The 144179-nt window shown below is 40.7% G+C and overlaps 1 protein-coding gene across 2 annotated transcripts; it reads left to right on the top strand.

Annotated features, from left to right (window-relative positions):
• The first annotated feature begins 45966 nt into the window (after positions 1 to 45966).
• GLRA1 (glycine receptor alpha 1) lies at positions 45967 to 131318 on the top strand. Of its 2 annotated transcripts, none has more exons than XM_036751673.1 (9): positions 45967 to 46022; positions 75391 to 75521; positions 85270 to 85337; positions 108653 to 108876; positions 114328 to 114410; positions 115684 to 115821; positions 117132 to 117346; positions 118515 to 118661; positions 131004 to 131318. In XM_036751673.1, exons 1-9 carry the CDS (start codon positions 45967 to 45969, stop codon positions 131316 to 131318), a joined length of 1377 nt encoding a protein of 458 aa, XP_036607568.1. The 2 variants fall into 2 exon arrangements, with proteins under 2 accessions (XP_036607568.1, XP_036607569.1); XM_036751674.1 differs by lacking the exon at positions 45967 to 46022 and adding an exon at positions 121292 to 121297 and having other exon boundaries at positions 75443 to 75521; positions 131028 to 131318.
• Positions 131319 to 144179: the final 12861 nt, after the last annotated feature.

Below are 144179 nucleotides of genomic sequence, written 5' to 3'. Positions count from 1 at the left end.
AGTATCAAAATATTTTAAAACAAATTTAGTACCTGTGGAATTGAAGGTAGATTAAAATACCTGCTTACAAAATATGCAAAGGAAGTTAAACCGTTAATCAATGAATAAGCATTTTTATTTTTAAAAATGTTTTATTCATACTTAAAGATTTTGCCCCACAATTTTTTGGTGCTAATTTTAATTACTTTTTTCAATAATCAAGTATTTATTTTTCCTGCCAATCTCCTCTCTCCCACTAGAAAAAAAGAAAAAGAAAGTCTTGTAACAAATATGTATAGTTAAGGAAAATAAATTGTATTGGGCATGTCCAAAAATGGGTGCTTCATTCTGCATAGTGGGCCATAACCTTTCTGTCAGAAGGTAGATAGCATTCTTCATCACTGGTCCTCTGCAATCATGATTGATCATTGTCCTAAAAGTCCTTAAGTCTTTCAAAATTGTTTATTTTTACAATATTGATGTTACAAACTTTTTTCTCTCAGTAGTGCTCACTTTACCCTGCATCAGTTCATACAAATTGTCCAAGGTTTCTCTGAAACCATCCCCTTCAACATTTCTTATAGTACAACAGAATTCAATTACATTCATATACAACAATGTGTTCAGCTGCTCCCCAGTTGATGAGTGCCCCTTTAGTTTCCAGTTACTTACTAATACAAAAAAAGCCTTCTGTAAATTTTGTTTTTACATATAGGTTCTTTTCCTCTTTCTTTGGACTCTTGGGACTAACTCATAGTAGTATCAATAGATCACAGTTTGGTGCCTTTTGAGGAATAGTTCCAAATTGCTTTTCAGAATGGCTAGGCCAATTCCTAGCTCCACCAATGGTGCATCACCTGTTTTGCTGTAGCTCCTCCATTTGTCACTTTCCTTTTCTGTCAATTTTGCCAGTCTGGTGGATGTAAAATGGAACCTCAGAGTTGCTTTAATTCATATTTTCTTATTATTAGTGATTTGGAGTACCTTTTCATATGTATACATATATATTTCATATGTATATATCTTTTCATATATAAATAGCTTGAATTTCTTCCCTTGAACAAGCATTTTTGAGCACTATGTAACAGGTATTGGGGATACAGAAACAAACCAAATAGATCCTCAAGGAGCTTACATTCTCCCAGGGGAAATGCAACATGTAAACATACAAAATAGATACCAAATAAATACATGGCAATTCTGGTGGGGTGACAGAGGTCAGTAGTAGCTGAAGATATAAGGAAAAGCCTCCTTATGAAATTTGGAGCTGGAACTGGCTTTGAAGGAGGTAAAGAATTTTAGCAGTTTAACATGAGGAGGGGTACATTCTAGGCATGGGGTACCGTCTGTGCAAAAGCATGAAGAAGGGACATGGAATATCATACATGAGGGATAGGGAGTCAGTTTGTATAGACAATAGAGTGCATAAAAGGAAATAATGTGTGCTAAGTCTGGAGAGGTAGGCTGGAGCAACATCATGAAGGGCTTTGAATGACTAACAAGGAGAAGAGTTTGTATTTGATTCTAGAGGCAATAGAGCGAAGGGCAATTAAAAGGTAAAACCTGTGCTTTGAGAAAATCACTTTAGCAACTACTTGGAGTATGGAATGAAGAGAAGAGAGGCATTCTCTTCTCTTGGAATTTTCAAAATAATAATAATAATAAACAATCTTTTAGATTGGTGCAGCACTTTTAACTGTGAACACCCATATCTATTCTCTCACTTAATCCTAGCAACATGCCCTATGAAGCAGGTGGGACAGTTATTGCTTTTGCAAAGACAAAAAAGGAGGCCCAGAGAGAGAAGTCATTTGCCTAAGGTCATGTGGTGAATTAGAACACAGCACTCCTGATGAGCCGAACTCCTGCTCTTCCCCTATACTGCAGGGCCCAGCCCTGACAAATAATTGTCCAGAGCCCAGCTGAGATGATTCTTCACAAAACAAACACCCATGAGGAATCTCCTTTGCTCCCAGTGCATCCTCAGCCTCCAAAACCAAACAAGGCCCTTGGTGTGAGGTTGTAAGGGGCCATCTGCACAGAGGTTTAATGAGTGGTTTGTGATTTCTCAGTGTCTGCACTAAGCTGTTTGCTTGTCACTGGGATGTGGCCCTTTTGCCACAACCCAACCAAAGCCTTTAGCCCCCTCATAGCCTAAATAAATCACCTTGGCCTCCTCTCATCTGTTCCAGAATGAATAGTTTCCTTGGTCAGGGAAATTGCCAAACAAAAAAAGATGCTGAAGTCAGGAAGAGAAGGGATTGAACCTTTCTAGGGTTTGTGTGTGCAAAAGGAAACAAATCCTATCTCAGAGTCTCTGCACCAGAATGAATCACAGGCTAATAGGTCTGGAAAGGACTTTTGAACATAGAGTGTCAGAGTTAGAAGGAACCCTAGAACATAGAATCTCAATGCTGACAAAAGGGAAGGAAACAAGCATTTATTAAACACCTACTATGTGCCAGGCATTGTGCTAAGCACTTTACAAATATTATCTCCTCTGATCTTCCCATCAATCCTGGGGGGTCAATGTGATCATTATTCCCTCTGAGGAAATTAAGGCAGAGGGTAAGTGACTTGTCTAGGGTCACACAGCTAGTAAGTGTTTGAGGTCAGATTTGAGCTAAGATCTTTCTGATTCCAGGCCCAGAACTCCATCCACTATGCCTCTTAAGTCTTTGGAAATAGCACCTTGAAAAGGACCTTGGAATAGAAAATAGAGAACCTTAGTGCTAAAAGGGACTTCAGAGACCTCTGATACTACTCCTTCAGTTTACAAATACGGAAACTGGTGCCCAGAGATGAATGTGATTTGCCCCAACTATTTATTGGAAGAGCCAAAACAAATACCCAAGTCTATTTGGCATATCCCCCACATCTTCGGGATGCTCAGAGCCCTCCCCACTGTACCCTCAGTCAGTTCTATCCACCCCAAATAATGCTCATGTGCTTTTACATGCTTTATCTCATCTGCCATTCACAGCCCTCTACAGCTGAGAGGTCAGATATCATGATATTACGATGAAGAAACTGGGACTTTAGAAAAGTAAAGCCCCTTTTGCAACATCACCCAGATACCAAGCTACAGACCTCTCCTTTGCTGTTCACAAACTTACCAGCTTCCTAGATCACTTTCCCTTTAGCCTGTACTAAGAAATTGTAGCCAATGATGAGCTAAGGCATAACGGCCTAGGGGAAGTTATGATGGTGGAAAGAAAAATCAGCTTAGACTCTTGTATCTTAGAAGATCTAGGTTTGAGTTCTAGTTCCAATAATTGTTTGACTTCAAGCAAGCTTCCCTCTCTGGGCCTCAGTTTTCATATCTGTAAAAGGCAGGGGATGGACTGGGTCATCTCTAAGCTTCCTCCGAGCTTTGGAATTCTAAGTTCTAATACCTCTTCTGCTTCTAATGTACCTCTGTGACCTTGAGCAAGTCACAACCTCTCCAGGTTGGAATAGATGACCTCTACAGTCTTCCATAGTGGCCAGAGATGGGTGTGCCAGCTGGGTGTGCTTGCCACACTAATGCTGCATTCTATGTTTTAAAGACCTTTCTAATTCCAACATTCTATATTCGGTTTAAAGGGCTTCGAGCTCTTCCATTTTATTCTCTAATGTCCCTTCCAGTTGTAGCATTCTGTGATGCCATGACCTTATAATTCTAGGATTGGGTAATTTTTTGGCTTATACAAAGTTGTTTTTGGTTTTGTTTTGTCAGCTTCTATGCTTCAGACAGAAATGGAACAAAGGAGGATGTAAAATGCTCCACTCTGGAGGCTCAAGAACAGTAACGCAATCTCCCTGGGCCTCTGAATGATGCCTGAGTTGATTTTATTGTCCAAAGTTGCAGGCTGGCAACCAGCTCTAGTTTGTTTTTTTTCCTTCTAGTGACTTTGGCTGAGCTGTTGCTGGAGCCAAAAAGAAAGGAAAAAAACCCACCCAGGCTGAAGTCTGCACCCTTCTCTCTGAAAGATAAATTATGTTGGTTTTTGCAGTGAGTGAATTGGGGCAGGAGAAAGATTTCACTAGAATGAAATGTTCTGGCCTAGAGAGGTGACTTCAAGTATGTTTAGTTTTTTGAGCTCACAAAGGCTTTAGGGTCCCTTGAATTAGTTTCTAGACCTGATGTGAGCAGCCAGAGGGGAAGAAATTTCAACCCCAATGAGCTTTGCAAATAGAATAGGTCATTCTACTCTCCACATTCCAGTCTTAACGTTTAGGTGTCTAAGGAAGGGAGGTACAGAAGGCTCATTTATATTCCTGGGGAGTTTGTGCCTCTGTTGTCTTCTCCCCTCTCCCATTCAGTTTGTGCAGCTCCTGCATTGATAATGGATTAACAACAAGAAAAGAGGCAGCCAGAATGTATATGGCGTTTTACCATTTACCAAAAAAAAATGAGTTTCACCTTATCATTTCGTCTCCTTTGTATCCCTGTGATTTCATAGAGTTTACAGAACACATGGCATGTCAGAGTTGGAAGGGACCTTGGAACAAAGAAGCAGCAAGTTGACCACCGCCACTGGATTGCAGAGTACATGGAAAGGAGTAAGGCTCAAGACTAGAAAGATAGGAAGGGACCAGGTTGTGAAGGTCTTTAAAAGCCAAGCAGAACACTTTATATGCTAGAGGCAATGGGGAACTACAAAAGCAGGGACATGGTCAGACCCATGCTTTAGAAAAATTACTTTAGCAGTAGTTCAGGCAAGAGGCAATGGTCCTGCACCAGAACCTCTAAAACGATCTGATTCAACCCCTAACTGGCCTAACCTCCTCCTACACCCATTTTACAGGTGAGGTACCTGAGAACCAGGGAGATTAAGCCATTTATTTACCTGAGGTCACACAGATAGTAAGTTTCAGAGGAGGCAGGATTTTAACACAGTCCCTCTAAATCCAGAGACGGTATTCTTTCCATTTGGGGGGCCCTCTTGCCCTAAATCCAGAGCAATTTTCCTACTGCCATGCTACCTCCTATTTAACATCAGGTGAATTGAATAAACAAATCTTTGTATCCTTCCTCTAACTTCCCCTCCCTGAGCTGTCCCGGCCTGAGGTCTCTCCTTCTGACCATTTCCTTGAATAAAATTTTCATGGAAAGGTATTTCAACCCTTCCTTCTATTCTTCTCCCCCCGCCCCCAGCTCACAAGGGTTTCAGTGATTTCCATACTGGAGAGAATTAAAGGAAATTTTCCAAAAAGCATTTGAGGCCTCAGCCTTCCCAGCATGAGAATCACCTTCTAGCAGCCAAGATCAGGCTATCTACTTGCTCTCTATTGCACTTCTCACAGAGGGAGGCTGCACTTTCTCCAGGTTCTTATCCCTCAGGTGCTCAAAATCACTGTGGCTCATATATTCCAGATACAAAAGGCCCGTGAATATCTTAGCTGCATCTCAGGGTTCACCTCTGTTGAATCAGTGGACAACTACACCCAGACCAGGTGATGCCCAAGCCCAGGGCTCCTGAGATTTCTACTACTCCTCATCCGCCTTCTTGCAGAAATGTGCGCTTGCTTCTTCTGGACCTCCTGGACCCCTTATTCCTGGGACCCTCTGAGAGAAATCAAATATTACAGTCCCAATCAGTGATCCGCCTCCTTATATTAGTGATGAGGAAACTCAATTCTCTGGACATATGCTGTCAAAAGTGGAGCAGCTAAAACTTCCCCAACTTGCCTTAATGATCATTTCTTCTTTCAGAAGGTGGAAAACCAACAAGGAGCAATTCTACCCTGGACTCAGTTTTGACATAAAGATGCTCTTCACCAAAATTTGCAAAGAAGCTAGCCTCAAGTGGACTGATGTTTTTCCCATCCCTTTCATGTACATTAAAAAACACTATGAACAAAGGGCACACAACCTTATAGCGCATGATAATCTCAAGTTCTACTTGGAACCGTTTTCTGTCTTAAAGAGCAACATGGTTCTATGTTTCTGTGATACTGAGCAAAGGCTTCTTCATAACCTGGCTTTAAATTGTGGTTACTGACATAAAGATCCACCCCATGAGCAAGAACTAGTTGCCATGATGGAAATCACAGGAATGTTGACATTGTCGCCCATTTAGAGTTTGTAATAAAGATGGAGAAGAAAGCTGGGGGGTCTGACATGCACTCCAGATTTGAGGAGAGCACATTTCAAAGCACAATGATTCATATTCCATAGGAAAAGTTAACCCAGAAGGAAGATGAGACTCTCAAGACTGAAATTATATAGACACTGAGAAAAATCCCACTGAAGAGGACGAAAGCAAAAGTAATAATAAAAATAGCTAACATCTATATAACACCTACTATGTGCCAGGCACTGTGCTAAATGCTTTACAACTGTGATCTCATTTGATCTTCAGGAAGTAGGTTCTATTATTTGAATATTAATATAATGGAATAATCAATATATAACATAATTATTAGTGTAATTAATAACAGCTAACGTTTATATAGTACCTAACTATAGACCAGACACTAACCTAATTGTGTTAAAATTATCATCTCATTTAGTCCTCACAACAATCTTGTGAGGTAGATTCTATTATTATCTTCTTTTTACAGCTGAGGAAACTGAGGCAAACAGAGGTGAAGTGACTTTGCTAGAGTCACACAGCCAATAAGTGTCTGAGGCCAGATTTGAATTCACTTTTGCCAAACACTAAGCCCAGCACTGTATCCACTGAGCCACTTACGTCAGAGATAGGAAAATTATCTGAAATGGATGCACAGGGAATTCACCAACAAATCAGATCTTTTTAAAGACACATCAAGAAGAGGGAAGTCAGGGTAGGTGTCTGAAGATGGATACAAAAGCTTGGTATGGTGCCATAAGGAGAGTCATGGGAGTGCCATAGTTCAGCTGGTAAGACAAGCTAAGAACCCCAAAAGGAGAAAAGAGAAGTATCAATGAAAGGATAGTACCAAGGGTCAGGGTAGATGGAGCTGTGATCATGAATGACAGAGAGAAGGCCATGCTGTTCAAATCTTATTCTTGCTCCTTCTCTCTGCCAAGAGAATGATGTTGGTCCTAAAAGGGACAGAACAAATGTGCGCAGGGAGTCAACGGCTAAGATACGTGAGCGTTTAAGCAGAGAACACCTAAGCTGCCCTTAATGAATTCAAGTCACTGAGTGAATTCAAGAAGATAAGAGAGCATACAGCTGCCCTTAATGAATTCTATGATTCTGGGAAGTGGCTCAAGGCCCTAATTGGAAATACCTATATATTTCCACGGGTGGCTTTCTGGAGACAGTGTCCTGTCATCGGTCCAAGACCAAAGAGTAACTCTCATGTTAGGAGGGACAAGTGATGGTGGCTCCATACACCTCCACAATCTAGTGTCAACTTGCCTTATTTTCCACTCCTGCCCTTCAGCCGTTCCACATTTCAAGTCAAACGGGCCAAATCATTGCCAGTTCTTGTCCTAGCCTCTCCCATTCTTTGTACCTTTGTGCAGGCCGTTCCCCACCTCACCCCCATATAAAAAAACATCGTCTTTCTCTCTGCCTATGGAAATTTTTCTCTTCCTTTAATTTTCAGTTCAAGGGCCACCTTCTCCTTCACTAATGCAGAACCTTCCATCTTTCTGTGGCCTATTCGCTGAATGGGCATTACCTCACTCTAAATGAATACATGAAAAGGCCTTAGCCTAAAAGGGTCAAGGTCTCCCATTCTATCCTGGGCCATCTCCAGTCATCCTGATGAATATCTGGTCACTGGATCCGGATGGCTCTGGAGGAAAAAGTGAGGCTGGTGGCCCCTCCCTCACTCAAATCAAAATCAACTGCAAGTTATGTCATCATTTCCTCTGATATCATGGTCCTCTTCAAAAATTAAGGACAAACACAACAACAACTCCTCATGACTCCATTTTCAGTTTTTTCACCCCATTTGGGGTTTTCTTGGCAAAGATACTGGAGAAGTTTGCAATTTTCCTTCTCCAGCTCATTTTACAGATGAGGAAGCTGAGGCAACCCAGGTTAAATGACCTGCCCAGAGACACACAGCTATATGTATCTGAGGCCAGATTTGAACTCAAAAAGATGAGTCTTAGTGACTTCAGGCCTGCCCAGCACTCTATCCACCATACTATCTAGCTGCCTGCAGTACTCTCAAATGCTCAGTTAAATCATTTCACCTTTCCAGGCCTCTGAGAAAACTGGCCTAGAGGAAGCTGGGTGGTACAGTAGACAGAGAGACCAAGGAAGGGCAGAAGCAGTTGGTGGTGCAGTAGATAGAGTGTTAGGCCTACAATAAGGAAGACCTGAGCTCAAATCCAGGCTCGAACCATTATCAGCTATGTGACCCTGGGCAAATCTTTTAGCCTCAGTTTCCTCAACTGTAAAACTACAATAATAGTGGCACTTGCCTCCCAGAGTTGTTGTGAGAATAAAAGGAGATTGTATTTTTTAAGTGTTTCACAAACCATGAGGTTCTATGTAAATACTGGTTAATATTATTAATCAATTATCTCTATGATTCCTTCCAGCTACAAAATCCATGATGCTATGATCCTAAATCTCTTCACTTCTCCCAGCTCTAAATCCCGTGAACAATAAAAATGTTGACACCCTACTGTATGATGTACTAAACAAAAGACCCTGAGTGAATGTTAACCTATTTTCTTCACCTATAGCATGCTTTTAGAGTCTGGAGACTGACTCAGGAGAGTTGAGTTAAGATAGAAATTCAGACCATAAACAAACTTAATGGTACCTTTGTTCTCTGTTTTGCCATGAAACCCTCTTTGGGCTCTGGGAATGTTTCTCATACTGAACTCAAGGCCATCAGAGTGAGCCTCTGTCATTAAGAACAGTCCCCCTAACAGTCAGCCATGAAGTGAGTCGTACTTCCTCCCTACATCTTCTTTTCTCCCTCTTTCACTTTCTCACCAGTTATAACCCTCAAAGATCCCAAAGCATACATCAGGGAATGGAGCTGGCTTTTGATGCCACCGATACACATCAGCACTGAAACGTTTCCTCAATAGTCAATAATAGTCAATAAACATTTATTAGGTGCCTACTATGTGCCAGGCCCTGTGTTAAGCACAGGGGACACAAAAAGAAGCAAAAGACAATTCCTGCCCTCAAGGGATTTACAATATAATGTAATAAGCAAACAAATATTTACAAATAAGCTAAATACAGGACAAATAGGAAATAATTAAAAAAGGAAGGAACTCAAATTGTGGGATTAGGAAAGCAGGGTTGTTGGAAAACATGGGATTTTAGTTGGTTCTTAAAGGAAACCAGGGAAGCCAATAGGTGGAGAACATTCCAGGCATGGAAGACAACCGGAAAAAAATATGCCCAAAACTGAAAGATTAGAATGTCTTGTTCCTTGAACAGCAAGATGACCAATATTACTATACCAAAGAGTATGAGGAGGGGAGGGAGGTGTAGGAAGATTGGAAAGGTAAGAGGGGGTGGGTTATAAAGGTCTTTGAATGCCAGAGCATTTTGTATTTGATCCTGGAGGTGATAAGCAGGCACTGGGAACCTATTGAGTAGGGAAGTGATATGGTCAGGACTGTGCTTAGGAAAATCTCTTTGGTGGTTGAATGGAGGACAGATTGGAGTGGGGAGAGAGTTGAGGCAGCAGACCCTCCAACAGGCCGTTGCAATAACCAGGTATGAGGTGATAAAGGTGGTAGCAGTATCAGAAGACAGAAGGGGGCATATTTCCTGTATAAGAACAGAAAATTAGAAGGCCACCTATGATATGCTCCCATCCAAGGAGCCACCCGGACTGCAAATGGAGGCAAATGGGGAAAAAATTGCAGAACCACATATCCAGCTTGTCTGAGGTCTCTGTCAGCTGTAAAGCCTATCTTTCAATAAATATTATTTGATCATAAAAGTTTTGTGCATGGCCTCTCCTTTTCCTTGTTAGCATAGAAACTGATTTACCACAAAATCATTCATTTAGAGAGGTACTTGCCACTAAATGTAGGAAACAACATGGACAGGATAGATTAATTGCCATGCCTTTCCAAATTATCCCCTATGGACCTAAATGTCACTAATTCACTCTTGTACCTATTTTTTGCCCTTGATATAACTTTTTGGTTCCTAGATTCCTCACTGTTCTCTCAGTCTATCAAACCTGTCCTGACCTCATTTTCATTCCTATCAAGTCTTGACACTCTGTCTAACCACTTAAGTAATAGCTAACATCGACATGGCTCTTAAAGGTTTTCAAAGCACTTTACAGGTCCTCCCCTCCACCTTTGAATCCCTGGGCCTCTCTGATCCTCTAAAATCCTATCCTTCTAATCCTCAACCCTGAGGAGCTCCTATCACCTGCCTTTTCTACTCCTATTCCCAAATTCTTAAATACTATTAAGAAAATTACAAACTCATGTTGACCAGGTTCACTTAAAATTGATGCTTTCTAAGCTCCACTGGGACTTACTGCTGAATGAAAATCCTTTTGTTCATCTCTTATTACTATCACACTTTCTGCAATGGCTGCTCCAAGTCTTCTTTTCTCTCCCTCTCCCAAGTCCACCCCTACCATGTTACTTCCATCAGATGATCTTACTCCCTCCTTTACCGAAAAGACTGTATAAACACTGTTCCAAAGCTTATTAGTATGGGACTCTCACTGGTGGAAATAAAAACCCTGCACTATGTGAGGGGCAGGGTGGAGCTGGCAAGAGACCAGAGGCCTCTAGCCTTTGCCAGACCTGCTTCTGGGGACCCTCCAAGCAAGAGTCTCCCTTTAGGACTCTTAGAACAAGAGACTTCTTTGAGTGTAGAATCGAGTCAGTTTCCAGCTAAGAGACAAGATGAAAAAGGCCCTCCCCACTGCAGTAATGGTACTAAATTAAACACTAGTAGACCATCTAGCATTTAATAAAGTGAGGCTTACTTAGCCATAGAATGGTAAGGATGTTTAGCAAATACACAGCACTGTTTTAAGAAGATATAGTCCCCTTTATGTCAATATGAAAACACATCTGATCAGCAGAGGGTGGTAGGTACGGCGATTCAAATGGTCAACCTAAGTCTGAGGAAACACTGACTTCTCATGGGCTGATAGTTACGCTCTACATGACAAAGCAGCTGTGTTAATAGCTACTGAAGGAAAAGACTCCAGGAAGACATGAGAGGAGCTGGCAGTCTCCATTATGTCCCTATTCCCACATTGCTACTCTCGAGACTTCAAGGAGTCTCCTCTTGGATGAGATCCAGGACCCTCTCTCAGCTGAGCTAATTACTTCCCTCCCAATTAAGAGAGATTGTCTGGTAATATATATACATATGTGTGTATATGTATATATGTATATATTCACACATGTGTATATGCATATGTATAGATGTGTGTATGTACATATACAAGACACATTTACATGTTGATATATGTTGATATCCAAAGTATACCTTCTCTGGTTTCAGTTTTGTTATTTGGATTAACAGGTTTCTTTGCTATTCTCTATATATGTTCATTGTGGAAATAGTATTTGGTGGGACAGGGGTCAATCTTTGGATATAGAGCTTGGGGTCCCCCTTCCCCCCAAAATAACAAAATAAGCAAAACTTAGCTCAAACCCAATCATATCCCCTAGATTAATAATATTTAAGGGAGGAGACAGGTATATTTCTAGCCTGGTAACTGTTCTCTCTGAGGAGAGCAGAGTGGTGGCCTCCCTTGGAGAAAGGTAAGGGGAATAGAGGCTAGAGATATTTATTTGGCTTCCCTGCCTACTGCTACAATTAAAGTCGTTAGATGTGAACTCTCTCAACTCCCCTTCTATACTCTTCCTCACATCTCAAATAGTTATGGTATTCTTGAACCCTGCCCTCTAGAGGAAGAGATGGTTTTTCTCTGCCAAAGCTAACCCCTTTGCTCTACTTGTAATTCTATCCTTTTCTGATTCCTCCATAACTTCACTCTACCAGTATTCCCCTCTCTCATAAATCTTCAATCTTTCCCTCTTTGCAGGCCACTTCCTCTTAGCCTACAAACACATCCAGGAGGCAACTGGTAGTATAGTGGATAGAGTGCTGAGTGCGGAGTAAGGGAGACCTGAGTTCAAATCTAGCCTCGGACACTTTCTAGTTGTGTCACTCTGGGCAAGTCACTTAACATTGGTTTGCTTCATTTTTCTTGACTGTAGAAGGGGGATAATACCAGTACCTACCCTGCAGGTTGTTGGGGGGATCAAATGAGATAATATTATAAAAAGCTCAGCACAGTGCCCAGCACATAGTAGACATTATATAAATGCTTGTTCTCTTCAGGTCTTCAACATCATAAAAAATCAAACAAAAAAAACCCTTTCATTCAACTTTGCCAATCCATCAAACTGTCTTCCTCTCTCCTCCCTTTCACTACTGAATTTCCAGCAAAAGATAAGCAAACTCACTCACCCATTTCTTCACAACCTACTTACTTCTCAATCTCTTGCTTCCCTCTCCAGCACTCTATTGGCTCTCTCGAAGGTCAGTATTTACTGTAGGTGGGCCTGATTCAGGCTCATCTTGTGCTTCAGGTTCAGTAATGGAACTAAATTAAATACCAGTAGATCATCTAGCAATTAATAAAATGAGACTTACTTAACCATATCATGGTAAGGATGTTTAGCAAATATACAGCACTGGTTTATGAAGATATAGTTCCTTTTATGTCAATACGGAAACACATCTGATCAGCAGAGGACGATGGGTATAGCAATGCCAATGGCCATGCTAAGTCCGAGGAAGCACTGATTCTCGTGGGCTGATAGTTATGTTCTACATGACAAAGAAGCTACATTAATAGCTAAACCTTTTGCCCTTTGGACCATTGACATTTCAGGAAGAGCCTCTCTGCTTTAGGGGGACAGCCTAATCTATATGATGTGAAGATTGTTAAGGTCTTCTAGACCTCAGGGATGAGAAAAGCCTGGATTAGGCATCATTAGAGGAAGATCTCAGTGCAAAGAAAAGAAAAGCAAAAACATAAAGGCAGGGAAAAGCAACTAATGTGATGATCTCTTGAAGGAGTGCAGAACTAGGGTGACAACATGGAGAGCAAAGACCAGACATCACAGTTCCTCCCTTCAGAATCGTCATGGGGTGGGTGATGTTAGGGATAATTTTTAGTTGATCTCCCAACGTAAAGCAGTAATAATGTACAATAGCAACACCATGAGCATTAGGACCACAGCACAGACAATAACACTTCATAGACAGACCTCAATCCTCATCACTGGTTAGGGTCTTCTCCTTAAGATAACTGAGAAGTCACTACCTTCTTACATACAATCCATCCCAGTTCCAGGATTGATACCAATGCTTACTCTTCACCATTACCTCCTCAGTGTTCCCCTACTCACCAGCTTGGAGTAGTTAATACCAACTCTCTTCCCCTTTAATAGCTTCTCCTGAGAGAGCTACTCCCTTCTTCTGCAAGATCGGGGTAAAGGCTCTCTATTTACCCAGAAACTCAATATTTTAAGTCAGCTAGAAGATTCCATTTCTTCCAAGCAAATACACATTCATTATAGTCTTGTAGAGATAGTTTCACCTCCCTCATTTCAGTAAAAAAAACAAGCATCTCCTACTAATACCATTTGTTGGTCTCCCAAGCCTTTTCTGGGAAGGAGTTGTCTAAGTCATCCCAGAAAAAGGAGATCTGCCAATTAAGGAAGATCTGAACCACACCTCAGGGCTGTCTTAGGCCCTCTGATGGGTCAGGGAACTCAAAGTCTAGGTGACTCCTCACCTGGGATGAAATAAAAGTGTAGAGAGGGCCAACTGGAACTATATTCAAAAGCAATATGTCCGTATCACTAAGTCTTCCTGGAAATAGGATGCAAGAAAATGATGGACCAAAGAGCCCTCTTCCTTGGTACGGTGGCATTAATTCATGGAATATATGGCTTCTTAGGGATGGAATGCCCAACCCCAGTAATCAGAGGCATGATGTTTAGAGGTTTTTCATTTCATGAGACAAATATCTTATCCTGAGATGGGGGAAGAAGAACAGTATGCCACTTTGGGGCGGGTCAAGAACCACACAGGTTAAGTGAGTGCTTGCTGATTGGGACAAAGAGCCCTGTTGAGCCAAAATAACTGCCTCATTGTTAATTATGATCTTATACCCAAAAAACATAGTATTGTAGTTCCCAGATTGGCAATGCACCACTCCTCAACCTGCTATTCTTGTAACAGCACCAACCTGGTTGTTTAGTTCAACAGAGGACATTTGATATTTCTAATGGTTGCTGACATGCTCCATAAACTATATACAGTGAAAGGCACTGAGAAAAATTCATCTATTTTTGTGATGTCAAAAGGGAGTCTTTGGTTATTCAGTACTGTTTCCTTCAGGGCCCAGACCACTTAGCCAGGTCCATGCCAACCTTTCAAGAATCATTGTAGGTGAAAATTTTATCTAACCCATCCCTCACTGCTCTATCACATAACCAGCCACATGTCTTGAATTTGGCTCAACCACTGGAAAGACTTGATAGGACTTCCATCTCTCATAATGCTTCCCATTATCAGATTTATGACTACAGTGTCTCTTGAAGCATTCAAACCCATCAGTGAAATAAGCAAAAACCATGTTCCTCAAGATCCAGGTGCTCATAGGAAGGGGTCCATTGGACTTTGGGAGGAGGCAGGGTATTGGGGCTGGGACTTGAGGCCTCAGCCTCTGGCAGTCATAGCCTGATCGTGAAGGGTACTGATACCTAAGAAGCTCAGGCCAGTGTGGTCAAAAATATACTATTTCTGTCTAATAGTATAGCTTCCTGTGTCCCATTGATCTTGTTACTGGGACCATCTTGTCTCACAGAACTCATAAGCATCACTAGATGAAGATGGATGGTATGAGTTTGTATCATCCATTCAGAAGTAACTAGACCCCAGAAACAGATGAACAGCTGATTTTTTAAATGTTATGGTGAAAAGCCACTTTACAGAATTTTCAGCTCTAAAATCCTAGCTTGGTCTGGCCACTGCTAGATGCTTACCAAAGACTCTACTTAGCCTGGTATTTATAGACAGAGAACTCCAAAAACAAGAGTTCTGTTGAGTCATAAGGGCCCAGAGGAAGAGACTCCTGGCTGGCCCACTTTAGGGCTTCTATTCTTGACCCCATTTAAAAGAGGCAAACTTGCTGGTGACTTGGCAAATGGGGGCCACCAGAATACCCCAGTACAGAATGTGGGTTCTCCAAAACCCAGAGTATAATAAACTTCATTTTTGTGATGATTTTAGGTTATGCAGGTGAGTCGCATATGTGACTCACCTTTGACCCTGAGCAAGATATATAAAACCAGGGGTTGGCTTTCCTTTTTCAGGGCTCTGAGCTATAGCAGTAGTGATGTGTGACTCTGGGCCAGCCATTGTAGAGCTCCTGGCTGAACCCAGATGTTGGTAACTATGAATTGTATTTGGTTTGTTTATAAATGTATGTTTGTAATTTGTTTGTATGTTCTCTGAAGTTCAGGGTGCTGGCTTTTTCCCCTGAGCTAAGTGAATTATATTTGTATGCTGGATTAAAGTAAGATTGTTAACCCCTTAATGTTGCTTTCCTTAATAAAGCAGATTGAAAGAACCTGGGCTTGCAGCATTCTGTGAGCTGGTTGTTGTTGGTTTTACACAGCCACAGTAGCTGCTAGCCAGATTGTTGAAACAAGGTTACATGAACAGGACTATTCTTCTATCTTTCTGACCTCTCCTGTTCTGTCTGCTTTCCTATATCCTCAAACTCTTCTCACCTCCTAAAGGCAGAGGTCTCTCAAGAACCTGTCTTGTGTCTTCTCTATATATATACTCTCTCCCTTGATGATGTGATTCCCATGGCTTAAATTTTTACCTCTTCAAAGATAATTCCCAAATCTATATCTCTACCTTTGACATCTTCCCAGAACTCCAGTTCCACATTTTCAATTGCCTGCTAGATATTTTCACTTCAAACACTATGAGAAATGAACAAAGGGATGGATTCAGAGAAACCTGGGAAAACTTGCATGAATTCATAGCGAGTAAAAGTGAGTAAAACCAGGAAAACAATTCATACAACAACATTTTTAAACAAACTTTCGAAGTCTTAATAACTCTGATCAATGTAATAACCAGTCATGATTCCAGAGGACCAATAATAAAAAATGTTACTCGATTCCTGACAATGTGGTGATGAAATCTGTGTGAAGAATGACATGCCTTTTTAGATATTGCCAATGTGGCTATTTGTTTTGCTTGATTACATATTTGTTACAAGTACTTCATTTTTCTTTCTTTTTTCTTTCTCAGTTGGGGAGGGGTGATGTGGAAGAAAGAGAAAATAAATTCTTGTACATTGGAAAAATAAATTTTAAAAACTTAATATCTTCATTTAAAAACCCTACTGTTCTCCCTTTCTTCTACCTTTCTATTATGGGTACCGCCATCTTCCCAGGCATTCGAGCTCATAACCTCAGAGTCATCTCTCCCCTACCCCATACATCAAATCAGCTGCCAAGCCCATCACTCAAACCTCCATCTCAGCTTTCACCACAATCACCCTTGTTCGGACCCTCATCTCTTATTACCCAAGTTATTGTAATAGCCTCCTAACTGGTCTATCTCTAGGCATTTTCCAATCACGTTTTACCACTTCTCTGACTACCTACACTTCCTAAAGCACCACTCTGATCATATCCCTTCAATACTACAAAAACTTCTTATGACTCACTGTTACCTACTGAATAAAGGATCAATTCCTAAATCTAATGGTCAAGGTCCTCCACAGTCTGGCTGCCACCTCTCTTTTCTGCCACCTACTTTCACCTATTTTCATCCTACCCTTTCTTGTCTCCTTTTCTTCCTTCAACGCCCAATTTCTTCACTTTCCTTCAACTGCTATCTCTTCCATGAAGCCTTCCCTTAGAACTCCAAGTGAGCTTTTCCTCCTCAAACTTCTCAGAGAACTTTGCCTGAGCCTCTCCTTTATACTTATATCATTATCTTTTTATCATAGTTATTTCATGTTGCTGTGTTTCCCCAGTTTTACTATAAAATCCTAGAAAGCAGAGTTTGTCTCATTCATCTTTGAGCATATTAGTCAATTAATGAATATTCTAGATGAATGAATAAATTAATGAATACCATTTTTCCTTATCCCTCAGAGCTGAAAGTTACCTCTTTCATCTTGTAGTACTTTGACTAGATCTCTCCTTTGTCCTTATCATGTTCTACCTTCTTTCATACTTACTTACATCCATGTCTTATTCTCTCTTTCAGACAATGACTGTTATTTTTCATTTTTGTAATCTCAACGCCATATACACAGGACCTTGAAAATAAAAAGCACTTAATAGTTGTTACTAAATTGAATGGAATTGAAAATGGGCCCATTGATGGACTAATCATGGACCAATCTAGCTAAATTCAAAGAACCTCATCTCTAGAAGGTTGGCTGAGGGGTGATGGTTTTTTTCAACTATGTATGGTAAAATAGGGAAAGGGTTTGAATTAGAATTTTAAGACCTGGGATCCAACCCTACCTCAGATACTTACTAGAAAAATGACCATGGACAAGTCACTTAAGTGGAATACACTAGTGGAAAGAGTACCTAACTTGGAGTCATAGGTCTCTTAACTTCTCTGAGCCTCTGTTTCTGCATCTATAAAATGAGGGGGTTGGATTGGATGAGCTCTTAGGTCCTTTCCAACTCTAGATCTATAACACTATGAACTCATAGCCTCATCTGTAAATTGGAAGCAATACTCCTTGTACTACCTACCCCACAAGGTTGTCATAAGGAAAACATTTTCCAAAACTTCTGATTAGTGCAGATAATGGATCACCTGAATGGGTCACACTATTTGATTTCACACTGCGTATTTCCACTGGACCAGAACCACTTAACATATTTTGCTTAATTATAACTTCAAATAGTGAGAATTCAAATACAAGCAACCATTTCAGGGGATTCATTATTCACAATAGTCAGGATGGATCCAGCACGTGCTGCTAGTGTGGCAAATGAGAGTTTTCATCATTATTGTTATTATAAGATCACAGTTTGCATCAGTAGAGGAAATATCCACACTAATGAAATCACAGATCTTTAAAAGTAAAGACCCTTATTTAGGTTTCCCTGGACCCCAGATGAGACTGGTTCACACAGCTCTGACAGAAGAAAAACAGAATGGCCCCGACATGAGGCACAATGACAAATAGAATGCAGTATTTCTGACTTCCTGGTTCTGTCCTCCTTTAAAACGTACATAAACCCAGGGATGTTCCTTTTATAGGCCACAATGTAATCAATCGCTGGGAAGCAAATGCAGTTTTCTCCAGCTACCTCCCGCTTGCAGCTCTCCTAGAGAGCTCGATAACTCGATCACCTTTCTATTGGCTAGGGAAGTAACTGTGTAAGTCAATGTAACAGCTATGAGGTTCAGCCAGACATTATCTTTATAGAGAAAGAAAGAGAAAGGGCTAACACCAGACAAGACTGTAAGGAAGCGCAAGTTCAGCCCTGCACTCTCTCTCTCTTATCACTTACCCTGTCCTTCTCTCTGACTCCCCTCTCTCTCTGAATAGATCTGTGATATTCTGGGAGATCTTGAATCATAGTTAACCCAAGATCAAAGCATCTTATCCTTTTTTGTGTCTTGGGCCCTTTTTACAGCCTGGTGAACACTTATCAGAATAATACTTTAATGCATAAAATAAAATATGTAGTATTACAAAGGAAACTAATTATATTGAAATATTGTTATAAAAATAGTTTTTAAAAAGTTTACAGATGACTCCTGGTCTAGATGTTTGTTTGTTTGTTTAAGTCCCTCCTCAATCTGTTATTATGTTCCAAAGTCTCCATAGGCTACCAGGCCTCTGGGAAACCAGCTTAGTTCTGGGATTTTTCTGGGGACTAGGGTTCCCCTTGAATGTGCTATACCTACATACCCATACTTGGATTCCCAAGAGGGCCCAAGGAAGCCTTTCACCGGCAATCTTGTCTCCTCTCAATCATTCTGACCCTACTTCAAATACTTCTCTGCTCCTCACAAACAGTCTCCTCTGAAAGACACCCAATCTGTGTCTGCCAAGACTTTCCCAAGAACCTTGAAGTTAACAATAAACTTATATTCACTATCTTTTAGAATAATCAAAATAAAGTGAGCAGCGATTAAAACTGGAAGTACAATCTTAGTAGATTGATAGAAAGGCAAGGAGACAAGGAAAGAGGGATTATAGGCTGTTAGAGCTAAAATGGCCCTTACAATAAAGGAAAGAATCTTAAAGTGGAGAATAGAGAACATCAGAGCTGGAGGGGACCTTAGCTCATGAAACATATAGTTAGTTTGGCTGGCAGGGACCTTGTCATTGTTGAGACACTTCAGTTGTGTCTGACTCTCTGTGATCCCATTTAGGGTTTTCTTAGCAAAGATGCCAGAAAGGTTTGCTATTTCCTTCTCTAGTTCATTTTGCAGATGAAAAAACTAAGGCAAACAAGGCTAAGTGACTTGCCCAGGGTCACACAGCTAGTAAGTGTCAAAGACCATCTTTGAACTCAGGTCCTCCTACCTCCAGGGCCTTGCATTTTATTCACTGCACCACCTAGCTACCCTTAGAAACCATCTAGTCCAAATGGAAAGAAAATAACAAAACACCTGAATATGAATGCTGAAAAAAAAAGTGTAATGACCAAGCTTGGCCCCAAAGAAAAGATGGGAGAAAGTACCTCTCCTAACTTCTTTGTAGAGGTGGGAAGCTAAGGAGCAGAATATTGTCAAATATAATGTCAAATTTTACTGATATGTTAATTGGTTCTGCTGAACTATTTTATTTTCCTCCTTTTTATTCTTCGTTATAAGGGATTGTTCAGAGAAGAGGAAATTGGGAAATGAAGGTGATATTAAAAATCAATGAAATTTATCCTTTTAAAATGTAAAAGATCTAGGCTTACTCCATCATTTTTCAAATGAGAAAACGGAGACCCAAAGAGGTGGCATTACCTGTTCTTGATCACATAGCTAATAAATAGTGTCCTAACTTCAGAGCCATATTTTGTCTGCTATACCACATGGTCACTTCTGAGTATCTGACTTAAAAGAGGGCCTGAAAACTGACTTGACTATACTCAAAGTATAATGTCATGGGAGGTTTCTCTCCATTTTCCCCAAAGAAAAGAAATATAGTATTTTTGAGCTGGGAAAGAGCTTGTTGACGGTGAAGTAAATTACTGTAAATTTCGTAGATGATACAATTAGGCTGAGTGAGATGAATTATCTTCCCTCAGGTAATTCATTTGGCCCATTTGGAGCTAGGGTTAGAATTCAATTTCTTGATTCCAAATCCAGTGCTATTTTCTTATCTTCATGTTGTGTTCTTTGGCAATCTCCATCAAGTTCTCCTCTGATGCCTCCTTGGCCCATGGAGAGGACCCTGAGCTCTTAAAGGCTTTGCTGGCAGAGTGAAACCTCAATGGAAACATTATAAGTAGAGTGCTAGAAATAAACAATATCTCCTTTCTCCCTCAAACACCCTAACCTCACAGTTCCTCAGCTTACCCATTTCTCGTGACCTATGCCTTCACCCCACCCAGGCCACACACGAAGATGCCCATACCCTTGATTTTGCCTTCACCCACAAAGGGACCAATTTTATGTTTGTGAACTCTAAAATTCCCTTATCTGATCACAATCTATTATCATTGCACCTCTTCCTCTGCCTTACAACCCCGAACCCTGTTCTCTGTCCACATCAAGAGATCTCCAATTCCTTGACCTCTCAGTTCTTTCCCAGACTATCACACCTCCCCCAACTACAATCTTCTCCCATTCACATCTTGAGCCCTTGGTGAACCAACTCCACACTGTCCTCTTCTCTTAAGTGACTCATCTTCTTCTATCATATCGCCAATCTTGTCTTTGCAAGCCTCAACCCTGGATCATCCCCACCATTCACTGCCTTCATTCCTATATACATTCTGCTGATCAAAGCTGGAGAAAATCATGAAACTGCTGACGGGCCCACAACAAATTTATGTGGCATAACTTCAACTGGGCCCTTACTGCTGCAAGGCAATACCTTTTGTGCCTCCCTAATTAATTCACTATCCCACTCATCATAATAGCATTTCCAGACTTTTCATTCCTCTTCAACACTCCCATGAGCCCTATTTTCCACCCTCTCAGTTAAGGACCTTGCATCATGATTTACTGAAAAAAATGAAGCCATTCACCAAGATCTCCCTCTTCTCCACTCTTCCTCATCTTGTATCACCTGGATACCTTCTGCCACTGTCTTTTCTTTCACCCCTGTTTCACATAATGAAGTGACTCTTCTCCTTGCCAGACTCCTTGCAAACTCCTCTTCATGTATATGACTCCATTCCATCCCATCTTCACCAGCCAATTGACCCCTCTATTATCTCTACTGTCTGAATTATCTTCAATCTCTCTCTGTCTGCTGGCTGCTTTCCTACTGCCCACAAACAAGCCCATGTCTTCCGCATCCTCAAAAAACCCTCACTTGATACCCCTATGCCCTCTAGTTATTGTACTGTATTTCTCCTACCTTTTTTGGATAAACTTCTTGAAGTGGCATCCACAATGGTGCCTCTACTTTCTTTCTTTTCACTCTCTTCTTAATTCTATATAGTATGTCCTCAGACCTCATCATTCAGTCGAAACTACTCTTTCCAAAGTTACCTCTTAATTGCCAAACCTAATGGCCTTTTCTCAGTCCTCAACCTCTTTGACCTCTCTCCAGCCTTTGAAACTGTCAGTCACTCTCTTCTCCTTGATATTCTCTTCTCTCTAGGTTTTTATGATACTACACTCTCCTGGTTCTCCTACTTTTATGACAGCTCTTTCTAAGTCTCCTTTGCTGAATCTTCATCAGTCACACACACTAACTGTGGGTGTTCTGAAGGGCTCTGTCCTGGGCCCTCGTCTTCTCTCTCTATAATATTTCACTGGGTGATTTCATCAGCTCCCATAGATACAATTATCATGTCTATTCTGAGATTCTTAAATTTCCCGATCCAGCCTTAACCTCTCTGCTGACCTGAACTGGATATCCTGTCCAAAACTTTAAAACCTGTCCAAACCTCCCCAAAAAACCCTTCCCTCCTCTTAACTACCCTAATGCCTCCCAATCAACCAGGCTCAATCTAGGGGTATTAGCCTCAACTTTTCATTCTCTGTCACCATCATGAAATATCTAATCTGTTGCAAAGGCCTGTCAATTTTGTCTTCATAACATCTCACATGTGTCCTCTTCTCTTCTCTGATACTGCCACCACGTTGGTGCAAGCCCTTGTCATCTCACACATGGACCATTGCAATATGCTACTGGTTTGACTCCCTGCCTCAAATCTCTACCTACTCCAGTACATCTTCTACTCAACTATCAAAGTGATCTTCCTAAAACACAGGTCTGACTCATGTTAACCCCTCAACCTTAAACTCCAGAGGCTCCCTATCACCTCCAGGATCAAACATAAAACCCTCTGGTTTTCAAAACTTTTCCTAACCGGTTCCCACGCCCATTTCTAATCTTATATCTTACATTCTCACCTCTCTCACGTAGTCTGCAATCCAGTGACACTGCTCTCTTTGTTGTCCCTTAAACAAGAAACTCCATCTCCTGACCAGGAATTTTCACTGGCTGTCCCCTATGCCTGGAATTCTCTCTCTCCTCATCCCTACCTCCCAGCTTCCTTCAAGTCCCAGCTAAAATCCTACCTCCTACAGAAAGCCTTTCTTGATCCAATTTAATTCTAGTGCCTTCTCTCTGTTGATTATTTCCAATTTATCCTGTATTTAGTCTCTTTGTACATAGTTGTTTGCATGTTATCTCCTTCATTAGACTGTGAGCTCCTTGAGGGTAGGAACCATCTGTTGCCTTTCTTTGCATCCCCAGGTCTTAGCATAGTTCCTGACAAGCAGTGGGAATTTAATTAATGTTTATTGACTAAGTCCCAGACATTTAATACCTACAGGCAGGCCCCTTAGGAGGGAAAGGTGATTTCTTTGGCCAAGGTAACCCATCAATCAATCATTAAGTATTTATAAAGTACTTTCTATGTATCTGGCACAGTGCTAGGTGCTGAAGATTAGAATACAACTGAAACAATCTCTGCTCTAAATGGGCATATCTTCTTAATGGGGGAGTCAATAAATACATATAAAAATTTATACCACAAAATATAATGTGAATAATTACAAATAAATGCAATGTCATTAAATATAAGACATCCTGGAAGGGAAGATGATACCTTTTGGATTAGGAAAAGCTTACTGCAGAAGATGAAGCCTAAACTGTATCTTAAAGGAAGAATTGGACTCTTCGAGGTGGAGGCAAGGACAAAAAGCACTCCAGCTATGGGGATAGCCAAAGCAAAGGCATTGAGATGGGAGATAGCATGTCACCAATGAAGAATGGAATGAAAGCCAGTTTATCTGAAATTGCAGAGTGCAGGAAGGAGAGTAATGCCCAGTGAGGCTAGAAAGGCAAGTTGGGCCACATCGTGGATGGCTTTAAGGCTAAACATAGGAGTTTATGTTTAATTCTAGAGGCAATAGGAAGCCAGTGAGTTTGTTTGAGTACAGGGGTCACACGTTCAGATCTGAGCTTAAGGAGAAATACTTGAGCAATGTATAGAATGGACTGGAGTGGGGAGAGACTCGAGCCAGGAAGACCAATTAGGAAACATTTCAATAATCTAGGTGAGAGGTGATGAGTGTCTGAAATAAGTGATAACTGCCTGAGGGGGGAAAAGGGGCTGGGTAGAACAGATGTTGAGAAGGCATAAATGACAAGATCTGGCAACTAATTAGGTTATCTGGAGTGAGTGCGAGGAATTTAGGATAATGCCAAGATCATGATCTTGATAAGCCTGAGAAATTGGAAGGATAGTGGGGTCTTCAGCAGAAATAAGAAAGTTCAGAAAAGGGAAGAATTTAGGGGAAAAGGTGATAAATTCACTTTGGGGCAGATTGAGTTTAAGATGTATATAAAGCATTCAGTTTAAAATGTTCAGTAGGCAGCTGGTGATACAAGGCTAATACTTGGCAGAGAAACTGAGGCTGCATATGTAGATCTGGGAGTTATCTGCATAGAGTTGATAGGTAAACCCATGAGAGCTAGAGAGACAGACAGAGACAGAGAGAAACAGAGACAGAGAGAAATGTATATACATATATATATATGTATATATAGAGAGAGAGAGACAGACAGACAGACAGAGACAGAGAAAGACAGACACAGAGAGACAGAAAGAGAATAAAAGGAGAAAAGAAGAGAGCCAGAAAAGAAACAAAGAAAACTTTGAAACAAAGAAAAATTTAAAATAACCCTCAGTACTTTGGGGCCCCCTTCTAATCAATTTAATTATCATTGAGCAAGATACCCTATGCTGATGCACATGGAAGGGCCTTATTATTACAAACACAAATGACTCATATGTTTACTTTACCATTTCCAAAAAACCTTGATGAAAATAATCCACACTATCAAAAATATTGTTGGTAAATATACAAAAAGGTATAAACTCTTTCAGATCATATTCAATTACAAATCAGTTATATAATTGACTGAAAGTCATTAAGACTATGTTTCCACTATTCTTGTCTGTCACCAATTTCAAAAATCATTTTAATTAGAAGAGTAAAATGCCAACTTGTGAAGCAGTTTGGTGTAATGGAAAGAGAGTTTAATAACTCCATTAGAGGGAGGAAAACTTGTATTCAAATCTCTCCTCTGGCATTTGCTAGATGTGTGACCACAGATTAGCATGTAACCTCTCTGGCCCTGTTTCCTCATCTGTAAAATGGGAATGATACCCTAGGAGCTCCTCCAAAAGGCCATTGTGAAGTTCAAATGAGATCTCATCTATAAAGTGCTATAATAAACATCAGCTATTATCAAAGGCCAACAAAGTGTTCTAAATACATGTTGAAATCATACACTTCCTCAGAAAATGTAACAACCAGGATAGGTACTTGCTACTGCCGAGAAGGATGTCAAGCAAGCACAGAGTCCAAACTGAAGAGAGATGCCTTATAGGTGGTGGGTCACTCCAGATGTTCCTGCATGTAATTGGTATTGTGCTGACTGTATCAAGTCCTGAAATATTGAGGGACCAACTAAATGAGGTCAATAATAATTCAAAAGACTTTGATCTACACAGACAAGCAGGATACCTTTGAAAGTCACTCGATGAATTTGTTATATACTCAAATAAAAGTGAATTAACTAATGGAGATTCTCAGTTTTACATTATCCTCTTTTTCTGTTCTACTTGGTACATCGTTTTCATTGGTATTCGTTAAATTGAGAATAATTTTTAATGTTAAATAGTTTAACCCAACAATTCCCAAAACTAAGCAGATGAAAATTGCCTATTGTCTTTGTTGTTGTTGAGTCATTTCAGTCTTGTCTAACTCTCCATGACCCCATTTGGGGTTTTCTTGGCAAAGATACTGGAGTGGTTTGCCACTTCCTTCTCTAAACCATTTTACATATGAGGAAACTGAGGCAAATGGAGTTAAGTGACTTGCCCAGGGTCATACAGCTAGTGTAAATATCTGAGGCTGGATTTGAATTCAGATCTTCCTGATTCTAGGGCCAGCACTCTATCCACTGCTCCATCTAGCCTATAGTCTAGCCTAGCGTAGATATACAGTTGTACAGAGAAGCCATATAGCTCATCCATCAGTAAATATATCCAGAACAGATATTGTAAATGAACAACAAATTGGGGGCCCAGAATTGACTAGGAGATCAGGTCTGATCATCTTTGGGAAATTGCCATTGCTTTTAATTACCTTGAACTTCTCCCTGTAACAAAGGCCCACATTTCAGCATCAATGTCCTCCTGGCATTCAAATCCTGCCTCTGACACATAATATGACTGGTCACATCAGTTACATTCTCAGTGAGTGTCCCAGGCAACTCTCTCAGACTGAAAGTTCTAGTGAGGACGCCAATCAGCAATCAGGTCTAATCCAAAAAGAAATTCTTTTGTTGATGCTATATACTGTGGTTCATGGGACACTTGAAATAATTAAAGTTAGAGAGATGTGGTAAATATGAATAGTCTGCTCCACATTATCAATTAAGCAAACGAAGAATTTCATAGGGAAACCAGCACAAAGGATATCATCAGAGAGAAAATCCACCCATACTCATTGCCTCTACTTCCTTACCGAACACTGACTTCTCAACCTCTTCTAATCTGACTTCTACCACCACCACACAACTGAAACTGCTCTTTCCAAAATTACCAACAATCTTTTCATTGTAAATTCAATGGCCTTTTGTCAGTCTTTATCCTTGACCCCTCTGCATCTTTCAAAACTGTTGACTACTCCCTCATCCTGGACATTCTCTCATCCCTGATGGCTTGTGCCACTGCTCTCTGTGGATTCTCCTCCTACTCACTACTTCTTCATCTGCTTTGCTAGACGGGCATCAGTGTCTCATTCTGTGTACAGATGTGCCTCAGGGCTCTATCCTGCGCACTCTTTTCTCTCTACACTCTGTCATTTGGTGACCTCATCAGCTCCCATTTGTTCAATTATCATCCCTGCAAATTGACTCCATCTATTTAACTAGCCCTTATCTCTCTCCGAGGCTCCAGACCAGCTTTGCCAAGTGCGCATAAGACATATCTACCGAGATATCATAAGCATCTCAAACTCAACACATCAAAAGTAGAACTCATCATCTTTCCCCAAACTTACTCCTCTTCCTAACTAACTGTCATACTTCCATCAGGGATGCCATCATCCTTCTCTTCACCCACAAGCACAACAAAGAGGTGAACTTTACTCTCCACACTCCCTCATTCCCTACGTTGAAATTATTTTATATATGCCTATGTTTTGTATTTATTATCAGCACAAATGTTATCCTCCTCCAGTAGAATGTGAGCTCCTTTGAGGCAAGTAGTTGTTTGATTTTTATTTTGCACTCCTGGCACCTAGCACAGAGCCTCACACATAGAGGTGCCTAGTAAGTGTTTGTTGAACTTCATATATCACCAGGCTTGAATTGAATCATGTGTTGATTCACTTTGTTGAACTGTTTTTCTTTCCTTTTTATTCTTTGTTATAAGGGATGACTCAATGGATAGAGGAGTAGTCAGAGTTATATTGGAAAATGAAGGTGATGTCAAAACAAAATCTATCAACGATTGCAAAAGAGATGCGACCAAAACAGTATTTGTTGAATTCAATTGAATTCCTTACCAGAAACATTGGTGGGTTTGTTATATATCTAGAACAAATCATAACATAAATAGCCTGAGTACTCTATTAGTACCCACACATCAAACAACTTAGCATAAAATTCGAAAGAATGTGGGTTGGACTTTCACAGGAAGACTCTGGACAAAGGTTTCATAAGACAAGGTACAAACGGGTTCTGATGTTCACTATTGGAGGGAGTCCCCATTTGTTGATATCAGAGATTTGCCAAAGTATTGAAGTAAGTCATTTAGTCTCTCTGTGCCTCAGTTTCTTCATATATATGTATGTGTGTATGTGTGTGTGTGTGCATGTGCACGCACATATGTGTATATGTATATATATGTATATATACATACATTTACACATACATACATACATACATATATATGTCCTATCTACCATTGGGCTATTATGAGCATCAAATTAGGTAACTGATAAGAAAACTCTTTGATAAAAATTAAATTAATAATAGCGAGCACTACTATTAATTCAACAAGCATATATTAAATGTATATACACATATATGTAATATATAACATAAGCACTATACTAAGAAGTCTTGGTAGGAAGGCAAAAAAAAATCTGTGCACTCAAGAAGTGAGTGCATTCTACTAGCTGGAAACAAAATGTGCACAGATGAGGAAACACAAGGTAATTTGAGGAATGACAGAGCATTAACAACAGAGGTGACCAGGAAAGGCTTTGTGGAAGAAGTAGCATCTGACCTGAGTCATTAAGAAAAATCAGGATTTTATAAAGTAAAGTTCAGGAGGAAGTATATTCTAGTTATGGGATATGATTTCTCCAAATGCATAGATACAGGTCATGGCATACTAAGCGTAGGGAAAGGGAGTATCATGAAATCAGCCTGGAAAATTAAACTAGAGAGAGATGATGGAGGAGTAAGAAGAGTAAGTAAATGCAAGAGTAAGAAGTTTGAATTTTATCCCAGAGGTTTTTAACAATATGCTCACACATGTGCCTTATGAAAAAAAATTTTGCAGCTATGTAAAGGTTGGATTAGAGAGGTGAAAAATTAAAAGCAGAGAGCCAACTTAGGAGCCTAGGTTACTGGTTGGCTATGAGAGAGAAGGTAGAGGGAAAAGACATAAATGTTTCTGAAGTTACAGCCTGGGTAACTGGAAGAATAGTGGTGCCTTCAGGATAGTCTAAAGGAGGTAAAGCTTTGGGGTAGGGAAAGGTGACTAGTTCTATTTTGAACATGTTGAGTTTCAAATGTATATACATATGTGTGCTGTGTGTATACTAGAATCATCTGCAAAAAGATGGAAATGAAATCCATGAATAGGAAAGAAAAGAGGGCCAAGAGAGGCCTGCTCCCCCATGCAAAGAAAATAGATGTTCCTTGATATAGCAATGAAAACTGAGAAAGGACAAGTGAGACAGGTAGGAGGAGAGTCAGGAGAAAGAAAAGGCATGCCAACCAAGGGAAAAAAGAGTTCAGGAGAAGGGGCTGGCTAATAAGCACAAAAGCCGGAAAGGCCAATGCATATGAGAACTGGTAAAATGTCATTGGATTTAGCAGTTAAGAGATCATTGGTCACTTTGGAGAAATCAGTTTCAGTGATGGGTGAAAAGGTGGGAGCCACTCTAGGACTTGAGCTGTAAATGGATGAGGACATATTTTGAAAGGATGATATATATGATCTTGTGAATGCTTTTTAGGGATGAGGGAGACCTAAAAATATTTATAGACAATTAAGAAGGAATCAGTAAATAGGGAAAAATTGAAGATGAGGAAAAGAAAAAATCATCTAAGGGTCAAGCTCCCACAGGAGACAAGAGGTAATGTGATCAAAGACACAAGAAGAGTGGTTAGCCTTAACAACAAGAAAGGCTAACACTTCCTCAAAAATGTAAACAAAGGAAGAGAGGACTGCTGAAGATGTAAAGGGATTTTGTAATGTGGAGCAAGGAAGACAAAGGAGCTCACAGATGTCCTCAGTTTTCTCACTAAAAAAGCAAGGCAATCTGCTAAAAGACAGGTGAGTCAAAGGACTTTGACGGCTTAAAGAGAGAGAATTATAGAACAATCACTTCAGGGACTTTACTATAGAGTCAATTAAAGAAAAATGAAAGCCCCTCCATGATTTAGTACATGATTTCTCCTATTTCTGTGGGGAAAAAAATCACTGAAGGACCAGCCTGGTAATAATCTTTTCTGTACTACCTTAAGCTAATGGCCTGGTATCCAGTCTTTTTTCCATCCTGGTGCCTTTTTTCCAGGTACATTCCAGCTTGTCAATTTTGTATTGAGAAATGATGCCTTCAACACCTACCTCCAATTTCTCTCTTCTATAAAACTAGGTAGTTGAACTAGACTGGATCTCTGAGGTCCTGTCCAGCTCTGAAATTTTGTTAGGGAGCCTTTGAGATCATCTTGTCCAATCTTCTCATAGAATATGGAATTTAACTTGGCATCGATGAGTCCATGGATAGATTTTAAGAAATATATGATTTTGAATGGGGGAAAATCATTATCTTTACTTTCACTAACCTCTGCCTGAAATTTAGCATTTTCTTCAATTATTTAAAAATATTAGAAAGGGGTCTATAGGCTTCACTAGACTGCTAAAATGGTCCATGATACAACAACAACAAAAAAACTGGGACAAGAACCTCCGCCTTAGATAAAATGTAAATTCTTTGGGAGAAAGTACTGTTTCATTTTTGTTTTTGTTTTCCCAGTACCTAGAACAGTGCCTGACACTCTGTAAGGCCTTAATAAATGCCTGGTGATTGATTTATATAGAGAACATAAATTGTCAATGCTGGAAGGGACCTTAGATATCTCCTAGTCCAACTCCCTCATTTACAAATAGAGAAACTGAGACTTAGAATGAGGAAGTGGTTTGTTCAGCATTACATCACAAAGCATCAGCATTAATGCTAGCCTTTGAGACAGCTTCCTCCGCCTTTAAAAAATTTAATCAGACAGGACATGGTAACAGGGGATGAGTGATTCATAACTAAACAAAGTGAATGATGTGGGAACTCATGCTACTGAGTGTCTGACCCCAGAAGAGATGGGCAAATCCTCCCTGCACCATCTTATTACAAAATAATCCTGTAAGAAATAATCAACTGAGGGATCAGCAGCTCAAATGTATTATCAGCTGACTAAGCCTCATTCAAAGAAGGCAGCCTCCTGAGAGATAAAGACACTTTAGGTGGAGTTAGCAAGGTTTTCCTGCATTTAGAGTTCTACTAATTGATATCCAAGTACCACTAACCCCTCAGACTGACTCATCATTCCTAGGGACTAGGATTTTTTCTAATTAGTTCAGAGTCCATACAGGAGACTGTTTAGGGAGAATAGTGATGGACAAGAGAGATAGAGGGATGCAAAATGAACCTTTGTTTAAGGCCATCTAAGCTGCCCTTGTTTTATATAGCAGGACCTAATCCACCTCATTCATGGATGTCTGTCCTCTCTGCTTGTCTAATCATTATCGAGTGTCAACAGCACTCAGCTCAAGTGGTGCCTCTTCCACGAACCCTGATCCTTCCACCTTGCCAACAGTGATCTCATCTGCTTCAGAACCCCAAATGTACTTCATTTGTACTTCCCTTGTTGACTTTACCAAATTCTAACTGATCTTATAAATGCTTTTATTCATTCATCCTTCTGTGAGTGTAACTGTATTAGCCCCACACTAACTAACCATGGTAACCTTGGGCAAGTCACTTCATATCTGAGTGTCCTACTTTATCTGTAAGATACTTGCACTGCCTGTCTCACAGAACTGTTATGAAGAAACACTGTTGATCTTAAATCTCTATGGGAATGCAAGTTACTATAATTATATTTCTAAAGTGATTTATTCTTCTAAAGCCATATACATAATGCATATACATTTTATATATATATATATATATGTAAGTGTGTGTACATATCTCCATGATCTCATTTGACCCTCTTATGGCACTATAGAAAGAGCAATGGATTGGCAGTCAAAAGACCTGGGTTTAAATCCTGGCTGTGCTGCGACAATGAGTAAGTCATTGGACCTCTCCGGGCCATTTTCTTCATCTGTAAGATGATGAGGTGGGACTCAATGATCTTCCAGTTCTAAATCCTCTGACTCTATGAGTGACATACTACAAGCATGATGAAGCATATTTATCATAGTATGATGTAGATATAACAGTTTAACTTAACAGACAGGGTATGGAATAAAGAGGCAGGAGACCTGGGTCTGTTACTAACAAGCTGTATGAAACTTCACATCTCTGGTGCTCTTTTCTCCTCTGTAAAATGAGAATATTGGACAAGAAAATCTCTAAGGTCTCTTCCATCTCTAAAAATTCTACCTGTTTCAGTCCCCATTTTACAGACAAGGAAATTGAGGCTGAGAGTTATGTTATTTGCCCAGGATCAGAATTAGTGATGAAACTAGGACTCAAACCCAAATAATCTAATTCCCAATCCAGTGTTCTTTAGAGGCTACATTTTTAAAGGGCAGAATACTAGACCTGGAGTCAGAAAAACATGAATTCAAATCCTAACATTTACTAATTGTGTGACCATGGAAAAATCAAGTGAATCTGAGATCCCTAGTTTCCTCATTTATATGTAAAAAGGGGATGATGATAATAATACGAACCAGCCCATTGCATAACGTTATTGTGAGACTTAAATAAGATAATGTATGTAAAGTGTTTTATAGATGTCAGATATCATTATTATTCTTTAAACCAGCTTTCCATTCATAACAGTTTGCTGGCTTATCTTGCCTATCTATGAGCCCAGTATATTTCTTCTCCTCCCCACCCCGAAAGGGAGAAGGTGACTTACCAAAGAAAAAGCTCATAAATGCTCTCTGCAATGAAAAGTCAGGCCAGTTTGGCAGGATGTCTCCACCCACTGTCCCACATACAGGCCCACATCCATCATAGTACTTCATAACAATTAGGCTAGTCTTCACAGCTCCTCCACATATCTATCTTTCTCTTCACAAAATATCATTGAAGCCTGTCAAATCGATGTGGAATTGTCTGGCTCTCCCCTCTGAACATCATCCTGAGACAAGGGCTTAATGCCGTGATAGCCAATCCCAATAGACTTATCTTGTATAGTCATTTCTGGATGGTTCTCAATTCAATTCCCTTCAATCCAAAAAGCATTTATTCAGCCTTTATTATTTCTTCGGTACAATGCAACGTGGTGGTGATACAAAACAAACGTGATACAATTCCTGTTCCCAAGGAGTGTACAGTCAGTTGAGAAAAACATGCCCACAAATAAATAAATGTAGAATTTATACAAAATAATTGGTGGGGGCATAGAGTGCAGAATCACTAAGCATTGTGGGATCAAGAAGGGCATTAAGTAGTACTTGAACTGAGTCATGAAAGGAATTAGGAAATCCAAGAATCAGACATGAGGAGGGAGAGCATTCCTGGCATGAAAAATTGTTGTTGCTGAATTATGTGTGACTCTTCATGATCCCATTTGGGGCTTTCTTGGCAGAGATACTGGAGTGGTTTGCCATTTCCTTCTCCAGCTCATTTTACAGATGAGAAAACTGAGGCAAACAAGATTAAGCAACTTCCCCAGGGTCACGCAGCTAATGAGTGTCTGAAGCCAGATTTGAACTCAGGTATATCCTTACTCTAGACCTAGTGCTCTGCTACTGAGCCACCTAGTTGCCTCTTGTGAAAAGGTACCGAGGTGGGAAAAGAGATATTGTGTATTAGAAATCACAGGTAGGTCAGTTTGACTGGAATGTAAAATGAGCGAGGAGTAATGTAAAGTCACTGAAAAGATAGGTTGGAGCCAGTTTGTAAAGGGATTTAAGTGCCAGATAAATTTTTATTTTACCTTAGAAGCAATAGAGAGACAGTGAAGCTTCTAAGAGGGGTAGATTCAATTTGCATCTATGTGAAAGATGAATTGGAGAGGGAAGAGAGTAAAAGGAGGAAGACCGATTTGAAAGCTATTGCAATAAGCTGCATGAGAGAAGATAAGGGTCTCGACTGGAGTGTTGGGAGGTGAATTGTGTGAGTGAAAAGAAGAGGTCAGATGTAAAAAGTGTTGTGGAAATGGAATTGGCAAGACTTCACATTAGTTTTCATATAGGGGGAGGTAAGTAAGACAGAGTGAGAAATCAAGTACAACTCCAAGGTTGGATAATGATGCACTTGATAGGAATAGGGAAGTTAGGTGGAGGGGCAGTATCAGAGGAAATATAATGAGTTCCATTTTGGACAAGGAGAGTTTAAGTTACTTACCATACATGGAGGTGAAGAAGTCCAGGGGGCAGTTGGTAGTATAGGTCTAGGTCTTCAGAAAGAAGTGAGAGCTATATATGTGGATTTGGAAGTCCATGGGCTCCACCAACTCCATAGAGATGATGGTGGAGACAGTGGAAGCTAATAAGATCATCAAGAGAAGAGAATCTTGGGAGTACATCCATGCATAGGGAGTGGGACATCGATGATGACTCAGCAAAGTGGACTTGAATGGCTTTAAAAAAAAAAAAGAGCAGCAGGAGAACAAGGAGAAAGAAGTGTCCTAGATACCCAGGAAATCTCTTTCAGGAGGAGTGGGTGATCAATTGTGTCACTTAATGACACTCCCTTTGTTTCCCTCCCCCATTTCCCAACTTTTCTCTGACACCTGATTCCCCTTACTCATTAAATTTCTCTATTGCTCCTACATACAGGCCCCATGGTATAGTGAATGGAAAGAGGCCTGACTTGAAAGCTAAATTCCAATCCTGGTTCAGAAGTTCATTAGCTGGGTAACTTTAGACAAGTCACCTTCCTTGGTTTTTTAATCTGTAAAATGGAAAGAAAAACCCCAGCCCTGCCTACCTCATAGGACTGTTGTAAGAGTGTAATAAGTTGATAGGCAAAAAAAGTTTTTTAAAAAAATGAGGGATTTTTAGTATTAAATCTCTAATGTTCTCTGAACTTCTGAGACTCTCTTTCTCGATCCTGAACCAGTAGAGTCAGATAACTTTCCCAAAACTGATAAGATCATGAGGCAAAGGATTCCATGTCAAATAGTCATAAAGTCACTAAATCTTGAGCTGAAAAGGACCTTGGAAGCCATCTCATCTAACCCAATTCATTTTCCAGACAAGAAAATAAAGAACCAAGCCTATCAACTAGGGAATGGCTGAATAATTTATGGCATCTGAATAGAATGGAATTAAGCCATAATAAATGATGAATATAGTAGATTTGAAGAAGTCTGGGGAGACTTGTGTTAACTGATACAGGGTGAAGTGAGAAGAACCAGGAGAACAATTAACCACAATAATGTAAAGGAAAACAACTCTGAAAGAAAGAACTCTAATCAATTCAGTGACCGATTATGATTTCAAGATTGATACATGCTTCCCATCTCTTGGTAGAGAGACAATAGACTAGAATAGGGGTGGGAAACCTTTGGCCTCAATGCCACACATGGCTTTCTAGGTCCTCTGATGAGGCCTTTTGACCAAGTCCAAGTTTTACAGAACAAATCCTTTTATTAAGGGGATTTGTTCTGTGAAATTTGGATTCAGTCAAAGGGCCACATTTGACTCATGTCAAGTCATGTCATGTCATGTGGCTTCAAGGCTGCAGGTTCCCCACCCCTGGACTAGAGGTACAGAATGAGACATATATTTTCAGACATAATCAATATGCTGATTTGTTTTGTTTACTTACATTTGTTTGTTGCCAGAGAAAACTTTTATCTGGGGCAGGGGGAAATTGGTAAGTAATGACAGAGATAGAAAAAGAAAAGTATTTCAATGAAACATTTTTAAAGAATACACAGAAGTGAGCAAAATGAGGTTCAAAATGAGACATACAAATAAAGTGGTTTTGTTATTATTGAGCTAAATTAAAAATGCATTTTTAAAAACTACATATATAACAGAGATTCACAGTTGCATACGCAGTTCTTTTCTGCTCTTATTTGTATATTGAAATGTTCGGGTTTATTTATTCTTGTTAAGGTCATAATAAAAAAGAAAAAAAATTAAAAGAAACGAAGGCCCAGTAAACTAGTACTTCCACCATCTTATAACTAGCAAATTTCTACCTCTTCCTCCCCTTTGTCATTCAGAGCTGCCATACCATGATACAGATAATAATAATAATAATTGTTATTATCATTATCATTATTATTATTATTATTATTACCTCCTTCCCCTATAGTCAGATTTGTAACCTCAGGATTACAAAGGGTCTTTGACCCTTTCCCCTCCCTTCTCCATCCCCACAATTAATAAGTTGTCAAATCTAGACAGTTCTACTATGACCCACTCTCTCAGACACATGCAGTTTTGTCCCGTCACTTCAAAGTTCCTATCCTCCTTCTTTCCTGTATCCTCTGAACCACCCCCCCAGTCTAGCCTTAAATCTCCCCTTTATCTTAGATCTTTTCCTCTCACATTCTTTCAATATTTGTTTTCTCAATGCATTCCTAGCCACCCTCTCTATACATAGTAGGTGCTCAATAAATGTCAGTTGACTGATTGCTTGATGTGCCTTCTCTCATCTTTGTCAGACCAAGAGGAAAAGCAGACTTTCTCTTTGATCTTCACAGCCACTTCTAAGTACAATTACTCAGCAAGCTCTCCTTTTGAAGTTCATTCTATCTGTCTGTATCACTCCATACAGATCCTTATCCTTTACTGGCCTCCAGGTTTATCTACCTCCTTTCTCAAGGAGTTCAGTACCTCAATGATAGACTCTTCCATTCCTACCATTGCCACCATTCCTTCAATATGCATGATAATGTCCCCTTCAAACTCCCTGCCCTCCCAATTCACCAACTTCCTCAGCATCCACTACCTCAATATTCACTTTGCCTCAGTCACCTATGGGAATACCCAAGGGGCCAACTTAGATCTCACCATTACCCAGAGTTATAATTAGAGTTGGACAAATGGGGCCTTATCTATAAGTGTCAAAATTGAGGTGATGACAACACTTGTTTAGCAATATAAAAACTTCAGCGACATAAAAATTAGTCACTGAACCTGTAATATCACTAGAATAGGGAAGTTCTGAAAGAGGAAACTCCCTCTACCAAAGCATGTCAGAAACTTCGAGTCTTAAACAGTTGCCTAGGGCACTAAGAGATTAAATAACTTGTCTAGGGTCATAGATTCAGTGTGTGTCGGAGGTGTCATTTGAACTCAGATCTTTCTAGCACAGACTCCAATTCTCATCCCCCCCCCTTTTTTATCCCTTTCCCCTTACTCTCCTGTGCAGTAAGATACTCAATTGAGTGTGTATGTTATTCCCTCCTCAAGTTGTATCTGATGGAGTATGATTTACTCACCTCACCTCACCTGCCCCCTCTTCCCTTCCAACAGAACTGCTTTTTCTTGCCACTTTTATGTGAGATAATTTATGCTATTCTATCTCTCCCTTTCTCCCTCTCTCAATATATTCCTCTCTCACCCCTTAAATTTATTTCATTTTTTTAGATATCATGCCTTCATATTCAACTCATCCTCTGCCTTCTGTCTATATTCCCTTTAATTCCCCTAATACTGAGAAAGGTCTCATGAATTACTCACGTCATCTTTCCATGTAGGAATGTAAACATAACAGTTCAACTTTAGTAAGTCCCTTATGAATTCTCTTTCTTGTTCACCTTTTCATGCTTCTCTTGATTCTTGTATTTGAAAGTAAAATTTTCTATTCAGTTCTGGTCTTTTCATTGAGAAAGCTTGAAGATCCTCTGTTTTATTGAAAATCCATATTTTGCCTTGGAGCATTATACTCAGTTTTGCTGGGTAGGTGATTCTTGATTTTAATCCTAACTCCTTTGACCTCCAGAATATCATATTCCAAGCCCTTCATTCCCTTAATGTAGAAGCCGCTAGATCTTGTGTTATCCTGATTGTGTTTCCATAATATTCAAATTGTTTCTTTCTGGCTGCTTGCAATATTTTCTCCTTGATCTAGGAGCTCTGAAATTTGGTAACAATATTCCTAGGAGTTTTCTTTTTGGGATTTTTTTCAAGAAGCGATCACTGGATTCTTTCAATTTCTATTTTCCCCTCTGGTTCTAGAATATCAGGGAAGTTTTCCTTGATAATTTCTTGAAAGATGATGTCTAGGCTCTTTTTTTGATCATGGCTTTCAGGTAGTCCAATAATTTTTAAATTATCTCTCTTGGATCTATTCTCCAGGTCAGTAGTTTTTCCAATGATATATTTCACATTTTCTTCCATTTTTTTCATTCCTTTGGTTCTGTTTTATAATATCTTGATTTCTCATAAAGTTGCTAGCTTCCACTTGCTCCAATCTAATTTTTAAGGTGGTATTTTCTTCAGTGGTCTTTTGGACCTCCTTTTCCATTTGGCTAATTCTGCCTTTCAAGGCATTCTTCTTCTCGTTGGCTTTTTGGAGTTCTTTTGACATTTGGGTTACTCTATTCTTTAAAGTGTTATTTTCTTCAGTATTTTTGGGGGTCTCCTTTAGCCAGTCATTGACTTGTTTTTCATGGTTTTCTCACATCATTCTCATTTCTCTTCCCAATTTTTCCTCTACTTCTCTTACTTGCTTTTCCAACTCCTTTTTGAGCTCTCCTATGGCCTGAGACCAATTCATATTTTTCTTGGAGGCTTTTGATGTAGGCTCTTTGACTTTGTTGACTTCTTCTGACTGTGTATTTAGATCTTCTTTGTCACTGAAAAAGGAATCTAGAGTTTGAGTTTTAGTCTGTGTTTGAGTCTGAGTTCATTTTTGCTGCCTGTTCATGTTCCCAGCCAACTACTTGACCCTTGAGTTTTTTGTCAGGATACAACTGCTTATAGAGTAGACAGTACTTTGTCCCTAGCTTTAGGGTCCAAGCACTGCTGTTTTCAGAGCTACTTCTACTCCACCATCACCTTGGGCTCTGTCCCAGCAGTGCTCCTCCTCCTCCAAGAACTGCCAACCAGGACCACAATACAGACCCAAGCAGGGCACAGCAAGAGAATCTGCCCTTGTGCCCACAAAGCGCTCCTTACACTCCCGCTCTGATCCACTGCTAGATTTCTCCTACCGTGTGAGCCAGGGACTCCAGAGGCAACTGACCTGGAGTTCTGGAAGCAGCCTCAGGAGCTTCCTGCTGCTGCTACCACCACTGCTGCACCACCTCCCCCACCCCCAGAGCTGGCAGCCAGGGACCGCTCTGAACTCGATCTCACAGTTTCTCCCTAACCTGCTCTTTGGTGTTTGTGAGTTGAGAAGTCTGGTAATTGCCACAGCTCACTGTTTCATGGCCCCAAGGCCTGTTCCGGCTGGCTGATTCTGGGTCTGGTCTGTCCTGGCACAGCCCACACTGGGCTGCCCTCCTCTCTTAGCACTGTGCTATTGACCCTTCCTGGTGACCATCCAGGGTCTCCTGGGCTGGAGATCTGTTTCCTTCTGCTATTTCATGGGTTCTGCAGCTCTAGAATTTATTCACAGCTATTTTTACAGGTGTTTGGAGGGATTTGGGGGAGAGCTTAAGCAAGTCCCCGCTTTCCAGCTGCCATCTTGGCTCCACCACCCAGACTCCAATTATCTATACACTATGCCACACTTCCACTCAAAACACTTAGCTGGAATAATTAGTTAAAATAGGAAACTACCAGGTCGCATGCTAGTGATCATACCCCAGGTGAGATTATACCTGGAACTACATTCACCCTTCTTTCAATGACTTCTCAAGAAATGTTCAAAGACCATGACCCTTTCCCTGAGTACCTTTAAATCTGTTTGACCCAAACATATTTGGAGCTACTTGCCCTAGGCAAAAAAAAAATCCCACTCATGGCTCTGCCGTTACCCATAACTACCACCATAATACCGAACTCTGAAATTCTATTCTCTAATCATAATCTCCTACAACCTTCCTTTACCTCTTCCTGTTTTTAGTCCATCATCACTCTTCCTCCAACTTCACTGTCCCATACTCTCTACTCTTCATCATTCAACCATATGTATGAACAATTAGTCTGTAAACCATTCTCTTATCTTGAATCTCTTTCCCTCTTATCCTATCACCACTCATACCCAGACAAATTCCAACCTAATGCTATCCCTATGACCTTGTTGATCTTACTCCACTCTACTAAGTATTGCTGGAGAAAGTCACATAATCATGGCAATTAGGTCCACTAAAAATTGATACTTTCTCACTTCAGTTGGAACTTCAATGCTACATGGAAGTCCTTTTAGTCTTCCCTGATTGACTATTACACTCCCCAAAGCAACTGTTCCAAACTTTGGGAAGCCAAATCCCCATACCACCACCTCTTCATCCTAACAAAGAACCTCCTTCCCTAAAAATATTGAAGCCACCCAGTATGGCCTCCACTTCTAGGATCTTCTACACTCATTCTCTGCTCTTTGCTCTCAATCTCTAAGGGAAGGGGTGGCCCTTACTTTTGTTCTTGATTCCATTTTCCTGTCTACTCCAAGAGTATGCCTCTTTATTCATTCCTTCTCTTCCATTTTGAATTTTCTCTTCTACACTGGCTCTATTTCTAATGCCTACAAACCTAAGTTACCCCATCCTTTTAAAAAAAATTTTTTCACTTGATCCAGCCATTTCCGGTTATCATCCTATAGATCTTCTTTCATAGACAAACTCCTAGAAGGAATTATCTACACTTACCATCCATACTTTCTCATGAACTGCTCACTTCTCAACCCCTATTTTATCTGTCCTTTCACTCCATCATTGCCATGTGGCAAATAATCTCTCAACCACTAAATCTAATGGCCTTTTCTCAATCTTCATCCTATCTAACCCCTCAGTTTTTGATACTATCAAACAATCTCTCATCCCTTTATGGATATTTTATTTTCCTCCACTCTCTCCTGATTCTCCTTCTACCTATCTGAGATAGTATCACAGTATCCTTTGCTAGATCATAATCAATCCCCCACCCCCTAAGTGTGGGTATCCTCCAAGGCTCTGCCATGGGCTCTATATATCTTCTCTCTATAGTCTCAGTGATTTCATTTGCTCTCATGGGTTCAGTTATTACTGCTCTGCAGATAATAACTCCAAAAATCTGTATATTTGGCCCTTATCTTTGCCTTGAACTCTGGTCCCACATTGCCATCTACCTGTTGGACATCTCCAGCTGGAGGTTGCCTCTATGTCTCAAACTCAGTATATCTAAAGCCAAGCTTCCTCTCCCCCTTTAAAAAAGGCCCTCTTCTGCCTCTGAACTTCTCTATTTATGTTGAAGGCACCATGATTCTCCAGTCACCCAGGTTCACAACATCAGCATCCTTGATTCTTTCCTGTCTTTCCCTCCTGCTGACCAATAATTTGCCAAGTTTGATCGTTTCTATCCATACAACATCTGACACCCATCCCTTTTCTCTCTGTTGAAACAGTCACTACCCTAATTCAGATCCTCAATACCTCTTGCATGGTCCATTACAGTAGCCTCCTAATTACTCTCTCTGCTCACTCTCTTTCCAATCTGTCTTCTACATAGAAGCCAAGGTAAGCTTCCTAAGACAGTAAGCCTATGTCTCTCCACTGCTCAAAAACCTTCACTAACTCCCTGTTGCCTCTAGAATAAGCTTAAAATGTCTCAGTCTGCTACTTAAAGCCCTCCACAATATGGAAGTAGACCTACCTTTACATATATCTCATATTACTTCATTGATATTCGTACTCCACATTCTAGGCAAACTGGACAGCCATTTCCTGAGCTCAATGATCCACTTCCCATGGCTGTGCTTTAATGAAGGCTAGAATACACTCCATCATTCCCAGATTGTAGAATCTTTAGCTTGCTTTCTTCAAGGTTCAGCTGAGATACCACCTTCTAAACAAAACCTTTCCTGATTCCTCCATTTGTTAGTGTTCCCTTCCCTCTCAAATTGTCTTGTATGTACTTACCTGAATACGTCATTTTTCCACTGTAAAATGGAAGCTCCCTGAGGGAAAGACCTGTTTCATTTTTGGTTTTGTATCCTTATCAGCTAATACAGTACATTGTACATTCTAGGTACTAAAGAAGTGTTTGGTGAATTGAATTAAATGTCTGTTTGTTTCTGTATCTCTCTGTCTCTCTCTGCCTCCATATCTATGTATCTATGTCTTGTTATCTGTACTTTTTGTGTCTCTGTGCCTGACATTTTGTCTCTCTGTTTCTATGCTGCTATCTTCTGTTACAATTTAATTTGAGTCAACAAATATCTACTGTGTGCAAAATACTGTACTTAATGCTAAGGATACAATGACAAAAAAATTAAACAGATGTCATCTTCAGGGAGTTTACTTTTGACAATCAAATCCAAGCTCATTTGAGAAAAGGAATAAGCATTTTCTAGATGCCTACTAGCACCAAGCATTGTGCTAAGCACTTTACAAATGTTCTCTCATCCTCACAACAGCCCTAAGAGGTAGGTACTATTATTATCCTTGTTTTACAGATGAGGAAACTAAGGCAGACAGGAGTTAAGTAATTTGCCCAGAGTCACATAGTTAGGAAGTGTCGGAGGCTAGATTTTAACTCAGGTCTTCATGACTTCAGGCCCAATACTCTTCTCATTATGCCAACTAACTGCCCTCACTTTCCTCTAAAAGGAGACAACACCAACAACTGGGAGAATCAGAAAAGGCTTTACTTTGTAAGTAAAGTTCCATCTTGTAGATGGAATCTCAATTGAGCCTTGAAGAGACATAAGGTTTCTATGAGGAAATGAGGAAGGAGAGCATTCTAGGCATGGAGTTCAGCCCATGCAAAGGTTCAGACATGATAAATGAAATGTCAAATTCAAGGAGGAGCTAGTAGTTCAGTTTTGTTAAAATAAATATATAAATGGGAGTAGTATGAAATAAACCTGGAAAAGTAAGTTGAATATAGATTATGGAAAATTTTAAATTCCAGGCTGAGGATATATTTTACCCTAGAGATAATAGGAAGCCACTCAAGATTTTTGAGAAAAGGAAAGGCATAATCAGACCTATGTTTTAGGAATATTAATTTGGTAACTATGTGGAGGATGAACTGGAGAGGGGGGAATATTGGAAGCAGGGACTGGCCTACTAGCTATTCTTTAAACTTGACATTTCATCTCTCATGTGTAAGCCTTTGAAGAGTCTCATGCGTGGAATCCATTCTTTTCTCACCCATATTTCTCAGAATCTGTATTGTCTTTCATTGGTCACCTTGGGTGCCACCTCCTACATTTAACCTTTCCTGATCCACCATACTTGTTAGTACTTTCTCTCTCCTCAACTTATCTTCTATTTACTTGTATGTGCACATATCATTTTTCCCAAGACAATATAAGCTTCTTGAGAGTCTTTGTTAGCCCAGTGACTATCTCAATGCCTTGAACTTAATAGGAATCTAGCTTACTGAGTTTAGTTGAGTTGCCCCAATGTCACAAAATGTCACAAACTAGGTGCCAAAATGGGTACTCTTGACTCCTAGTCCAGTGCTTTTCATACATGTATAAATCTTATTTCAGTATTTGAAAGATTTAATATTTCATCCCTTTTGGCACTCCCTCCAACTGACACTCTAAGCCTAATAAACTATCTTTATGAATTGCAGGAAATGAAAAAAACCATAACCTCTTGGCCACTTTTCACCCCTCCCCTTCTCCCCAATGGTGATAAGCCTCTCCAAAGTTAATAAGGTAAGCATTCCAGTGAGAGACTTCCAATCTACCACCAGCCTAAACTTGAAATCTTTCTGGTTTAACAGGACTTATCAGAGCATGCATACACTGACATAGACTATGAAAACCCAGAGTCTCTTTCAAGCTACATGATGGACCATCAGAAATCTTTAGAAATACACATATACATGTACTCTTAAATATACATAATGTACACACAAATATAAATAATATTTACACTCATAAATGCACAGAGATGCCAAGCACATCCACAGTACATCTGAACATACACTACAATACAAATACACACACAAGGATGGAGGGAGACACAGAGTGAGAAAGGGAAAGGGGGGAGAGAGAGAGAGAGAGAGAGAGAGAGAGAGAGAGAGAGAGAGAATAGATACATAGAAATACACATACACAAAAACAGGTTCATTCATACATTCACACACATGCATGAATACAGCAGCACAGACACATAGGTAAACATGACTATTTGCAGAATACACATACTACCTTTTGTCCTGGGTTCTCCACTGCTCCCCCCCGGAGCTGTGAGAGGTTGCTTTTTTAAAAAAATAATCTCCCAGTACCTCAATAGTAATCCTAGTGTACCAAGTCTGGGCCTGAGGAAGAGGTGAAACCCTCAGGTAGCTAGTATGGTGATGGTAGAAGAGAAAGAGGAGGAGTTTTGCAAGAGGAGGGGGGAGGAAGAGAGGAGAAGAGAGGAGGGGAAAAGGAGGAGAGAGGCGAGAAGAGAAAAGGGGGGAGGGGAGGAGAAGTAGATGCTCCCTGAGCCAAAAGTTCCAAATCCTTCTCCTCCACCCCACATCCCAAAAGAGAGTGTAGGACCCGCATTTCTCTCTGGTGCACTCCGATCTGTTGAAAGCGTTCAAAAGTCTTTGAGACATCTTAGAGAAGGAGAGAAGATTGCGGCCTTTTGAAGAGAAAAGGCGAGGAGGGAGGGGGCTTTCTGCATCTCAGTTGAGTAGAGACTAAGAAAACTGGCTCTCCTTAACCTGAGGAATGCATAGGAAAAAGGGCCTACCCTATTTCACGGGAATGTGGATAGGGACGAAAGCCTTCCCACCTCAGCATCCCAGGGTCTGAGTGTAGGGGCGAAGTCCGGCGAGTTCAACCGGCTTGAAAATATCCTGGCTATTTGTTAATCCGCTGTGGGTCCGGCTGCAGCCCTGTAGCTCCAGGGAAAATCTGATTAACTTTTCGTCCCCAGACACGCTCTAAGGACCAAGAAAAAGAGAAGCTTTAAAGAACCACTGCAAGAACGATATCAGGATTTCTGTACTTGGTGGATGCCAGGCCTGGAGGGTGGAGGAGGTAGGGAGGTGTGGGGAGCGATACATTCAAGGACCCCTAGTCCCGAAAAATAAAAAGTCACCTAATCTTACTGTTTCTCACACCTCCTTCTACTATGATTAGAAGAGAGAGATGAGGGGAAGGATAGGAGAGGTCCTGAGAGGAGAAAGATGGGTGAGAGGAGACGTGAGGAGAGAAGTAGAGGAGAGGGAAAAGGAATAAGAAGGAACGAGGAGGGAAGCGTTGTTTTATTTTGTTTTGTTTTTCAATAAGAGGAGAGGAAAATAGAGAACAGGTTTTAACCCCTATCCACTCCAAAACTAACTAAACTTGCTCAGGTGACGGGTGGTCGGAAAGGGAAGAATGAAAGAAGAGGAGAAGGAAGCCCTGTAGAGACAGGGTCAAGGGAGAGGAGAGGGAGACTTGAGAGCCCAGAACCCGAAGAATTTTGTTTGACAAGTGAGGAGAGGGTCGCCCCTACGGCCAGTCTCACTTTTTCTTCCTCCAACCGCAACAGTCACGGGAACTGAGTGTCAGAGCTGGCGAGATTCGAAGCTAAATCTCTTCTGTCCTCCTGGCCTCTCCCTCCCACTTTAACGAAACTTCAGTTTAAAACCTCTCCCCACCAAATCAAGCGATATTGGTTTCCATCTCTCCCAACTCCGCATCTCCGTGTCTTGGTCGAGCTAAATTCCTGAGGTCCTTGTAAGAAGATGTCCAAGACCTAGAGGAAAAGAAAAAAAGAGAGATGTCTTTATCCAACCCTCCCCTTACCCCCAAAAAAGGGAGACTATCTTCCAGCACTTCACGAGTTAATGCGTCCTGGGGCCTAACACGCGATTGGTCCGTAGGAGGGGGAGAGCAGGTTTTCGGAGCCGCAGGCCAATGAGCGCTGCTTGTGGGTGGGTTTGAAGAGACTAGGGAGTGTTTTCCCCCTTCTTACCCCCTATTCCCCCTCTTTCCCCTCCCTCCCCCAGTTTAGTAAATTAATGCAGCGAGAAAGTCCGAGGAACTGAAGGAGTGCTGTCTGGGGGGGAGATGGGGAGACTGGAGGCCAACGCCGACAAGTGAAAAAGAGAGAGACCGTTGGAAGAATTCTCCTTTCCTACCCAGCCGGACAGCCATGGACCACCTCCAGCCACTGAAACTTGCCCCGAGCCCTCTCGCGTCTCCAGCCCCAAGCGATGGGACACCTGCCCTGCAGCGATCATAACTTATCTGGCGGGTGGGGGGGTGGGGGGAACGGAGAAGCAGGAATCGCGAGGCGACAGACAGCAGCCAGCCTGGAGGTAGGGGAGTGAGCCTTCCCGGACTCTGCCTGACACATTCCCTGGGATTTAACTGAAGCAAGCACCCAGCGCCAACCACCTCCCAGCCCCTCACCTCGTTTCCCAACCCTCCTGCCAGCGCCAGAGCCGAAAGCCCTTCCCAATCCACGATGTTTGCCGGGTCCAGCTGTCCAAGGCCAGCCTTTTGATCTCCGCAGGAGAAATATTTTTTCTTCACCTTGCAGGGATCTGTCCGTTTAAGTAGAAAAAGGAGGAGGGGGAGAACAATAAAAGGAAACAAGCCCACCCTAAATACACCAACTCAGCCCCTCCACCCTACCGCGGCAGGGAGCGATCAGCCAAGCTAGAGTTTATTAAACGGCAATACTCTCTCCCTGGTCTGAAACACTGGGAGCCAGGCGCTATCCGTGGTCCTGAAATCATCCTCCTCCTCCTTTGGGGGTTCCACCCCCAACATCTGGATTGTACTTTTTTTTTTAAATCGCCAGTGGAAAAGTCCCAGCGCTTGATTCACCTGGTTTTGTAAGTGCCAATTCTAAACATCTTTTCTGCCCCTAAAACTCGTGGACTACAAAAGCATCGGACCTGGGAAAATGTGCAGCTTTAATACACTTAGGTTGTACCTTTGGGAGACGATTGTATTCTTCAGGTATGCGATTTTTTTTCTACTGACCACACCACGGTGGTGCTGGGATGCGGAGGGGGAGGTGGGGAGAGCGGACTGGAGGCGGGCTCTGACCAAGTCCCCCTCCCTTTTCAGCTAGGGGCTGAGAACCTCTGCATTCGGGGCATGCTGTTCGATTGGTATGGGGAGGAAGGTTTGGGGGCTGTTGGTCCCTCAGGCAGCTGTGGTTCCGTTCGCCGTGTATTATAGCCCCTTTACTATAGCTCACCCACCTCCTTCTGCATGTTGGCTCACACACGATTGAGGACTTTAAGGAAGAGCAGTATGAGTTACTGAGTTTAATGAGGACTGCATTCTCTCTAACCGCAGTGCCGAAAACCCAAGCTCTCCTCGGTCTGGGAGCGGAGGGACAACTAGTGGTGGGGGGGAAGGTTGCACTTGAGCTCGCTGGACACACAGAACATTCCATATGCTCCTTAGTTTGGTTTCTGTTTGGAGGACGGCGGTGGGAATAGGAGAATGAACGGGGGCTTATAGAGTAGTCTCATTGGTGATGCAGCTTAGAAAGCACCTAGTGTTTGGAAGCACACAGATGAGTTCTATTATTTTTAAGAACAAACGTTTCAAAATCGAGCCTCACTTACCTCCTATTTAAAATGAAAGAGCTGAGTTCCTCTCTACCTGTAACATTCTCTTCTATATTTTAGGGTCCCTTCCTGCTCTATGTTCTATGTTGTAAGACCTTTTACAACTCTGATATTCTATGTTCTGTTTTAAGGTACCTTCTGGTTCTGAATATCTAAGAAGCATGACTTATGAGCTAAAATAGCCAGGAAATAGATTCCTATTCTGAAACTTTATACTTACCTCCCCCCATATTCTATTCTATTATCCCAGTGGATTCCTAATTGATTAATTTTAGGTTCTTTTCTTCATTTTTAATTTATTCTGTCAAAAAGATGGGGAATCCTTTCCCTTCCTCCCCACCCCCAATGCTTAGATCCTCTTCTAGATTTGAAAATCAATGCCCTGCAGACTTGCATCTCTCAGTCTAGTAGTGTTATAAAAGTGACAAACCCTTTGCCTGGGAAACCTTGAAATGGATAGCCCTGTTGTAAGTGGGTGAATCATCCCATGCTCAGAGAGGGTGATGATAAATGTCATATACTCGAATTGGAAAAAATCATTCTTCCCTCTCAACCCGCAGGGATCATTCATCTTCCTCATTTGGGCTGCCCGCCTCTTGTGCCTCAACCTGGCAGTTGATTAAGAGTCATTTCAAAAACAGGCAATGTTGGGGTTTTTAATAAGTAACCAATGAATATTATTCTCCCCCAATACCGACAAACAAGTGTCAGGGTCTTGTTATTGTCAGCACTGATGTTTTATTTAATAGCCAGGGACTCTGCTTATGATCTGTCAGTTTGGTTAATGAATTGGTAGGCTTGTTGACTGAAGGTTTTTATTCCTCTCCCCCACCCCTTTTAGAATTGTACAGTCCTAAGCCAGCACCTGACCAGGGTATCCCTTCTTATTGTCTTTCTCCTTTCAGACTGTAAGAGAAAATGAAACAACACACACACACACACACACACACACACACACACACACACACTCACACACACACACCTCAAATTTTCCCATGATTTGTGGTTCCAACCTCTGTTTCCAATGATACTTTTATAAATTAATCAGGCGGGGGTAGTAAGGACAAATAGAAATTGTGGGGCTATATGGGCCTGTGAATATCATGCATGGCACAGTAGAAAGAGGACTGGGCTGAGGAGTCAAGCAATGTAGCTTTTAGTTCCATCTCTTTTACTAACTCATTGTGTATAACCTTGGACAAGTCATTTCCCCTCCCTGGACCTCAGTTTCCCACTCTGCTGAAAGAGGAGCTCAGCCTCAAAATGATCTCTGAGGTTCCTTATAGCTCTGACATGCTATGATTCTATGACTTTAAAAGAAGCATTCAGTTTGTCCTCTCAACTAATGATGTCAGATCTTCCCTCCCCTAAAGTATGTGGTAGAACTGCAAAATGCTGAGGAGGTAGGCCAGTGGGTAACATTTGTATGCAAAAATGTGCTTCTCCTTTTGGCTTACAGGAGGTAGGACTAAACTAGAGATTAAAGAGCAAATTAATAGGACTGAGCACATCTTCCCTTTTTTTTAATGAACACTTTGCAGTGTTTGATATTTCTGTCTCAGACATTGCATTTCACAAAGGGGAGACATGCCACAGAAAAGAAAGATTTGCATTTTAATTGTTTTGATAGGATTGTGGAAGGACCCAGCTCATTCTGTTGGTTGTAACAAAAAGACTTACTATGCTCGGCTTCCTTCTCCCCCATCATTCTTTAAGATATGTGATACACAATGTGTGTGAGTAATGATATGATTCCATGTGCTCTTGGAGAATGAAACGCCACGTCTTATGCATGCTTCTGTGTAGTGGGAGGTGGGGGTGGAGGGAAGTGGTAAGTAAAACTGCATTTAATACACTGGACAACCTACCTTATTTTAGGGGTGAGATGGTCATAGGATGACAGTATCTGTATCTAGAAGGGAGCTTAGAGATTCATTTGTCCAACCCACAGACACACATTTTACAGATGAAAAAACTGATGCTCAGTGAAGTTAAATGATTTTTCCCAAGGTCACACAGGTAGTGAATGTAAAAACTAGGATAAGCAATAATTTCTTTACCATGTATAACACAGCAGATATAGAAATTAAATGAGGGAAGCCATATCGATCATTTTTCAAGAGAGGGAAAAGAAGGGTCACAATGAGGTAACATCACTAGGTTCCCTTTGTCCAATTATTCCCTCTTTCTTCTGTGCGCTTGGCCATAGAGGTTCATGATTTAGGCCAAATAGTGGGGTATTACCATCTTCATTTAAAAGTGGAACTTTATGCTGGGAACATGGGGAAAGAAATAAACAACACCCCAATACTTGCTTATTTGCATCATATTGGGTACAGATAAACTACATAGTTCCTAAGGAAGACATTAAATGATGGCAGCTGCTTACCTTGTGAGGAAATCTCAGGGGTGAAAATGTTCTGAACCCCATACCTACTACTTTATAAGTTCTCATGTATTAGACATTCCAATAAATCACACACACAGTCCTAGGAAAGGACCGCAATGAAAAGGTATATTTGCTGATGTTTAGCAAATGATAGGACAATGTAAGGGATCTCTGACCCAAAAGAACTAGGTTCTAATCCTGTCTCTACCAATTCACTGCATGACCTTGGGGGACTCACTTAAACTCCTTGAATCTCAGTTTCCTTATCCACAAAATGACAGGATTGGACTAAGACAATGGGATCATCTCTAAGACCCCTTCTGGCTCTGACATTCTATGATCTATGTTCTAAGGTCTCTTCCAGGCCTGACATTCTATGTTCTAAGATCTCTTCTAACTTCAACAGTCTTTGGTTTAAGGTCACCTGCACACTGATATTTTATGTTCTACATTCTAATGTCCTTTTCAAATCAGATTCTCTGTGGTTCGATAGCTCTAAGTTATAGAAGGCAAATTCTCTTTCACTTTCTGTGGTCCTTTCCACTGGCTAGTGGCCACTTTGTTCCTTTTCCCTACTGAAGCTGCAGTCTTCCTTTAGCCCTGCCTAATATATTTCAGCCCTGCTGAGCCATGACCGCAGGGCTACTGAGGAGTATCTAGGCTTGGCCAGGCTGCTGAAGACCTTCCTTCAAAGTTCCTTCTTGACTATAATGTTCAGTTTGACCTACAAATAGCACCCCCAGCTTGATGAACTCATGCAAGGATAGTTATGACTTATGCCATGTGATGGGGTAAAGAAGACATCATATCTGGTATTTCCAGGGTAACCTCCTGGGCAAAGAGCTTAGTCTGTTTTTTTAAGTAGTTTTCAACTGTTAAATAATCCACTCTCATTTTGAAGGTTGGTGTCAGTTAGAAATGGGGCTATCACCCCATCTTAGTGTGACTTTTGTCATGATTCAGAGAAGGAAGGATTTTAGGAAATCAATTTTACTTTGTCCGTAAAAAGAAGTAGCAGCAGTGTCCTGAAGTAGTGGAAAACACCACTTGAGACTCAAGAAAATTGTTTAAAGCCTGACTCTTCCAGTAACTAGCTGTGTGTCCTTGGACAAGTCATATCCCCTCTCTGAGACTCAGTTAACTCCTCTGGAAAATAAGAGAGTTGGTCCTGGTTGTCCCTATGGTCTCTTCCCGCTCTGACATTCCACAGGACCTACTTCTGTGATTATAGGTTTCTGACTAAGAAACCTCAGGATAGATTTTTCTCAATGGTTCTGACTCCATTTCAGAAAAATTCCACATTCTTTCACCTTTTTAACATTCACCAAGCTTTTGAACCTTTGCTGTGTGCACCCACACCATCCTAGGCATAGCAAAGGTTAAGGGGAAGTATCAAAGGAAGCAAATGTCATACTCTTGGCCCTCATAGAGCCTTAGCAGTTTGAAAAGGGGATGCAGATGCATTAAAGGTGCACTAAAAATCATTTCCCTCAGAACAGAGATGCCCGCAGAGCTCCCCATCAGGTGGCTTGCGCAAGCGCCCTGCAACACCATCGCATTGATGCGGGCGTCATTAGCTTTATTTCCTTCATCAGCTGGCAGGAGCCAGGATGATTTTCAAGATGGATGGAGCTGCCTTCTGGGCTGGGGGTGTCTCAAAACAATTCTTCAGGGTTGCGTAGCGTTCAGGAATGGAAAAATCACTGGCCTGAGAGTCAGGAAACCTAGGTTTGTGGGGGAAAGGGTGGAGTCTAGGCCCAGCAGTTCCGATGAGCAGCTTTGTGGCCTTGAGTAAGCATTTCTCCTCTCTGGGTCTCAGTTTCTTCACCTGTAAAATGGGGATAATAATATTCTTCCCTAATTTGTTCCTGAAGTTGTTGTGAGGAAGGTGTGTTTTATAAACCACCATCTTGGTACAGTGGAAAAAGCACTGAGTTTGGAAATCAGAGGACATGGTTTTGAGTCCTGGATCCCTTGTTTATTACCTTCTGTGTCTTTCCATTTTGAATTTTCCTCATTTTTAAAATGTGAAAAATCATACTTTTTTCACTTTCCTCATAGGGTTGGTTGCGTGTATTAAATGAGATAATAGATGTAAATCCCTTTGTAAACCAGAAATCAATATATAAATGTCAGACGTTATTAAGTAATATTAATAAATGACCATAAAGTGCTATCGAAATGTGAGCTATTATTACTGTTGCTGTTCTCATCTGCTGTAAAAATCGCAGGCTCATAGGATTTAGAACAAAAAGGCATCTTAGATGGTCCAAATACTTCATTATTCGGAGGAAGAAACTAAGGACCAAAGTGTTAAGTGTCTTGCCTGAGGCCACACAGGGAGAGTTAGAGACAAGGATTCAAATCCAGGTCAAAGATACTGTTCTGCGGATGGAAGAGACTGGTGCTTGGGGATGAGAGATCACGAAATGCCAAATGGGAGACAAGGGGCACATCAGGCTTTTCGCAGAACTTTCGGACATAACAACACCCTGGACAATCCATGTCCCAGTTAGAAAAGGGCATAGAGAATGGCACTGCTTCAGTTTGCACTGGAGTCCCCACACCCACGAGCAAAGGCTTCCCTGCGGATCTGACAGCAGCCTTCTGCCCAAGTCCACACAATGGGGAAACTGCACCACTGGGGTGGCCCCTGGATCCATGAGAAAAGCTGCCCTCAGTGGAATGGTGATCAAACATGGGGGCTTGAGGACTGGGAAATGGCAAAGGATGGTCCTTTATTCAGCTGTGCTGCCAAGCTCTGGGATGAAAGCCCCTTTGAGGGGTCGAGGGCCCCAAAGCTTTTGAAACGCCCCATAAAGGCTCCCATTGTGGTCTTCTGAAGTTGATATTGTCCGGTTCTCTTGAGGCTAATTCAGTCCAATTAGATTACCACTCTCAGCCTTTGAATTCAGATATTATTCAGTGTCAGGAGCTAAATGAGTTTGCCGTTTTAACGGGGAGTCACTGGCAGTCATTAATCTGAGGTTTGACACTGGCCACGGGAGTCTTTCTTTAGCCAAGCCAGCTGGCTTACAAAACCAGTGTCACTAAGCATCTCAGGCCCTATTCTTCCCCATGACCCCCACCTCTCTCCACCCTGCCTGGGCCTCACTGCCCAAAGCAAGGAGGCCCCACTGCTAAGAGGCTCCTGACTGACTAAAAATTCCGATTTTGCACACAATTCCTCCAATAATAATGATTATGCCACCATATTAATAAGAGCAAATATTGATATAGCCCCATACAGTTACAAAGCATTGTCCCTATGTTATCTCATTTAATCCGTACAATAGAACTTCATCAGCTGGCAGATTGGCAGGTAGGCAGAGTAGGACTATTGCCCCCTTTGTTCAGGCGAGGAAGCTGAACTTCCAAGAGCAGCTTATCAGATATCCCGCAGCCTGACAGAATGGAAAGAGCATCAGATGTCAAGTCAGAATGCTGGGTTAAAGTCCCTACTCTTATAACTTACTATGTGACCTTGGACAAGGCAGCCCTCCTCTCCAAGCCTGTTTCCTAGGCCATGTTGAGAGTGATAATCTTCGTCCCTCTCTTTCTCCTTGCCTCATAGGGTTATTATGAAGAGAGCACTTTGTGAACTATAAAGTGCTAAAGAAAAATAAGCTCCCTGCTCAAGTCCATTGGTCCTTCCACCACACCATTCTGATTTTCAGTTATTTCTTTTTCTTATTCCTCATTTCAATTTTTTGAAGACACAAAGAAACAAGCTGTAAAGTGCTTGCCTTGGAGGAATGTGTAAGGGGTGTGTGTGTGTGTGTGTGTGTGTGTGTGTGTGTGTGTGTGTGTGTGCGTGTGATTGGTTGATTTGGGGAGAGGAAGAGGGTACAGGATTCACACCTATTAATATTATTATTGCATTTCTATACAAATCAAATGGTTACTAGTGCATGTGTTCCTTGGACTTTTAGAAATCTGTACCATCTAAATGATGCTCTCTGATCTCAGGACCCTCCTGTCTCCCCTTCCTTCCTCTCCTCAGATTTCATAGCCATGACTGTACATGAGCCTTGATCAGTGCAGTGGGTGCCAGCCACTCCAGAGTTGCGCCATGGCACTGCTCACTGGCTGATTTCAATGCCCTCCCCTTCCCTAAAAGCAGTACCCAATGAACACCTAATTTCTTTCTTTTAATTAAAGCCACTTCTATAACATTAATGAGTAGGTATAACATCAGTGTTTATGTGGTTGTGCCTTCCCTAGAAGGTTCACTCCATAATTTATCAAAGCTGCTCTGACCATTGGGCCATTATCCCTCTCCTGCTGGCATCTTCTGGAACAAGTGTGTAAAGGCAAGCAGCAAATTGTGTATCAACTCTGTCTAGCCAAGTCTGCATTTCTAATTTCCTCAATACTTCCTCTCCCTCCTCTTTCATTTCTCTCCCACCCCAGGCCCCAGCTGGTACTATAATAACTCCTGTGGGCTGTTGGATTTTTTTTTCAGAGAAGAAGCAGGGAAAGGGTGAAGAGGGCTGGGTAGGAATATAGTCTGTCTCTGAATATAGGCAAGCCTTTGGAAATCAGATCAGAGAAGAAAGAGGGTGGATGGATAGATGGATTTATGTATGAATGGATAGATAGGTAGATGGATAGATGGATGAATAAATGGATACACTAAAAAATAACACCAATCATGGTTCAGATACAAGTTTTATTAAAATGAGATTTGGGAGGGGGAACATTCAATATTTTTGGACCAATATAGCATTGTTTCCATATAGGATATGGCAGATATAAGAAAATAATATGGTGGTATAATCTGAGGTATATAAGAAATATACAAGATATAAGAAAAATCTCACTTGTCACTGGTGATTTTCATAAAAACAAAGTCATCAGTGTGTAAAGAAAATCACACAAGATTTATAATCAGAAGATTTGGACTCAAATCCCAGCTTTGTTTCCGATACAACCTTCAGAAATTCATCTAATCTCTCTTGACCCATTTTTCATCCATAAAATGAGGAATTTGGACTAAATTCTCTCTAAGTTTCCTTCTGGATCTAAATTTAATGATACTTTATGGATACATATTAAGGAACTATCCTTCAGAAGGAGAAATGATACTATTGATTCTCCTCCAGATGCCATAGCCAGGAGATCTGTTTGTTGTGTTTCTGGCAAAGAAGATGATAGAATCACAGGGTTAAAGGGGCCCTCCAAAATCATCCAAACCCATTCTTCCAAAGGAATCTCCTCTACAACATCCCTGACAAGTGGTTAGCCAATCTCTACTTGAAGAACCCCACCCACGTGATAAGAAGCTCACTACTCCATAAACCAACGTGCAGCACTGAATCATTAGCACTAAACATCCTCACTCTTTCATCTGAGTCCAATAACATACATATGTGGAAGAACTAACTGAAGTTGGAGGACAGACCATGCCCAAGATCAGAACTCACCTGTGGCCTTAACCAGGGTGCAGCCTGTGGTATGGATCAGGATTCAGGTTAGGGTTCAGTGTGTGATTGTGACTAGGACTTAGCCTGGAGCCATGGAACATAATAGGGAGCAAATTAAGGCTATGTATATCAAATATAAGGCTTCATATTCATTTTACCAGCCACTAAGTCAATCAATCTGGTGCCAAACCTTCCTGTACCATTGAGAAAAAAAAATTTTTTCAGATCAGGAAAGAGACATCATCCCTTGTGACATTAGTTTTATTAGTGATGTCCCTAGCTATTGCCTATCAGGACAGTCCTACTAGACTGCTCAAGAAATATTACTGCATGTGAAGAAGCATAGTGTCTGGGGCAAGGAGATTGATAATCCTGTTGTCCCACGACACAGGCAAACTCTAGTAGAGGACTGTCTTCAGTTCTGGACAATACACTTTAGGAAAGGAATTGACAAGCTAAATTACAACCAAAGAATGATGACCAGGATGGGTAGAGGGATCAGTAAAAGGGGCTTAGTCTAGAGAAGAGAAGATTTGGGGGAGGGGATGACCACTGAGTTGAAGTCTGAAAGGGTTATCATGTGGACAAGGAATTAAACTTATTCTGCTAAGTACTAAGTGGCAACTAGAGCAAAGTCAGGAAGTTAGGCAAATTTTGACTCAATTTATTACTTTAACTTCTGAAAAATTAGCATTGCCCAAAATTGGAATGAGTCATTTTGGGAAATAATGAGTTTCCTATCCCTAGAAGTATTTAAGTGGAAGCTCACACACTTAGAGGATATGTTACAGAGGTGATTTTCACTCAGGTAGAGGTTGAAGTAGATAGCCTCTGAGGTCTTTTCCAGCTCTGAGATTGTGATTCTATGAGTCCCCTTCAATGGCACTCCCAAGTACTTCTTCTGGTCATCACTGGTGAATCCAAACTCCCATCAGAGGAGAGGACTTGAAACCTTTTAGAGGGGGGAGAAACAATATCCCCTGTGCTATTATAACCACTGAGCATGATTCTAGGAATCGTCTGACCTCTCCATGTCATTGATAGAATTGGAAAGGGCAATTGCTGTATACTTCAGTTGAAGGGTGCTCACAATTTCCTTTGGATGAGAAATGACAGTGGCAGAAATGGCCGCTAGGACAAAAGAAGGGTGGGGGAGGTGGTAAAGAGAGTGATTGTGAACTGTCTATCCCCAGGGATTGTTTAGCTTGTTGGTGAAGACAGTTCGTCACTACCTCAATGAGGGACCTGGAACATGTTATTGCTCTAGACTAGCTTCCAAGGGGTAAAGTAAAGATACCATCTATGATTCCCCCTGTAGCAACAAGAGCTCAAGAACAGAATCATCAGAGGCAAGAGACTTTTAGGGTCCAGGATGAGGGGTAAAAAAGAATGATTCAGCAGCCAGTGGGCCCCAAGGGAGACATCAGAAAGATGGTACTCTAGAATATCAGGTGTATATCAGAATATACACCTAAGCTGAGACGAATCACTTAGGTAAGTTGGGGGGGGTGCTTATTGGCAGTTCTCAAACTCCTAGAGAAAAAACAGCCAAGGAACAATAGAAAAAAATTAATTTTTAAAAAATAATTGTAGAATAATATGGAGTCCTGGGCTGAAAATAGTTGCTGCAAATTGAACTGAACAAGAAAAAGTCTGGAGTGTCTGTATCTTGTGAGGAAAAAAAGGCCACAACCCAAGAGATCATGGAAGTGGTGGCTCAGAAGAAACAGGAGAAGAATTCTGAGAAGACCAAATAATCATTTATTTAAAATCAACACTTTTATAGCACTTTAAAATTTGCAGACAGACCCTGGGTTCCTTTCCAGCTGAAATTCTGTGATTTCCATACATTGTCTCATTTGAGCCACACATTACTACAGTGAGGTAGGTACTGCAGGTATTATCACGAGGATGAGGAAACAGGGCAGGAGTCAAAAGAAGTGAAGTGATTTGTCTATAATCACGCAGTTTGTATGAGAGGAAGCATTTTAAGCCAGGTTTTCCTAATACCAGGCATAGGATTCTACTCCATATCACTGTCTCTAAGAAGGGATTGAAAACAAGCAAAACATTAAAATAATACTGTGGGATTCAATATTCTGGGAGGTGGCACGGGAGGGTTTCATGGTATATTCAACCCCATGCTGTCAAAAGAGAACTGACGGAGAAGGAGAAAGCCAAAATAAGGCATTTGAATAGGGAATGACTGTGGCCCAAGATGAAGAGGATCGCTCCAAGTTCAGCATATGATTGTGACACTCTCTAAGGCTATAAGGAAGGGTGAGGACATTCTCCTGATACAAATAATCAGTGGAATAAGCACAGTTAGAAGCCATCCCTTAGGTGCCTGGAATGTAGGACATTGAGAGCTGTGGAAGATAAAATGTGTGTGGAGTATCAGTGTTGGACTTGAGGTGATTAGTGATGTGAGCTAAAGAAAAAAAATGATTAATGACATGACTATAGAGAGACTGAGAAAATGCAAAATGGTATATGTGTAGTGCAGATTCTTCCATTCATTTGTTGGCCTGTGGATTGGGCATGAATCCCCACCAATTTATGGGCAACTCCCAGGTCAGGGAGCCTGAAGGAAATTGGATACAGTAGATATTAGGACTAGTGGGAGCTGCTATCTTCTGCTGGTGCTATTACTGAGTAAATGCTGGAACCCAATACCCTCCCATGGTTCAATTCTAAGACAGTGGTGATGAGCTCTGAGTATTTGAGTATCATGGCTCTGACCCCCTAAAAGTCTGCATGTGGGGGGAAAAAGCACCCAGGAAAGGCAGAAGCACAGGTAGACCCAGAGGTTGAAGAGTGTTTGAGATTAGTGTAGGCATGAATGTGTCCAAGTCATTCATACCTTGATGAGGATTAGCCTTTAAGATCATTCACTTGGGCTTGTGTGGCAGGGCCTATTCTAAATCCCTTGGTCTGCTAAATCACCTCACACATTTAAGGAAGTCCTGAAAAAAAGAATCTAAGTGCATGTTAGCCTGTTTACCATGCTCATCGCATGCTTAAGCATTTAAAAACCAGCTTAGGAGAGCTAAATTCAAACCATGTATAAGTTAACAAATATTGGCAACTTTGTCCTATGAATAAACTGATAATCATCTTGCAAAGGAGTGAGCATTTGTGTTCTGAGATAATCTCCAAAGTCCAACCAAGGCCATGAAAAAGAGACTCCTATCTCTAAGAGAGCAAGTCCAAAGTCAGCCCTGGGGGTGAGTCACACTCTTCCCCTTCCCTTTCTCATGCCTTAACCCTATCATGTTAAGTCAACAAGAGTTGAATTATAATGCTCCAAGATTCTAAAGCATAGATATGAGATAACACCCTTCTTCTCCACCAATTTTCATGCTAGTACCCCTAGGAACAGAGGAAAACTGGCCAGCTTACATTAGAGAAGGGACCTTTCCTGTACAAAAGGGGAAAGCTGGGAAGCCATCTTTTCTGAGCTTCTAATTCTTCCATAGCCCCTAATCCTCAAAGAATTCTATTGGATGCAGACTTAGAAATTTGTAGCACCACAATCCCTGGCCCTTCTGAGTCCTCAGTTGGCTATTCAGAACACCGCTCAATAAATCCCATTTGGATACATAAAGATTTGTGTATCCCTTTTCCCTCCCAACTGTGTATGCTGATTTACCACAGAATAGCTTGTTCGAAGAGGCATTTGCCACCAAATGTTGGTGTTAAAATAGGCGTTAGAATTTTATCAATTATTCTGCTTATCTTAACAAAAAAATCCTATGAGACTAAAGGAATTGAACTAATGTAAATTGGTGTCAAGAGTAAGGCTAACTTAGCTTAATGTTGCCTTTGGCATAAAAATATCTGTCATGAGGCTGGGCCACCGCTAAAGGGAACACACTGGAAATGTGTGCTAAACTGATCTAAACTGATGCGAATTAAGGTGATCTCTTACAAATGTACTATGTGACCTTTGGCAAGTCCATTCTACTTTCTTGGTCTCCTTTTCCTTAGCTCTAAAATGAGACTTGGACCAGAAGACCTGGAAGCTCTGCAATGCTAAATATGAATTTACCTCTTTCCTTACCCCCACTTCTCCCTCTAATCCTCCTTTTTTGCAATTGGTTGTTTAAAAACAAGTTCAGGACTTAAATTGTCCTCTGATGTTCAGAGATAAGGCTGTGTCTCTCCATTGGTTTCCTTGGATTACAAGTCATGAGTCATGTGTGGAGGAGGGGGCAGCAAGCAACGTGACATAGTAGAACATTCATTGGATTAAGTGCTGAAAGATACTTCTTCCAATTTGAGCCTCAGTTTCCCCATCTATAAAATGAGAGAGTTGAGCTAGATCGTCTCCGAAGTCCCTTATAGATCTAAAGCTTTACGTTCCATATTCTATTGTATATTCTAATGCTAACATTCTCTGTTCTCTGTTCCAAGGTCCCTTATATCTGATATTTTATGACTAAGGTCCCTCCTACCTCTGACCCTCTATGTTCTAAGGTATTCTAATTCATATTCTGGTGTTTCAATAACTAACTCTTTGTCCCCATGGTTGAGTTTTAAATACTTAGTGCAATTCTGAATAAACCTCCTGGTCAGCCATAGTTATCCTAGGATATTGGGACAGGAGCAATCCCAGCAATCTCTAATGCCTAATCAGAATGCACTTCACGAAGCTATCAAGCCAGTCAATGGCTCTCATTACCTCCCAGGCACAGTCTTGAGTTTTCATTTGCTTGTTTACCAGATAAATTTTTCTTGAAAAGTGCCTGCCTGCAAACAGTGGCTTGGGCCTTTGGAGAAAGAAATATTCTATCTGGTCAACAACAGTAGTGGTGACTGGTCGTTTGGGGTTTTTCAAGCATGGAGACTATCAATAATGGGGAGAAATCATAAAGATAAGAGAGAAACAGACGAAAGTCAAGTGGCTGGGGATTGGATGTTTCACTAAGCAGAGACTGGTTATATCTGGCCTGGAACCTCTCACTGAACATTCTTCCCCCATGAATGAGGTAGAAATCAGGTGTCTGGTAGGAAGAGCAAGTGAAGGAATTTATAGAGTTTGGGGGTGGGAGGAAGATAGTGTGTTTGGGAGAGAGGTGGCAGGGGAGAGGTCTGATGATTTAAAGGTGAGGATCCCTTGGCTACCTCATGAGTATCTTCTGCCAAAGATTCCTTCACCCCACTGTGCCCTTAGCTTGTGACAGCATGACGTGTGCTTCCCAGTATTCCTACCACATCATTCCATTCCTCTTTAAAATGGTAACAATGCTAGCTTTCACTCCCAGGGATACTGTGAGGGTAGAACAAGAGTTATGGCATAATAGAATTTAGATCTGAAAGGAACCTTAGAGATCATCCAGTCCAACACCTTCATTTTATACGGGAATAAATAACCTAAGCCCCAGAAAAGGAAAGAAAAAGTAACTTACATAAAGTGACACGGGTAGTATGTGACAAAGCCAGGACACAAACAAAGGTCTTCTAAGTTACAATAATAAGAATTCACATATCTATAAGACTTTGACATTTGGAAAATACTTATCATCCAAAAATTCTATTGGAATAGAGAGTATATGTATTATTATCCCTCTTCTGTTTTTTTATATTTTTATTTATTATTTATTTTAATATCCTTTTATTTTTAAATTTTGAGTTCCAGATTCTTTCCCTCCCAACCTTGCCTGAGAAGGCAAACAATATGGTATCAATCATATATGTGAAAACATATTTTCATATTAGCCACACTGCAAAAAAAAATCTGAGAGATAAATAAAACAAGAAAACTATACTTCAATTTGCATTCCAAGTTCACTCTCTTTGGAGGTGGATAGCACTTTTTCATCATGAGTCCTTTGGAATTATCTTGGACCATTTTATTAATCATACTAGCCAAGTCTTTCACAGTTGATCATGATTACAACATTGCTGTTACTGTTCACAATGATCTCCTGGTTCTTCTCACTTTACTTTGCATCAGTTCATATAGGTCTTGCCATTTTTTCCCTGAAATCACTCCCCTCATCATTTCTTATAGCACAATACTTTATTACAACCATATGTTATAACTTGTTCAGCCATTCCCCAATTGATAAGCATCCCCTCAATGTCCAAGTTTTGTTACCACAAAAAGAGCTGCTATAAATATTTTTCTACATATAGGCCCTTTTCTTTTTTCTTTGATCTCTTTGGGGTACAGACCTAGTAGTGGTATTGCTAGTTCAAAGGGTATGCACAATTGTATAGTCCTTTGGGCATAGTTCCAAATTGTTCTCCAGAATGATTGGATCAGTTCACTACTCCACCAACAATTCATCAGTGTATCTATTTTCCCTCATTCCCTCCAGCATTTGTCATTTCTGATGGATATTTTAATTTATCTTTCTCTAACCAAAAGTGATTTAGAACATTTTTTTCTTATGACTATAAATATCTTCGATTTCTTTTTCTGAAAACTGCCTGTTCATATCCTTCGAGCATTTCTCAATTGGGGAATGGCTCTTATTTTTATAAATCGGACTTAGTTCCCTATATATTTGAGAAATAAGGCCTTTATCAGAGAAACTTGCTGTATTTTTATATTACTTCAGTGTCTATAATACCTTTTAGCAAAATATAGTTTCCTAGACTATCTCTTTCAATTAGGTGTAATTTTGCTTTTGCTTTTGCTGAGATCATGATTGCCACCCCTGCCCTATTCATTTCAGCTGAAACATATTAGACTCTGTTCCAGCCCTTCATTTCAACTCTGGGTGTGTCTTTCTGTCCCAAGCATATCTTTTGTACACAATATATTGTTGAATTCTGGCTTCCAATCCATTCAACTATCTGCTTTCATTCTATAGGCTACCTTACCACATTCTTGTTCACAGTTATGATCACTAACTGTACATTTCCCCCCATGCCATTTTCCTCTCTTTATCTGTTCCCCACTTTTCTCTCTCTCTCTCTCTCTCTCTCTCTCTCTCTCTCTCTCTCTCTCTCTCTCTCTCTCTCTCTCTCCTGTCCCTCCTCAAAATTCTGTCTTTCTTCCAATCACTGCCTTCCCCAATTTGCCCTACCCCTTATCCTTCCCTCCCATATCTGTTATCCCTTTCTCCTCCTACCTCCCTGTTGTGTAAGATATATTTCTATACCCAACTGAGTGTGTGTGTGTATTTGTATTCTTCCCTCTTTTAACCAATTCCAATGAGAGTGAGGTTCAAGCATTGCCCAACCATTTTCCTCTCCACTTCCTCACACACCTCCTTTATGTGAGAAAATTTTACCCATTCTACCTCTCCCTTCCTTGCATATCTCTCACTTCAACTTCTTTTTCTAAATCATCCCAACGTAATCAACTAATATCCATGTCCTCTGTCTTGGCAGACCCCTCCTAACTGCTCTAAGAGTGATAAAGTTCTTAGAAGTTACTACATCTATCATCCTCCTATATAGAAATATAAACAGTTTAACTCCATTGAGTCCCTTATGATTAGTCTTTTATGTTTATCTTTTTATGTATCCCTTCAGTCTTTGTTTGAATGTCAAATTTTCTATTCAGCTCTGGTGTTTTCATCAGGCATAATTGAAAGTCTTCTATTTCATTAAATATCCATTTTTCCCTAAAGGATTATACTCTGTTTTGCAGGGCAGGTGATTCTTGGTTGTAATCCTGCCTCTTTTGTCCTCTGAAATATCATATTCCAACCCCTCCATTTCTTTGATGTGGAAGCTGCTATATCTTGTGTGATCCTGACTGTGGCTCCATTACAGTTGAATTGTTGCATTCTGTTTGTTTGCAATATTTTCTCCTCAATCTGGGAGCTCTGGAATTTGGCTATAATATTCCTGGGAGTTTTCATTTTGGGATCTCTTTCAGGACATGGATTCTTTCAATTTCTGGTTTGTCCTTTGAGACTAAGATATTGTAGCTATTTTCCCTTATGATTTCTCAAAATATGATGTCTAGGTTCTTTTTTCAACTATAGTTTTCAGGTAGTCCAATCATTCTTAAACTATCTCTCCTTAATCTATTTTCCAGATTAGTTCCTAGGAGATATTTCACATTTTCTTCTATTTTTCCATTTCCATTTGATTTTGTTTGTTTCTTGAAGTCTCACAAAGGTATTAGCTTCCACTTGCCCAATTCTAATTTTTAAGAAATCATTTTCTTCAGTGAGCTTTTTTACCTTTTTTCCATTTGGCCAATTCTGCTTATAAAGAGTTGTTTTCTTTAGTGAATTTTTGTAACTCCTTTTCCATTTAAGGTGTTGTGTTTTTCAAAGTGATATTTTCTTTGGTATTTTTGTATGCCTCCTTTACTAAGATGTTAATTCTCTTTTCATAATTCTATTGCATCATTCTCAATTTTCCTCTACCACTCTTATCTCTTTCTTTAACTCTTCCAGGAATTCTTGTTGGGCTCAGGTCCAATTAGCATTTTTCTTTGTAGCTGTTTTCACATTGTTGTCTTTTTCTAAGTTTATGTCTTAGGTTTCCCTGCCACCAAAGTAGTTTTTTATGGTCAAATTCTTCTTTTGTTGATGTTTGCTCATATTCCCACCCTATTTCTTCACTTTAAACTCTATGTTAAAGTTGGGCTCTGCTCACTTGGGGGTGGGAGAGGCACCGTGCCAAGCTTCAGGTTTTTTGTGTTCATATCTTTATCATCTGGCGGTCTCAAAGTTTTCAGTGTCTCCAGGGTGGTGTGATTTGGGGAGAGGTGCTCTCCTGGTCAGTTCTTCTTTACCCAGAAAGAGCCCCTGTTCTCCTGCAGCCACAAATACTAGTGTTCCTCTTGGCCATGGAACTGTGACCAGGGCCCCTCCTACCTTGCGACCAATTACAAGGACTCCTCTCCATCCTGGAACTGCGACCCAGAACTACTTATGGGCAATAGAGTTGTCAATCAGCTCCCACTGCACCCAGCAAATGGTCCCTTATAATCTCTTTCTGACCAGTTATCTGACCCATTTGCCATCTCTGATAAGTTCCCAAAGCTGCTGCTGCTGCCACTGTCACAGCCACCTCCAAGGCCCAAAGCTGGTGCTCCTGTCATGCTCTGGGCCTCTGCCTACCCAGGTGTTACAGACTTCTCCTGCAGACCTCCTAAATTGTCTTAGGCTAGAAAAAATTCTCTCTCTGATCTTTTGTTGGCTCTGCCATTGCAAAATTTGATTTGAGGTGTTATTTTAAAGTTGTTTGTAGGGGAATGTTGGGGGAGTTCAGCAGGGGAGTTCAGCAGGGTTCTGGCCTGTACTTTACTCAAAAAATATTATCCCTCTTTTGAAGACGAGGAAACTGAGGCTCTGAGGTTTTGTGATTTACCCATAGCCACACAGCTAGAAAGTATCAAATCTAGGATTTTAATCCAGGTCAGCTCATTCTAAATCCACCTCTTTTTTCCATTATGTCATGATACTCAAAGTTCATGTAGCACTTAAAGGTTCTATAAAAAACTAACCTCTCTCTGCCTATCTCCACCCAGTACTTCTTCCCCAGCAAAAGGTTCCTCTTGCACCCTAATTGGGGGCAGCATTGGCCTACAAGCCTATTACTGTTATAAGTATTATGTTAATCTCATACTAAGTTCACCTAAGTACAATGCAAATGGTAGAGACCAAGGCAAAGTTGAAGCTGCCTGGGCCCTCCCTTCCTCCTCTTTCTCCTCCTCCTCCTCTTCCTCCTCCTCCTTCTTCTTCTTCTTCTTCTTCTTCTTCTTCATCTTCTTCTTCTTCTCCTCCTCCTCCTCCTCCTCTCTCTCTCTCCCTATCTCACTCTCGCTCTCTCTCTCTGCTTCCTCTCTCTGTCCATTTGTCTCTCTGTCTCTGTGTCTCTCTATGTCTCTCTCTCTTTTTCCTCTCTCTGTCCCTTTGTCTCTCTGTCTCTGTCCCTATGTCTCTGTCTCTGTCTCTGTCTGTCTGCCTCTCTTTGTCTCTTCTCTCTGGTCTCTCTCTGTCCCTTTGTCTCTCTGTCTCTGTCCCTATGTCTCTGTCTCTATCTCTCTTCCTCTGTATCTTCCTCACACCCTTTCCTTACCTATCTCCCATCCAGAGGGCCCTGTTTTGCTGACTAGGGTGGAGGAGGTGGAAGAGGAAGGGCTTTTGCCACTTGCCATCTAATTGAAATCGTTTTTTCCCAGACTTAGTGCCAAGCTCTGGCTTATTCCAAATGCAGATTTATAGCTTGCATCGATCCCCCATTTCCAATTGAGTCTGCTACAGGTTTTTTACAGCAAGCTGACCTCCTTCCCCCTGAAACCTTTCCTCAAGGCCCTGGGAAGCAAGTAGGCAAGGAGGGGAAAGGGAGGAGAAATCACAAGAACAGACAGGGAGAGGCAAGATGCATTCAGATTCATCCCAAATTAGGACTAGGTGATCTCTAAAAGTCCTTTCCATATCTAACAATCTATAGATCAGTAGGCCTAGAGAAATTCCAGTTCCTTCTGCCCAGATGGATCTACAGTTGTTCTTGTCTTTGTGCAGATGTGTGCAATCATGAATGTACACAAGCTGGAATGACCAGGCTGTGTGGGTGCATACAATAAGGTTGTATGCTCATGTGTACATGTGATGGTATACATGTACATGTGAAAGGACGAGCATGTATGTTTACTCATGAGTATGGAAGAGAGGGTGGGAGTATGAAAGACAGACAGAGAAAGAGAAAGATGAGGAGAGAGGAAGAGGGAGGAGGAAGGATGAGAGGAAGAGAGAAAGAGGAGGAAGGGAGAAGAAATGAGGAAGAGGAAGATAGAGGGGAAAGGAAGAGGGGAATGGAAAGAAGTGAGAAAGAAAGAAAAGGAGGAAAAGTGGGGAAAGAGAAGAGAGAAGGGAGGGGGACTGGACCAGCCTTGAATATTCCTGAGATGAAGTATAAAAGAACACGCTAGAATTTCTGGATAAGGCTGGGGGCAACCTGGGAGAGAAGAAGGCCAGACCATGAGTCAGAATATCCAAATCTCAAACCACTCATCCTCTGATCTGTTAAAAGAGCCAAAAATGCAGATTCCCTCCAGGTCAGCCAGGATGAATTAGAGGGGGATTAGGGAACAAGGCAGAAGGGCATGAAGCTTTGATGTCAGTTGTCTAAGGAACTGGGCGTAGGGATAAACTCTCCTCTAGCTGGGAGAAGACCCAGGTCATTCCCTGCCTTATTTCTCTCATAAAACATAGACTATCCCACCACCTTTTCTCTTTTGTTTCTAGCACTGCCAAGATACCAAATTATAAGTGAATTCTCAGGGCAGCTAGGTGTCACAGTGGATAGAGCATGAGGCCAAGAGTTAGGAAGATCTGAGTTCAAATTCAGCCTCAGACACTTGCTAGCTGTGTGACCCTGGGCAAGTCACTTAACCCCTGTTTGCTTCAGTTCCTTATCAGTAAAATGGGAACACACTAGGGAAGGAAAAATCAAGCCACTCCAGTATCTTTTTCAAGAAACCCCATAGACAAATATCCATGGGGTGACATAGAGTCAGACTGAATGACTGAACAGGTGAATTTGCAGCAATTCTAACATTGTGTCATGGGCAGAGTCCTATCCTGGGTGTCAGAAGGCCTAGATTCTAGCTCTAATTCTGCCACTACCTCCCTCTGTAACTTTGAGCTCTTCGGACCTCAGTTTCATCATCTGTGGAATGGGTGAGAGTGTATTAGATGGTTCCTTTCCAGCTCTGTCATTCTATGTGCTATGTTCTAAGGTCCCTTTAAACTCTGACATTCTATGTTCTTAAGTCCTGGACATTATAGGCAAGATAATGGTTTGACAGGGAGGTCACTAAGACTGTAAAGGGTGTCATTTTGAAAATCTCACTAAAAGAACAGCACACATTCAAGAGAACCAAAAGAGAAATGAGACAAGAATGTTCCAGCATCTCTGCAATGCATTTTAATTGCCAGGACCTTTGGCTTAAAAGGAGATGAGCCAGTAGACAGTGCAGTCATTACCAGCTCCAGATTGTTCCCAGATGGAAAGTCAATTCTTTACAGTACTTCCTAAGCCGAACTTTCACCCAGCCAGCCCAATCCAATGATAGGTCAGACATAACTTCCTTTCATTATCTCTGGGGTGTCAGGAAGCTTTGTAGCCATCACTGGAGAGGAACAGTCTTCCCTGGTTGGAATATACCACCCAAAAGCAATCAAGCCCTGCCAAGTGACTTTTCCCAGTGATACTTGCCATACTCCTAGGACTCAGGAAACCTAGGTTCTGAGCCCAGCTCTGCTCCTGACTCACTCCATGACCTCGGACAAGCCACTTTTCCCACTTATGCTTCAGTATTGCCATCTGTAAAATTATGGGGTTGTACTAGATAAATCTGTAAGTTTCCTTCTACCTCTTATGGTCAATAATTCATTCTGTGTTTCAAATCATTATGCTAGACGATAATGCATGTGTATTACAACATTGTATACTCAACGTTCTATGCTTTAAAGTCCTTTATGGATTGATGTTCTATGTCCTAAGAGCCCATCCCAGCTGTACAGTTAGGTCACAGGATCATATGCTTAGAACTGGAGGGACGATATGATCCAAGCTTTTATATGTTATAGATAAGGATAGCAAGGTCAGGGAAGCTGTAAATCCATGATAAACAAAAATTTATTAGGTATTTGCCATGGAACAGGCACTGTAGTAGGAACTGGGGGTACAAACACAAAATCAAAACAATCTCTGACTTCACAAGGCTTGCATTCTAATTGGGGAAACACACATATAAGCAAATAAAAATATATACAAAGAAATTTCAAAGCTTTTGCATGATTAAGTTAATGAAGACAGAATTAGAAGAGAAAGGGTAGAGTGAGAAATACTTGCACCCAATCTCATCAATAAAGTTGTGCTATCCAAAATGCATGGGATGTATACAGAAATATGTAACAATGAGTCATTTCTCAATGAGCACGTTAAAACATACTCCAAAGCAACAATAGTAAAAGAAATGCAAATTAGAATAACTCCAAGGTATCACCTCTCACTATACAAATTGGCAAAGATTTAAAACATGAGAATAGTCAATATTCCCAATGTTGGAGGGGCTGGTGGGAAGACAGACACACTGAAGTATTCTTGGCAGAGCTATGATATGGTCCAACTATTAAGGATTTGAATTGGTAATTATGAAAGAATTATGAAAGAAAAATTCAAGAATCCCATTATTAGATATGAAGAAGTCAAAGATAGTCCAACACATGCTAAAACAATCCACTAGTACTTTTTTAATGGTTATGAAAAACTTGAATCAAAGTTAATGCTTATAGATTAAAGAATGATTGAAAAACCATGCTATATGAGTGTAACAGTATAACATTATGCAGCAGTAATAGTGAACACAAAGAATTCAAAGATGTGAGAATATTTGCATGAACTAGTGAAATAGGCAGAACCAAGAGAGTAATATACATAATAACCAAATTAATGTAAATAAAAAATAACTGAAAGAAAATTGAACTGTGAGTAACGGAAAAATTAACGAAAGCCACGGAACCAGAAAAGAAATGAAACAAGACTATTCAGTTAGTCTTTCAACAAGCATTTCTTAAGCTTTTACTTTGTGTCAGGCACTGTGATGAGCCCTGGAGACACAAAGAAAGAAAAAAGAGAAGGAAAAAAAGTACGATCCCTGCCCTCAAAGAATCCACATTGTAATGGAAAACACAATGTGTAAACTATGTACTTATAAGACAGAGAAAAATAGATAAAGATATTTGTAGTATAAGTGGGAGGTAATCTTGGAGGGAAAGTACTAGCAGTGACAAAGCACATACCTCATCCTAAGTGGCAGAATGGTGGGGAACTACTAGGGTGGAATGTTGTATGTATTGTCTGTATTTGTTTTAAGTGGTTTTCTCTGTCACAAGGGAGGGTTCAATATGGAGATGGGGGTGGCATGCCAGTGATGTGATATATGACTGTGATGTAAAGACAAAAGGCATTGGAAAATGTAGAAGAAAATACAAAGTTAATGGAGATACTAGGAGCTGAAAGCATAAGGAAAGGCTGTGGTAGGTGTCATTTGAAGGGAGCTTTGAAGGGAATTAGGGATTCTGTAAGGTGGAAGTGATAATGGAATACATCAGAACAAACTGCACCACAAGGGCATAGAGAGGGCACATCGAGCGTAAGGACCAGTTCAGCTGAAACATAGAATGTTTAGAGGGGAGTAATGTGTAAGGTCTTATTGTTGTTCAGTTTTTCAGGTGTTTTTCCACCATTTCCGACTCTTTGTGACCCCATTTGGGATTTTCTTGGCAGAGATACTAGAGGGGTTTGCCATTTCCTTCTCCAGCTCATTTTATAGATAAAGAAACTGAGGTAAACAGGATTAAGTGACAGCTAGTAAGTGTCTGAGGCTGAATCAGAACTCAGGTCTTCCTGACTCCAGCTCTGGTGTTTTATCCTCTGCACTATCTAGCTACCCCAATGTGTATGAGGTGACACAGATGCAATGGCAAAATTGAGAATCAAATTCAGACCAGTACTCATTCCTTTATATCACACTGCCTCTCTTTTGTGTTTTCAAGTCCTTTCCACATCTGAAGTACTTTTCAATGCCAACATTCTATGGTCTAAAGCCCCACCATCCAGGCACTGAAAATCTTTGCCTTCTCTCTTTCTTTCATCCAGAACCCAAATCTCTTGTCTAGTCTACCTCCCCATCTCTCATGTTCATGACCCATTCTCCCCTCTCACTTCTACATGCCCAGTCCAGCCCTTTATTGTCCCTTACCTGAATTACTGTAACAGCTTCCTAATCAGTCATCCTGCCCACCCTCCTGCAGGGAAGAGCCTGCATCGTATATGGCATCTGTGTTTGTTCTTTATTAGCCTGAATATTAGATCAGCTGAAAGACTCCATTCTTATCCATGGTACATAACAGAGAATTTACAGCATGTAGGCATAAAGAGGCATATATGCAATAGTATGTGGATCTGCTAACTTTAGTTCAGATCTCCCCCCAAAAGAAACTCTAAATCATTCTCGGTTGCTTACACCTAAGTGTGAATAAAAAAGCTGTGACTATTGTAACAGAGGTTGATACTTTCAGCCAAAGGGATTATATTCCAATTGTAGAATTTCAGGCAACAGCCAGTGAATATAGAAGAAATTGACTTATTGTCTTGACCTTCACAGTCCCTAAATTATTCCTCCTGGAAAGAGGTATACTATGCTTGTATGTAAGGCTGGGACTGGGGAGAGAGAGAGAAACAAAGATACAGAGACAGACAGAGACAGAAAGAGAGACAGACAGACAGAGGTGGAGAGATCAACAAAGAGACATAAAGACAGAGACAGAGCAGAGAGACAAATGGACAGACACAGAAAGATAGAGAGGGAGACAGACACAGAGAGGAAGAAAGAGACAAAGAGAGAGGGAGAGAGAGTGGGGAGAGAGAGAGACAAGGAGGGAAAGAGAGACAGAGGAGAGACAGAGACAGAGAAAGACAGACAGACAGAGGCAGAGAGAGAAAGAGAGAGACAGAAAGAGACAGAGACAGAGACAGGGGAGAGACAGAGGCAGAGAAAGGCAGAGACAGAAGGGGGAGATAGGGGAGAGAGAGAGAGAGAGAGAGAAAGAGAGAGAGAGAGAGAGAGAGAGAGAGAGAGAGAGAGAGAGAGAGAGGAGAGAAAGAGAGGAAGAGAGAGCATTTAGAATTGGCACATACCACAGACGCCAATTAGTCCAACCCATGCCTGAATAAGAATCCCTTCTACAATACAGTGGTTCTTGGTTTAAAGATCTCCACTGAAAAGGAACCCATTACATTTTTGTTTCACTCTAATTGTAAGGAAGCTCTTCCTTTCTTCAAACTTAAATTTGCCTGTGCAACTTTCCTTAAAATGCTGAAAGATAATCATCATGCCTGCCTCCATGTCTTCTCTTTTCATCCTCAGTTCCTACAGTCATCATATGTCATGATTTCAAAGCCTTTCAACTCCCTCTAGTTGCTCTCCAGTTTATCATCCATTCTATAACGTGATGTTCAGAACTGAATATAACACTACAGATGTGGTCTGACCAGGGCAGACTTTAGCATAACCTCCTTAGTCCCAGGTGCTATATTCTTTTAATGCACCCTAAGATACATTAGCTTTTTGCTGCCATATCGCACTGTAGGTTCATATTGAGCTTGTCACTAAAACCCCCATATCTTTTCCTAATGACCCCACTGTCAAACCACTTCTCTTTCATCTTGAAGATGTAAAATTGATTTTTTTAAATCCAAGTCTAAGATTTATTTGTTGTATTTTATTAGACTTGGCTTGATCTTCCAAACTACTGAGATCTTTTTGAATCATAACATCATCTAACATGTAAGTGTTCTCTCTTAGCTTTGTATCATTTGAAAATTTTGCTATCTATGCCTTTATCCAAGTCATTGTAAAACAAAACCAAAAAAAGAATGCTGGATATGGAGCCAGAAGACATAGATTCAAATACCAGCTCTGTAACTTACTACCTATTTGATCTTGGATGAGTCATTTCAACTTTCCCAGCATCCATTTCCCATCTGTAAAATAAGAGGGTTAGGTTACATGGCCTCTGAAATCCTTCCATCTCTAAATCTACGGCCATGTTTAACAAAACAGCATAGGACCAAGCACAGATCCCTCATCATTGCCACCATATAGTGTCTTCCAAGTTGACATCAAATCATTAACCATCCAACCATTCAACCAGTTCCAAATTTGCCTAATGGTACTATTTTCTAGGCCACATCTCTTCACTTTGTCCACAAGAAGAGCATGAGACAACTTATCATCAACCATATTTGTAGCATTTCCCTGATTTATCAGTCCTTTTTGACAATAAAAGGAAATTAAATTAATCTGGCCTGACCTGTTTTTGATAAAGCTATTCTGGAGCACATGGTGATCACTGCTTCCCTTTCTAGATGTTCATTGACTAACCCTTTAAGAAGACATTCTAGAATGCTGCGTGGAATTAAAGTCAAGTTATCTGGCTTATAATCTGCATACTCCATTCTCTTTTCTTTTTTTTGAAAATCAGAATATTTGCCCTTTTTTAATAGTTCCTTATCTAGCCCACTTGCCACAGTCTTTCAAAGATCACTGATAGTGGCTCAGTAATCACAACTGCCTGTTCTTTCAGTTCCCTGGGATGTAGTCCATCTGGGCCTAGTGGCTTGAGTTTATTATTTAATAGCTCATTACTAACTTGGGGTATCGACTCCCCACGGTAGGGGAAAATAAAAAACAAAATAGGAGTTGAGTAGATTTGTCTTTTCTCCATTGTCTGTTATTATCATCCCCTTTTACCAGGACAGCAGTCCTGCCTCTTTTTGATTCTCTTCTTTTCCCCAATGTTAATTTTTAAGAAGAAAACCTTCCTTGTTGTCCTTACCTTTCCTCACTAATTTTAGTTCATGCTTAGCTTTTAGTGTTCCTGGGAATATTCACATAGTACTGTGTCATACTATTTGTATTCATTCTCTGTTTCCTCTGTTCACTGCTGGCCTCTATACATGTCTTTAAAATCTAAATTGACCAATGAGTTCTTTATCCATCCATATCAGGCTCTTTAAAAAACTTTTCCTCTTTCTCCTCATCAGAATTTTTACTTTGTTTCTTCAAAATTTTTATTCTTGAGAGCTTCAAAATCCTCCTGGAATGACTTCCCTCATAGAATTTTAATCCATTGGATTTTATCTCTCCTTAGTATAAACTCTTTGAAATCGGCTTTCACAAAATCTAGGCTTCATATCAGGCTGTACCTAGTTTCCCTCTCTTTCACTATCACAAATTCCAAGATGGAGTGTTCGCTTCCCCCAATATTTGCATAATTCCTACTATGAAAACTAATTCTTTCTTATTGGTGAATACTAGATTGAAAAAATAAATTCCCTTCATTGGTGTTTCTATTTTTTGAAGAATATCTTTAAAAATAGCTTTTTCTTTAAAAAAAAAAGTCAAGCAATGTTTTACTTAAATGTTTTATTGAAGGCTTAATATTGAACACCGATACAACAAACTAAACTTGTTTGGTGAGCATTTAGAGTTTAATTAATTTTAATAAATAAAATATCATAACTATTTCTTTTCTTTTTTCCCTGTTACTATTCACCAAGCCACTTTCCCCTCCCCACTCATCTTGTAGCAGTGCTCTCTTATAACAACTACATGTAGTCAGGCAAAACAGATCAGTGCATTGGCCATACCTTAGAATGCATCTATTGTTCCATCTCTCTAGTTCTTCACCTCTCTGCCAAGGGATAGAAGGTGTGTTTCATCTTCATTCATTTGAAGTCATGACTGGTTATTGCTTTGATCAAAGTTCTGAGGTCTTTCAGAATCAGTTCCCCTCACATTATTGTGGTGGTCATGGTATAAATTGTTCTCATCCTGTTAACTTTATGCCATGACTGAAACAAGCCAAGAAGTTATTAGTAGCTCTGTTTTTGGAAAACAGAAAGTAAGCTCCAGCAAGATATCCCAATAATTGAACTCCCTTATCAGTATGTCATGTCTCTGTGCCAAGTTTATAATCTGACTCATGAATTACCCACTATTTCTTCTTCTTTCTGTATAGATGGTATGTAATGTTATTTCAGTTTTACTTCTTCTTCCTTTAGCCTTCATCTGTATTCTCACCTCCATGCTACACCCCCACACTCCATACTCCTTAGTTCCCAGAGCTCCCCAAATGAAAACATGTTCTTAATTTGCAATACATGTTCACACACACACACACACACACACACACACACACACACACTTATCCTATCTTGTTCCTTGAGGGTTTGAGTTTTCTTTAAGTTTTATTAATGTCTTTTATTTTTATATTAGAGTAATTTTCATATATATGTATACATATATACATATATATATATAAATCCCTTCTCCCCTGAGCATTTCTTTTAGCAAACAAAAACAGCTTTTCAAAAATCAATAGCCAAGATAACTTCATCTAACAGCATATGCAACATTCCATACCCCTAGTTCCCCACTTCTCTGAAAAAAGAAGAGAAGTATATTTCTTCATCTCTTCTCTGGGGACAAAATTAATAACTCTAGTTGCCCAACATTCAGCTTTGTTGTATCATTCTTTTCATTTGTCCTACTGTATTGTATAGACCTATTTTCCTTTTTCCTATTATTTCACTCTACATTAGTTCATACAAGTCTTCACATATTTTTTCTGAATTACTCGCATGCATCATTTCTTAGAGAGCAGCAATATTCCATTAGCGTTCTTATACCATGATTTGTTCAGCCATTTTCCAGTCAACAGGCACTCAAGTTGCTCACAGTTTTTTGATGCCACAAAAATGAATATTTTGACATATGTGGGACATTTTTTTTCATCTTTGGCCTTCTTGATATGTGCCCATATCCTATTCCTTTTGAACAAAGCAGATCTTTCCAGAGTCATATTCCAGTTATAGGTCTCACTCTGTGAAGTTAAATTTGCCTATTTGTATTTGAAGCTCTCATATTCCTTGCTTGTTATCTATACTTTGTGTATTTGTGCATAGACATCCAAGGACACATGTTTTATTTCAGGTTTCTTTCTTGGATTTTGTTTCCTGTGAATTTCTGGGCATCTCTAAATGCTATTCTTTCTCCTATCTTGTAGCCACCTTCTTTTATATCTAGCTTGATGGATATACAGAATCATTCTTCTTCTTCCCCCTTCCTTTTGAATTTAAAGCCCTTTTTCTTGGATTTGCAGGGTTACAGGCAAATACATTCTTGCTAACCCTTATGAGGTGTGCTCCATTCCTAGCCAGAAACTTGACATTCTTATGGTCCAGCCATAGCCCAGGAATCCAAATTCCATCCTCAGGCATCATCTTCTTAACTTACTGTTTACTTCTCACATGCATACATTTATAGAATACACAAATGTATGTGTATAAGCCAGGTATTATAAGTATGTGTTAATTAGCATTACTTCTGTGGTATTTAGCTATATGTTTGTGGGTGTGAATATATTTGTCTTATGATGGTATATGGATGTCTGCCTAGATATGCATATGTGTGTATGTGTATATGTATATGAGTGTGGAGAGATATACATGGATATAAATGCATGTATAAGGCTTGTTTTGGGATTGTATAATTGTATATCTGTTGGCTTATGTAGATATGTATGTGTCTCTCTCGTATATGTATTTGTGTGTGTTTGTATACATGTGTGTATTCCTATGTATCTATGTGTGTACATGGGTGTAAGCATATGTGTGTATCTATGTGTTCATGTGTGTCTGTGTGCCCATATGTGTGCTTATTTTTATGGTATAAGTTGTTGTGTATGTATGTATTTATGGTATAAGTATGTATATATATATATATATATATATATACGTGTGTGTATTTATATATGTTATATATATATATATATATATAAACTGTATATCTCAGAATCTATATATATATGAGGGTTGGTGGGTATGTTTTCATGAAGATCTGTGTCTATGTGTGTATATATGGTTGTTGTGTGTACGTGTGTGTGTTGCTGAGTATGTGTTCTGATAGTAGGGAAGGAGCAGTACTCATGAGAATACACAGAAGCGAGACTTTAGCTAGCCCAAGGTGGTTAAACAGTAATCCTTGATGCCTGGAATAGGAAAGGGGGGAGGACACATGGAGAAAGGTAACTAGAAGTCTGGCAGGCAGAAGGTTAATTTTCAAACCACAGCCTCCATGGGGATTTAGGAGCCGAGATCACAGCTGTGATTCCTCCAGACCCCAGGGATCTGTCCCTAAATTAGTCGGCAGCTTCTGTCCGATCGTCATCTCTCAAGCGCTTGGCCAGCTGCCGGGACCTTCCGCAGGGTGATGTTTGGGCTGGGTAAACAATTTAGCTGGGGCCTTCCTTATTAAGAAGCCGGAGAAGTATGTGTCACATCTCTCAGCTGTGGAATAGGCCTCTAGGGAAACACCCCTAGCAAAGTGGGGGCACACTGGTAACTAATCTCTCTTTTCCTTTCTCCTCCCCCAGTCTGGCTGCTTCCAAGGAAGCTGAGGCCGCGGCCCGTTCCGCACCCAAGCCCATGTCTCCTTCGGATTTTCTGGATAAACTGATGGGGAGGACCTCAGGATATGATGCCAGGATCAGACCTAATTTTAAAGGTACATAATCCCCTCCCTTTTTCTTCTCCTGACCCCCTTTGTTGTATTGACATCTTTTGTTGTAATGGACAGAGCCCAGTACTAAGACTCAAGAGACCTAGATTTTAACCCTAGCTCTGCAGCACACATCCCCTCTCTGGGCCTCAGTTTCCTCTTCTGAAAATGAGGTTGAATCCGATGCGCTCTAAGGATCATTGCAGGTCAGATACTCTATTTTCTGGAGTTCCTTCAAGCTCTAAAGCTCTATGTCCTGTGTTCTATTTTTTAGTGTCCCCCCCAACTCTAACATTCCATGTTCTGTTAATATCCCTTACAGTCTGAACAGTCTATGTTCATTCATTCAAACTTTAAATAAATATTTAAGTGCCTGCTGTGTGAAGAGGGCACTCTGTTAGGTGCTAAGGGAGGCCAAAGTTTAAATAAGACATCGTCTCTTTCCTCATGTTGATATTAGGGGAAAAACACAAACAAAAAAAGTATTATAAAAATATTGCATGATAAGTGTATTAGAGATGCACAATGCAATGCACTATATAAAATCTGAATAGAGACAAGATCTTTACCAACTGAGGGATTAGGGAGGACTCCATGGAGGAGGTGGCATTTAAAGGATAAGTCAAAACTCTGCAGGTAAAGAGGAAAAGAGAAATACCAGCCAAAGGGAAAAATATGAACAAAGGTCAAGGAACAGGAACATGCAGAATATGTTTGGAGAAACAAGAATAATGCAGTTTGGCTGGAGCATAGATGGCATGAAGAAAAGCAACAGAAGATTAAGACAATGCAAAGATGGAACCAGCTTATAGAGAGCCTTGAATGTCAGACAAAAAAAAGTTTGAATAAAGGGTTCCTTGATATTGCAAGATCCCTACAACTATGGAGGTAATTTCGTTCAATGACCTTCTGAGTATGTACATATTTCTAGGCATAAACTGTAGAGATTTGTGCTCACTCAAAGTGTTCATCACTGTCATTGTCATTGAAGGACATAGGACAATGGAGAGCACTGGAGACTAATGGTGACTTCAAGGGCTGATGTGAAACATGCCTCCTAACTCTCAGCAGAAAAGTGGTGGATTGTTGATGCAGAATGGAGCATGCTTTGGACGATGTGTTGATTTGTTTTACTACACTTATATATGATTAACAATATACTATACTTATGTTACAAAGGAGTCTTCTATTGGTGGGGAGGATAACTGGGAAGTAACATTAATATAAACAAAAGATCACCATTGTATCATAGCATCATAGACTTAGAGCTATTTAAGATCTCTGGGGCCAATCTGGGGTGAACTAGAGCAGGGCTGTCCAAAATACAGCCCGTGGGCCACATGTGGCCTGCAGTGCGATTTTATGCAGCCTGCCCATGGGTTTTAATTTTCATGAGAAAAAACTAAAATAATAATTTGCGTGGAATGCATATTAGATTTTTTAATTTTATCACTAATAAATAATCTCGATGTTAATTTTCTTTGGTGTTTTTAAGCAGTATTACAGATGGAACATATTGCACAGAATTTTCAATCCATCTGTGGGATGCGTTCCGTCTGTTCGATGCAGACTAGTCAGTATACACCTACCTTTATACTGTTGTGTTGTCACTTTGTTGTTTGTGTTTGCTTTCACGTTTCACACCTTCATCTGTCATATTGATGACGTGCGTTCCCCCACTTTCTATTAGTGCACTGTATTTCTTATTCTGGGTGCAGCCCTCGAATAATTATTTTATTTTAATGCGGCCCTAAGATATCCTAAGGTTGGACAGCCCTGAACTAGAGGCTGGACCTGTAGCCCAACCCATTCATTGTACAGATTAAAAAACTGAGGCCCAAAGAGGTTATGTGACTTGCCTATGGTCACACAGGTAGTAAGCATCAGAAACTAAATTCGAACATAGGTCCCTATATTCTTTTGACTTCAGAGTCAGAGCACTTTCTGCAATACTATAATGCCTGTCTCACACACACACATACACACACACACTCCCCAAAAAAAGGAGAGAAAGAAAGAAAACTGGATTTGGAGTTAAAGGACCAAAGTTGAAAACCTGACTTTGCTATTTATCATCTATATAACTGTATCACCTTAGGCAAAACATTAATCTTTCTTCATCTGTAAAACTGAAGAATTAGAGTAGATGACCTCTAAGGATTGTCTTCTAGCTCTAAATTTAGGTTCCTAAGGTTCTAACGGAAAAAGAATACCTAGAAACAGTGAGGTTTTCTAGCTTCTCTTGTGTGTACATAATATTGTACTGATTACATTAAGCAACAGGATATTACAGGCATCTCCAATGAGACTCAAAATTATTCAGGAGATAGAGCTAACAATTCATATGGGAGAAATCAAATGGATGAAAATAAGACTGACATACAGTTGAATGGCAAATCCATCGAAGTAGTAAATCAATTGTGAATGACCCAAGTGACAATGGAAAGATTCATGGTGGGCAGAGATATGGACAGTATATTTCCCATGTGCAAGAAATTCTCTAAAGAGATATCATCATGAAGAAAATGTAGGACTGGAAAAAGAGGTGGACTGGTCACATGTTGAGAAAATAGGTATCCATAAAATGTAGAAAGATCCTAAAGGAAAGACTTCAGTACATTGGGTAGACCCTCTGGAGGACAGATAAGAAAATATGGGCAAGAACTACACAGAGTAGAAGGCATGGATGGATTGTAATTTGTTTAGCTGGTAGGAATACTCACTGAGTCAATGAGATTACATGTCCATTGAAGAAGGAAATAGGGAGTTGAAGATATTTGAGCTGAGGAATGACACAAATAAATGAAGATATAAGGAATATTATTAGTAAGGACAGACTGGAACAAAGAGTAAATGGAGATGAGAAGGCCTCTTAGGAGTCCAGATTCCATATTCGATGTTCTGTCAGAGAGTCAATGTTCTAAAGTCCTTTCTAGCTCTGACAATCCATGTTCTAGGTTGTAAAGTACTGTTCAGATCTGACTTTTTTTAACTTCCTTCTGCCTCTGATCTTTGACATAGTATAGTGGGAAAAGTACTGTATCTAGAGTCAGAAGACCTGGGTTTGAATCCTGATTCTGCTTCTTATTTTATGTGTGACTTTGAGCAAGCCATTTCCTTTCTCTAGACTTTTGTAAAAAAAATGGTGGAGGTTGTATTAAATGATCTCTAAGGGGCTTTCTGAATTTGACATTCTATGTTCTAAAGTCATTTCTAGCTCTGACAGTCTATGAATCTATGGAATGTCTCTAATAGGCAGACTAAGAGGAGAAAGGGAGCTCAAAAGAATCACAGTTTCTTTTGACCTTGAATTTGTACATTGCCTTTCCCTAGAAACTCCTTCCCTGATACCAGGACAGGCTATATGCCTATCAAGGGAGTGATTCAAGGGCTTCTGAAATGCCCCATTGCCCCAAATATCATCCCTGGTAGTGTCTGAAATTGTACCATTAGACATTTATTCCTTTGGGTTTTATACATTGCTGGAGGCAGGACTCAAAGTCAGGGCTTCTGATTCCAAGTCTATTTGCTCCAGTGAGAAGGGAACAATAGGGTAGAGCCTAATTTAAATAGCATGAAGCAGCAGATGGGATGATGCAGCTGGTCTCTCTTTCTTAAAGCTAGTAAAATGGAAACCCTTATTCCTGGCACCTACTCAAGCCCATGATATTGTCCAAAAGCTAGGCTAAATCTTTGGTACATTCTGGATGCTACAGGTTCACTCTGACAAAGATACCAGGGAAGTGATGAGGGTGGGGGAGATCAGGAATCAAGGGGTGGATATTATACCCCTCTACAACTCACAGATTCCAATAGAAGGAATTCCTTCCTAACAGTTAGAACTGCCCTTCAGTCAACTATCTGAGGAGATATTGGGATCCCCCCTTGGTGTTTGTGTTTAACTACAGGCTGGATAGCTACCAGTCAGAAAAGAGGTAGAGGAAATTATAGCAGGGAGTTACAGGTTGACTAGTGACTTCTGGGCTTCCTTTGGGCTTGAAGAACCTGATTCTAGGAAATGAAGCAGTTAGAAGTCATGTTGGGATGGAGGCCATGTTTCACTTAATGCTATGTTGTGTCATGGAAACAGCCCTTGACTAAGAATCAAGAAATTTGAGATTTTGGTTCCCAACTCTACCACTAACTCATTAGATGGCTTTGGGGTGTTTGGGGTGTTCAGGAGAACTAGCACCTCTAGCTTGAGGACTTACCAGGTCTTTCTCAGAACTGCTCATCTATCTTTGGTGTCCCCTTGTCACCCAATTATCACCTGTGGCTCTGAGAAGCTGTATTATGCACAGTGGCCAGACTCCAGTAAAACTGTCTAGATGGATAGGCTAAACCAGGTTGAGGGTAACTGATGGGCCTCAAACCTGTCAGCAAGTTAGGTTGATTTATCCCCAAGTTTGTGATGACTTCTCCCAGCAGAATGGGCAGATGAGAGCAATTTGTTCCAACAGCCATGAAGGGGCTGTGGAGCACTTAGAGCTTGGTCAGACATCAAAGATGCCAAGGTCATCCACTGCATCCCAGGCCATCACCACTCATCTTGACCTTTGTCCTGCCACTGGACTTCAACAACTAGGAAGAGAATGAAACTGATGATTTTGTGCCTCACTTAAATCCAATTCACTACCAAGTCAAGACATCATCTGTGATGTTATTGGTCCTCTTCAAAAACAAGGGATAAACAGCAACAACAGATGGCTTTGGGGAAGTCACTCCCCTTCCCTGGGCCTCCATTTCCCCATCTGTAAAATGAAGGAGAGAAGTGCTGTATTTGATCCTCTCTAAAGTCCCGTCTAGTTCTTACATGCCCATAAAGATCATAGTATGGAGCTTACTGAACTGTGTTCTGTTCCTGACTCACCATCGGGCCCTACATCACCACCAAAATGTTTTATAAAACCTATAACAGGTTTTCTCCCTCTGGGGTCTGTAGCAAATCTAGGTGAGGCAAAGAAGGCCAGGATATAGATTTTGCTGGAGCCATTACAAATAGCTGTGCTGAGCCCAGCAACCCCGATCTCTCCCGTCGTCTTTGGAATGATGTGTTCTCCTCCCCCAACAGTCTAACCCCAACCAAGCTAGTTATAGGATTCCCTGTATGCAGCTTAAGAGGTGCTTCTCTGAAAAGGACTGCTCCTCTAAACCCGCCTAATTGATTTGGGATTCCACACGCCTTCCTTGGCTTTTCTCTTGGCTCTAGCCCAAGACCTGGCCCAGGGATATGTTGACTGGTAACAGCTTTCCTAATATTTGCTTGCTCTCTCTCTCTCTCTCTCTCATTGTTCTCCAAGACTTTCCTGAAATGTCCTGTCCATATAGGACACTTCAAATGATAGTCAGATCTAAGGGATACAGCTCAGTTCAGTAGAACAAGTTAGGAGACCCAGGTTCAAGTTCTGGCTCCAATGCTACTGTTGTGCGGCCTTGGGCAAGTCAAGTCACTTCTCTGGCCCTGTTTCCTCAAGTAAAAAATGAGGGTTAGGGGTTAGCAGATACCTAAATCTTGCTAGTTTATGTTCTCGGGTTCCTTCTATATTAGGAGTTTCCTCCCAGTTCCAACGTTCTACACTTTAAAGTCCCTTCCAGCTCTGACATTCCTTATGCCCTAACATGCTATATTTTAAGATTCCTTTTGCTCTAAAATGCTATGATCTTCTGCGGATGCTGGCTGTTTCTTCTCAACCCTTCCTGTATGCCCACTACTCTCTTTGTCATCCAGCTCTTGACCCTGACTCTTGGTGCCGTTCTCTGATTAGCACAGGGTGGGATGTAGAAAATTCCTAGGAGCAATTAATCACTGGACTGCTTCAGTTCATTGAGGCAAGACAGGTGGGAGGAAGAGTGTAGCTCCTACAGATCCTGGCAGCCCTTCAGAAAGCCTCTTGGGCCCAGGGGCCCCACCCTAGCACAAATGCATACGCAGAAGCAAAATTAAACTTTAATATTTAATGAAATCTATACATTATCCTTTGGCCAAAGGCTGACGGTTTATAATTTTCTTTGGTATAATTTAATTTCAGATTTATTTCAATGAACTGTACCTCCCCATGGGGTTGGTTTACTGGCTTCCTTTCCCATACATAAATCAAGATCCAATCACAGGCAGACAATCAGATACTCTGGGGGTGGGGTTCAAAGAAACTGGTAGTAACTCACCAGGGCATCTTAATGCAAATGAAGGGGGCTCTTTGTGAAGACAAAAGACTCAGATTTATTGGGAGAGAGGACATAGAGGCACCTCCCCGAGGAAAGAACACTAGCCTGGGAACGAGGTGATCTGGAGTCCTCCTCACCCCACCACTAACTTTGCTTTACTTTGAATCCCCAAAGCACAGTGTCTGGCACAAGGTAGGCACTTAGTAAATATTTATTGAATTGAATCATTTTCCCTCTCTGTGTTCCTTTCTATGTAAAATGTAAATCTCAAGGGCCCTTCCCACTGCAGAGCATAAAGTTTTGGCAGAGTTTGAATGATAGCCAGAGGCTGTTTTGACGTAGGTTGTCAGTTGGAATGGACCAGATTTCCACATCTCATCCTGCTAATATAAAAAGGAACATAAATGGTCCACACATAGCTCCAAGGGCCTCTAGAATCTTCTTCAAATTTCATAGAAAAAGAACTGATGTCCAGAGGCCTTAGTTTTAGTTTAGATCTGCCACTAACTTGCTGTGTAAACTCAGCTAGGGGCTTCCCTCCTCTGGACTCAATTTGCTTCTCTGTAAAAATGAGAATAAGTGGTCTCTAAGTTTCCTCCCAACTCTGATATTCTATGTCCTAAGGTCCCCTCCACCTCTGACAGCCTATGTTTTACTCACTTCCCTTTCAGAGCCCTTCCACTTCCCCATGGAACTGTCTCTCCCAATGCCTTAAATCCTAACCTTCTGATACAAGACTTTGGGCACCAAGCTCACAACATGTTTAAAATGCCCTTCCCCTTTTGTTGGCCTTTCCATATCCTAACCCTCCTCCTTGAAGGCCTAGCTCAATGACTACAATTACTACTTTTCAATTACAGCTTCTTCCAGGAAGTTTTCCCTGAGTAGTGATCTCTCCCTTCTCTGAATTCCTACAGTATTTCTGTATTGGCTTAGACTGAGCTCTACATACTGTCTTGTTTTTCATTTTAACAACAATCCTGTTATTAGTCAGTTATGCTATTATTAATTATGTTAATTATCAATTAATTTAATTAATCAATTAATAATTTTGTTAGTTATTGATCAATTATGTTCTTATAAATTAATCAATTCTGTTATTAATCAATCATCCTCCAACCTGAGGAAAAGCTCCTCAGGTCAACTTTGCTTTCAAGTGCTCTGGAGCAGATGACTCCCAGATCTATATCCAGCCCTGGTTCCTCTCCTGAGCTCTGGTCCCATATCATGATTTGCCTATTGGACATTTCAAACTGAATGTCTCATCTTAAGACACCTCAAGCTCGATAGGTCCAAAATAAAACTCATCTTTCCCCAAGAATCCACCCTTCTTCTGAACTTCCCTGTTACTGTCAAGGACAGCACCAGCCTTGCAGTTATCTAGATTCATAACCTCATTTTCATCTTTGACATCTCTTTCTTTTTAAAAAAAAAATTTATTTATTTTATTTTTTAATTTATGGAATAAAACAAGCATTTCCATAACAGTATAATAAAAATAATGATTGCACATGAAACTACAAATCTATAAACTTGCTATTCCTTTTAAATATATAATAAAGTTATCATGTACATTTTTTCCCTTTCTTTCTTCCCATGTGCATGGCCCCCCACCCCTCCCTTATTCACCCTATGTATCCAATCAATGACCCAGTCTTGTTCTTTCTATTTCCACAGCACAATATATTCCACTCATGTGGCCACCACCCTAGTTTAACCCCTCATCACCCTATGGCTCTACTGTTGACCAGCAGCCTCTTCCCAGTCCACTTCATCCTCCACATGGCTATCAACGTCATTTTCTTGAAGAGCTATTACACCTACCTACTCAAGAAACTCCACTGGTCCCCTATTGTTGTTGTTCAGTCATGTTTCAGTCACGTCCAAGTCTTCATGACCCCGTTTGGGGTTTTCTTGGCAAAGATAATGGAGTGGTTTGCCACTTCCTTCTCCAGCTCATTTTACCAATGAGGAAATTGAGGCAAACAGAGTTAAGTGACTTGCCCAGGGTCACACAGAAAGTAAGTGTCTGAGGCCAGATTTGAACTCATGAAGAGGAGTCTTCCTGATTCTAGGCCCATTCTCTATCCACTGCACCACCTAGCTATCCCTATTACCAGTAAGCTAAAACATAAACTTCTCTATCATTTAAAGTTTTTCATAGTCTGTCCCCTTCCTGTGTTTCTAGGCTTCTTACTCATTACTCCTCTCTCTATACTCTACATTGCAATTGTAGTAACTTTGTTGCTGTTCCTCACATAGGATGCTCCCTCCATCTCCCATATCCATGACTTTTCACTGGCTCCCCCCATGCCTGGAAAGCTCTACTCACATCTATGTCTTAGAACACTTGGCTTCTTTAAAGACAGCTCAAGCGTCACTTTCTGCAGGAGTTTCCTGACCCTCTTCACCCCAGTTGCTAACAACTTCCCTTCTGAAAAGTTAGCTTCTATCTACTCTGTATCTCCTCTATTCATACCTGTTGTCTTCTCCATTAGAACGTAAGAATCTCTAAGGCAGAGACTGTTTTTGCTTTTTCCTTGAATTCTCAGCACTTTTCATGTGGCCTGGTACATAGTAAGTAATTAATAAAGGCTTGTTGTTTTAAGTACGTGTGTATCTCCCTAACTAATGTTTGAGCAAAGACAGGGGCTTTTCTTGTATTCCTAGCCCAGCTCCTGTTCCCCTGCACCCCTGGGGAAAACAAAAGACTTGTCAACAATCCTCAAGACTCAACCCCAGTTCCTCTTCAGGCAATTCCCATCAACCTCATAGCAAGCAATCCACTGCAGTTCATAAGTTCAGCAGAAAAACATCATGATTCCCAAAATGGCCTCCAAATTCTGCAGCGTGACTGCATTTCAGCCACAAATTAGAAGGCAGCTGATGGGGTTTGGGGAAGGAACCATATGGTGGGGTAATGAATCATCTTGTATTAATGAATGCACATCCCAATTTAGCCCCTGGTGCTCTCTACCTGGTACTTTCTCCAGGACCAAAAAAAAATGATGCACATCAGGAAAGCAGCAGGGAAGAACTGCAGGTATTTAAGAAGGAGAGGAATCCCAAGACCACCTAAGAAGAAGGTCCCAATTTGAAGGACGGGTCAACAATACCACAAATTTAATGATATGAGCATCTACTCTATTGCAGAGTACTATGCTTGGACATGAAAGATAAAAAGAAAAGACATGAATCCTGGCTTCACGGAGCTTATAATCGAGAAAAAAATCACAGAACCATAGCTCATAGAATGTGAGGGGGACTCTGGATGGAAGAGATCCTAAACCATAAAACAAAAAATTTGATCTAGAACATGGCTTATAATATAGCACATAGACTGCCAAAAATGAAAAGTAGAATACACAAGAGAGAATTTTAAAACTGAAAGATATCTTAGAACAGAGAGCATAGAATGTTAAAGGTTGCTAGTATAAGAGAAGACTAGAGAGCTGGATACAAGGTCCTGGAGGTCTTGATTGCTGGGCTAAGGAGCCCTGCACTGTTGGGCTCCACATGGCTGTGGAATCATCATTTGGGTTGGCAACCCTGGGGTGGAACAATAACTTCTATCTTTCTTGTCTTTCAGGTCCCCCAGTTAATGTGAGCTGCAACATTTTCATCAACAGTTTTGGCTCCATCGCTGAAACAACTATGGTAAGTTATGTAAAGTTCTTATGTTTCCCAATATGTGCAGTATGTCTTATTAACACGAAGCCTCCAATTTGGTCTCCCAAAGGAGACAGAAAATCATGAGGCCACATGTGACCCTCTAAGTCCTCAAGTGCAGCCTGATTCAGTCAAAGGGCCACACTTGAGGACTTAGAGGGCCACATATCACCTCAAGGCCACAGGTTCCCCATTCCTGGTAGAGGGAAAGAATATTAAATCTAAAGTCTGAAGATCTAAGTACAAATGCTTGGTTTGCTATTCACTCTCTGTGTGGCCCTGGGCAAGTCCTTTTTTCTCTCTAATACTCAATTTCTGACTCTGTAAATCTCTCTAAATCCTATGACCTTATGGCCAGGAAGTTGAACTGAAAGATCAATAAGGTAATCCAATATTCAGCTACGTTGATAGAAATATCCTGTTTCTTTGATTTCTCTGAGTTGAGTATGGAGCTCCAGTGACAAACTGTTGGTCCAGATGATCATTGAAATAGCTGCAAATTGTCAATGGTTCCAGTTTGTGATTCTAGGGTTAGAGACAACTCCATATCAGGGTTGAAAACAACCAATTCACCATCACGCCCTCTGCACTCCCACCCCACTCCACCCTGCGCACACAGACATTGCTGAATCAGGAAGCTATTCCAATGTTTCAGCCCGTATGCAAAAACCAGTCTGTTTACAAATTGTCCTGTCTCTGAATGCCCGAGTTCAAGGAAAAATTTCAGGCCATTTAAACAAACTCTGCTCTAGTGACAACCTATTCTTTTGCCTTTTCTAAATAAGAAAGTAAATTTCTTAAAACCTGAATGTCTCACAAGTCTCTTCTAGTGAGGCTTGTTCAGGGTAGCTTAGCCAAGTCAGAGTGAACATCATGATTTCAGTCCTCATAGCCTTCTTCTCAACCCAACCCAACCCAACAAGCAGTTATTAAGTTCCTCTGTTAGGTGCTGGGGATTCCAAGACAAGGAACAGTAACAACAGCAAGGCAACTAGGGAGTGCTGTGAATAGGGCCCTGGACCTGGAAACAGGAAGATCAAAGTTCATCTAGCCTCAGACACTAGCTTGTGACCCTGCACAAGTCACTTAACAACCCTCTGTTTGACTCATTTCCTCATCTACAAAATGGGGGTAAAAGGGTCTACCTCCCAGGATTGTGGTAAGGATAAAATGGGTTAATAATGGGTTAATATATGTAACACTCTATATAAATACTAGCTATTATTATTAACAACAAGCCCCTGCCCCCAGTAAATGGTTTCGTCTCTCTCAAACTATATTTGAATAGCTGTACCCATATGCAAAGAAGCAAGTGTCTTTAATGTCCCCATCACAGCTAGTATAGACACTCAGTACAGGGCATCCCAAAAGTCTTACTGAAGTTTTAAGCTATTATACCTCCCTTCAGATAATTTAAGTTCTAAAGCTTAAAACTGGACTAAGACTTTTGGGACATCCTATATTTCTGATACTGCTTTTGGGTAGAGGTCCTAGGACCCCAGAGCTTTCCAACTGTCCTGCTGCTTGTAATACTTTAGAAGAGAATATCACTCAGGGATATGGGCAAGACAGCTTATAAACACCCTCCTATACTTCAGTGACCACCTCCCCAGGTCACCAACCCTGCTTCCAGACTACTCACAGCCATCATCCAGGGGAGCAATCCCTGGGGAGAAGGGACCCAACATCCCTCCACCACCAACCTCCCTCCACCACCAACCACCCTCCACCACCAACCTCCCTCCACCACCAACCTCCCAGCTTGATATTTTTTTTCTAACTAAAGGGGCCATCACTTGCCTCACTTCATAAAGAGGCCTATTCACTCAATAGGCATTACCTCACTCAAAGTGAGAACCTGAGAAGGCCTAAAAGGGCCCGTGTCTCCCACTGCATCCTGGGCCACCTCCAGTCGTTCTGATAAATATCTGGTCACTGGATCCAGATGGCTCTGGAGTAGAAAGTGAGGCTGGTGACCTTGCACAGCCCTCCTTCACTCAAATCAAGGTCAACTGCAAGTCATGTCATCATTTCCCTGATGTCATGGTCCTTTCAAAAACAAAGGACAAACACAACAAGCTACCAACGGGCAAGCAAGCCCATGAAGCACAAGAACAACAGCTCCCCCTAGACCACTGGTCCTGCTCCCAATCCACTCCCACAGAAATCAGCCAGGCCAGGGGTTTCTTGAACATTTGGGATTAACAGTCTGGTGAAGCCTCTGGACTCCTCAAAATAATGTTTTTGAATGCATAAAATAAAATACATAGGATTACAAAAGAAACTAATTCTATTGAAATATTATCAAACTATATTTTAAAAAGAAAAAACAATTATCATGTACCCCAGGCCATTGCAGGTATTTAAGAAGGAAAGGAATCCCAAAACCACCTAAGGAGAAGGTCCCAATCTGAAGGATGGGTCAACATCCTGACTCGGAGAACAATTCTTTTGGAGATGAACATGGCAACTGCTTCTGCAGATGCTGCATCTCCCACCTCCTTAGAAGCCACAGAAACTAAAAGGAAGTTCTCGCCAGCCAAAGGCCTTGGCACAATCAAATGGCTCAGCATCTGAAATGGATATGGCTTTGTAATGGAAATGACACTAAAGATGATGCATTGCTACGTGCCTGCTACTGAAAGACCACAGGGCCTTTCCATAGGATGTGAAGCTAAAACCTCCTATGTGCTTCATTTTCCCCTAACAGAATGTGAGCTACTTAAGCACAGGAACCCTCTTGCTTTTTGATTTGGGTCCCCAGCATTTAGCACAGGGCGAGGCACATAGCAGTTTGGTTGGACTCATATGTGAGTATAGCTCTGAGTGCCATCCTGCCTTCTCTCTCCTCTTCTCCCATATTGAGTAGGAACCTCCAGAAAACAGGTAGTTCCCTGAATAACAAAGAGAAAACAACAAGAATCTGAGGATGGAGAGAGATGTACACAATAGCTAAAACTAGACAGTCATTCCCAGTAGCTGAAATGTTATTAAAAATGGAAATTGTGCATTATTGTGCAAGACTCAGAATCTCTTCAGGGGAAATTAGGAAATGTTGATAACAGATAGAACCAATTTATGAGGGGCACAAAGGAGGCCAAGGCCAGGAAAAAAGCTTAACCATCTTAAGACAGAGAAAGTGAAGATTATCAGGGCTCTGGAGGTACTGTGGTTTTCTCTGCCTTCACTAAAGGCAACCCAGTAGAGAGAGGGGTCTTCCATCTTATGGGAAGAGTGGGTTTGGAAGCTTCCTTTCCATCCCTGATAATTTTTCTATTGTCACTCATATATAAGGCAGTATGCTATATTGTATGGCATGCAGGTCTGACAAGAAATCGGGAGACCTGGGTTCTAGCTCTGTCACTGTTTGACCTTGAGAAAATCACTTGCTTTTATGTGCCTCATCTTCTTCTATAAAATAAAGAGGTTCAAGTGAATCCTCTCTAAGGTCCCTTTCAGCTCCAAAATACCATGATCTTATTATATATAAGAACCCCTTTTCTCTCTATCCATAAATTTCAGACATGGTTCACCTCCTCCAGAAAGGCCTCTTGGGATAAGCATACCCCACCTTGATTTCTCCCTTACTCCTGGTACCCTCAATACTCATGCTTATAATACTCAGTATATCATTTTGCCCCCTGCTTCTCATAAACATGTCATTGTTCTTAAGTTATTTCATGTTTCTTTGTCCCTCCAATTAGATTATTCATTTTTAGACACCTGCCTGTTTCTTCTTTTTCTTTCCTATCCTGCCCCTGGAATTTTTTTCCCCATGCTGTAGGATCAAGTTCTGTAAGTGCTCATTGGCTAAAGGGGTAGGGTCTATCTGGAGGGAGAGGTTATTTGTCAGAAGCCCAAGGACTGGTGGCAGCTGACTAAAATCTGAGGATCTGGGGGAAGGGCTGAAAGCCAGCTCCTGGATGTGGGATCATCACGGAAATTCCCACCCTTTCCTACTCTTATAGGGCACAGGGTTATTCTTAGCTATAGATTTCCCCTTATGCAGAGTTAGTTTAGAAATCATGTGATAAGGGAATTAGACTTCTTTTACTTTGCCCCCAAAATGCAGAACTAGGATTAATGTATGCTGACTTGCTGGGAGGAAAATCTTCAGAACAACGAGAGCTATCCAAAATGCAGCCTTCAATGGAGCCGCCATTACTGTAGTTGTTCAAACAGAGACTTGCTTACCATTTGTCAAAGGTATTGTAGAGGCACTTCCGGCTTAGGTAGGGCTTAGGCTAGACGCCTTCTAAATCCCCTCCCAGCCTTGATAGTCTATAGTGCTATGATTCTGCGTGAGATGCAAGGGCAATACAGGTGTCCAGGGGTATAATCTGCAGCTAGCTAACACAACAAAGCTAACTAGCCCAACTACGGATAAAACCCATTACTTCATTCTACCCTCTCTCTAACCAATGGACCACCTAGCCTTGGGCCCTTCTAGACTGGAAAAGGCTCCTTCACCAAACTCCATTGTGGACATCTAGCAACTAGCTTTGGAGATTATGGAAGGCACAAACACAACATTTTTCTCCACATTTCAAATAATGGTTTGGCCCCAGAGGGGACTCAGGATGATTTGCAGGATTCTGGCTGAGTTTGTAATACGAAAAGAATTTGACCAGCTGCCCATATCCCTCATTCTGGGTATGTAAACACTGATCCTTCAAGGTCTGCAAAACAACTACTACATAAAGAGATTGAGCACCCAAACAGAAAGTGTAATGTGGTATTTTAGCGTTTTCATGTATTAATTGGGAAACATGGATGCCAATCAACTGGAAAGATGGATTTGCTCATTCATTCATTCTTTAAATAAACACTTACTAATCATGTATTACAAGCTCCAGGTAGGCTTTAGACTAGATAACCTCTAAGGTCACCTCTAGCTGTGAGATTCAATGATTCTGTGATAGTAGTGTTCCCTTTTCACACAGCTCTTTGTCTACACTTTTCTTAAGCACTTCTTCATGTATAATTTTGTATTCTAGAAATTTGTATGAATATACCTTTGCATCTATGAATGTATTATATCCCCTTACTAGATTAAGAAATGCATTAAGTCAGGGGCCATGCCTTACCTAAACCTTTATCTACATTAGCACCTAGCACTATTCTCTGCAAACAGTAGGCAATTAATATATATTTGTCAAATTGAATGTTACAAGGATATATTCAGAGGCAGCATGGGATAGTAGAAAGAGTACTGAACTTGGAGTCAGAAGACTTGGATTCAAATGCTAGTTCTTCTAATTTCATTGTGTGTGACAATGGATGGAGAACTGGTTTTGGAGGCAGGCAGATCTAGATTCAAGTTCCATTTCTGATCTACATTTGCTGAGTCACCCTGGGCAAGTCAAATATGGATTACAAGGTGTGCCATCAAACCTCAAGTCTTCTCTTTCTGGGAACTGAAGTGGGCTTACTTATCCCACTAGGACTAACACTGGCAGGTTAGGATAGTTCTCCAGAAGAGGCAGCCATACTACTAAACTTACTGTCAAGGTTCTAGAGGTATCCCTGATATGGTGGAAATATTTATATACAACTCACAACTGTAGGTCTTGAGCCTCCCCCAGTGTGCTTCCCATTTGCACAAATCAGCCAGGATGATACCATTAACTCAATCATGAAACACTAAATGAGAAGACAAGAATAAGTTGCCCAGGGCAACTCACAACTTTGGACTACAGAACTTGATGTCTTGTATATCTTTAAGGAATAGTCTGAAACATGTATCAGCTTCGGGTCAAGGTCATACCTCTTCTGGTCCTCTCTGCTCTCCTGTTGGGCACAGCTGCTAGCAATATTATACTCTTTTAGTGAAAGCAGAGAACCTAGGCCTGGAGCACACAAAACTATTCAGATCTGCTGACTTGGCCAACCTCTAAGGCAGATTTAGTTCTCTAGGTAAAACAGTTCCCCCAAGTCAAAGCTATTCAAGTCTACTCGATGAGTTCTGAGGGGATCCCATCCCTGCCCCAAACCATGAATGGCAATAAAGAACAAAATAGATAAACCTCTGAAAGGTTTCCATCTTTTGAGATACAGGTGATAGTAAAAGGTAAAGCAGCCTAGCCTTTCCTTTCCCCAGCCAGGTCTCCACATAACAGAGGATTACTTTTCTTCCAACCAGATTCCAACAAAAGTACTATTATTCTAATCAGCTCTTTCAAACAGCAGTGCTTTCCTTGAATCAGATCAGTTTCCAGCCACAGCTGCAAAGTCTATCTTCTTCCAGTCTAAACAGTTCCCAGCAGCAGCAGCTACAAAACTGTCTTCTTCCAGTCAAATCAGTTCTCAGCAGCAACTGCAAAGCCTCTTTTCTTCCAGTCATAACAGTTCCCAGAAGCAGATGCAAAAGCTGTCTTCCTCCTTTCAACTGGTCCCAGCTGAGGTCTGGTCCAAGCAGTTGCTGCTTCTGCTCTTCTGCTCTTTTTCTTCCTTCTCCATCATCTTTGGGATCTAAGCATTCACTGATTCCTCACCTCAAAGCAAGGCTTCCTGGTGTGAAGTGACTCACTTCTATTTCAGGGAGAGAAACAAAATTCTCATTTCTGTCAGACACAACATAAATAAACTATGTATAATACTCTCATAGTCATCAGAAAGTTGTAGTTACCAGGGTTTCCCAGCTTTCAACCTAAAAGAGCTTATAGTAGTTATGCAGAAATTAGCATCTGAGAAATGATCCATCTTTGCCTTCAGTAAGTGCTTTATTTTTACATGGTTGCTGTTCTCTTTAAGGTCTTCTCAGTTCTTTTAGCTGAGGTCCTTTCTCTCAAGTCTTCAGGGCTATGTCTACCTGTTTCCATGAACAAAATTGTTCAAAATCAAGAGGGGCGGCACCTTACACTTAAAATCTCAGTACCCTGGGATAAGTTGTCAAGCTAGTGCCTATTTACACCGGTAAAGGAAGTTTTGAAATTAGGAATTCCATCAATAAAAGCACAAGTCCAGTCCCACCAAAATCTTGGCTAACTCACAATCTAGACCTCTACTGCTTGACTGATTAGGCCTATATATCTTCCAAAGTCCCTTACAACTCTGACATTCCAGGTACTTTGTTCTTAAGGCCCTTCCAATTCTGAAATTCTATGTTCAATGTTCTAAGGTCCCTTAAATTCAATTCAACAAGTACCTACTATATCTGTCAGACAAAACGCAAATAAACTATATAAATTATAGCATACATCATCCCTGGCAAGCCTACACCTCTTGCTTTCCTACTGGGCACAGCTGCTTCTATTTCTGGCTGCTACACTCAGGCCACTAAAGCAATATTACGGTCTTTTAATGAAAGCAGGGAACCTAGGCCTGGAGTCTGTTGAACTATTCAGATCAGCTCCCTTGTCCAACCTCTGAGGCAGCATTGTTTGTGTAATGAATTAGTCATGTAATTAGAATGGGAAATGCATTGTGCTAAGCCCTTGGAACATAGAGTCAAGACTAAAAGAGTCCCTGACTTCTATGACTTGCGTTCTCCTGGGGGGGTGCAATATAAACACAAATTAGTAAATAGTTTTTAGAGTGAGCAAGCACTAACAGTGAGAGATGGATCAGGGATGGTTCCACAAAAATAAGTAACTTCTAAGCAGAGTCTTGATGGAAGATGAGGATTTGGAGGGTGGAGCTGAGCATGATGTCCCATGGACATCTAAGACTCAACATGATCAGAATTCTAATTCATTATCTTTTACCCCAGACCTGCCCCTCTACTGTTCCGTATTCCTTCCTCCATGCCTGGAATGCTCTCACTCCTCACCTCTACCTCATAGAATCCTTCATTTCCTTCAAGACTCACCTTGGGTACCACCTTCTACATGAAGCCTTTCTTGATTCCCACAACCTACCTCATAGTCATTTGGTATTTATACTGTGTATGCTTATGCACATACTTAGACTCTACCAATAAAACGTAAGCTTCTTAAGAATAAGGACTCATCAGCAGCCAGAAAGAAACAATTTGAGTATTGTGGAAACACAAGCAGAATAACCCAAGATCTAGCAGCTTCTACATTAATGGATTGAAGAGCTTGGAATATGATATTCTGGAGGTCAATGGAGCTAGGATTAAAACCAAGAATCACCTACCCAGCAAAACTGAGTATCATGCTACAAGGCAAAATATGGATTTTCAATAAAATAGAGGACTTTCAAGCTTTCTCAGTGAAAAGACCAGAGCTGAATAGAAAATTTGGCTTTCAAACACAAGAATCAAGAGAAGCATGAAAAGGTAAACAAGAAAGAGAAATCACAAGGGACTTACTAAAGTTGAACTGTTTTGTTTACATTGCTACCTGGAAAGATGATGTGTATAATTCATGACACCTCAGTATTACGGTAGCTGAAGGGAATATATATATATATATATATATATATATATATATATATATATATACACAGATATAGAGAGAGAGAGAGACAGAGGGAGCAAGGTGAGTTGCATATGAAGGGATGATATCTAAAAAAAATAAAATTAGATTAAGGGATGAGAGAAGAATATATTGAGAGAAGGAGAAAGGGAGAGATAGAATGGGATAAATTATCTCACATAAAAGTGGCAAGAAATAGCAGTTCTGTTGGGAGGGAAGAGGGGGCAGGTGAGGGGGAATGAGTGAATCTTGCTCTCATCAGATTTGATGAATTTGATGAATCATCAGATTCCCTGAGGAGGGAATAACATACACACTCAATTGGGTATCTTACCCCACAGGAAAGGAGGAGGTAGGAAATTAAAAAGGGGGGATGATAGAAGACAGGGCAGACAGGGGGAGGAGGTAATCAAAAGCAAAAACTTTTGAAAAGGGACAGGGTCAAGGGAGAAAATTGGATAAAGGGGGATAGGATAGGAAGGAGCAAAATATAGTTAGTCTTTCGCAACATGAGTATTGTGGAAGGGTTTTGTATAATGATACACATGTGGCCTATGTTGAATGGCTTGCCTTCTTAGGGAGGGTGAGTGGGGAGGGAAAAGGGGAGAGAATTTGGAACTCAAAGTTTTAAAAGATGTTCAAAAAAAAGTTTTTGCATGCAACTAAGAAATAAGATACACAGGCAATGGGGCACAGAAATTTATCTTGCCCTACACGAAAGTAAGGGAAAAGGGGATGGGGGGCATGGAGTGACAGAAGGGAGGGTTGACTGGGGAATGGGGCAACCAGAATATATGCCATCTTGGAGTGGGGGAGGGTAGAAATGGGGAGAAATTTTGTAATTCAAACTCTTGTGAAAATGAGTACTGAAAACTAAAAATATTAAATAAATTAAATTTTAAAAAAAAAGAATAAGGAGCCAACAAAATAATTTGAAAATGTCAATAAAAAGAATTGGGACTCATCTTTTTGTCATTGTATTCTTGACCAGACCACTGGCACAGTGACTGGAACATAGTTGGCACTTTATAAATAATTGCTGACTGGTTAATTGGTTGATTGATTGATTAATTGAATGTCTTGTGCAAATGAGGGCTCATTCCAGCCATGTTCCTAGCTTTTGCAAGAGGCAAGGGATGGCATGTTGAGCACTGAAAACAGCTAGTAGTAACTAATTCCAGATTGGCTGGAATTAAGAGTGTGAGAATAATAGCAACATGAAATCAGGCTGGAAAAGTAGATTTGAGCCAGACTGCACAGGGGTTTAAAGGCCAGGCTAAGGAGTTTATATTTTAGCCTAGAGGCAAAAGAGAGACACTGAGTATTTTCAAGCAGGATGGTGATATGCAGAACAATGGCAGGATTTGACAAATGGATGACTATGGGAATGGGTTGGATGGGAGTGGAGTGAGTACTAAAGGAAACAGTCAAGGGTGAATCCATGGTTATGAACCATCCCCTCTAGACTTCAACACTGTGATTTTGTTGCCTTCTCACCCTGGAATTTTCCTCATTGCCTACAGCCTTCACACAACGGAAACTCACTCTGAAATTCCATCTCCCTTCTCTCATCAATGAGTTCTTTCTAGGGCTCCTTCAGGGTGAAAACTGTCATTTTGCTTGTATTTGTATGCCTACTGCCTAACAAAGTGCCTGGCACATAGTAAATGTGTAATAAATGCTTGTGGCCTTCTCCTACACAGCTGCCAATCTTTTGGAGGTACAGGCATCACCATGTCACTCCCCTGTTCAAGAGCCTTCCAGTTCTAAAGTTCTATGAGTCTATGAGCAATAGCCTGGCAGACCTTAGACCTAGTCCCAGTTCTTCTAGTGTCTCACTCTGAGACTTTGGACAAATCATGCCACCTTTCTCGGCCTCAGATTGGCCATTTGTCAACCATTTTCCTACTCTCAGAGGTATTGTGAAAATCAAATAAGATAAGATGTAACAGGACTTTGAAAAGCATAAATCAATACATACTCATAGGATATTCTTATTAATGCTTATTATTATTATTACATAATCACTATGAGGGGCAATTAGGTGGTGCAGTGGATAGAGTGCTGGGCCTGGAATAAGGAAGACTCATCTTCATGAGTTCAAATCCAGCCTCAGACATTTAGGAGATATGTGACCCTGGGCAAGTCACTTAACCCTATTTGTCTCAGTTTCCTCATCTGTAAAATGAGCTGGAGAAGGAAATGGCAAAACACTCCAGCATATTTGCAATAAAAACCTAAATGGGGTCCCAAAGAGTCAGACACGACTAAAATGATCAAAGAACAACAAACAACAAAGTCAGATACAGCACTGGACTTCAAGTAGAGGAGACACTCAGTAGTTTTTCATTGAATAAATGGAGTAATGAAAGGGGACCTGGACGTGGAATCAGGAGACCCAAGGTTCAAATCCCAGTTCTACCACTTATATGCTACGTAACCTTGAATAAGTTATGAAAGCTCTCTGAGTCTTAGTTTTCTCATCTGTACAATGTGACAGTAATAACACTTGCACTGTCTGCCTCACAGAGTTACCATGAGGGAAGTGTGGTGTAAGCTTTGAAGTTGATGAGCCAAATAACTAGCAAATTCCTACCTTATTTTTCTATTTCCAGACTGAATCCCTGACTGACTATTAGAAGACCCTTCAAGCCCCCCCAGACACACCACTACTTCCTGTTCTTTCCTCCCATCATCATCCTATCTCTCTCATGTGCCAATCCAGCTCCCTCTCACACCCCATTTCCATTATGTTCCTCTGAATTCCTATTTTATCCTCAACACATTTTTCTCTCTCAGACCTCTTCCTTTCATGCTCTTTCAATTTTCTAGTAATCACAGGGACTTGAATTCCCCACCCAAGACACTGCATCTCTGGACATCTTTTCTAGCACTGATGGATCTTCTCTTATGCATTCCAAAGCAATGGTCTTACATGGAGTTTTAATACTCTTTTCTCCCCATTCTCACTCCCAGACCCACCATCTGTTGCCATCGCTCAGCAACCTATTTTCCTTTCAGATTCACACTATCCAAAGACTTCTCTATCTAATGGCCCTCAGGTCATTCTCCCTCTTTCCCAAGGGTTTCAGTACTTGGCTCACAGTTATCCTCTTCATTACAACCTCTTCCCTTAAACTAGGAGATTTCAAGACACATGTTGATATTTCCTCTAATATTTTAACCTTCCGGTTCCTCCATTTCTTCACTTCCCATAAACACCTTCACTTCATGTTAATCACAAAGAGATTGTCACACAATTGATCTCATCATAACCCACAAACATTTCACTTCCACAATCAAGAATTCTAAAATTGCTTTATCCTACAATAATCTCCTATCATTCTATATTCCCCTATGCCTCATTCTTCTTAAACCTTTTCCTCATCCTAACCATGACCTTCATTTCCTGTGCTCCTAAGTACTTTCCCAGGCCATCACTCCTGTTCCACTTTTCTTTTCTGCCATCCCAAACTTGACCATCATAAGCAGTTCTACAGTTATGCAGACTTGTACTCTTAAATATCAAATACCTGTATTAGTAACTGGTATTTGAGTACTCTAATCACCTGCCTCCTCTGCTCTTATTTACATGTGTTGCATGGTGCTCGAAGAAGTCATACAAGCCTTCTCTCCTCAATGCTTCTGCAAAATACTCTTCTCCTGATGTCTTAGCAAAGGACTGAGAAAATAGACCATTCGCTATGCATTCCTTTTTCTCCTCTTACTAGGCACCTCCAAACCTCCTCACATAATCTCTTATACTAGCCTCCTTTATTCCAGCTTCTGATGAAGAGGCAGTCCATATTCTCATTTTGACCAATTCTCTCCAGCCTCCTCAGGAAGATTGTTCCCACAACCATCCACCTCTCTCTACTATTCAATCTCTCTCTATTTCCTGACTGCTTCCCTGCTGCCTACAAACATGTCCATGCCGCCTTCTCTTTACCCTACCATCCTTTCAAGCTATTATCCCATTACTTTTCCTCCCTTTCATAGCCAAATTACTAGGGGAAATGCTGTCTATGGCCTTTGTTTTTACTTCCTCTCCTCTCTCTTACTTCTCAGCCCTATGTAATCTAGCTTCTGACCTCATCAATCAACTGAAATTACTCTCTCCAAAGTTACCAGTGATCACTTAATGACCAGATCCAAGGACATTTTCCTAATTCTTATCCATCTTAATCTTTCTGGAACATTTAATGTTCTTGATTATACTTTCCTCCTGAATACTCTGTCCTTTCTGGGTCTTGATGACACTACTTCCCCTTGATTCTGTTCCCACCCACCTGACCGCACCTTCTCAATCTATTTTGCTGGACAATCAATCATTCACATCCCATCTCCAACTCTGGGTGCACTGCAAAACTCTGTCCTCTTCTTTCTCTATACCCTCTTTCTTGGTAAGCTCATCAGCTTCCATGTATTCAGTTATCACCACTATACAAATGACTCCCAGATCTATCTTTCTGATCCTAGTCTCTTTCCCGAACTAGAGTCTAGTATTATCAACTACCTATTGGAAATTTCAAATCCAATGGGCATTTCAAACTCAACACATCCGAAACTGAGCTCATCTCTTCCCGAAAATCAACCCCTCTTGTGAACTTCCCTATATTTGTTTAAGGCACCACCATCCTTCCAGTTATCCAGATTGCCAACTTCAGAACCATCTTAGATTCCTCTTTCCTTCACCCCTCATATTTGATCAATTTCCAAGTCTTATAGATTCTACCAAGAAAATGCCTTTCATGTCCCTTCTCTTCCCGCATATGCCCAACTCCCTAGCTCAGGCTCTCATCACCTTTCAGCTGCAGTAATCTCGGGATTGGCCACCCTGTCTCAAGCTTTTCTTCTTTCCAATTAATCCTCCACTCAGCCACCAAACTGATCTTTCTAAAAAAAAGCTTGACCATGTCATTCCCTATTCAACAAACTCCAGTGACTCCCTAATACTTCTAAGACCAAATTCAAATTCTTCTATTTGACTTTTAAAGCCCCTCAGAACTTGGGCATAGTCAGTCAATAAACATTTATTAAGTGATGACTATGTGCCACAAAGAAAGCAAAATAGAATCTCTACTCTCAAGCAGTTCACAGTCAAATGGGGGGGGGGACAAAATGCAAACAACTATGTACAAGCAGGGCATCTAGGTGGCACAGCAGATAGAGCACTAGGCTTGAAACCAGGGAGACTCTTCTTCGTGAATTCAAATCTGGTCTCAGATACTAGCTGTGTGACCCTGGGCAAGTCACTTAACCCTGTTTGCCTCAATTTCCTCATCTGTAAAATGAGCTAGAAAACGAAATAGCAAACCACTCTACAGAGTATCTTTGCCAAGAAAACCCCAAAATGAGGTCACTGACATGACCAAAACAGCTCAACAACATGTACAAACAAATAAAAATACCAAACAAATTGGAAATAATCAACAGAGAGAAGGCACTAGAATTATGTCCAATAGCCAGCTGGAGATGTGAGACTAGAGGTCAGCAGAGAAATTAAGGCCGGATAATAGATTTGAGAATCAACAGCACAGAGATGATAATTAAATCCATGGGAACTGATGAGATCAACTAGGGAAGTACTACAGAGAGAGAACCTACCTTTCCAGATTTATTATACATTAATACACTCCATGCACTCTACAATCCAGTCAGAAAGAGCTGCTTGCTGTTCCTCACTCACAACATTCTGTCTCCCATCTTGGTACCTTTTCACAGGCTGTCCTGAATTTCTGGAATGTCCTCCCTCCTCATCTCTGCCTCTTACATCCCTAATTCCTGTCAAATGTCATTTCAAACATCACCTTTTGCACGAGGCCTTTCCTGATCTTGCTAGGGCTTTTCCCCTACTCAAAGAAATTACCCTTATATTGAGTTTGTGTTGTGAGCATGTGTTTTGAAAAAACTCATTTTGTATATTCTTTTATGTGTACATAATTGTCTGCCTCGACAGAATATGAGTTTCTTAAGGTCAAGGACTTTTTAATTTTTGTCTTTGTATCCTCAGTGATTATTACAGTGCTAGTAGGTGCTTAATACATCATCGTCATCATCACTAGTATTTACATAGTGCCTTAAGATTTGCAAAGCTTTTTACAAGTATTATCTCATTTAATCTTTATAACAATCCTGTGAAGTAGGTGTTATTATCGTCCCTATTTTACAAATGAGGTTTAGAGAGGTTATTTGACTTGTCCAGAGTCACACAGCTATAAGTAAGTGCTTGAGACACTTGCTTTATTGATGCTTAAATGCTGTTCAATTGATGGTTTGAATAATTAATATCATCAGGATAAACTGGAAATAAGCAACAAGAGAAGGCTCTAGGATTATGAGGGCTCAGGAAAGGTTTTGAATAGAAATTGTGATTTGAGCTGATGGGGTGGCTCCATCCTTTCCAGATACCTTCCATCAGAAGGAGGAACCAGGTGGGAGGGGGAGGGAGCAGAAATCTCCTGGCACAAGTTCAGCAAATGAGAGCTATGTTACTTCCAAGCCAAATCAGCGTTGTCTATGACAGCTCCCTGTCAGCCTATAGAATCAGTTCCTGGCATCCACTCCCAGACAGCTCAATCCCCAGCCATTCTCAAAGGCACAGTCACAAAGGAGGACTTCAGCAAGAAGGACCATCTGGGTACACCGCAGTGCCACCTGACATTGAGCATGGGAAAGTCCAAGGACTGACTGCTGCTCCGCAGCAGGCTTAAGAGGGCCTGGGAAAGGGGAGGGGTGGAAGTGCTATATGGACTCCTCTGACAGGCCTTCACTGGTGTGGCCACATCAGATTCACAAACATGCAGGAGAAGGAATCTTTAGAAGGGTTTGCTGAAAGTCAATGCTGAGAAGAGGCCTCACCCTTCCTCAACCTCCACAGCTCCATTGGCCTCTGACTAACAGTGGCTACCCCTTTCTTTTGTGGAGAGAAGAGACACAGCAATGGGGAACTGGAGAGGACCCCAGACTTGGAGTCTAAAAGACCTGATTTCAAATTTTGCCTCACTTACTAGCTGTGTGACCCTGGTCAAGTAACTTAATAGGTTGTACCTCTGTTTTCTCATCTATAAAATGAGTTGGACTACATGACCTTTAAGGCACTCTATAACACTAAATCTATGAAGACTCAAGTAAGAACAGGACTGATGGCTTTATTTAAATATCTAAAGGGCTCTCCTGTGGCAGAGGGCCTAGATTTTTTCTCTTTCAGCATCTCTGCCTCTTGATTTCCCTGGCTTCTTTCAAGTCTTGGCTAAAACCCCAACCTCAGCAAGAAGCTTTTCCTTAACCTCAATGCCTTCCTCCTGAGATTATCTCCAATTTATCTTCTTTGTACATAAGTGTTTCTATGTTTTCTCCTCCATTAGACTATAAGCTTCTTGAGAGTAGGAGCTGTTACATGGTTTGTTATTTTTCCTTTCTCTGTATCCCCAGCACTTTGCACAGCTCCAGGCACATAGTAGGTGCTTAATAAATGCTTGTTGACTTGATTGAGCCTGTTGGCTCTTGATTGTTCCCTGATTGGAAGAATCAGAAGCACTGATTGGGACATTACAGGAGAGATTCAGTTTGGTATAACAACCTTTTAACAATTAAAGCTGCCTAAAGGTAGAAAAGGCTGCCTAAAGAATTAGTGAGTTCCCAATGCCTGGAGGTCTTCCAGTTGAGACTGGATGGCTACTTATTGGGATGTTATGGAGAAGATTCCTACCTCAGGGATGGGTTGGGGGAGATGGCCCCTGATATCCCCTATAATAGCTCTGAAATTCTATGATTCTATGAAGGGTTTTAATTGGTTGCAATTCTAAATGTGGTATGGGATTCTCATCCCACCACAGACTCCCAGGATCACTGCATGGCTTCCTCTCCTTTGCAAGTTCTATTGTCCAGCTAAACAGGCCCACTTGCTATGCCTCACACACGGCACTCCTTCCATCTTAGCACCTATGTACAAACTATCCCCCATATCTAAAATGGAAACCTTCCTCAGTTTCACCTCTTGGAATTCCCATTTTTCTTCAAAACTCCACTTACGTGCAAACCTATTCTGCCTATTTCTAGTGCCTCACCTCGAAATCATGTATGTGTATCTATATATATTTGTACATACTCATATGTGCACATTATCTGTCCTGATAGAATGTAAGTTCCTTGAGGGAAGTCCTTGTATTCCAAGTACTTAGTAGATGACTAATAGAAATGTATTTATTGATTTATTGTACCAAGTAGACAAAAAGCAAAAATACTGTAGAATCATGGAGTCCAAAGGGACCCTTCAAAGTATGTGGGCCATCCTCCTGCCTTCAGGCAATACTATATTCTAGTTATATTTCTTTAAGTTCCTTCTTTTGACTTCATAGCTTAAGAACCATCTGTTTTCTTGAAGACTAATTGATTAATTGGTTGATTCTCAATCATCCTTACTTATTTTTTTTCTTCTCCACCCCCAGCTCTAGGCACTGATACAGGAGTTCTTAATTGAGAGTCCAATTTAAAGGGATTCATAAATGTTTTAAATATTTTGATAACTGTATTTCAATATAATTGGTTTCCTTTGCAAGCCTATGTATTTAATTTTATGTGTTTAAAAATGTTATTCTGCAAAGGGAATGCATAGGTTTCACCAGATTGCCAAAGGTTAAAAGACCTTACCCAGTATGTGTTCTTCTCATTCCTGTAATCCCACTTCTACCACCCCAAGACCATTCACATGAATCCCAACCATTCCTCAATGGGGGACATTGTGGATGACACCAGAATCCATAGGCTGTAGGGGACATTAATAGGCAATCTAGTCTAGCTCCCTTCAAAGAAGCAAGAAGACTCAGACACATAGAGCCTCATCAATAAAATGGTACAGTGTACCTGAGAGTTCAGAATTAGGTTCTGGCATGTTTTTGTCCACTAACCAGTTCTGTGATCTTAGGCAAGTCATTCAACATCCCTGAACCTAATTTCCTCCTCTACAGAATGGTGGTGAAGGTGAATAGTGCTATAGTTCATAATCTTAGAGGTCCTTTCCAAAATCTATATTCTGTGGGCCTTTCCACGTCTTTCACATTTTAGGTTCTAGTGGGTTTCTTCCAGCCCTATGCTTCTATGTTTTAAGATCTCTTCTAGCTCTAATTTTCTATGTTCCATGTTATAAAACATCTTCTTTGTTCCATGTTACAAGATCTCTTCCAATTAGACTTTCAGCCTTGTTCTGACTAGTCCCTTCCAGTCCTGAGATCCATGCCCTAAGAGACGTCCAGTGCTGACAGTCAATAGTTTAATCTGAAATTCCCTAAGCTCCCAAAGGTTCTAGTCTAACATTCCTTAACTGAGGGTTAGCATTAGCACTAGTCTCAAATACAAGTGCAGTGTGAGGCTGACCACATAATATGATTTCAGAGGTCCCTTGAAAGTCCTCTCTGACCCAAAATTCTTCTCCTAAGCACCTGCTAACTGACCTTAGGAAGGAAAAGATGAAGTTTGGAGGATACTCTGAATGAAGGAACCATTCCTGAGAGATTCAGGAACAGGGTAATGGGAGGAAGTACTAAGGCCTGATAAATCGTATTGCAGGGAGCCAAAATAGGGTAATATGGTAGAATGAGCCTTGGACTGGGGGTCAGGAGACCTAAATTCAAGTTCATTCTCTACCACTTACTAGATGTGTAGCCTCAAGCAAGTCACTCACCCTCTCTAAGGACAGTTTCCTCATCTGTAAATAGGGCATAATAATATTTGACCCACACACACACACACAGGACTGTTGTGGAGAAAGTGCCTTGTAAACCAGAAAATTCTTTAGAGATAGTAGCTATTGGGTTAGGAATCCAGCGACCTGGGTTCTCATTCCAGCTGTGATTCTAAGTTATTGTGTGACCTTGGGCGAACCATTTCCCATCTGTGGGTTCCCATCTGCTTTGGTTTTTTTCCTTAGTGAAATTAAGGAGGCTTTGGAAAAGATGGTGTCTGAGGCCCCTTGTAATGCTGTATAATATTCTATTCTGATTTTAAGTATAGTAGGAATTAGAGGAAAAAGAGATGATTGTGGGCTGGCCTGGTCAGCCTCTCATCAGAGACAAACCTCCTGCTCTTATGTTTACTTCTTGGGCAACACAAGCTGGTTCAGGTCCCATTTCTGTATTCTAGGGCACCAAAACCTAAGTCCTCTCCTCCCTCCTGCTTCTAGTCATCAGATGCTGGTGTACACCCTCATCACTCCTGACCCATCAGCCTCCTTTTCCGCTGAAGGCTTTGGCAGCTGGCACTCTGCAGGAAGCCTCAGAGTGCTAGTGCAGCAGTGAACGGTCAGCCTCCTGTGACAAGGAGGGCAGGGAGTTGGGAGGGAGGAGAGAGAAGGGAGGGAACTGGGAAAATACCCACATCCACCTCAGCCTACAAGGCTCCGTGAGCCCAAGCACACAGCCCAAATATGACCCAATATGTTGGAAAATAGACAAAGGCCGATGGCTGAATAAGCAAAACAACATTTAGTTTCCTGCCAATTACATCAATTACATTGATCTTTCCTGACAGGGGAGGGGCACGTTGGTGGCAGCCATTTACAGAATCACAAACTGTTGGAGCTAAAAGGGTCCCCAGAATATACTGTAGTATTTCAGAGCCTTGGTGGATGCTCGATTTCATCAATGTGGGCACTCTCCCCAATGGTGCAGATCTTAACCCATCCATGCCTTTTCATCATGGCCAGTTCTTGTCCTCAACTTCCCATCAGTCTTCCATATAAAGACCTTCTTCTAGGCTCTTGACATTCCATAGATACCAATGCAGTATTGGTACTCTGCTTCTATTATCCTTTACTTGTATTACATAACTGGTCCCACTTTTTCTTATCTTACGTCTCCTAGACATCCTTTACACTATTTCTTGCAATCAGTCATCCTTGATGATATGCTGAAGCAAACTCCTCCTACAGATTTCTCTGTTACTCTTTGGGTCACCTACAAGTTTGATTCTTCAGAGACTGCCATTTTCCATGATCAGTAAAAGAATTTGAGTATGAAAATGATCATTTATTGGGAGCAGGGGGTAATGACTGGGGATCATGTCCTGATAGACTCCATCAATGAGCTGCCCATTCAGATGCATGCCATATCTGATCAATAGGTATTCACTCATTTGGTTTTTCCTGTGTCGTATGTTAGATCTTTCTTGACCATGAACCTCACTGAAGAAGCCTTAGGGGTCTCGATGCAATTAAGACAATACTTCCCACAAAAAGAAACATCTTGAGTATCTCACTAGCAGTAGAGAGCCCCTCTTCTATTTGGACTCTGTGCAGAGCATCCTGTATTTTAGTAGCAAACACCTTTCTGTTTCCTGTTTGAAACTCATCATCAGAAGATCATCAAATGTAGTTACCTCTACCTTCTCTAGCTTTGCTTCTATCAAGGAATCTTGTATGATTTTGACATGTTCATGAGAGACATTTGGCTGGAGATAAACCTTTCAGGATGTGTTCTGACATACAAAGTCAATAAATTTTAATAAATAGTCAATGACAAAGACAGCAGGATTTTCTACTTTTCAGGCAATTGTGTAACTGAAGATGTAGTCTGCTCTAAAAAAATCATTCACAAAAGCCTGCCTGTTCCTATCTCATATTTTCATCAAGGATACCATCAAAATGTGTTTTCTCATGAAGATTTTATGGCTACAAGATATGAGTCTTTTCCTGAATCTTATTTAAAAAAAAGACATCACACTGTTAACTCATATGTAAAGAAAACCTCATTTATTTTTCAGACAAACTAGTCTAGCTATACTTCTGCTACCTTATAGTTGTGCAGTTTATATTTTTAATCTAAGTATAAGATTTTACATTTACTCCTATAAAATATCATCATATTGGGTTCAGCTATCATTTTAACCTGTCGAGATCTTTATGCATTCTGATATTGTCATCCATTATGCTAGCTAGCCTTCATTTCATGTTATTTGCAAATTTAAGAAGAATGACATGCATGCCTTGATCCAAGTCATTTATAAAATTGAACCAGGGCTAAGTAAATATCCCTGTGGTGCTCTACTAGAAGCCTCCCTCCTGGTTAAAAAGAATATATTAATGATAATGCTTTGGGGTATAGTCATTTAGCCAGTTCTAAACGCACTTAATGGTACTAACACCTTGCATCTCTGCATCTTATCCACAAGGATATCATGAAAGATTTTATCAAATGCTATGTTAAAATCCAGATACACTAATATCTGCAGCATTACCCTGATCTACCAATCTAGTCACCCTGTTAAATAAGTAGATGAAATTGATCAGGCAATGTCTTGTTCTCAGCGAACTCATACGTCCTTTTAGGAGTCACCCACATTCCAAACTGAGTGCTCATTAAAAAATGCCTTTAGTATGTTCTAAAATTTGTCTAGGTGGGCTGGAACTAGATTGTAGAAGGCCTTGAATGGTAGGTTAGAGAAGTTGGATTTTATCCTATAAAAATGGGGGCCAAGGGAGTGACATACTCAAAACTGTGCATTAAGAGGACTAGTTTCTTAGCTATATGAAGGATGGGCTGTAGAAGAGAGAGATGGAGGCAGGGAGGTCAGTTAGAAGGTTCCTTACAATAGTCCAGGCAAGAAATGATGATGGTCTGAACTAGAGCAGAAGCATGGGAGTGGAAAGGGTGGAGGTAGCAAATGCAAGGAATATCCTCGAGGAAGAACTGGCAGAACATAACAACTGACCGAATTTGAGAAACAAGTTAAAGTGAATGTAAACCTATAGAAACCCATAGGTGGTATGGCAGGACAGGATTCCAGTGCCAACTCTTACCAGCTATGTGAACTTCACCAAATCAACATTCTGAACCTCAATTTCATCATCTGGAAGATGAGGATCATAAGATTTATTCTACCTGAATCATAGTATTGTTATGAAGACCCAACTAAGCAATGGACACAAAGTGCTTACAAACTTTAAAACGTGATCTAAATGTAACCTAATATTATTAGTCCATTTCAGGTCTTACTCTGGTGCCTCAGTTTGGTGTAGGAAGGATCCAAGTCAAATTTTGAAGAAGTGTTTGAAGAGAACAAGGAATGTTATGGATAGGGCCTGGATCTGGGATTTCAGTGACATAGGGAACTCTCTGTAGAGAAAACTCCCTCCACTAATGCAGGCTGACACCTTTTCTGCATGGGTAGTCTTAGGACACTGAGAGATTGACTTGTGACCTGAGTCACAAAAGCAGTTATGTCAGAGGTGGAGTTTGAATCTGGTTCTTCCAAGTTTTGAGGGTGCCTCTGCATCCATTATGCCATGGCGTTATTCTACTTATAAATGCTATTCCACTTACCAATAACAACACAAGTAGCAGAAGAAGAGAATGGTAATGATATCTTAATTCACACTAAGCAATAAATTAACAAGTATTTCTTAAGCACCTTCTACATGTTTCATCCCATGTAAGGAACCATGGGGGAAACAGAAGTAAGTGATGTGATCCATACCCTAAAATTGCTTACAATCTAGTTGACAAGACAATATTTAGAGACAGGAAACATCTAGAGAATAAGTACTAGTATTCTTATAGCTTTTTAAGGTTTGTAGATCATATTATTTCATTTGATCATCACGATGATCCTGGGAGATAGGTTATTATCTCAGTTTTATAGCTGAAGAAACTAAGTTACCACTGAGAGGTTAAATGAGAGAGAGAGAGCTATACAAACCTGCCAGGTCCTTAGTGATCTGAGGAGAGAGAAGTGTCTCCAGGAGGAGAGGTCAGGAAAAGCACCAAAGTGGAAGGAGGATTTGAGCTGGGCCTTGAAGGATGAATAGGATTTTGGTCATCAGTGAGAAGAGAGGACATTCCTGGAGCAGAGGAGAGGAGAGAGCATCACTGATCTTCTCTGCACACCCGATTCTGCCAGAGGCAAAGGAAGGACTTTGACTGGTCGCTAGGGAATCATTAAGAGTACAATTGTGCTTTGGGAGCCAAAGGATTTTACTGACCCAATGTCCACATTCCCTTCCTTCCAACACCACTCAGGCTCTAATCCTGAAGCATGTAAAATGCACGGGGGAAAAAAGATAATATTTCTAACCTGCTGGTCAGATGGAGTCAGACTAGAAGCCGTCTGCTTCCATTAGAAGAAAGCTCAGGAAAATAACACGCATTCCTGTTCTGCAGCTCTCCCCCACCGGGGGACTTATAAGACATGAGATTATGAGACTAAATGTCATTTTCTATAGGGCTGGTGGGAGAGGCTTCAATTAAATAATAGAACAATCCTATGAAATACCCGGGCACATTTTATGAAGCTATTGACATTTTTGCAGGCTTACCCAATGAGGCAGCAGGCTCAGGGAGGGGTTTGGAGGTTTGCTTCTGTTTTGCCTCAAAATTATACACCTACCACCAGGGAAAGGGAAAGTTATTAAGGGCTTAGTCAGAAAGAGAATACAGCAGTGCCATGTTTCTCTGTGAATTTTCCAGGTAATTGAAAGAAACAGTATAAAATACTGGAAAGAGTACTGGGAACTGGGAAGCAGGAAATCTGGGTTGGAGCCCTAGCTCTAACATTAGGTTTTAGTAAGTCAGATCACCTCTCCTGGCTTCAAGTTCTTCCCACCTAAAAATTAAGAGACTAGGATTAGATTATTCCTCTAGCCTCATCTATCTCATGATATTTGCTACGGTCTAAGACCCCTTCCAACTACAACCTTCTGTGTCTTGTGTTCTAAAGCCCCTTCTAGCTCTAACATTCTATGTTCTAAAGTCTATTCCAGCTCAAATATTCAATTCTATGATTCTAGAAAGTTGGGAAATTATGAGAAGCAAAAGGAATAGTGACTATGGATGTAAATAACTCTGTCTCAGGGTACTGATCTGAGGTTCCAGACATCTTTGTAGGGGGCGACAATTCACCAGGCTCTCCCTTTTTTCTCCTCCTTTGCAGGATTATAGGGTCAACATCTTCTTGCGCCAGCAGTGGAATGACCCTCGATTGGCCTACAATGAGTACCCTGATGATTCTCTGGACCTGGACCCATCCATGTTGGACTCCATCTGGAAGCCAGACTTGTTCTTTGCCAATGAGAAGGGAGCCCATTTCCATGAGATCACCACTGACAACAAGCTCCTGCGCATCTCCAGGAATGGCAATGTTCTATACAGCATCAGGTGAGGCGCTGTCAGAAGATGTCCCCTACCCCCATCCCAACCAGGTTCCATCAAAGGAACAACTGATTTCCCATCACCTCTAGGAGTGAAATCCAAGATGGTAGGTAACCAAGCGAAGGTAGAATTACGAGATCATCAAAAAAAAAAAAAGAAGATGGAAAGAGGGGCAGGTTCCAAGGAAAAATGTTCACAAAAAGGACTTACCCATGTTTACATGAATAGTGAGTAATGCTATGGTGACAGTGACAACCAAAGATTTTGCAAGCAGCTAGATGGCTCAGGGGACAGATAGTTAAACCCGAAGTCTGGAAGATCTGAGTTCGAATCCTCCCTCAGACACTTACTAACTGTGTGACCCTGGGAAAATCATTTAATCTCTCTCAATCTCATCTGTAAAATGAGAATAACAGCACCCACATTTCAGAGTTGTTGTGAAGATAAAATAAAATAATATTCATTAGCCACTTTACCAACTTTAAAGCACTGAATGAATACTAGCTATCGATATTATTTATTCCATGTCATAATTCCTCCCCTAAGTCACTCTCCTAAAGGGAAAAGCTTTAAAAGCTATATCAGTGACAAATTACAAAGGGCATCGAATGCCAAACTCAGGGATTTCCTTTTTCCCTATGGCCAATGGACAGCCATAGAAAAATTCCGAATGCCTCAGTCGTAGCTGCACCTTAGGACGATGATTCCCGTAATTTGTGAAGGATGGTTTGGGGAAAAGAGACAGGGCTGTTACAGCTACTTTGTGACTTCTCTCACACAGGGAGCTGTCAGGAATCAAGCTTCTCTTCTGGGAGGGGAGGAAGCGGGTTTATTTATTCGAGTCATAGGGAGAGGTCTTCATTTCTTCTATTGCTACACCTCAGACTCTGGGGTCCACATTGACACAGAGGCTACCACATATCCATGGCATGGGGCCACAGGAGTGGTACAATGTGTGCATTTCACTAGACAGGAACCAGGGTCAGCAAGAAGGGGGCTGGGGATCCAGCGACCCCGTGACGTTGTTGTATGGCACCATTGTGCATGGGTTCAAGAAATCAGGATAAAAGTTTAGGCTGCAGGCCACATACATGGCTTAACAGAAAGAACACACTGGATTTGGAATAAATAGAAGTGGATTTGAGGCCCGATTCTGTCATTTACTGACTCTGTGACTTAGTGTAGAATAGGGAAGAGTTGGAGATTTGGACTCCAAAAACTAGGGTTCAAATTCCACCTCCACTTATATCCCATAGGATTTTACAGCTAAAAAGAACCTTAGAGACCATCTAGTCTAAACCACTAGCCACAGCAGCTAGGTGGATAAAGTGTTGGACCTGAAGTTGGGAAGATCTGAGTTCAAATCCTGCCTCAGACATTTACTAGCTATGATCCTGGATAAGTTCCTTGTCTCTCTCAGCTTCCTCATCTGTAAGATAGGAATGGGGATGATGACAATAATAATAATACCTACTTCATAAGATCAAAGGGGATAAGAGTATGTTGCAAACTTTTGCAAATCTTAAAGCACGATATAAATGCTGCTTTTTCTTGTTATTCAGTCATTTCTGACTTTTCATGACTCTATTTGGGGTTCTCTTGGCAAAGATACTGGAGTAGTTTGCCATTTCCTTCTCCAGTTCATTTTACAGATGAAGAAACTGAGGCAGAGTTAAGTGACTTGCCCAGGGTCACACAGTTAGTATGTCTGAGGCCAGATTTGAACTCAGGAAGATGAGTCTTCCTGCCTCCAGGCCCAGCACTCTTAACCACTTCACCACCTTGCTGCCTGTATAAATGCCAGCTGTTATTATTTTATACATGAGGAAGCTGAGGCATGAGAGGGTCAGCAGTCATACCTGTAGTAACACATAAATAGAAAGTAGAAGAATCGGAACTTGAACTCAGGTCCCCAACTCTAAATCCAGAGCTCTTCAAAGAGACACAGAAAGGTTAACTTCACTGACCTCACAATTTTCCTGAGATTTGGTAAACACATAGGGGCTCCAAGGGTGGCTAAATTAAGTGCAACTAGCCAGGAAGATCTTCCCCACCCCCAACCTATCCAGACCCACGAGTGTCCACTCAGGACTTTCTTGTCGCACATTCCCTTGAAGGCCAAACCCCAAGGACAGCGGGTTAAAAAGGGAGGGACAGGGAGATGGGGAAGGCTGTCTGGAAACAGTATGCTAACGTGTCCTGACAGCTGCTCCACTTTGGAGCTCTGATGCTCAGGACAGAGACAGGACACGTTTCTCTCTGTATCTCCCACCCTATCACTCAGTCCCCTTCCCAATCGCTGAACAGTATAATTTCCACAGGGCCCAGCAGCATTGCTAGATGGGGAGAGGTGAGGTAAAGTAAGGGCAAACATTAGGCCATATTGTCATCTCATATAACCCAAGGGTTCTGGCAACAGGCCGTGCCCCTCCTTTACTTGAAGATGGTGGAGTCTCCTTGAACCAGCTGCCAAACTGACTCTTGTTTTGAAGAGCACATGGGACAGTATGTGTGTATGGTGTGTTGCATGTGTACACACGCATATATTTCGATCAATCAGTGGACAATAATTAAGCCCCTATTACATCAGGCACTGTGCTAAGTGTTGAGGCTACAAATACTGACATAGAAATAAAATAGTCTCCACCCTCAAGGAGTTTACATGATAGCAGGGGGAAATAGCACATGCATATGAAATATTCAGACTACTTAAAGGTCATCTTGGCAGGGAGGCACTAGTTGGAGGAGAGGGAGAGCAGGAAAGGCTTCAAGGAGAAAATGCTATTTGAGTTGAGATTGGAAGGAAACTACGGAAGAGGTGGTGGTATAGAGGGACTACAATTTAGATATGGAGATAGATCATGCAAAGGGTGTATTGTGTGTGTGTGTGTGTGTACAAGGTGAGACGACAAGACAGCCAGAGCACACATACACATAATCCAACACACTCCACAACCAAACTCTGTTATAAGCTGTGCTTGCAAACCTGGGGCAAGTCAAATGCTTTTCTTGGGAAGCTATTGACAGGCTGGGGTGGGAATGAAGGGAGGGAGAAGGAACAACACCTGCCCCAGCTGTCTAGGGACTCCAGATGCTCAGAGCTCCCCAGCTGGACTTATCCTCGGGGGACGTGAGGTTGACAACCCCCTCCTCCCTTTTACGATTCCCTGGAGCTTCAAATGTGAAGTATCCAGATGCAGAGGGAAGGAACAGGAAGGCCAATCACTATCCCGCTCCTGGCTACCAGATGAGAATTGTGTCCCTAGATATCCCTTCTCTGTCAGATGTAGCCAGTAACCCAGCCACCCCACAAAAGAAAATCTTAGGATATAGAATGTCAAAGCTGGAAAGAACATATAAAACAGAATGTTGGAACTGGAAGGACATTAAAACATAAAAGGTTGAATGTCTGAGCTGGAAGAGCTCTTAGAGTTAGAAAAGAGAGCTCAGAAATCATCTCGTTCAAATCTTTCATTTTATAGAGAAGAAGATTAAAGGAGTTAGGAGTTCAGCTCTCACCTCAAGATCATGATCATGCAGTCACTTGGTGAGAGAGCTAGATTCTTAGCACAGCTGAAATGTATGTTACTTTCAAGTTTACAAAGCACTTTCCTCACAATAACCCTGTGAGGGTGGTAAGTGCATATAGTATTATGCCCATTGCATAGATGAGAAAACTGAGATTCAAAGATGGAAAACAATTTGTCTCATAGATAGGAAGTCAGGGCTCAAAATCAAAGCCAAGTCTTCTGATTCTACCCCAGGGTTTTATCCATTACAAGGTATTGCCACCTTATTCCAATTTCCAATTGTTTCTAGTTAAGGGGGTTCTTTATGGTCTTACCATGCTTATAATAAGCTCAGAGAATAGGTTTCTCTGCCTGCATCTTCTTGAAATCTTTACCCAAATGATAAAAAGAAGATATGATAAAGATCATAATAATTATTCTAATATAAACAACTTATATTCATATAGCCTTTAAAGGTGCACAAAACACTCCATGAATTAATTTATCTACACAACCATGTGAGATGATGCTATTATCATCCCCATTTTACAGATGCCCTTAGATTCTCAAAACTAAAAAGAAACATGAACATGGAACACAGAATGTTAAATCTGGAGGTGACCTTAAGATGTAGTACACAATCCCAGAGCTAGAATGAATGTTGGAGACCATCTCATCCAACATCCTCATTTTACCCAGAAGGAACTGAAGCCCAGCAAAGGGAAGGGTCTTGACCACTGTCACACAATGAATTAGAGACATAACTTAAAAGGTACTTTTAAAAATGAAGACCATTCATGTATTGCACTGTCAGAGGACCTGTGAATTGATCCAGCTTTTCTGAAAAGCAATTTGGAATATGTGAAGAAAGTGACTAAAATGTCCATATTCTTTGAGCCAGAAAATCCCCAGCTAGATATATACCCCAAGGAGGTCAAATGACAAAAAAAGAAAGGCTCCAATACACCAAAATACTCATAGTAGATCTTTGTGTGGTAGCAAAGCTGGAAATAAGGTAGACAATTGCCAGTTGGGAAATGAGTAATCAAATTGTGGTACATGAATACAGTGGAATATTACTATGCTGTAAGAAACAAACACAAAAAATACAGAGAAGTATGAAAAGACTTATATAAACTGATGAAAAGTGAAGTAAACAGAACCAGAAAAACAATATACACAATGAGTACGATAATGTAAATAGAAAGAATAAAAAATAAAATGAAATACCGATAAACTAGAATGGCGAAGCTTATCCCCAAAGGAAGGAAGGAATGGAAGGAAATAAGCATTTATTAAACACCTACTAGGTACTAGACATTGGGCTAAAATATTATCTCATTTAATCCTCACAACATCCCTGGCAAGTAGGTGCTATCATTATCCCCATTTTAAAGTTGAGGAAGCAGTAAAACAGAGGTTAATTGACGTGCACAGCTACTAAGTGCCTGAGGCCAGATTTGAACTTAGATCTTCCTGAATGCAGGCCCAGTAGTCTATCTACTATACCACCTAGCTGTCTCAAAGAATTACAAGATGACATCTCCATCACCTTCTTTGCAGAGGTGGGGCATTATGGGTATAGAATGGTACATATATGGTCAGACTTTTTGGATATAGTTATTAGCTTCTTCCTCTTTTTTATTCTTTATTATAAGGAATAACTCTCTGAGAGGGTCAAGTGGGATGGCATTGAAAAATATGTGATATAAAAACAAAGGGTATAAATAAAAATCAATTTTTGAAAAAAATGAAAGTCATTAGTATGTAAAGATAAGAAGAACAGTGAACTAAACTGGAGTGAGATACAAGTGATCTGAGAATTTGACCAAGTTCTTTGGGTCCCCATCTGGTTTCTGTGAGGTCCACTGCCTAGTTTCTCTATGGTACCAAGTGTCTCATTAGCATAGCTAATCCAACATTTATTTCTGTTTCTTTCTATCCTCAGGATTACTCTGACTCTGGCCTGCCCCATGGATTTGAAGAATTTTCCCATGGATGTCCAGACATGTATTATGCAACTGGAGAGCTGTAAGCCCCTTAGGCCTGGGTCCTTTAATTCTGTTTCACTCAACTCCACTCCACAGAAGCTCTGGGGAGATACCATGAGAACCCAAAGACAACTCAAACTTAACCCAAAATCTTGGTGGGAGAGAGAGATAAAGGAGATTCACCTTCTTCTCCCCTCTCACCCACTCCTGTCCTGGAAATCTTAGGATTGGACTAAATCAAGACCAGAAATCATAGGGATTATTTTTCATGAAAATATTTTGTAGTTTCTACATCCCTGAAACTTAAACTAGAGAGTTGTCAACAGGGTCACAGGCTCTCAGAGCTAGAAGGTAATCCAGAGAATCCAATCCAATCCCCAAACAAGAATTCTCTCAGAAACTTCCCCAACATTCAGCTTCTACTTGAAGACCTCCAGTAATGGAGGACTCATGTCCTGGGGCAATCCCTTCTACTTTCAGATAACCCTTATTATTACGGGGCTTTATTGGTTATATTGAGTCTCAGTGCAGCTTCTAGTCATTGTTCCCAATTCTCCCCTCTAGGGCCAAGCAAAACCAGTCTCCCATATGGTAGGCCTTCAAATACATGAAGGCAATGACCATGTTCTTCCTAAGTCTTCTCCAGTCTAAAAATCCCCAGCCCCTATAAGTGGGTTCATATGCCTTCATATGTCATGGTTACTAGTACTAGTACTAGACTTTGTGCTAAAATATTATTTAATCCTCACATAACCCTGGCAAGTAGATGTACTAGTACTAGTAGTAGTACATGGTTACTACATGCTCTTGGTCACCCTCTTATGGGTGTCTTCTCTAAAATGGCATACCTAGAACTGAACACAATATTCCAATATTCAGATTTTGGACAGAAAGCTGAGCAAAGATGGAAAAACTATTGTGACTCTGACTAGGGTAGAGGACAGTAGAGCTATCATTTCCCTCATTCTGGATATTATGACTTTATAAATGCAGCCTAAAATCCCATTAGCTTTTTTTGGCCACCAGGATACTCAGGTGACCCTTATTGATAAGCTTGAAGCCACTAGAGCCCACTTATGAATCTTTTTTTTCATATGCACTGCTGTTTAGACACTTCTTCCCCACTTGAATACAAGTGAAGCCCTTAACATTCAATCTTATTACATTTCATCTGATTAGATTTAGCCAGTGTTCCTAGCCTGTTCCAATTTCTTTGAATCCTGATTCAGTCTTGGGGTGTTTTCCCCAGTTCTGGATTGCTTTAGCCTAGTGGTCCCCCTAGAGTAATTCCACCTTCTCCCATTTGATCACAGTTGGCTACACCATGAATGACCTCATCTTCCAGTGGCAAGAGCAAGGTGCTGTGCAAGTAGCAGATGATTTAACCCTGCCTCAGTTTATCCTGAAAGAAGAAAAGGATTTGCGATACTGCACCAAACATTATAACACAGGTAAGCCAGAAGGGCTCTCCTCCTGAACAGCCTCAGAGCTCATGCTTTCAGTCCTTACCCTCCTCATTCAACAAGGTAATATTGACTATATACCATGTGTCCAACTCTGAACTCAGCAGAGAGAATACAAAAATCTATGTCACCTTAAGCAAGTTTATTTGCTGCTCTGTATCTCATTTTACCTCTCTAGTAATAATACTGTCCCTCCTTCCCTCCTTCCTTCCCAGGGATTGTAGAATTTAAGAACTGGAAAGGACCTGAGAAGTCATTAGTTCAGTCTGCAGTTGAGGATATGAGGCCACAACACATAAATAATGGGCATGTGTGCTTGGATAGTAAAAGGTGAACACAAAAGGCTCCCTCCTGCCAGTGATACTTTCAAAGAAACCACACAGGATACCTTTCTCAGGCCCTTAGAGAGGCAGAGCCCTCTATGCTGGTTCCCTGCTGTTAGATCACTCCTAGAAGGTTTATGCAGACTAAAAGAGTCGGGTAAACCACCAACATCTTTCAAGAAGCCCAAGGCATAGCCACTCACACAGCTCTTTCCCAATGTGCTAGGCAGCTCCTTACAAAGGACTGAATGTGTTACCCTAGAACCAAATGAGAGTAAAACCCCATTCATTCAGCCAGCAGTCTCAGAGCAAAGAAAAATTCTCAGGATCCAACTAATGCTGCCATCTGCAGGGGGTATGAAAATATGGTGCACTGAGCAGATTACCAACAGAGGCAAGATTTCACCTACTTAAGGGTACACACTAAGTATTTTAAAAGCATGTGTACATATACGTGCATATTTTGTTGTTGTTTAGTCATTTTAGTTGTGTCCAACTCTTCATGATGCCATTTGGGGTTTTCTTAGCAAAGACAATGGAATGTTTTCCTTCTCCAGCTTATTTTACAGATGAGGGAACTGAGGCAAACAGGGCTAAGTGACTTGCCCAGGGTCACACAGCTAGTAAGTATCTGAGGCTAGATTTGAACTCAAGAAGAGTCTTCCTGACTGCAGGACCAGCACTCTATCCACTGTGCTACCTAGATGCTCTATAAATATAAAATATAAATGCATAAAAACATATCTATATTTGAACATATATATAATATACTTACACAAGTTATGTTTGAATGATGAATGGGCAAGTTATATGCAGAATTCTAGAATGTAAATGTCAAAAGAGTCCAAGATCATACCAAGTCAGTGGCAAAGCCTGAGCTAGAATGTAGGTCTACTGCTCCCTAGACCAGGGGTCTTACCATTAGAAGACACCTGCTTAGATAAACAATCACTCTCTCACTACAATTTCTTTCAGGCAAATTCACCTGTATAGAGGCTCGCTTCCACCTAGAACGACAGATGGGCTACTACCTGATCCAGATGTATATCCCCAGCCTGCTCATTGTCATCCTCTCCTGGATCTCTTTCTGGATTAACATGGATGCTGCACCTGCTCGGGTGGGCTTGGGTATCACCACAGTGCTCACCATGACCACCCAGAGCTCTGGCTCTCGAGCATCCTTGCCTAAGGTAAAAACAAACAAATACCACTCCCCTATCTGGCCATAGAATACTGGAGTAAGGTTGAGTCGACAAGCTTTTATTAAAGATCTATTATGTGCCAAACATTATGCTAAACAGTAGGGACACAGAGAAAGGCAAAAACAGCCCCTTCCCTCAAGGAGTTCAATGAGGGGAGATACCTCCCCTAAGGAGGGGAGATAACATGCAACCAACTACATATAAGCAAGATATCTATAGGCTACATTAGAAATAATCACAGAGAAAAGGCATTAGCATTAAGGAGGACTAGAAAAAGTTTCTTGTAGAGGGAGGGATTTGAAAGAAGCTACTAAGTGAAGATAAGGAAAGAGAGAATTCCAGGCAGAAAGGACAGACAGTGGAAATGTCTGGCACCAGGAGATAGAGTATCATGTGCAAGAAATAGTAAGGAAGTCAATGTCACTGGATCACAGGGTTATTGACGGAAGAATCCTACCCATTCTTATCCTCTGCACCATCTCCTACCCAATCCTAGAGTGAAGGGAAGACAAAGAGTCTTCTATTTCACACAACTTCTCCCTCGATGCAACATTTCACTATCCACAATTCCACTAAATGCAATACTTTATTCCACCTAACATCCTACTAGGTACAATATTCCACTTGATCCAATATTCCCTTTGACCTGGCATTCCACTAAGTAAAAAAATTCACTTGATTTAGCATCTCTCCAATCTAACATTCTGCTCACTCCAATATTCTGCTTGCTACAACATTCTACCCAAGCCAATATTCTGCTTAATCCATCATTCCCCTCAATTCACCTTTCTTCTAGACACAGTGTTCTGCTCAATTCACTCTTCCAATAGTTACTTCACTCATCTTGATCCAACATTCCACTCAATCCAATAACCAATAGAAAAAGCCATTTGAACCAACCATTTTCTCCATGCCAATGGTTCTCTCTCTCTTTCTCTCTCTCTCTCTCCCTTTCTGTCTCTCTCTCTCTCTTTCTCTCTCTCTCTCTTTCTCTCTCTCTCTCTCTCTCCCCCTCCTATTCCCCATCGCACTCCACACACCCCTACCCTAACCCCATCCCATCTAGGGGAAGATGAGGGGAGATGCCATTATGCAAAATAGAACTTTCTATTCCTCTTTCTTCCTCCCATTTCCATCCCCAACCTCCCTGTGCTAGGTCTCCTATGTGAAAGCCATTGACATCTGGATGGCAGTATGTCTGCTCTTCGTGTTCTCAGCACTGTTGGAGTATGCCGCCGTCAACTTTGTGTCCCGGCAGCACAAAGAGCTACTCAGGTTCAGGAGGAAAAGGAGACACCACAAGGTAAGACTCAGGCCACTGCTCCAGGGAGAGAAATAGAAAATGACCTGCTATATATCAACCCTTAGGGTGGCCTATTCCATTGGGGCTGAACATGGCAGTACAAAATCATAGAATTTTAGAGAAGGAAGGAGTCATCTAGTCCCAACTCCCCCATTTTACAGATGACAAAGGTGAAGATCAAGGAGGGGAAGTACCAAAGGCAGGGCTGAAATCCATATCTGCTGTTCTTTGTTGTCTCTCTGACATAAGACCCAAATTGCTCAGAACATATTTAAAGGGCACAGAAAGTGACAGAAAAAGAGAAAATGGGAACCACCAAAGACAGGGACAAGATATTAAGCAAAAGAATGAATTGCTAACAGTGGAATGTCAAGCATTAAACTAGGCCAGTAGGAGAAAGAGCTGGGGACAGAGTCTAGGGAAATTGACTGATGTTGCTAATGCTACTAGTGCATCCATTTGGCTAGAAACAGCACATTCTGGTGGTTTAGTCATGTATCTATATGAATGTGGCAGAGAGGAAAGCAATGATTAGCCCTCTGCCATTCTGCAGAACTTCCTAGAGACCCTTAAAATGGAGGAGGGGGGAGGGGAGAATTTTTCCATCAAGAATTGCATAGATGTTACAGCAAAACTAGTTTTGTTTTAACTGTTACAAATAGAAACTTTTTCATTTAAAAAGAATCATGTACTTTCTGCCTTTTTAAGCAAGGATGCCAAACATCATGTGATACTGTATTAGTTTACCAGCTTTGCAAATGTAGATTGGAAGGCAAGACAGGAGAGACGAAGACCAATTAGGAAACTACTCTAAAAGTCCTAGCAAGAAGCAATAAGGATGTCAACTAGGGAGGAGGTAGTGCGGTACAGTGGGAAGGATGCTGGTTTTAGAGTCACAGAACCTTGGCTCAAATCTAGCTCAGCCTAGAATCCCAAACATAACATTTGTTGCTTCTGTGATCTTGGTTAAATCATTTAATGTCTCTGGGACTCGGATTCCTCATCTATAGACTGAGGGGGTTGGACTAGATGGTTTCTAAAGTCCCTTCTGGCTCTGAATGCAGGATGATGTGACACTTTCTTGTTGACTGAGGTTCATTATTATGAATGGCACTCATTGCACTAAACTGTGTAATAAGTTGTTTATCCCTGCTATGAATGATGCCAGGCTAACTCCACTTTCTGAGGCTTTAGAGCATAGTGTCCTTCTCTTAAGAACTCTGAACTGGTTGATTGATAAGGTATTTTTCAGCTCTCACATGTTAGGACTCTCTACCAAATAGCATATTCTATTCAATTCACTGAGCATTTATTAATACATTCAGTCATTTTTAGGTCTGATTCTTCATAACCCCACTTGGGGTTTCCTTGGAAAAGATACTGGAGTGGTTTGCCCTTTCCTTCTCCAGCTCATCTTACAGATGAGGAAACTGAGGCAAACAGGGTTAAGCGATTTGCCCAGCATCACACATCTATCTACTAAGTGTCTGAGGGCCAGATTTGAACTCAGGAAGATGAGTGAGTCCTTCTGACTCCAGGCCTGGTACTCTATCCACTGTACCACTTAGCTATATTTATTAAACATCTAACTATATGTCATTTACTGCTAGGAGGATGGATAGAATAACAAAAAATGAAATAATCACTTCCCTCAAGATGCTTATATTCTATTAGACGGAGACAACATGTACACAAATTCCATTTACAGAATTCTGTGTATTAAGATATAGTCAATTTTCACTTTTTGTGATCTTGCTTGGTGTCATGCCTATGTCTAGAAGCTTCTGACCCTTCCCTAAAGAAAGCGCCATGATAAATAGATGTGAAGTTTGGGAGTAGTGGAAAGATTTTGACCCTCTTTTTTCTTTATCCCAAACCATATTTTTCAATGCATCTTTGCCATGATTGCCTTTTCATTGATCTTCACCATATCAATACATGTGTTGAATTCCTTAAGAGATCATGTTAAATTCTTCCAATGATTCCTCAGTTTCTATACTCCACTAGAGCTATTGGCACGTCAGCTGTAATTATCTTCATGGTGATGACGACCACCCTTCCTAAGAAATGATGTTTCTTGTTCCATCTGGAAGCATGATGAAACTCATGCCAAAAGCTCTTCTATCTGTTTCTTCAAAAGATAACCTGTGAGCCATAATGTCAGTGTTGATATGGTTCAGTTCCTCTAGTTGAATGTTAATATGTGGTCATCAGGAAGAGATCACATCCTTAGAGTTAAATTAATGTTCACAGATAATTTAAAAATGCTAAGATTCTTGGCACCCTCCACTCTCTTATTTGCCATTCTGCAGAAGACAAAAGAGGCTGCTAAGGCACAAGGGCCATTTGGTATTTCTCTCTGTTCCATAGGTTGCTATAGTTGTAGAATACATTAGCCAGTGACTACCCCTATGGGTGATGAGCCTTTCCATATTGAGCTAAGCTCAGTCTGTTACTAGAATCAGACCTATAGCCTTTCTAGCTTGGTAGAACCTGCAAGAGTCTGATCTCACTGGCATGCCTTGTAGAACTCAGGGTCACCTCTATGCCATGATGAGACATCAAAGCAGCATTTTTGTGAAGTGTTGGAAGGATTGCCTTTGCAAAAAGTTATTCCTTCCTAGAATCAGAAAGAAGTTGCTATCACAGAAATATATATAGTTCAAATTTATGTAGTTTTTTGCATACATTATTTCCTTTGATGCCTCCAACAACTCTGTGAGATAGATGTTACTATCCTATTATTATAATAAACAGAATTTATATAGTGTTTTAAGGTTTGCAAAGAACTTTATATATGTGTGTGTGTGTATGTGCACGTGTGTGTGTGTGTGTGTGTGTGTATTAACTCATTTAATCCTCACAACTCTATGAAATAGGTGCTAGCATTATCCCCATTTTACAGATAAGCAAAGTGAGGTTGACAGTTTACTTGACAACAGGTAAGTATCCGAGGCAGGATTCAAATTCAGGTCTTCCTGACTCCAAGTCCATCCACTATTCCAAGTTACTTCTCATAGCAATAATGGCTTTAAAATAAAATTTGAATAAATGGCTTTAAAAGAGTTCTCAGTTTGCAGCTACACATATTCAAGACCACTTAATTTACAGAGGTGCCAGATTATGGTGAAAAGAAGGAAAGACTTGGCAGGGATTTGCCAGTTGTGTTAGCCTTAGCAATTCCTTCCCCTGTCTCAACCTCAGATTCCTCATCTGTAAAATGGAAATAATCCTCTCATTTCTTCCATTACAGGGCTTTTAAACTATAAAGTGCAATATGACTGGGAGCAATCATCTGATTTTTGTTGGTTTTCTGTCTCCCCGAGTGTTAAGCTGTTGCCTGTTACACTGAGTACTTTCAATGGGTCTCTCTGTAGGAGTCTATTCCCCTCTTCTAATCTGTAAAGGGCCTAGAAAACACACACTTTCTTGTAGGAGAGACTTGACTGGTTTCCTCAGCTTTACTTGCTGGTCATAAAGAGTTTAGTGTGGGTTACCTGCCATCTACTGGTGAGTGTAAGAAAAAGCAGGCACCATGCTGATTTCAACTCCATGAGTCCACACTAATTCAATCAATCAATCAGCAAGTATTTAAATGCCTTCTGTGTGCCAAGCAACATGCTAGGTACAAAGGACACAAAGGATGAAACACTCTACTTACAAAGAGCTTACATTCCAATGGGGAAAACAAGTACATGTAAAAATATATACTGCATAAATATAAAGCGAATATATATATATATGTACATATATATATTCTGAAGGACCTACAACTTAGGTAAATGTTTCAACCAACAAGATTAAATTGCAACCACATTATGTATTTTAAAGTCTAAGTCTAACCGGCCAACATTTAAATAGATTGGAGCTATTAGTACATAAAGGGATGGGTGTTTTTGTTTTCCAACTCTTCTCCATCACCTCCCTTCCCTACAATACTTTTTGGTTTGCATGCAGTTTCTCAGTTAATACATAGCTAATAGCTCTTAATTTTTCTTATTTTTTTAGCTGCCTAGGTCTATCTGGATGTAAGGGTAAAAATTTCTTTGACAGAAATACTTGTGTTTAGTTAAAAACCCAATTGCTCCTCTGGAGCTTGTATGTTCAAGAATAATTAATCTACGTAATAAACTGATTGCTATAGTCACTACATATAAATATATACATATAGTTAGATAGATAGAGACAGACAGAAAGACAGAAAGACAGACAGACAGACAGATAGATAGATAGATAGATAGATAGATAGATAGATAGATAGATAGATAGATAGAAGGGGGTTAGAGAGGAAGGGCACTACATTTTGGGTTGGGGCCAGGGGAAGGGTGGCAAGGAAAGGGTGTGTGTATGTGTGTGTGTGTGTGTTTCACGCTACTTCTTGTGCATGAGCAATCAGTAACAATATACTACAGGGTAATTACACTCACAAAAATGATAATAATAACATTTCTGTAGAATTCTTAGTCTCCAAAGCACTTAATAAACATTATCACATTTGATCTTCACAACAATTCTATAAGGTACATCCTAGAAGTATTATTATCTTCATTTTACCGATGCAAAAACATTCAGAACAGTTATTGATTGTCCTTGGTCTCAAAGTGTCTGTCTGAACCCATCTCTCCCTTGACTCTTAATCTAAACCACTAGACCATACAGCAGTACATCTTTCTATTGCCCTACAATGTTGATTGTTTTGTGGTTCAGTCACACAATATCATTGGGAGATTACTTCAGTATTTCAAATGTCTTTGATTTCTTCAGGGTAGGGGACAAGGGACATGCTGATATATATTTAACAACCAGCTCCCAAAAAACCACAGGACACCCTTTTAAATTTAACCTGCATTGTTAACATTTTCTCCATACCTTTCTTAAGCCTAGACAATTCAACAATACAATAAGTCAAGCTATGGTTTATAGCATTTTCCAATTTCCCAACTGTAAGTCCTTATGCTGAAAATTTAACAATCAGCTCATGCAAGTAGATATGAGTTGGCTCTAGCATAACCCAATGAGCAGAACTGATCTAAACCCATCCATAACTTAGTAAATGGTCTTAGAGAATTGCCATGACTGAAAATTCCATAACCCAGTATCCAAGGTGGGGGAATATTAGTTTTTTTTTTTTAAAAGAAAGGTCATCGAAAGCATGGTGCCATTTTCCAAATACAATCTAGCCCAGGTCACTTTTCACCATCTTAAGATTCGCATCATTTTTACACCAGCAACTAGTTCCTTTCTGTTGGTTAGAATCAGGTCCAAAATAGCAACTCATCTTGCTGCTTACTCTACCTTTTGAAGGGTAAAATGATCATTAAGGCAGAGAGCGAGAGAGTTTCAGATGATGTCCATGCAGTTGGAGTTCACTATCGCTGCTATGTGTTGTCTCCATGCTTGCCTTGTGAAGAAAGCCTGTTACCTGAATACCTCATCAATTTCCTCTGTCTGCACACTATGTATTAGTGATGATATCCCTTCTTTTTTGGCTCCTCATCCAAATGCTATTTTCATCATTCGTGTCCACTCTGATTTCTGAATTTCTTTCTTTACATGAGTAAATATTCTTTTTTTAAATTAAGATTTTTTTATTTTTCGTTTACAACACTCAGTTCCACATGATTTTGAGTTCCAGATTTTCTTCCCCTCCCTCCCCTCCCCCCCCAAGATGGCTTGGAATCTGACATATCTTCTATATATAACTTCACATTAAACTCATTTACACAATAGTCAAGTTGTAAAGAAGAATTATGATCAATGCAATGAATCATGAGAAAGAAGAAACAAAACCAAAAAAAAAAAAACAGAAAAAAAAACAGAGAGCAAATAGTTTGCCTCAATCTGCATTCAGACTCCATAATTCTTTCTCTGGATGTGGATAGCTTTTTCCATCATGAGTCCTTTGGAGTTGTCTTTGCACCTTGTATTGCTGAGAAGAGCCAAGTCTGTCAAGGTTAGTCATCACAGAATCCATATATCTATGGTTGTGTACAATGTTCTCCTTGTTCTGCTCCACTCACTCAGCATTATATCATGTAGGTCTTTCCAGGTTATTATGAAGTCCATATCTTCCCCTTTTCTTATAGCACAATAGTATTCCATTACATTCTTAATATATTTCACAGTCCCATCTTGTAGTCCTTAGAATATAGTATCCAGAGCCATGAATTTTACCAGATTTTACCAGATTTCACCAAGTGACTCCCTGTTAGTGAAATGTGTTTCCTTGCATTCAGATCTCTGTGTCACTCTTCTTGTTACTCATGTTTTGTACGTTTGTGTAGAGACATCTGAAGCTGTGTTTTTATGGCAACTAAGTGGCTCAATAGATAGAGACTAGGCATGTTTTCTTTTCGATTTTTGTTCACTCTTTATTTTCTTTATGTTCTGAGTTTGTGAACTCAGGAAGATCTGAATTCAAATCTAGTCTCAGACATTAATTTGCTGTGTGACCTTGGAAGTGACTTAACTTCTGTCTGCCTCACTTTTCTGAACTGTCAAATAAGGACAGCAATAGTACCCACCTCCCCAGGTGGTAAGAATCAAATGAGACAATATTTATAAAAGCGCTTAGCATAGTGCCTGGTACATGTTGTCATTTTTCAGTCATTTCAGCTGTGTCCAACTCTTTGTGACCCCATTTGGCAAAGATAGTAGAGTAGTTTGCCATTTCCTTCTCCAGCTCATTTTACAGATGAGGAAACTGAGGCAAACAGGGCTAAGTGACTTGCCCAGGGTCACACAGCTAGCAAGGGTCTGAAGCCAGATTGAACTCAGGTCTTCCTGACTCCAGGCCTGGCACTCTATCTTCTGTACCTCCTAGCTGCCTGGTACATAGTAGGTGCTTAATAAATACTTTACCATTCTCTTTCTATTTCTCCTTATTACTGCTTCCCTTGTTGGATTTTGTCTTCTGGAAATTGAATGTATTCTCTGTCGCTATTCTTTGTTCTACGCTATATGTACTTGATTTGTATTTGTTGTTTCCTTTTGTTTCACCAGACCTATGACTTCATCAGTGTAGACAATTCCCAATGAGGAACTCCCTTTATTAGTGCAGATCTGTTCCTGCTCTGCAATTTAGTCATAGACAGCTGCCTGTGAGAACAAAATGTTAAGTGACTTAACCAAGGTCCCACAGCCAGTTGGTGATAAAGACGGCTTTTGAGCGCAGGTCTTCCTGATTCTAAGGCTAGCTTTCATCTCAGGACATAGAGATAGGCAGTTTTCTCCTTCCTGCTTCCATTTTTAAGCCCTTTTGATTAGATATGTAAGACTCCCAGCAAACGTATTTTTACTAGTCCTTGATAAGTGGCCCTGGCCAAAGGCCCATAATTGCTACATTTTAAGCTGTGGTTCAGAAATCCAAAAACTTATTGTCAATCAAAACATTCGCCATAGGGTCACAGATTTAGAGCTAAAATGAACCTTAGAGACCATCATATTCAACTCCCTTGTTTTACACAGGTGAGGAAGCTGAGCTTGAGAGAGATTAAGGAACCTGTCCTAGGTCCCACAGCTAGTGTCTGAGGATGAATTCAAACCCAGATCTTTTGGACTCCTAAGTACAGCACTTTAGCGTATATATCACACTTTTTCTTTTGAAACCCTTGACTTCAACTGGAAACAGTGATGAAAATAATTTAGGATCTTTATTAGAGATCTCAAATACCATCAGAGTCATCAGATTTAGCCAGTCTTAGTTAGATTCTCCATCACATCCTAGGTATGTGTCTCAGGAATACGCTAGACCTCTTTATTGCTTTAAAAAAGCTTGTTTAAATAGATCTAGAGCCAATGTCTTCTCATCTTTAGCCTTTCTTCTAATTTGGCATTTATTTTGACCTTTGCTCTAACCAGTCAAAAATCTGCCTACAGACAGACAGCTGATTTCCATATCAATAAAGAGTGACTTCCTGTCAGTTAGTATCGAGTTGATTTCATTTATTGTGAAGCTCTTCAGTGCTTACCATGTCCAGAACCTTGTAACCTGCTTTTGAGACCAAAGTGTTTATGCTATACATGAGTGGGTCTTTCATTCCTGCAGTTCTTCCTCCTCAACCACACTTTTACAAAGCAGTTTTTGCCCTCTTCCCTCTGAGCCCACTTTCACGCTGAAGTCATCAACTAGAAATTTATGTGCTGACTTAAATTTAGAGAATCTAGTCAAGGTCTTCATAGGAATTTCTATATTTCTCTATCCTCTAAAACAGATGTTAGTGTAAAAGCTGCAATTATATTCATGATGGGGTTTTTTTGCTGACACTCATTATGAGTATTTCAGTGATGATCAAATGTCCCATGAAATTATGTTTCTTATTGCCTTTGGACAAACAATGGAGACAATGTTGCCAATTTCTTTATTTGCCTTTCTTAGTAGAATCTGTAAGTCATCCTTGAATTGACTTGCGTGTTTCTTTAAGCTTCATTCATAGTGAGAATATTATCATGAATGCAGTTCAGTTTCCCCTAGTAATATATCAACTCACTGGCTACTGGATCATAGTGCTTGGAACGTATTAATTGCTTAATAAATGTTATCTCTATCCATCTACTTCCTATCATTGAGCATGGGTGTCCTCCAAGGCTTTATCCTAGACATCTTCTCTCTCTCCACTATCTTTCTTGGCAATTTCAATTACTCCCATGAGTTTCATTGTAATTTTTATTCAGATGACCGTAAACTTATATTTACCCAGCCGGGTCCCATTGACATCTCAAACTCAGTATATCCAAAAATGAATTCATCTTCTTCTCCTTTAAATCCACTCCTCTTTCAAACCTCTCTGTTTCTCTTGCAAGTACTACCATCTATCCAATCACTCAAGGTTCCAAACCTTAGAGTCAAGTCTTCTTTGACCCTATCCTTTACCACTCATCACCAACAAATGAGCTAGTCCTATTCATTTTATCTCCACATTATCTCTCACATCCTTCCCCATCTCTTTATTCGCACTGTCAAAACTCTAGTTGAGGCCCTCATCACCCTTCATGTGCATCTGTAGGGAACTGCATCCATAATAATATTCTCATTGAGGCATATGTCAATGCAAAGAAGACTTAAAGATTCTCCTTAGAGAGTCAAATAAAGAAATTGGCGTAGCTTTCTTCACTGTTTCCCCAAAGGCAGTAAGAAACGTAATTCCATGGGACTCCTAATTGGTCTCCCTACCTTCAGTCCCTCTTCCCATCCAATAGATCCTTAACGCAACAGACAAAATAACCTTCCTAAGTAAGGCACAGGTCTAACTGTATCACTTGCCTGTATCAAAAATTTAAATTGGTTCAAAGTCTTTAGAATAGTATTTGAAAGAGAAATTAACAAGTGGATGACATCCGAAAAAAAAAAGCCAGAATTAGATGAGCTGGCTCTACTAAGATGAAATATAATAGGAATAAATGTAAAATCTTGTGGTTGGGTTCAAAAAATCAATTTCTTAATTACAAGATGATAAAGATGTGGCTAGACAGCAGTTTGTATGAAAAATATCTAGGGCGTTTAACGGACTGCCATCTCAATATGATACAACGTTGGGACTTGGCAGTCAAAAAAGCTGTTAGGTTCTTAGGTTGCCTTAAAAGAAATATGATGTTCATAATATTGCAGGATGATGAGGCACTTTATGTCAATGGCATATAAAGAGCAGTTAAAGGAACTTGGGGTGCTATCGCCTAGAGAAGAGAAGACTTAGGGAAGTATCATTCCTGTCTTCAATTATTTGAAGAGTTATCAATAAATGCAGAAAAGGAAAGGGATTAGACTTGGTCTTCCTGTTCCCTGAAGACAGAACTAGTAAAAGTGGTTAGAAGTTGCAGATTTAGACTCAATATGAGAAAAAATTTCCAAACAATTAGAACTATCCAGAAGTCAAGTAGGCCCCTTCAGGAGGTAGTGGGCTGTCCTTCACTCAGTCACTTCCTTTCTTTGGCCCCAGTCATCTCATCTGTCAAATGAGGATAATAATCCTTGTCCTGATCATCTCATAGATTTGACATCTCCAAGCAAAGTCTGGCTATTTGCTGGCTATGTTGTAAGAGAATTCTTGATTAGGTAACGGTAGGATCATATGACCTCCGAAATTCTTCAGTTAAAAACTCCTAGATCTCAGATTTACAATGATGAGCTGCCCCAATACAAACATGTCCTTCCCACAGCTAACAACCCCCTCCCACAATAAGATAGCTCAGGACACTTTGTCCTTCTTGTTATACAAAGAACCCAAACTAGGGAATCTTATACTATAGTGCAAATACCACAAACAATAGTACTGGCAGGGGAGGTGGAGTACTGATGAGAAGGGAGAGACGATGTCTCTAGAACAAAAGTTGCTGCTGGGAATGCCATCACAGAGACAGAGGGGAAGATCTCACCCGAATTCACCATCTGGTGGCTTCCTATTTTAACTAATTATTATTGCTAACTCAGTGCTAAACTCTATATTTTTCTATGCTGCTGAAGCGCAAATGTTGTCAGTACCATCTAAATTTAGCACCCTGGGGCAAGGCTCTGATCATTTCACCCTAGTTATGACCCTGGTCATATACTGAGCTAAAGAAAGATATGTCAGTGACTAATACAATAGGACATCCCAAAAATGCTTCTAATGAAAATTTGACATCCTTCTTGTAGAACTTGGGCCTAGGCATCTAAACAACTACTGAACATTGCCAATACGTGCTTACTATTACCCTGCCTCCAAGGTACACAGAAAGTGTGAGACCCTCTTGTAACAGTGCAAGAGAACTTGGACGACATACTCAAACCACTGTCTTTAGGCTCTACACAAGCCCTGAACACATGCACACACATACACACACACACACATACACACACACACACACACACAAAATGTCATGTTACCATCAGCATGGCTGAATAAGTGTTGTGTGGAAGTGCTTTGTGGATGGATGAAATAAATCCATACTCTCTCTTATTCGGCAGGAATTGGGTGGGACAGGATTCTATAGACTAGATATAGATATTGCATGTATGTATGTTTATGTATGTTATACATACATGTATACACATATACATATATAATCTGAGATTATATAATATATATCATGATACTGTAGAAAGAGCATTTGTGAACAATGAGAAGATTTTAGTTCTAATCATTACTCAAAAAAAAACAAATTCTTAATTTTTAGTCTAACTGCTTAGATTTAAAAAATCAATCTGTTGACCCACAATGTTATCTCATAGGAGTCACTTCTGCCTGGCCTCAGTTTTCTTTTCTGTCAAATGAAAAAATAACCCTTGGTCTGATTTCTTCAGAGAATTGCTTTTAATATCAAATGGAGCCTTGGGCACCTCATTTCCCTGGGCCTCAGTTTCCTCACTGGAGATAATAACATTGCCCTTCCCCCTCCGCAAGGTAATTACAGTAATCAAATTGGATGACATGTGCAGGAAATGTGAGCTGAAATGATTACTATTATTATGTAACACACGATAATAACAGGACACACAGGTGGAGTCTGATCCTAAAGGGAACAATGTGTGGGCCTGACTATAATTGTTTTTAGAGTTCAGAAGGAGATATTATCACGAGAGCCGAGTTCATAAGGAACACCTCCCTGAAGGGGGTTAACCTAGGATCATGAAGTATAGGTATGATTGTCACAGGAAGAGAGAAGAGGGGAAGACATTCCACACAGAGCAACACAAAAGATGTTTGGAAGGACCAGCCTATTGGAAGCAAAACATTCATACGGGTTATCAGCAAGAGAAAAATCTGGAGAGATAGGTTAGGACCAAATTGTGGCAGTTCTGAAATGCAAATTCATCTGAAGGGCCCAAGAATTCTTTTTTTTCCAGTGAGGTCATTCTACTCAGAGAGAGGAATAGGTCAGGAATGATGCCTGCACACAGGCAGGGTGGATAGTATGAGGTCATGGGCCATGATCTGCGGTGATGCTGTTCCTTTGAAAAGTTATGGTCACAAGAGAGATGGAGTAACAAAAGTCTGTGCCATTCGGCTGGTGCCAAAGGAGAAGGAGGATTGAGGAGGGGCGGGGAAGTGATGCGGAAATAAAGGGTAGGTTGTAGGGGTGGAGGGGAGAGGGGAGGGAAGTGGGAGCCAGAGGCAAAACAGGGGATATGACCAAATTGCTCAAATCATAGAAAAATAAATTGAATTATCTTCCATGGACCATGCTATCCCCTGATTTGCATCTGCGCCAAATATCATCCAAGCCCCTCTGTAAGGCTGACCTCCTCCTAGGCTTTGGGATGGCCCAGTATCAGGGGAGTGGGAAAAGGGAGGAAAAGGGGCAGAACCAGGCCCTGGAGGAGAGCCTTACAGGGAGGGTGGGTTGCCACTGTCTTATTTTAAGTAGAGCCCTATGCTGAATCTGTTTCAGGAGGATGAAGCCGGGGAGGGGAGGTTCAATTTCTCTGCTTACGGGATGGGCCCAGCCTGTCTACAGGCCAAGGATGGCATCTCCGTCAAGGGAGCCAACAACAACAACACAGGCAACCCTCCACCCCCACCCTCCAAGTCCCCAGAGGAGATGCGCAAGCTTTTCATCCAAAGGGCCAAGAAGATTGACAAGATGTCCCGGATTGGCTTCCCCATGGCCTTCCTCATCTTCAACATTTTCTATTGGATCATCTACAAGATTGTCCGCAGGGAGGATGTCCACAATCAGTGAACGCAAGGGCTGTGGAAGCTCGGGTAGGGGCAGGGTGGGCACGGCACAAGGAGAAGAGACCCAAGGGAACCAGAGGGAGAGGGAGGGCTCTCCCAGAACATGTGCAATAGCAATGCAGAAATGCATGAATTTCCGAATGTGGCAATATCTATTTAAACATGGGGAGGGACGACCGGGGGGGGGGGTGGGGAGGGGGGATTTTTCCTATATGGGGACTGGCAAGAATGGGGATGGAAAAGAAGTTTTACAAACTAGAGTCCAGGAGCTGTGGGCAGTTGGTAATTTTCCAGTTGGGGAGGGGGCACAATTTGCCCCAGGAAAGCAGTGTAATATATAAGCTATATATTCATGCTTAATTATTATGCAAAAAGATCTTTTCAATTTTTAGCCTATTAACTGCTTAGATTTTAAAGTCACTGGAGTGACTGACAATTTTCCAGGCGTGGGAACAGCTGCAAATGACCTTAAGCTGATAGTCATGCATCCTTCCCCTCTCCCTACACCCCTCCCAAGGTCATTCTTATTTCCAAATGAACTTGGGTAGACTAACTGTCATGTCCCAAAGTCATTTATCTCTGCTTTGGAAGGTTGCTTGTAGTGGGGGACAGGAGGTGTTAGAAAGAAAAGAAGAGAATGGATGGAGAGGTCCAGGATCATGGGAAAACTTGTTCCTTGTGTCCTATAGCTAAAGACTGCAGCAAGGCCCATGTCTCTGAGTTTCATGCTCACATAACCCAACATGCCACCCATCTCTTCCCCCACCTCCTCCCCAGGAAAACAAACACAAAAGTGGTGGTCACAACTTTATCCTTAGAATTCGTGGCCAATATGCAATTTTTTATGATTTAAAAAAAATATTTTCCAAAAAATGCAGCTAGAATGAATGTAAAAGGATGCCATTTTTGTAAATGTCTATGTTTTCTTCAAGTCTCTTTGGAATTGCAAGGAGGTGTGTGCATGAGGTCTCTGGAGAGAAATAGGCTTATGACGTAGGCATTCTATAAAGATTTAGCTTTAAAGAGGAAAGGGCAGTGGGGAAATTGCCCCTGGCCTGGCAGAGAAAGGCCAGTCATTATTTTCTGACATTTCATAGATCAGTGATAATAAGGAAATTGGGACAAACAACCCAATTATATTTTTATAAGTCAGTTTGGGTTTGGGGTAGGGTTTTCTGTTTGATTCCATTTAGTTTGGTGTTTTGTTTAGCTTTAATATCTAAGAAAGTCAGACTTGAATTTCTCTCTACAAGAGGGAAAGAGTTCGGGGGCACTGCTGCCCAAAGACGGGTTCTCCTCACAGGGATATTATATGGTGGGAAGTGAGGGCTCGAAGGATGGAAGCCATCTGACCCCTGGTACTGCCAGACCTGAAACAGATCTGTCAGAGAATGCGTGGCATCAGTCTTTGCAGTCCTCAAGTAGTAGGGGCTCCAGCCTGGCTGCAGGGACCTGGATGCTGGGGTTCCATGTTTTCTTTTGCACTTTAGTATCTTGGCTTCAAATGAGAGCAGCAGCTGGTTTGATTGGTGGTTGACAATCAATCTGTGTAGGACTTTGTTTCTTGGGGGCTCAAGAGGCAGAAATAATAGGCTCTACCAATGAGAGTATAGGGTAATTAAAACCTGCTCAATACAGACATCATAGGAAACTGGCTCATCCCTAAGATCAATCACCTTTCCTCTGGGGAATTTCTCCCATCAACTGCAACACAACTGATAGATCTCCATGGACCATTAAAGCGTTGAGTCAAGTGACTCAGAAAGTTAAGTAGAAAAACAGACTTGCAATAAGAATAGAAAAATTGACTACGCAGCAAAATTTTTGTCTATCTGAATTTGCAAAAAGATTGAATATTTGCCTGCCTTTGATTTCATTTAGCCTATGTAGACAAAAATACTGAAACCTAAGAGAAATTCCACTCTAGCCATGGTTCAGGTGGGATGAGACCTACAATTCCTTCTCCTACAGCATAAACCAAGTTAGGTCTGAGCCAGTAGAGCAGGGGACTTGGAGAGGAATCTGCAACTCCTCCCCTCAACCAAGACTTTCTCACTTCCTTGCCTGCATGCAGGACCTTGAATCAGAAGCATGGGAGAAAGATTATAATTGATGCTTCTAGTCCTGCAATGGGATATCTGTTTTCTGAGCTGTTATTTGGGCCCCCTTCATCAGCACTACATTCATTTTACTTTAAAATGAGTAAGAAAGAAAAAGGAAAGAAAAGGAAAGGAGAAAAGGGGGGGTGGGGGAAAGGGCCCTCCCTGTTCCCTTTCACATCATGGCACCAAGTTCATTATGTCTGAGGTCTGGGCTATAGAGGAATGGGAGCTGGAATCTCCCAGGGAAAAGGGAGATTACCGGGTGATCTCTGACATTTCCTCAGAATTCTCAGATTCCAAATAATACTTCCCCCACCCCCAATCCCCCTTCCATTCTGGGCCTCTGGAAATCCTGAGACAGAAATAACAAGAATTTTGGGGATATTTGCCTAGACCTTGACACAGTAGCCGGGCCCAGCAGGAGAGGTATGAATTAGTTTGTTGTATCCACAGATACATAAATCACTTGAAACAGCTCCTTATTTTAAGGAAGCAAGGGGGGATTCTACTGGACTCTTTTTCATGGACTATTTCGCTGATGTGGCTACTGAGGCAAAATAAACTTGAATGCTTGGGTTCTTCTGATGAAAACTGATCAGACTGGAAATTTCATTTCACTTTTAACTGGCTCCTGCTTCTTTTTCATTTTCAAACCCTTTTGCTTGACTACCTGGGTAATCTTGGGAAGGTCATTTCCCCTCTCTCTGGATCTCAGTTTCTTTCTTAAGAAAAAAAAAGTGGGACTGGACAAGGCTCTAACAGTTCTAACATTTGAACATTCTAGATTTTAAGTTATTTCCAGTTTTAATATTCTATGTTAATATTATTTTCTTTTCTCGATGCTGTCTGTCTAGAGGTTTTGCTCCTCTCTGTTATCAAAGGAAGCAATAGGGAGGAAAACGTAGATCTCAAAAGTTATTTCAAAGTTCTGGAACACCCATGGGGAGCATTATTCTAAGGTGAAGTGTCCAGGCTTAAGGGAAATTCAGCAACTACTATATTCATTTCCTCAGTATAGGTGATCTAACTGGATAACTTGGGCCAAAAACCTTTTCTCTAGGAAGCTTTATTTGCCAAATCTCTACTTCATGTGTTATGTGAACACCATGGTGTGTCTTCATGCAAAATGAAGGTCAGGGTGAGGTAAATCAGGTCAAACCCATAGGGTTTTTTGTTTGTTTGTTTTAAAACCAGTCCATATGTGTAGCCAGAGGTGTGTTAGCAATATTTAACAGCAAGCTCTTCAAGAGGATAAAAGATGTATGTTCAACACACTTTTAAATTTAATTTACGTTGTTTTTCTCCATTCCTTTAAGTCTAGACAATCACCAAAACAAAATATCAAATCCTGATTTGTAGCATTTGCCAGTTTCCAAGATGTAAATGCTCATACTGAAAATTTAAGGGGCACCAGCCCTGGAGTCAGGAGGACCTGGGTTCAAATCCACCCTCAGACACTTGACACTTACTAGCTACGTGACCTTGGGCAAGTCACTTAACCCTGATTGCCTTGCCTCCCCCCTCAAAAAAAAAAAGAAAAGAAAATTTAACAGTCAGCTGTTAAAAGGCAGTGTGACCTAGCTCTGTGTATAGCCAGTCTTCGAAGTGTTGGTAAATCATTCCATAGCAAAGCCGATTGTACGGTTTCTTTGATCTTCACAATTATAATAGCTCCCAATGGAAAGGTCAGTCATGATCAGTGTTAAACATGAAGGTGAACAGAACTGGACCGGCTGGCTTTATTGAATATGAAGTGTATGTTCTTGGCTGACTTCCCTCAGGGTGTCAAGTACAGATGATGCAGTGGAATGGAGTAGAAATAAGGAAAGGACAGATCTATGTACTTTGATCTTAACTCTACTTTTCAGTTGAATCTGTAGGTATGAGCAGGAATGCTTAATCACACTTGGGGGTTTGAATGGACTTCAAGCCGAATATGAGTCAGCAGTGTGATGTGGCAGCCAAAAATGCTAGTGAGATTGTGAGCTGCATGTATACAAGTATAGTATCTAGAACCAGGGAAATGAGAGATCCATCCATCTTCACTGGACAGACCCCATGCGGAAGTCCGTCCTCTCCGTATCCAGGCCAAAGTACCATACTTTAAGGGGGATATTGACTATCTGGATTGTGTCCTGAGGAGGGTGAGCAGGATGGCAAGGGGACCAGAAACCAAACCACATAAGTAACTGAGGATGTTTAACCCATAGAAGAAAAGATTTAAGATAACTGTCTTAAAGTATTAGAGGTAAAGCTACATAGAAGAGCAAATAGACTTGCTTGGCTAGGCAACCGTTCAGAACTAGGAACGGTGGGTAGAAGGGCAGATCATTCTGGTCGTCGGTTTCCTCATCTTTACAATAACTTTAGGTGAGGGGATCTTCACAGTTCCTTCCACTGTGGAAAAATCTACTGTTCTACAGTTACGTTGCAGAGATGCAGATTTCAGGGGGAAAAAAGAGATAGTTCCTCGTCTTTGAAGTATGGCACTTTACAAGCATCACTCACAGAGGGGATTTTTAGCATTGTTCAGCTATATGTTAAGTTGCAAGGTAGGCAGCTGCCAGAGCCTAGATGATTTCTTCCTGACAGCAGTTCCTCCAGAGTGGAAAGTAAGTCCCTTCCTTAACTGCAATACAATGACACTGAAAGAAGACAGACTGTTATGATAATTGCAGTATTAACATCCTTACATGAGGATGCTGGCAAACAATCTTGAGGTTGAGCTGACTGCTTGGTTTTGAGCTATGTGGAAGGTAATTTGAAGTCTGATTGTCCTTCTAATTAACTTGTGAGTTCTGTTTTTCTCCACCACCATCCAATCCTGTCCCAGTTTTGATGAGGAAGGACTATTTCCTATAATTTCCTCTCCCACTAGATTGCCAGAGACAACAGCAATGGTCCTAAGCCATGACAAAGCTTGCTAAAAAAAAAAAAAGTCTTTGGAGAGATGTGAATTGTATTTAAGGAAATCCTGTTTTCTGAAAGCAGTAGAGGCAGGCAAGTAGAGTAAAATGGGGAACGAACCCCCTCCTTAGAGTTTGGAAACAGGGGTTCTAGTTCAGGATCTTTCAACTAACTCACTGCGTGACCTTGGGCAATTAACTTTCTATCTCTGGTCCTCTGTTTCCCCATCTGTAAAATGAGAGGGTTCAACTAGATGGTCTAATGACCAATGATTCTATGTTCTAAGGTCTCTTCTACTGCTGACATTTCATGTCAGATATGAAATGGTTCCCAACTTTTCTCAAATTCCCAGAGTTTTAATTTTTTAAAAAAATGCCCATGGAATTAGTTATATTTTTGGAATCCAATGATTGATAAAACACATATTGACAAAAACTACTATAAATATATGAACACTTTAAAGTGAATTTATATTTTATTAATTGCAATAGCAAATCTGTAAATGTATTTGAAAAATAGTAATACATATAAGCGTAAGGCATCATTCAATCTATAAAAGGTATGTTTGTTTAGTTGTAGGGTACCATGTGAATTTGCAATAATTCTGTCTCTCATCCCAGGGATTGGAAACCACTGTTCTATGCTATAAAATTGCTTCCAGATCTAATGTACTCTGGCTCTAAGAACACTTAACTACAATTCACTCCTTGTCTCTGAGCAAGTCTTTAGAAGCTCTGCAGCAAAGGGGATCACAACTATCTGAAGTCAACACTCTCCACTGCTCTAGGGGGGAGTAGAGCAGATTAATTATGTTCTAGTACAAAAATATCACCAGACAATATCCACATTGCTCACTCAATTTAAGCAGTAAAGCATCTTGGGGGATGGGGAGGTAGACAGTACAGAATTCTACAAAGAAATATGGCATATCCTTAAGCCTACATTTTTTATATGTGTCCCAGGCTTTTGAAGAGATGCTGGGAAAGACCTGGGTGGGAAATACAGCAAAGTATCCTGGAGAAATCCCTTCTAAAATATGTCCCTGAATGGCCTTAAGAGCTATAATATCATTACCACTGCAAACATATGCACTTTACCCAAGTGTGGCTCATCAGATTAGACATACAGGACCCATTAAAAATACACAAGATCACAGAATTTTGTAGTTGGAAGAGAACTCAGGAACCATGCAGTCCAACCCATAAGTGAAAAAGAAGGCGCACCACAAGATACTAAACAAGTAATTATCATCTAAGCTCTGCCTGAAGACCTCCAACGAGGAAGAACCACTTCTTGATGCAGCTGATTTCACTTCTGGATAACTCTGTGAGAAAGACTTTCCTGGCATAATGTCTAAGTCCATCTCTTTGCAAGTTGTGCTTAGTACTCCCAGATCTGACCTCTGGGGTCAAACAGAATAAGTCTATTCCCTCTTCCCCGTGACAACCCTACATATATTCAAAGATAGCCATCCTATCCTCCCAAGTCTTGTCTTCTCCAGGCTAAATATCCCCAGTTTCTTCAGCAATCATCTCATTTTCCAAATATAACAAGCCCGCTCTAAAGTAGCTGAGAAAAATTTTCAACTGGTCCCTTCTTCTTATATATCATATATCACAGCATTTAAGTTGACCTTTTAAGATTATAAAAATCTTCCCCCAAACTGGCCCAATGTACTAGAAGCCAAAACTTCCCTATTCCAACTTAAAGTATTTCTACTGAAGTCTGCTAACAATGAGCTTTTGGGAGTAGGGTAAGTTTCACCTTATTAGCAGTTGGTTCAACATAAAGGGGAGGAAATCTCATAGCCTGTTAAGTGCTGCTTCAATGGGTTAATCTATCTGGCCAGTGTATTCTGGAAAATGGAAGGCAATTTTATATCATGTCAACTTATACCCCAAGACAGTCAGCAGTTTTAATTCATTGCTAAAACAAATTGTGGAGATTTGACAAAAATTTACTGAACAGGGAGCAATTGAATATTTTAACAATATAATTGTGTTTCTTCACCAAAAGTAACCTTGCCTCTGTTCTCACAAACCAATTTAAGGAGTTTTAAGTGAGAGTCCTTTCTGTTACCTTCTGGGGCTCTAAGGCCATCAGTCAAAAGAATGAACCCTTACACTTCCCAATAAGATGGCTGTGAACAAAGTTTCTTGTTCTGATGTATTGCTTTTTTAAACCATTTGTATTAGTGTATGGAAAAATGACATTTTCTGCAATAGATTTATTCATGCAATAGAATTCATGAAAATCCTGAAGATAGCAGAGCAGCTACAAAGGAGTAAGAATAATATCCTAGCTTCCCATAAATGTTAAAGAAAGTAACATCCAATCCAACCGCTTCAAGGCAGGAGGATAAGCAAAATGTTCTCTCACTAATCCCCAACCCCTAACCTGAGGATTCTAGGATTTTATGGATCCTCAGTCACCCAACCAAGATGGTATGTCTTTGCCAAACCTTTATCTTACTACTCTTTTACAACTGATAGCATTTGACCCTGTTCAAACTTGATTCTCATTTTACTTCATCTTAGGTGAAGACCTTCCTCACCAACTTCTATTTCTCCATAAAATAAGGGCATTTGGATGAGGTTTTCATCTCTAAGAACTCTTCAAACTCTGACACCTTACATTCTTTTGTTTAAGATCCCTTCCAATTTGACAATTGTTTATCTTGTGATCCTCCTTCACCAATGCTCTATGTCCTAAACTCCCCATACATCTCTTACATTCTCTATTCTATGTCCTTCCAACTCTAAGAGCCCTGTTCTCTCTTCATAAGCTCCTTCCAGCCTAAAGCTCTATGATTCTATGATTTTAAGCTGCAAAGAATGGCATGGTGAGATAGAAGACTGCTAATATGCAGGCATCGCTTGATGCCATTTTGATGGAGATGTGTGGTTATTTAAAGCATTAATTAAAGTACTTGATCATTCTTGGGTACAGCAAGTTGAGTTCCAAAGTAAAAATTATTGCCCAATAATTTGGGGGATTATTAAGGCTTCTTCAGATTGTGTCCTGAGTAATTAGTTCTTCCATTTTTGCTATTGTCTCTCTTTCCCTCCCTCCCCTACCTTTCCCTCTTTCTCTCTCCCTCCTCCCTCTCTTTCTTTCTCTGTTGGCATCAACTGTTTCATCAGTTTGAGCATCTCATTTTGTCAGGCAAACTTACGCCTGGAAATGCTGATTTATTTCCAGGGGGAATGGGAATGGGCCTTGGAGCTTCTCTCCCTTTCCCCCGCATTTTGAGATTTCATTGCCCTGGAAAATTTACATCAGAACATTGGGTCGAGAAGTCAGAGCAGAGAGAATGGCAAGCCAAAAATACACCCTTCAGAGAACCCTCTGATGAAAATTATATTCTCTAGAAGGCCATTAGCCGGCTACAGAATAGCACTAGCTAACTAATCTCGAGATGAAAGACGTTTGCAAGCTGCATACAGATTCTGAGCATAATGGCTTTTCCCTTTCCTGCTCTCTGAATCACTGCATCACCTTTTTGCTCTGGCTTTCTTTGGTTCCAACTGTTTTATAGCACAAACTTGGGAGTCAATGAGAAACTATTAAACAAAACTTCCCCAATTCCTATGTTCTGTGCTCCCTTTCAGCTCTAATTCTCTCTGTTCAATATTCTAAGACCCCTCCCAGTTCTAATATTGAGTCTATTATTCTAAGATATGGAGACAAACGTAGCAAGTATAGGACTACTGATATCTGGGTATCAATTGATGCTGTTTTGACGGATGTCCAAAACATAAAGTCTAGAAAGGAAAGAAGAGGAAATAGGATATTCAAGGCAATAAAGGAATGGTAAAAATGACTGCCAATCACTTAAAATTTATACACACACACAATTAGTTAAGTTAGGATGGGAAGGGGAAGCCTAAATGTTCTTCAAAAGTCCCAACTTTGCTCATTCTTTCTCCCTTTACTTACCAAGTAGTCTTGGTCCCTTTGGCACTCTAAATTATAGTTCTGTCAACAGCCCTCCTACAAAGGACAGGACATATTGGACCTACGAAACACACCTCTGGGGTTCCATGTCCTATTCATGAAGCAAAAATGAAATTCAGGAAGTTGTTCTGCTCAGGCTTTAGAGTTTATACCTGTGAAAGGGCTACAAGTAGTTTCCTCTGGAAGTTGTGTGAACTGTTCCTCCTAGGACTCTTTAAAGAACCATAAGATACACTTAAGAGAGTTCTACTCCTTCTGAATAACCACAGGGGTATGGATAGAATAACCTCAAAGTCTCTTCTGTAATCCAATGATTCTTCAGCGCACTGATCATATCAAGGGTCAAGAGAGACACTTCTTTTTTATTCATAAGTGTGCTCCCCACTTAAGAGCAGGAAGTCAGTACAGACTCATTTATAAACTCTCTCTCTCTCTCTCTCTCACACACACACGCACACACACACACACACACACACACACACACACAATCAGAAGGGCTGAACCTGTGATTTCATTGATACAGGGAACTCCTGGATCAGGGAATTCCTTCTACCAATGCAGGTCAATGTCTTCAACTTATAGTCTTAGAGAGTGCTTCCTAGAGCAGTAAAAGGCTAAATGATTTGTCTGGGGTCAAATACAGAATATGTTTTTGTATTATACAGCTTGACTAAGAGTCAACATGATGTAGAAAAAAGACCTCTGGAAAAGTTGGATTCTGGTACTGGTTCTGTTACTAATTTGCTGAGTGACCCTCATCAAGTCATTTCTTACCTCTTGACCTCTGTTTTCCCATCTATAAAAGGTTAAAATAGATAATTTTTGTGTTTCCTTCAAGAATGTCCTTTTTATGATTTTCCTCATCTGTAAAATGGGGATAATAATCTCTGCACAAGCTACCTCCCAACAATGTTATACAGAATGCATTTTGTGAACCTTAAAGCACTGTAACAATTGAGAGCTGTGATTATGATCTATGATGGCATATACACCTCCAGGGAAGGACAACAGGAACTGGGTGAGAGCAACAGGCAATTCCTGAAGCCAAAATGTGAGAATCCTACGACCCCACAAAATGACTCAAACCACCAACCAACTGAGAATGTTATATAAAGCCAGCTTCAGGGAAAGAAAGAATGAAACAAAACCTTACAACAGCCATGACTTCCAGTCCCATATCCTCCTATTCTCTGGGTCCAGAAGATCCACCTTCATAAGTGGCAAAACCTTGCTCTTGCTTCTCTCAGTAGAGATACACTGATGTCCACACATTATTTTAGAAGGGTGCAAATTCGACAATTTTTTACAGCCTGAGGTCTCTGTTCTTCCTTTGTCCTTACACTGCTTATAAAATTAAACATATGGGAGATCAAACTGACAAACATTTATTAGGCACCTAATGTGTGAAATTCGTTATGTTTTCTGGTTTCTGGAGATACAAAAATGAAACAAGACACAGTCCTTTATAATAAATAACTATAATGCCAATCTTGACATGACAGATCTAAGAATAAGAGGAAAGAAAGAAAAAATATAGCCTGAGAAGGGAGAGATAATATAGCTGGAGAGTAAGAAGTCAGCCATAGCTTCATGAAGTGGTTGGTATCTAAACTGAGCCTTGAAGGTAAGGATTTCAACAGCCCTCCCCTAGGATATGGGAAGTAGGGGTGGGAGAGTTGAGGAAGAGAGTGTGCACAAAAGTATGGAGGCAGGAAAGGGCAGGATGTCATCATGGATTAGACAGTTGTTCATGGGGTAGGTAGCTAGCAAATGTAAAAGCAAGCATCCAAATTCAAACATCCAAGAATGTGTAAGATCCATACTTTGGTTGAATTGTGTGCTTCACAGATACAGAAGTTGGGGTCTCTTCCAGTTCCAAAAATCTCCGGGTGTATTTCCCTATTCAGGACAGTCAGAATATACATGATAAACCTTGGCTGGGCTCAAAATGGTTCACCAAGCTAATTTTAGTCTATCTTCTAACCCTGGGAAAGTAATGCCAGCTTCACCTGTCCATACAATAGCCCAGTCTCAGAAAAGCCCACATTCAGAAAGATACTATCCAGATTCAGAATTTCTCCTTTACTTTTCTCTTCCCTGCATTTGTGATGTCTAAAGTAGAACTTTTCAACAGCAGAGGGAGCTGTCATGGAGAGGATGTACAAGATGGCACATGCCCAGTCCCATTCATCTGGTGAACTGGGATTGTAAGTTCATGAACTGCCATTCTTTGTCCTTTCCCAGTGTCCCCAACCCTCTGCTGCTATACTCCATTTCCCAAAAGGGACTAGGATGCAAATAACTGTTATACCAAGAGAGTAACTTTTTTTTAGCAACCCTCCCCTATCCCTCCTAGGAATCTGTAAACCAGGGTGGTCAGTTAAAGAGGTGTGAGTGGCTGCAACAACCACTGTAAAACCAATCAACTAAAATTTCCATGGGTCTCAATTCATAGAAGAGGGACACTGGAAATGAGATACAGTTGAAGACAAATATCATAGAATTCATGTTCCCACAATCCAGTCCTTTTTCCTAAGCATTTTGAGAATTTTATTAACGTTCTTCAGCTGGTTGGGTACAAGTATCATGCACTGAGAAGCACTGGTTGAGTTTTGCTCTGGGGCTCAGGCCTTAGAATTAGAGGTTGCTTTAAGTAACGTACAGTGACCACATATTAAACTGGCTCATTAACAGCTCTCCTTTAGACAGATGGCATTTCAAGGTAAAGGATAGAAATTTAGAAAGCAGAAACCTGGAATCAATATGAGATGATAGCATGGAAGTGTGAGAGAAACAATAAATGAGAATGAAAGGGGGAATGTGAAGATAAATTTGCCATGAAGTTATTAACAAGGTTGCTTTCCAGAAAAGTAAAAATGGTCTCTCAGAGGAAAAGGCTTGATAGCAGTATCTTAAGAAACCTGGGGAATACTCTCCTTTCCTACTGAGGGACGGAAAAGGAAATGTCTTGTTCTCCTTGATAAAAGTGATGTTTCCGTAGCTAGTGATTTAATCAATTCAATTTCCTCTAAATTAGAAATATTTCTACCTCATTTCAAGGTGTAATAACATACTTAAGTGCAACCTGCATCCTCAGGAACAGCTGTGTATGTTGAAAATCCAGTGCTTCCATAATCAATTGCTCAATGTTCTGTAGCATTTTGATTCCTGTTGTTTATGTCAGAAATCCAAGTTATTACATGTTTTAAGAGCCCTGTGCTCAATTTCATGCAGAAGTTCAAGACGTAAGTTCATACAACATTCAACTTCATCATGACAATAAGAATTTAGTGGGAGGACTAATCTTGATCCATGTATCAACCTGTCCTCAGCCTGGTTTAAACTTCCAATGGTTTCCTTCCTATTTCTATAATCAATGACACAAGCAAGCAGTCTTGAGAAAAGATAATAGCAAAATCACTTCTAAGTTGGACAAACTGAAAAAAGCATTTATCAAAACCTGCTTGATAAACTCCAATCATCAGGGTTCCTGATCAATAGTGGGTGAAGTAACTGGCATTCTATCTAGAGTCTAACCTAAAAAGGATGAAGGCAGGAAGTCAAAGTTGGGTGATAACCATGTTGGAGTCCTTTCAGTTAATGGCATATATTATATTGCTAAGTACCACATGGGATGTTTAATCAGTCACTATATCTGGTTCCTGCTGCTTGGGCTAGGTTCCATTTAGTCTTGCCTAAATGTTTGTAAACCATTATCATCCCAAATGCTGTCCATGAATAGGGGCCACCTTGGTTTAGAAAGGAAAAATATGCCCTTGGAATTGATCTGGACTACTCATTTAGACTTTAAAGTAAGTTTAAAAAATAGTGGGGTATTTCCTATTCACTGATTCTTCTCCATAAGGGAATAATTTCCTCTAGTGAAATTCTATCTTCTT

Source organism: Trichosurus vulpecula, chromosome 3 (assembly GCF_011100635.1).
Source record: "Trichosurus vulpecula isolate mTriVul1 chromosome 3, mTriVul1.pri, whole genome shotgun sequence".
NCBI classification, from domain to species: domain Eukaryota; kingdom Metazoa; phylum Chordata; class Mammalia; order Diprotodontia; family Phalangeridae; genus Trichosurus; species Trichosurus vulpecula.
The sequence above is the reverse complement of the archived record's forward strand: the minus strand, read 5'-3'. Positions and strand labels throughout refer to the sequence as shown.

Coding starts and splice junctions, on each gene's coding strand:
- GLRA1 (XM_036751673.1), top strand. CDS start 45,967: ATGTGCAGCTTTAATACACTTAGGTTGTACCTTTGGGAGACGATTGTA. Junction 114,411..115,683: donor TATTATGCAACTGGAGAGCT/GTAAGCCCCTTA, acceptor ATTTGATCACAG/TTGGCTACACCATGAATGAC. Junction 118,662..131,003: donor GGAAAAGGAGACACCACAAG/GTAAGACTCAGG, acceptor TATTTTAAGTAG/AGCCCTATGCTGAATCTGTT.